General features: G+C 43.4%; 2 protein-coding genes and 1 long non-coding RNA gene across 5 annotated transcripts in view; 1 reads left to right on the top strand and 2 right to left on the bottom strand.

Annotated features, from left to right (window-relative positions):
• The window catches only part of ARRDC4 (arrestin domain containing 4), a 26,492-nt gene extending 9,439 nt beyond the window's left edge, over nt 1–17,053 (top strand). The window contains exons 3-8 of the mRNA XM_081964422.1: nt 729–876; nt 6,171–6,273; nt 6,930–7,186; nt 9,402–9,564; nt 12,046–12,200; nt 12,694–17,053. Coding sequence (XP_081820548.1) covers nt 729–876; nt 6,171–6,273; nt 6,930–7,186; nt 9,402–9,564; nt 12,046–12,200; nt 12,694–12,750 — 883 coding nt within the window. The 3' untranslated portion in view covers nt 12,751–17,053. The remainder of the gene's footprint in view (nt 1–728; nt 877–6,170; nt 6,274–6,929; nt 7,187–9,401; nt 9,565–12,045; nt 12,201–12,693) is intronic.
• A 13,916-nt stretch (nt 17,054–30,969) lies between these two features.
• LOC309398176 lies at nt 30,970–117,850 on the bottom strand. Of its 3 annotated transcripts, none has more exons than XR_014176359.1 (3): nt 117,774–117,850; nt 39,371–39,491; nt 30,970–31,141 (listed from the first exon to the last, which is right to left on the bottom strand). It is a non-coding gene; the product is annotated as an uncharacterized lncRNA (long non-coding RNA). The 3 variants fall into 3 exon arrangements; XR_014176360.1 differs by lacking the exon at nt 117,774–117,850 and adding an exon at nt 102,743–102,817; XR_014176361.1 differs by lacking the exons at nt 30,970–31,141; nt 117,774–117,850 and adding exons at nt 38,518–38,593; nt 102,743–102,817.
• A 16,464-nt stretch (nt 117,851–134,314) lies between these two features.
• The window catches only part of LOC309398274 (protein FAM169B-like), a 60,134-nt gene continuing 50,269 nt past the window's right edge, over nt 134,315–144,179 (bottom strand). Inside the window, exons 7-9 of the mRNA XM_081965022.1 lie at nt 141,261–141,389; nt 136,862–136,929; nt 134,315–134,958 (exon numbers count right to left, since the gene is read on the bottom strand). Coding sequence (XP_081821148.1) covers nt 134,749–134,958; nt 136,862–136,929; nt 141,261–141,389 — 407 coding nt within the window. The 3' untranslated portion in view covers nt 134,315–134,748. The remainder of the gene's footprint in view (nt 134,959–136,861; nt 136,930–141,260; nt 141,390–144,179) is intronic.

Below are 144,179 nucleotides of genomic sequence, written 5' to 3'. Positions count from 1 at the left end.
CACATACCTGGTGAAAACCAACTCTGAGAGGCTAAGAAACCTGCCAGCAGTGGTGACAAAGGAACCGGTTCGAGGGCATGGCCAGCCTGGGTCGCTGCCAGTTCTGCGACTAAGGCCAAAATACCATTACCAGTTCGCCCAAACCAGTAGCAACCAATCTCTTCCACCCTTTGGAGGTGGTTAAAAATGAGGACCCCGATTGTTGGGGGAAAAGAGGCTGACCCTGTAAACTGCTTAGAGAGGGATGTAAAAGCACTGTGAAGCGGTACATAAGTCTAAGTCAGTGTTTCTCAAACTTGGCGACTTTAAGTCCTGTGGACTTCAACTCCCAGAATCCCCCAGCCAGCATAGCTGGCTGGGGAATTCTGGGAGTTGAAGTCCACAGGACTTAAAGTCGCCAAGTTTGAGAAACACTGGTCTAAGTGCTATTGCTATCCAACCACAGGTAAGGGGTCAATCAAACAGCCCCCTGAGCCATCATAACGTGCCAGAATCTGAATTCTATTCAGCATAATTTCTTCACCCGTAGTCATGTGGAATGCACACATGGCAATCTCTCAGGACCTGAGCCTCTCGTAAATACGCTTGTCAACGCCACAAGGGACCTGGCCAAGCTCCCTTGTGGTGCTGTCACCCGAGCAGGAAAGTCGTAAACAGTTGCCTAGAATAAGTCGGCCTGCGCCAAGAAAAATGTGCTAAACTTGCCCTTTCTCTGTCTCGCGTTTCAGCCCCTTGGCGACCTCTTTCACAGGGAAATTCGGCAGCATTCAGTACTTTGTGAATGTAACCCTGGAAAGCGCCAGCGGCCCCCATCAGACGGTGTCGAGAGAGTTTCCAGTGATCAGCCACATCGACCTCAATTCTCCCGTTCTCTTGGTAAGAGCAGCACACGTCAAGCACCAGGGAAATCAGGAGATTGAGTTCATTTAGTGACCGTTCAAAGCTACAACGAGGCAGGAAAAAGTGACATAGAATAGAATAGGGAATGGGATAGAATAGAATAGAATAGAATAGAATAGAATAGAATAGAATAGGAGTAACAGAGTTGGAAGGGACCTCAGAGATCTTCTAGTCCAACCCACTGCCTAGGCAGGAAACCCTACACCACTTCAGACAAATGGTTATCCAATCTCTTCTTAAAAACTTCCAGTATTGGGGAATTTACAAGTTGTTCCACTGATTAATTGTTCTAACTGTCAGGCAATTTCTCCTTAGTTCTAAGTTGCTTCTCTCCTTGACTTATGACCCTTTATCATACAATACGATATAATGCACTTTGCAGACCATCCACACACCTATTGAATCATAGCGCAGTCATTCACAGAAAAGAATAACACACACACACACACACCCTTACTTTTAAGTGCAATGCCATTGTTGCTCTTTGTACCACGTTGTTCTGGAGGGAAACTGTACAGCCGGTCTTTGGATGTTCTTTTCAAAAAACTTTAAAACGCCCAAACAACATTTCTGCTTTCAAACAGGGAAATCGTTAGGAACGCAGATGACTTTCACTACAAATGCTGGTAATTCTCGACTTACAACAGTTCATTTAGTTGCCATTCAAAGTTACATCAGCACTGAAAAAAGAGACTTATGGACATTTCTCACACTTTGGAAGCATCCCCACGGTCACATGATCAAAATTCGCCCGCTTGGCAACTGGCTCATATTTATGGTTGCTGCAGTGTCCTGGGTGGTGGTAGTCACATGATTACTTTTGGAGACCTCCCGACAAACAACGTCAGTGGGGCAGCCAGATTCACTTAACAACCCTGTTACTCACTTAATAACTGCAGTGATTCACTTAACAGCTGTGGCAAGAAAGGCCGCAAAATGGGGCAAAATTCACTGAACGAACGTTTCAATGTTTCAGTGGGCTCCAAGTCTGTATAGCTGCAAAGTTTTATTGTGGGCATGCAGGGACTCATGACTTATGACGTGTTTGATCCCTCACTCGGGCACAGCCTGGTCATCTCCTATGGCCCCTTCCCACAATCCTTTGTCCCCGCCCTTGATACCATGGACTGTTGCTCCGCTGCCTTTTCAGTGAGCTCCCTTCTAGGTTTTCCTCTATAAATAGATAACCCCAGGAATGCGAATTGCAAAGAGCGTTGGCTTCTCTTTCTCTTTAAATGCTGTTGATTGCATCACAGCTGCCCTGCCAGAACAAGTTCCAGAACAAGGGTTTTGAATAGCAGGAGTAGCCCAGGTTGGAATGGATTCAGTTTTATCAAGAGTAGTGACATTCACAGGGCAAAGTTCAAACCCTCCTCGGGAATAGTTAGCAGAGGAATAATAATTATAATTGCAAGTAGTCCTCCACTCACAATGGTTCATTTAGTGACCGTTCAAAGTGACAACGGCACTGAAAAAAGTGACGTATGAACCATTTTTCACACTTAACCTTTGCAGATTCCCCGTGGACACATGATCAAAATTCAGATCCTTGGCAAATGGTTCATATTTACGACGGTTGCAGGGTCTGGGGGGGACATGTGATCTGCTTTAGTGACCTTCTGACAAGCAAAGTCAATGGGGAAGCCAGATTCATGTCGCAGCTGTGTTACTGACTTAACAACTGCAATGGAGAGAAGGGGCGGTCTATAAATACGAATAATAAAATAAATAAAATAAAATAAATGGTTCACTTAAGAAGTGTGGCAAGAAAAGTCATAAAATGGAGCAAAGCTCTCTTAACAAATTTCTCACTTAGCAACATTAATTTTGGGTTCAATTGTCGTTCAGTTGTCAAGGACTACCAGTAGTTATTTATCTTTCATACAGGTAGTCCTCGACATACAACCATTCATTTAGTGACTGACTGAAGTCTCAACGGCGCTGAAAAAAGTGACTTACAACCGGTTTTCACACGAATGACCGTTGCAACATTTCCCATGGTCATATGATCAAAATTCAGCTGACTGATGATGGTGGCAGCGTCCATGGGGCATATGATCCCCTGTGCGACCTTCTGACAAAGTCAATGGAGAAGCCAGATTCACTTAACAACTGTGTTACTGTCTTCACAAGTGCAGTGATTCCCTTGGCAACTGTGGCAAGAAAGGTCATAAAGTGGAACAAATCTCACTTAACAACGCTCTTGCTTTAGCAACAGAAATTTTGGGTTCAATTGCAGTTGTAAGCCAAGGACCCACCTGTCATAGCTATAGTCACAGAAATAACCCCGAGAGCCCACTTAGTTGCAGCATCCCCAAAGTCACTGGGATGCTGGCAACTGGCTTGTATCTGTGACAGTTCCACACCTCATTTGAAGGGAAAGCCAAGCACAGTGAGCTAATACTACGAAAAGATAACCTACGTCTATCCCGTAGCAAAGACTTGCAGAGCTCTTGTAAAAAAAAGAGGGCTTCCCTTTCAAAATATTTGTTTGCAACTAGTAAAACCAAGGATAGTAGCAGAGAAAGTCTCTGAGTTACCTTGGAAACCTCCCCGCAATCTCAAGCCACCGAGAAAGAAAGCAGACGGGTAACCTTAAAAATAAATAAACTTCCCGTGTTTTCATTTCCACTCTATTGTTAAAGAAAAGTAGCATTTTTGCATCTAGGGTAACCTTTGATTCCATTTTAATGGAAAAACAAGGCTCATAAGCAGTAAAAACCACAAGCTTCTTAGACGGGTGTCCGAAGCAGAGTGCATTTCTACCATAGAGAAAAGAGAAGGGCATGTCTTTTCATTGCATCATAGAGCTGGAAGGGACCAGGGAGGTCTTCTAGTCCAGGGTTGTCAAACTCGATTTCATTGAGGGACGCATCAGGGTTGTGTTTGACCTTGGGGGGGGGGGGCAGGATGGGCGTGGCCAGCTCGACATCATTCGTGTCAGGGGCACAAGCGCTCTGCCAGAGAAAACGGGCTTCCAAGCTCTGTTTTTGGCTGCGACAGATTCTTGCAACCTTCTGCCAGCGAAAACGGAGCTCCATTTTCACTGTCAGAGGCAATGTGGGCCAGATCTGTTTCCAGGGTGGCTCCGTGGGCCAGATCTAAGCATCCCGTGGGCCACATCCGGCCCCCAGGCCTTGAGTTTGATACACCCATTCTACTCCAACCCCCCTGCCCAAAGCAGGAGATTTCTTTTTCCTGTGTCCTCGTGTCTTGACCCTCGGAAAAACAGAATCACAAATCTGCAGTCACCATGAGCTCTTTTCATGCACTCCAGAAAAGATGCATTTAATATTCCACAGTCCTTTGCAATAATGTCATTTAGTGATCATAATAACCAGTACTGATTGCCAGCCTGAGGTGGTATCTGATGGCTGCGTCAGAGGACAATGAGCTAGCATGGGCTTCAGGGATGTGTATGTGTGGGTGTGATTGTGTGTTCTTCAGCAGACTGCAACGGGGAAGGGGAGAGAGGACCACGTATCTTTGACAAAAAGTATTAGAGGTAATCCTCGACTTACAACCACAATTGAACCCAACATTTCTAAGAGAGTTGTTAATTTTGTCCCATCTTATGAACTTTCTTGCCACAGTTTTTAAAAGAACAACTGTTCAACAGCTGTTAAGTGAATCCTGCTCCCCTATTGACTTTGCTTGTTCTACGGAGGAATTGTTGAGTCTGTCATCTGCACCTCCATAACTATCTGGTTTGGCTCTTCAACCCAACAAGACAGACACAAACTTTAGAGGATAATTAGAACTGCAGAAAAAACAATTGCAACCAGCCTGCCTTCCATTGAGGACCTGTATACTGCAAGAGTCAAAAAGAGGGCTGTGAAAATATTTACAGACCCTCTCGCATCCTGGACATAAATTGTTTCAACTCCTACCCTCAAAATGATGCCATAGGGCACTGCACACCAAGACATCTAGACACAAGAGCACTTTTTCCCCTGAACGCCATCACTCTGCTAAACAAATAATTCCCTCAACACTGTCAAACCATTCAGTAAGGCTGCATTACTATTAATTTTCTCATCATTCCTATCACCCATCTCCTCCCACTTATGACTGCAGGACTGTAACTTTGTCGCTTGTATCCTTATATTTATATTGATTGTTTCCTAGTACGATTTGATTGCTTATTTGTACCCTATGACTATGATTGTTGTACCTTATGATTCTTGACGAATGTATCTCTTATGTACACTGGGAGCATAGGCACCAAAGACAAATTCCTTGTATGTCCAATCACACTTGGCTAAAAAGAATTCTATTCTATTCTATTGTCAGAAGGTCACAAAAGGAGAACACACAACCTCAAGATACTGCAACCATCATAAATATGAGCCTGTTGCCAAATGTCTGGATTTTGATCCTGTGATCACGGAGAGGCTGCAATGGTTCAAAGTTTGAAAAATGGCCATAAGTCACCTTTTTTTGTGCCATTGTAACTTTGAACGGTCACTAAATGAATGGTTGTAAGTCAAGGACTTAACCTGTACAGTCACTGTGGAGCCCACTGTCAGGGGAAGATTTCACCCTGAACTAAATGAGGTCTTAGATCGCGGCGTTTCCAAACAGGCATATTCTTTAAGGTGCGAAAAAAAGAAATAAAAATCCTGGAAAACATATTCTAATGAAAAACAAGCTTTAATACAAAAATAAGAAATAAAGAAATAAAACAAATCTATCTAATTGTTACATTTTGGCAGAAAACAGTTTGTCTACCAGCTTCCTGGCAGACGGACAAAGATCAAAAGGGAAGTCTCTGGAATGTGTAATGAGCAGGCGCAGTACATCATTGTCAGATAAGACCTTATGACCTGCGCAGTAACTCTTTCATTTCAGCTATTCAGTTCAGACTAGCAAACAATTTAACGCAGTGACACCCACTAAGAATATTTCAGAATTGGAGCAACATGCCTAGATCCCATCCCCTAGCTAGGTACACCTGGTGGGGCACAGAAGAAGGGCCTTCTCTGTGGTGGCTCCCTCTCTCTGGAGCATCATTTCCCCAGAGATTAGAACGGCCACTGGACTTTCTGGTTTTTCATTGAAGAATGTTTCGCTTCTCCTCCAAGACGCTTCTTCAGCTATTCTTCTTCTTCTGAAGAAGAAGAACTCTATAAGCTTCCTGGATGAGAAGCAAAACGTCTTCAAAGGAAGTCCAGTTGCCTCTTGAAACAAAAGCATGGGACAACCATGACCTGGATGACTGAGAATCTCCACAGACGTTCACGGATTCTTATTCTTGCCCCTTTTTGCAGAGTCCTGTAAGACAAACTCGAGATAAAATGGTTGGGTGCTGGTTTTTCACTTCAGGTCCAGTTTCTTTGAGTGCCAAAATCGATAGGAAAGGGTTTTGTAATGGTAAGTATATTCCCTTCACGCTATTATGTTCGGCTGTGGAATATGCTGTGAATGCTGTTCTTTGTGAATTCATAGAAATTCTGTGTTCCTAGCAGAAACGGATTTAGAAAGAGAAATCTAGTAAGCCTATATACGTGGGACTAAATCAATTTAATTTACATCATAACAAGTATCTGCTTAAGGCCAACTGTCATAATGAGTGCTTACATTTTAAAATGTGTTAGCTTAGAGCAGTGTTTCTCAAACTTGGCGACTTTAAGTCCTGTGGACTTCAACTGCCAGAATTCCCCAGCCAGCTATGCTGGCTGGGGGATTCTGGGAGTTGAAGTCCACAGGACTTAAAGTCGCCAAGTTTGAGAAACACTGGCTTAGAGGGAGGAACTAAAAGAAGAGGGGTGGGGGGGGAACAGCCAGAGGGAGCTGTCTGAAAAATGCTACTCTTTTTCATCATAATAGATTAGTTTACAAATGTGGCTTTCTTTTTTTCCATGTTGCCTATTGCACAATTAGAATTTTTTTCCTGGCTTGAATATTACTGACAATAATTACTACTTTCAAAGGCATACTTAAGAAAACTCTGTTCTACAGAAGGAGGAGGCTGTGTAGGCACAATCTAACTCGCTCGGTGTTCCTGGGGTTCTTTTCTTTGGCTCTAGGTGAAGTTATACCAATTTATGCAGAAATCGAAAATTGTTCCTCGCGGCTAATTGTGCCCAAAGCTGCCATTTTCCAAATACAGACTTACGTAGTTAGAGGGAAAACAAAGACTTTCCGTCAAATGCTCGCGAACGTGCGAGGAAACCACGTTGCCTCGGGAAGCACAGATACCTGGAATGGCAAAACTCTGAAAATCCCACCTGTCACGCCTTCTATCCTTGACTGCTGTATTATAAGAGTGGAATATTCCTTGGCTGTGAGTATGGTTTTCACCCGGTCCAATCAGTCGTGATCCGTTGATTGGAATGCAAGCCCTGGTGGGATTCAGCCGGTTTGGGTGAACGGGTTGTTAAATTGCTGGCTGGCCCTGTGTCCCTTCCAGGAGTCCCTCCGCCCCCCATTTTTGCTCCCAGGAGACTGCAGGGAGGCCAACTAGGCCCAAAACGGAGCACAAGGGAGTGGCACCCCCCCCCCACAGCCCACTTTTGCTCCCAGGTGAATGCAGGAGGCCGAATACTGTCTGTCACACACCCTGGCTATGCCCTCCATGGCCATGCCCCCCTAGCCGGTCATTAGGGCAGAGAACTGGTTGCTAAATTATTTGAATCCCATCACTGATTGCAAGAGACAATCAATCTAGCTGATTTTGCCTAGCCTTAGAAACGTAGAAGAATGGAGCACCTGGGACTTTAATAGGAAACCGTTTGAAGATCACAGAGTTATAGAATGATAGAACTAATCTGTTGAAAAGGGCCTTGGAGATCTTATAGCCCAACCCTCTCCTCATGCAGGAGACCCTATACCATTCCAGACAAATGGTATCCAGTCTCTTCTTGGAAGCCTCCAATGAAGGAGCACCCAAAACTTCTGGAGCCATTCCATTGGTTAATTGTTCTAACTTCTAGGTTGGGTACCCTCTATCAAGCTCATTACTTCTTGTCTTGCCTTCTAATGCTAGACTAAACTGCAACTGTAGGAGATGACCAGACTGAGCTCAAGGGAGGGTTCAAAAACATCATTAATATCAAGTCCCTTCACACTCACAAGAGATCTAAATCCAGCCCTCCTTGAAATCCATCGACTCTTATCGACCACCAATTTGACTTGACCATTAGTAGTTCAGATTCTTTTAGAGAGCTTTAGCATACTTGCTAAAATTCTTTACAAGGAGCCAGTATGGCGCAGTGGTTAGAATGCAGTATTGCAGGCTAATTCTGCCGATTGCCAGGAGTTCGGTCTTGACAGACTCCAGGTTGACTCAGCCTTCCATCCTTCCGAGGTACGTAAAAATAAGTCTTAAGTGCTATTGCTATATGTCTTTGAAAAATCCTGATTTCCTATTGCTATACAAATATGAACTACTAATGGTCAAGACAAATTGGCGGTAGATAAGAGTCAACAGAATTCAGTGAAGGCTGGACTTAGATCTCTTGTGGGCATGAAGGGACTCAAGACCGATGATGCATTTGAAAACCTTAAAAATATTTCCAAGGAAAGCATTATTTGTTTAGAATAGTATATAGAATGAGCTGGAAGGGACCGTGGAGGTTTGTTTGTTTATTTGTAGCTCACCTTTATCATCTTTACAAATAATTCAAAGCAGCAAACACATCTAACCCATTTTCCTCCTCCTATTTTACCCGCACCGACCACCCTGTGAGATGGTTTGGGCTGAGAGAGAAGTCACCTGGATGGTTTCTGGGTCTGGTGCCTTAAACACTAAACCAGTCCGTTCTCCTTTTTGTCTAACTTTTGAAGCAGGGCAATAAAGATGAGGCTAGAAACAACACCAGAATGTTTCCTTCCTGCCTTCCTTACAGGATTAGCCCTGTAAAGTGGGAAAATACCGCTGTCTAGATATGTCCTATTGGGACGTGGTGACCTAGTGGCGAAGACACTGAGCTTGTTATCAGAAAAGTCGGCAGTTCAAATCCCTATCACTGCATGAGTTCCCATTACTTGTCCCAGCTTCTGCCAACCTAGCAGTTCGAATGCAAGTAGAAAAAAATAGAAACCACCTTTGGTGGGAAGGTAACAGCGCTCAGTGCGCCTTTGGCATTGAGTCCTGCCGGCCACATGACCACAGAGACTTCTTCGGACAGCGCTTGATCTTTGGCTTTGAAACGGAGATGAGCACCGCCCCCTAGAGTCGGGAACGATTAGCACATATATGCGAGGGGAACTTTTACCTTTTTAGCTAGATATGTCCATGAGGTTAACAGGAGCTTAACTCACAAAAGATTCAATATTATTATAAGGCAACTAAATGAAATGAGTGGGGAAAAAATTCTTCTGAAATACACTAGAAAGCTCCAGGATACGGCTTGGAGAGGTGATTCTTGTTGCAAAACTCTTAGCTTTATCCGAAATTACTGTGTTTGTGGGTATTTCTTGACTTTGGCAGCTTGGAAAATTACCAACTTGCTTCCCCTCAGGTAAATTGTTTGAATTTGTCTTCCCTCTCATCACAGGTATACGTTCATATTCCCGGTGCCAAAAAGCTGATGGTTGAACTGCCTCTGGTCATTGGCACAATTCCATGTACAGTTTTTTCCAGCAGGAACTCAGGTTTTGTCAACCAGCTGGCCATGGATATGAGGTGGCTGGCTCAGACGCTGCCAGATCATCCGGAAGGTACCACGCCTGGGCTTTATTTTTTCTCATCATTTGAGGCTGAGGGGTTTTTTTTTAGTTCCAAGGAAAAAACAAACCTTGAAAAAAATCTCAAAAGGAAGCTGGTATACTGAGGGAAGCGTTTGACTTGGAGAGAGTGAAACTGATAAAGTAATCAATTTGTCTATAAAAGATTTTTGGGAAGCCTAGACCAATTGACAATACCACTTTATAATGCCTTGGTAAGGCCACACTTGGAATACGGCATCCAGTTTTGGTCGCCACGATGTAAAAAAGATGTGGAGACTCTAGAAAGAGTGCAGAGAAGAGCAACAAAGATGATTAGGAGACTGGAGACTAAAATATATGAAGAACGGTTGCAGGAACTGGGCATGTTTAGCTTAAGAGAAAGAAGGACTAGGGGAGACATGATAGCAGTCTTCCAATATCTCAGGGGTTGCCACAAAGAAGAGGGAGTCAAGCTATTCTCCAAGGCACCTGAGGGTAGAACAAGAAGCAATGGGTGGAAACTAATCAAGGAGAGAAGCAACTTAGAACTGAGGAGAAATTTCCTGACAGTGAGAACAATTAATCAGTGGAACAGAAGTTGCCTCCAGAAGTTGTGAATGCCCCAACACTGGAAGTCTTTAAGAAGATGCTGGATAGCCATCTGTCTGAAACGGTATAGGGTTTCCTGCCTAGGCAGGGGGTTGGACCAGAAGACCTCCAAGGTCCCTTCCAACTCTACTATTGTATTGTATTGTATTGATAAGTAATCAATTTGTCTATAAAAGATTTTTGGGAAGCCTAGACCAATTGCTGTTTCTCACTGGAATGTTAAAAGGATTGTTGAAATAAAATGCCAGGTTTTCTTGGCACGCCTTTGAGACTGGATGAGATATTTTATGATAGGTTGGATAACATCAATTATTTTACTTAAAATATGTACATTGAAATTGTTTCTTTTAATGTTCAAACGTTTGATGATGGTACCAGTAGAATATTTGCATTTCAGAGTTGAACTGTGGAATCCTCGCTGTTCTCTGAGCTTGGTGGTTTTGCTTGGAGATTTTTTTATGACCCAGCTAGGTAACATCATCAGTGCTAGAAGGTTTGCACACTCCTAACACTGATGATGTCACCTAAAAGGGTAATGAAACGTCTAAACAACCAAGCTCAAGAGAGCACCCAGAACCCACAATAGCAGCTTTATCAGGCTTGTCCCAACTTTTAGGAAAGAAAGACCCTCAACTCGATTTTGTAGCGAAAGGTTTTTTTTTACTAAGGTGAAGTGGTTACAGCGTAAGCAAAGTCTGCCTTTTCTCCTCTTCCCCGGCCCTCCCCCCTTGATCAGTTTGTGAGTGTCCAATGGAATTTGAATTACCATACTTTTCGGCCTATAAAACGCACTTTTCCCCCCCTAAAAGAAGGTGGAAATGTCGGTGCATCTTATACACCAAATACGGCCATTTTTGGCCTTCCGAAACCCCACCCCGCGCATCCCGTTTTTGCCAAAAACTGGGCACACAGAGGGTTTGAGAGGCCTGCAGAGTGATCCTGGGGCCAGCGATGGCAAAAGCTATTTTTTTTTCTTGTTTTACTCTTTGAAATCTTGGTGCGTCTTTTACTCCAGGGCAACTGTAGTCCGAAAAATACAGTAGGTGTTTTGGTAACAGCTTTAAGGTTTGGCGCCTCTTTGGTGGAGTTTTGCATTCCATTCTCAAGCTCACGTCCCCGATGGGCGGATCTGGTTCCTTTCACCCTGTCCCTACTCCCCATTCTCCGTTTTATGGCAGGATACCAGCAAAGCAAAGTCAGCTGAAGATGGCAGATCTGACAAGCTTTTACTCTGAAATCCGTGGGCTCTCAGTGTTATATCCATTACTATACCAATTTGCACAAAGTGCAGGCTGAATGGAGCATAATTCCAAACTTGCTTAATGGGAAAATGGGCCTGGAATGTTGGTCCATTGGGGGAAAAAATAGATTTTTTTAGGAAAGGATTGAAATACTCTAGAAAGGGGGTAGACATTTTTTATCCTAATACTTTATCCGAGGCTGGATATAAGAGGCAAGTACTTGTCCCTGCGTCAGTGTCAAGTTCTTTAAAATCATGTAAAATACATCCTTTGTTATTTATAAATGATGGGTTGATTTGATTTGATGTGTACTATTGCTTTAAAAATATGGAGAGAAACGATCAGTGGCGAACTTTATTTAAGTCACTGATTTAAAGTAAGGTTTTCTGCCTGTAATTTTAATTGCTCTTGATTGCTGTTAGTCTTTTCATCCAGGAATGGATTGTTCTTTGAATTCAAGCCACCCTTTAAGGGCTGATGTTGCACTAAAATTGTATCGTGGCCTCATTTTGGACCGTCAGTCATCATAGTTGCAGCTGAGGAACTGATTGGCGTGCAGAAGAAACTCATTGTGGCATGATTTTTACTTTTTTTACTTTTACTTTGAGATGAAGAGTTACATTCACATGTGTTTGTTCCCTAGCACCACCCAATTATGCTGATGTAGTATCGGAGGAAGAATACGGAAGACATGCTACCGTTTATCCCACTTCGGTGGATTGTGAGGAACAGCTGCCTTGTCCTATGCTCGCCTACATCCAAGAATTCCGATTTCAGCCGCCGCCTCTCTATTCGGAGGTAACCAACAGGCTCGAGTACAGACTTGAAAGCTCCTCATATACCATATTTTTCAGAGTATAATACGCAGCTTTTTCCCTCAGAAAGGAGGGTGAAAATCTGGGTGCGTCTTATACACTGAATACAGCATTTTTGGCCTCCCAAAACCCCAACCCCTTTGCAAAAATGGCTGTGCATAGCCTTTAGGAGGCTTCCAGAGTGCTGCTGGGGGCTTGGGAGGCAGAAAGGAGCAAAGAACGGGCCATTTCGGCGGGGGCAGCCCCCAGGAGCTCTCTACCAGCCTCCTAAAGGCTATTCGTGGTCTTTTTTGACAAAAACGGGGCCCATTTTCATGAAAAACGGGCCATTTTGGGGGAGTCTGCAGAGTACAAAAACTTTTTTTTTTTAATTTGCCTCTTCAAAATCTTGGTGCATCTTATACTCTGAAAAATATGGTAATTCTTATGTCCATTCATGAATCCTAAACAGTAAATACTTTTATTTTCCTGTGCAGGTTGACCCCTATCCTACTGAAGTAGAAGACAATCGGCCAGTTGCACTCGTGGATTAAGGGCGATTCCAAAAAGCCTTGATTTGGGTGTTTTTTTTCCCCCTATTGCCTCTGCTTGAAGCAAACCTTTTTTTGTTTTCTTCCATTAAAGCAATTTAAAGTTGGAGCAGGCACCAGAAGACTTAAGTCAAAACGAATCTTGAACAAGAAGGGAAGCGTGGAAGAATGGGTTATTAAAGTCATTGGCCCACGCAACGAAGCTTGACATTTTTTGGCCAGATACTTATTATTTATTAAATTTTTATCCCACCCGTCTCCCCTAAACGTTGGGCCATATCTGAGAAGAAACTGAGTTGGGGTCGTGGTGCCTCTTCTCAGTAGTGCTCAGGATATTTCCAAGAGCAGTCAAACAACCAGCTACAGAAGGTCTGCCTTTGGGAATACAATTATCTGAATCCAGATGCAAGGATTTCTGCATGGAACGTTCAACTCCCTATCAAGATGATGTGAGATTTTTGACTCCGCAGAATATTCTTTTTTTTTTCTCCTGTTATACACACGGACGTACCATTCCTAAGATTAATAATCACAGAGCAACGCTGTGACATTTTTTCTTTCTACCGAGGGAGCGAAATACTCTCTGCAGTGTTGCATAGGCGGAAGCTTAGTATCACTGCCAGCTTTGGAAATTGCAATTTTAGAGTTGAGGCTGGATTTCAAGAGTCGCTTTGCTCCGCACTTCTGATGGTTGAGAATATTTTGGGGTGGGGGGGGGGGGTGCTTCAGCAATGTGGCATGATTTGGCAAGGGGCCAGGACAGCCCAACCTTTCAATCAGGATGTCTTCAGCAACTTGAGATGCCTTGTCACAACTTGAACCTCTAAGTAAAAACGATCCTTGCCTCCAATCTTTGGGATGGGTATAGCTTTATTGCAAGTTAAGTGTATAGCAGTCATTCATTGCTAGAACTGAGCACTGTGCACCAAAAACCCGAAGTTCACATTTTCCCTCCCTTAACTGTCTCCCATCGCTGAACCTAACCCTAACCCACCCCCACTGCCGCATGACTAATCATGTTCAGGCAAGATGTTTTCGGAACAGTCAGCTCAAGCACAGGCTGGTATGCAGCTATCTTCGTCGGCCAGCCGGGTGACCTTGAAGCAGCCTCTCGGGGAGACACAGCAGTTATTTTCTCTTTCCCCCAAGCATCCAACCCTTCCCAGAGTTGATGGTGGACTTTCGCCGCATGGCAGTGAAGCACACAAGCGTAAGATGGCAGGTGACATGCTGCTGCTTTGGCACTTCATATCAGCTAAGCTGAACATAACAAGGATGCTTTTGCGCTCTTTAAAAACTTGCATAGTGAGTGATGAAACTCTATAGGAATATATCCATGGAATGATAAAAGATCCTGTAAAAATAAAAATCCCTCCACTCCTTCCTAGGATAGGAGTTGAGACCAAAAATATTTTCCACTGAGGCCAGCTTGCCTTTCTTAGGATTAACAGAATCCAAGTAAGAGAGCATTGTTAACAGATCCAGATAACTTTCTGTGAAGCTTTATGAGAAATGAATTATAGGTACTGTGATACGTGGATTTAAAATTTAGGATTAAATTATTAGGGTGCAATTACTATTTAAATTTGTTTCTCAGGTCAGGGTGCTTTGTTCTGAGGGTAAAGTCTTATCTTCTTTCTTAATTCCTGGAAAATTCTGTACTGTAACCTTTCAGCCTTTGCACTACAACTCCCGTCCAGAAATATCACCCACGTTTCCATCAATAAAACGATGGTCCACGACTTAACAACCACAAAATTTCCGTTGCCAAGCAAGATAGTTGTTCAGTGAGTTTTGCCCCGTTTCACGACCTTTCTTCCCACAGTTGTTAAGCGAATCACTGTAGGTGCTAAGTGAGTAGCACGGTTGTTAAGTGAATCTGGCTTCCCCATTGACCTTGCTGGTCAGAAGGGTCCCAAAACGGAATCATCACATGACCCCAGGACACTCCAACTGTCATAAATGTGAGCCAGTTGCCTAGCATCTTAATTTTGATCCCGTGACCTTGGGGATTCTGCAACTGTCATGAGTGTGAAAAACAATTGTAAGTCACTCTTTTCAGTACCATTTTTAACTTTGAACAGTCACTAAATGAACTGTTGTAAGTCGAGGACTACCTGCACTAAAGCCAATTCTTCTGCAGGGTGAGAAATGCCCTATTTTCTTCACCGGTAGGCCACACTGGCCATCTGCACTATGGCACTTCTACCTTGCCCTTGAGCCGTGGTGGTGCAGTGGTTAGAATGCAGTACTGCAGGCTAATTCTGCCGGTTGCCTGCAGTTCGATTCTCACCAGGCTCAAGGTTGACTCAGCCTTACATCCTTCCGAGGTCGGTAAAATGAGATTTGTTGTTCCGAGGTTGGTAAAATGAGATTTGTTTGAGGCTCACTCTGTTAAATTGCTTAGAGTGGGCTGTAAAGCACTGTGAAGTGGTATATAAGTCTTAAGTGCGATTGCGATTGTTATTGTCTTTTGGTAGTTTGGGATTTGGACCAGTGGTGGGTTCTGGGTGGTATGCCCCGGTACATACGTACTGGGGCCTGTCGGAAACAGCAGACACCGTGCCGGAATGGTGCTTTGGAGGGCCCGCCCGCCCTCGTTCCTTACCCGTATTTGAAGGAAACGGGCCATTTGTGCATGTACGCATAGCATACAGTGCCTGCACAACGTTCCACCGAGCAGCTGGAGCGCCACAGGTGGTGGGTGCCCGTGGAGACGCCTGGCCCTGTCGCAGCGTACCAGTTGCAATGGATCCGGAACCCACCACTGGATTGGACTAAGTATCTATACCCCAAAGCTCTATTGTTGCACATACGCCCTACATTTTTGGATGTGCCTCTGTGCCACACGCCCAGATGAAAGACAGGGTGACAAGTTGAAACAAGGAGGCACATTGTGGACACAGGATAATGGCACAGCATGCTTTGCAAATTTTGACTCCCCTGGTTGCAAGCTGGATCCTAAATAGAAGTGCCTTATACTGGCCTGGGCATAATGACAGAGCAAAGTGTGTTTGTTTTTAACTTTTTACCAACCTTTCATGACATTTGAAGGACCGAAAAGAGAGAGGTACTCTCAAGCTGTGTTTCTCAAGCTTAGTGTCTGGGGGATTCTGGGAGTTGAAGTCCGCCTATTTTCAACTTTCCAAGCTTGAGTTTAGGCAGTGGAGTCACCAACCACAAGCTTGTTTTCCGGTAAAAAATGAAGCCAGGTGTTCTGTTTAAAGAACTGCTGAGAAAAGAGAACCAAGTTGGTTAGAAACCATCTTCTCTTCCTCTGTCCTCATTAAATAAACTTTCGCCAGTCCTAAGCCCATCCTCCAGAGTTACTTTTGAACTGTGATGAACGAAACGGGGGGTTTGTTTCCTCTACAAAAGGGGGAAATGGTTTGAAAGGATATGACAGCCTCTTGTTTTCTGCAGGAGGTCAAGGAACACTCAGTCTTCCATTCTGAAGAAACGAAGTTGCACAACATGGTTGCAACAACAACATTGGAAACTGACTCGCTGGCCTTTTTAGCAGTCCTCTAAAAAGGGCAAGAAAATGCATTTCAAATCCTGTCTCTTGCCCTTCAAACCATTAATTCTGTTTATTTCTGTGAAAGATAGTCCAAAAGAGGAAAACCGAAGCAAACACTTTTAAGGCAAGGGTGTCCAAACTTGGGAACTTTTGAAGTCCACAAGTCTTAAAAGTTCCCAAATTTGGATACCCCTGCTTTAAGGCCTTCTTAAAAAGAAATGAAATGCCTTTTGTTTTGCTTTTCAAGTCAAAATGTAGAGGAAACCAAGTTTCCTTGTTAAACTCTTCTTTTTAAAAAAAATTTCTTGAAGAGCAATAATACAATGGTACAAAATGCACGTCTTTAAAAGGTTGAGGCCATGATAATTATTTGGTGCTTTCAGGGGGCCGATTAAAATATTAGTAAGAGCTGGCTATTGATATTTACAAAGATCATATATCAAAAGGAGAAGATCAGCACAAATCAAGGGGATGATCTTGAGATCACGTATATCATACAAATCAAGCGTTGCCTTAATATATTGTTAAAACAAGAAGGGGGAAAAAATATTCCCAAGCATGCTGTCCCTCGGTATAAAATTGAGCATAAGTTTTGCGTTCTCTTCTCAGGACACATTTTGCTTCTTAATCATATATGTATTGCACAATGATTTCTCAATAATGAAAGGGTATGTTTTGTTATGTTTTCAATTCCTGTGCGAAGCAAGCAAAATAATTACAATTGTACTTTGTATTAAAATGTGAGCCCTATGGGTTTCTCAATAAAGAAGAAGAGTTGTTGTTTTTTGTCTTGATCCTTTTTTTAGAAAAAAAAAAGTTGCACAACCAGACATAGGACGGTATGAGGTGGCATTATCTTTTGAAAATTAAAAGATATTTCACCACATGCAGGGGGTGTTTTCCCGAGTTAGCATCTGGGGGGAAAGCAAAGCAATGTAGTTCATGACATTTCAAGAGAAATGCACTTGCAAAAAGCAACTGAACAGAAATCCCCTAAAAATTCCATTAAGTTTTAAATTTAGTCCTTGGAATCCAGCCCAGGAATTGTGTCATTTATGACCTTGATAAATGCCAAGTATCCTAAAGACTTTGGTTATGCTTTCCTACGATAAACCCTCTTCTTTTGAGAGGCCTAAATGAAGACTAGCTTCTGTTTTGTTTTTAGCACACCCAGATCTTAATTTCCCCACTTTCTGTTCAATTTTTATTCTTTATTCAATACATATTTCACACTGTTGTCATAGATTTTGTTTTGCCTAGCTTATTTACACCTTTAATATTATTTTGGAGACATGGTGGCTCAGGGATTAGAATGCCATATTGCAGGCTAATTCTGATTGCCAGGAGTTCAATCCTGACCAGCTCAAGCTTGACTCAGCCTTCTATCCTTCCGAGGTGGGTAAAATGAGGGCCCAGATCGTTGGGGGCAAAATGCTGACTCTGTAAACTGCTTAGAGAGGGCTTTAAAGCACTTTGAAGCGGTATATAAGTCCAAGTGATGTTGCTATTGGAATATTTTCATATTGTCTACCCTATATAACTTGGTCAAAGAGCTGTGAGTGATGTGATTCTAATGAAGAATATGTTTGAAGGAACTGCTTGCAATTTATTAAGTTTCCTTCTTCTGGCCTCTACAAATTCAATCAAGCAGAACTGATGTTGCATCTCAGATAAGCCAAATGTTGCATGGTTTTGTATAAAAGACTACAGGAAAACCCAACATAGTACACTCACAAGATGTGCCATTTTATGTGGAGTGTGTTTTTAACTGGAGTCTACCCAAAACTGGTGGAAAAGAAGATATTCCCTTAACCTGAAGAACACGCTGCATTTCTTCACGTAAAGCCTTTAGTTAATTCTGCCTTGTCTATTGTTAACGTTTTTAATATCCAGCTGCAATCATTCCTTTCACTGCAATAACTCACTGAATTGGAGTCTTCTAAGCGATATAACATTTCATTTTAAAGAGCTGGCCTTGTTGCTTTGGGGATAATCGCATCTTTTTCAGCCACCTTTTTCAGGCTGAAAGAGCTTTAAAAGTGAACAACTCATCAGAGGTTGTAGCAAATTAACATGGGAAAGAAGAAGAAAAATTCCAAAGGTATGTAGAAAGAGCAGGCAGGCAAGACTGTTAAGAGCACACGCGAGTTTAATCTAAAGCAGGCAAGACCAATAAAATACTCATTTGAGATAAAATCCAGGGAAGAACTGATAAAGGTAAATGCATTTTAAAATATTTCTTGCAAGTTTGCAAAGCACAGTCAAGTGTGTGTGTATTCTGCCACTAATGATTATAGTATGTTTAAACAGCAGAGTGCATAGGCTTTGGCTGATCTAAAAATAACACAAAATTCCCTACTGCAAAGCAGCTGTAAGGTTTTGACAATATCTTAACTTTGCTCTCCACACCAACTCAACATGATTCTTTTTTTTTTTTTTTTTTTTGCTTAAATGAATTTGAACCTGGCAGATCACAAGTACTTGGTAAGCCTTGGTTTAGCATAGCAGAGTTTAGCAAAACAAATGAGAATCCAGTGGCTAAAAGGCAGGTCCATATGATGGATTTTAAAAAAGAGCAGCTTCAGATGAAAATATCACTTGTTAGTTGCAAAGTCATGTCCGACTCATCACGACCCCACAGACCACGTTCCTCCAGGCCTTCCTGTCCTCTACCATCCTCTGGTGTCCATTTAAATTCACGCCTACTGCTTCGTTGACTCCATCCAGCCACCTCATTCTCTGCCATCCCCTTCTTCTTTTGTCCTCTATCGTTCTCAGCATTTGGCTCTTCTCCAGGGAGTCCTTCCTCCTCATTAGGTGACCAAAGTGTTTGAGTTTCCTCTTCAGGATCTGGCCTTCTAAAGAGCAGTCAGGGTTGATCTCCTCTAGGACTGACCGGTTGGATCACCTTGCAGTCCAAGGGACTCGCAGGAGTCTTCTCCAGCACCAGTTCAAAGGCCTCCATTCTTTGGCGCTCAGCCTTCCTTATGGTCCAACTTTCACAGCCATCCATTGCAACTGGGAAAATCACAGCCTATACACACTTTTGTTGGCAGGGTGAAGTCTCTGCTTTTTAGGATGCTGCCTAGATTTGCCACAGTTTTCCTCCCCAGGAGCAAGCGTCTTTTACTTTCTTGGCTTGCAGTCCCCATCTGCGGTGATCTTGGAGCCCAGGAAAATAAAATCTGTCACTACCTCAATTTCTTCTCCATCTATTTGCCACGAATTGAAAGTGCCGGATGAAAAGGAAGATTTAATCTAACAGCTCGCCCCAGAAGTCGTGGGTGCTCCCATCACTGGAGGTTTTTAAGAAGAGGTTAGACAGCCATTTGTTCAGAAAGGTGCAAGGTCTCCTGCTTGAGCAGGGAAGCAGACTAGAAGATCTCCAAGGTTCCTTCCAACTCTGTTACTCTGTTAAGCAATCCTCAAACTACAATTGGTTTCTCATTTTAGCCACATAACATATTTTGGCTGAGTGTTTAGATCAGTGTTTCTCAAACTTGGCGACTTTAAGTCCTGTGGACTTCAACTCCCACAATCCCCCAGCCAGCATAGCTGGCTGGGGAATTCTGGGAGTTGAAGTCCACAGGACTTAAAGTCGCCAAGTTTGAGAAGCACCGGTTTAGATGTACATGCCAGTGTGGCTGACAAGAGTAAGCAAAGGCTCAGCATCTCAATGTCATGCCAAGCAATGCTAAAGAGCTAACAAGGACATATTTGCTGCCAACCTGCTTCCTGGCACATGAAGCTAGATAGCCCTGGTAGACGTTTACCTGAGGCCATTTATATTGTGCAAACAAAGAGCAGCTATGTTTGTCTACCTGTACAAAACATGATTTGAAATTTGCACCAAACCTTGGCGTCAAATCCTCCCTCCCTTTTTCTGTACACAAAATACGACATCTGCTATAGATTTGTGCACATGGTGACTTCTTGAGTGGGATTCCGGTTGCTAACCATGCACAGGGCAGTGTGCAGTTCTTGGCACCCTGAAGTAGATGTGGGATGCCAGAACCATGCAATTCCAGGTCTGAAGGATCAAGTGACTTCCCTGACATTGCAGAAGTTTGGGAGATCCAGCTAACCTGGAAGTGGTGAGGTATGATGGAAGTTGTAGCTCAGCAACACCTGGAGCTTCATAAGTCCAGTGGGGGGGCTTCAAATAATTTAACAACCAGTTCTGCCCTAATGACTGGCTGGGTGGGCATGGCCAGGTGGCGTGACAGCCCCCAACCTCCTGCAGCACTCTGCCAGCCAAAACGGGGCGCGGGGGTTAAATACAAAATCTGGGTTTTGCTTTGTGACATCCAGATCCAGTGAGCAAAGGGTATGGACTGCATAGAAAATACACTTTTCTTTGCTTATGAAGAAATATCCCCAAAGTCAAATGTACCCTAAATGTAGGCTGACTTTTAGCTACACACCTCCCCAGCAAACAGCAAATGTTGAAGCTTCAGGTAAAGAGGATTCATTTTACGAATGAGTAACCACAGGTTTTGCATGTTGGAGGTTCTTAAAGGAATACTGGAAAACTGTATTTTAAAGAACATTTGAGGGAGGAGTGCACAATAGCTCTTCTCTGCCTGAGGCTGTAAAGACCCTGCACCAATAAAAACACTTTTTGTGAAGCAAGTGATCAACACTGACATAGAGAAACCACTAGTAGATGAAAATAAGACCAAACTCCACTCCCTTCTAGTACTGATGATGTTACCTAGTTTGGCAATGAAACATCTGCAAGAGAGCAAGAGAAACATCAAGCTCAGAGAGCACCAAGGACCTCACAGTTCAACCATGAACTACAAATATTGTCTTTTATCGATAAACACTCTTTGGTTAGAGGGACTCAGAGCCTGCGTTATATGAGATGGCTCCTGGTGCATTTCATTCTAAATGTTGATACGATTTCTGTAAATAAGGAATGTAGAATTATAATGGCTATTTGATCCTTCGTACATAAAAAAAAACAAAAACAAAGCTAAGGGATAAAGAAATAAAAAAAGATTTGAAAAAAGAAAAGGCTCAGAAAAGAAAAAGTGAAGAAAGAAAGAGGAAAAGAAGGAAAACTGAAAAAGAATGATTTCCAACTTTCTTTGGTACAGATATAAGTAAAAAAAATTATATCAAACTCTTACTCTAAGATTAACATTTGTCTACATTATTTCAATAATCCCTTATTTAATCATCAAAGCCCAAATCAACTTTTCATTTCAGTTTCTCACAAAAAGTCCAGCAATGTTTCCTATTGCTTTAATCACTGTTTGTTAACGAAACCACAACTGATTTATTAAATTGCACCAAACTCTACATAAAATAGGAATGGAAAACCCTAAGCTCTAATGTCGACCTAGGCTTCTCAACTTTGGCAACGTTAAGATGCATGCACTTCAATTCCCAGAATTCCCAAGGCAGCATGAAGTTCGCCCATCTTAAATTTGCCAAGGCTGAAAAACGCTGATCTACAGATAGGGATTTTTCCATTCCTCTTTTACTGGTTTCTACTTACTCATGAGCAATCATAACGCAAAATCCCCATTTCAAATTCACCCTACAGCAGGGGTCGGCAAACTTAAACACTCAAAGAGACATTTGGACCCGTTTCCCACAGAAAAGAAAACACCTGGAGCCACAGAGGTCCTAACCGGAAGCCGTGGGGACCATGCAACACCCTCCTGTGCCCCGTTTTGGCCCAGGAAGCCTCCTGCACCATCCTGGAATCCAAAACAGGGCACACGGGGGGACTTATGGGAGGGGCGGGGAGGGGAGGGGCCAGCCAGAGGTGGGATTAGCCGGTTCTCTGAAATGATAAAAACTGGACGCAGGAACTGGTGTGAACCGGCTGCAGCCCACCTCTGCATAAGTCCCTCCAATGATGGTACATACAACAGTCAAGGCACGACTAAGTCAAACAAACAATAAACCACCATCTAGTCAAGGAACCACCCAGGACACTCCCACCAAAGCTAACAGAGGGAGCCCTTGTATATAAACAGAATAAAACCCACTCCCTTCCAGCACTGATGACGTTACCTCATTTGGTAATGAAACATCTGCAAGAAAACCACCAGATTCAGAGAGCAACAAGGACCCCACAGTCTTCCTCCTCCTCCTCCTCCTCCTCCTCCTCCTCCTCCTCCTCCTCCTCCTCCTCCTTCTCCTCCTCCTCCTCCCCCTCCTCCCTTCCCCACCATTCCCTTCCAGCATTGATGATGTTACCTAGTCTGGTCATGAAGTATCTGCAAGAAAACAACCAAGCTCAGAGAGCAACAAGGACCCCATACTACTACTACTACTACTACTACTACTACTACTACTACTACTCTTCCTCCACCTTCTCCTCCTCTCCACAAACCCCGCTCCCTTCTAGCACTGATGATGTTACCTAGCTGGGTCATGAAACGCCTTCAAGGAAACAACCAAACTCAAGAGAGCACCAAGGATCCCATACTACTACTACTACTACTATTACTACTACTATTACTCTTCCTCCTCCTCATAAATCCCACTCTGTTCTAGCATGGATGACGTAACCTAGCTGCGTCATGAAATGCCTTCAAGAAAACAACTAAACTCAAGAGAGAACCAAGTATCCATACTATTATTACTACTACTAGTAGTAGTACTATTACTCTTCCTCCTCCTCATAAATCCCACTTTGTTCTAGCATGGATGACGTTACCTAGCTAGGTCATGAAACGCCTTCAAGGAAACAACCAAACTCAAGAGAACACCAAAGATCCCATACTACTACTAATACTAATACTACTATTACTCTTCCTCCTCATAAATCCCACTTTGTTCTAGCGTGGATGATGTTACCTAGCTGGGTCATGAAATGCCTTCAAGAAAACAACCAAACTCAGAGAGCACCAAGGACCCACTACTACTACTACTACTATTACTACTACTACTACTACTACTCTTCCTCCACCTTCTTCTCCTCTCCACAAACCCCGCACTCTTCTAGCGCTGATGATGTTACCCAGCTGGGTCATGAAACGCCCTCAAGAAATCAACCAAACTCAGAGAGCACCAAGGACCCCACAGTCCTCCCCCCCCCCTCATAAACCCCCCTCCCTTCTAGCACGGATGACGTTACCTAGCTGGGTCATGAAACGCCTTCAAGAAAACAACCAAACCCGGAGAGCACCAAGGACCCCCTAGCTCATCCCTGGGCTACAAATATTCCCTTCTATCGATAACACACCACATCATTAGGCAAAGTGTTTGTCTTAGAACACTGCACAAAGCAAGTGACATCTTGTTAATTTACGTAGGACCGGTTGCTGTTGCTTTTTCCACTTCGATCTGAAGAGGTCAGAAAGGACATCGGAGTCCATTAGGAACCCGGCCTCCTTTCTCGAAAACAAACTCTGGACGCAGCCATTTATTCAGCCCATCTATTTCAGCTCCCTGCTTAATTGTCTGTTTGCTAAAGCAGCGTTGTCTTAATGCAGCTTCAAAGCATCACAAAGACAGGCGCTTGGAGTGCAGCAGTCCAAACATTGATTTTAGTGGTAGGAAACCCTGCTATGCTCTATTATGTTTTAAGAACTAAACTCTGGAATGGGGAGAACAGGTGGAGCTTGGCTAACTTGAGCACCTGCCCCTCTCGCTAAGAAAGCGTTGGATCCTGGAGAGGGAAAGGAGTTAAAGAGACAAAGCGGATAATCCTCCCCTCATCGCTCTATGGCAGGGGTGTCCAAACTTGGGAACTTTAAGACTTGTGGACTTCAACTCCCAGAATTCCCCAGCCAGCATGGCTGGCTGGGGAATTCTGGGAGTTGAAGTCCACAAGTCTTAAAGTTCCCAAGTTTGGACGCCCCTGTCTTAGTCACATGATTAGAATTCAGACACCTGGCAACTGACTCATATTTATGACAGTCACAGTGTCCTGGGGTCACATGATCCCCTTTTGCGACCTTCTGACAAACAAAGTCAATGGGGAACCCAGATTCATTTAGCAACCGGGTTAACTAACAACTGCACTGATTCACTTAACAACTGTGGCAAGAAAGGTTAAAAAAATGGGGCAAAATTTACTTAACGAATGTCTCGCTCAGCAACAGAAATCTGGGGGTCAACATGGCTGGCTGGGGAATTCTGGGAGTTGAAGTCCACAAGTCTTAAAGTTCCCAAGTTTGGACACCCCTGCTCTATGGGAAGGAAATGATTTAAAAGGGGACTATTTAGCTAGAAAAAAAAAACATGATAGTGAAATGGTAGAAGATTCTCTCTGCAGCTCAGGAGTGAACGCTGGAGTCCTTGGTGCTCTTTGAGCTTGGTTGCCTGCCTACATCTCATTCCCCAACTGGATAACATCATCAGCGCCTCCAGGATGTCCTAAGGGAGCACTGATGATGTTACCTAGTTTGGGTAATGATGCATCTGCAAGAAAGCAACCCTGCACTAAAGTTCCCTAATTAATTTCCTAATCAAGGAACTACCAAAGAGAAAAAACACCCCACCCCCACCCACAATGGCAAGACGAACCATTTGTACATAAAGAGAAGACAAAGCCCATTCTCATCTAGCACTGATGATGTTACCTAGTTGGGTAATTAAGCGTCTGCAAGAAAACAACCAAGCTCAGAGAGCACCAAGGACACTTTATCTATGGCACATTGTTGCCAAAGATTCGTTGGAACCAGTGTCACTGAAAGGCACAACCATTGGAATTGGCATTGGCATCCTTCGGTCTCAAAAGACTCTGGTATTGTCCTCTGGAAAGAGGTCAAAGTTGGAGTGTCCTCTCCAGCACGAGGCCTGGATAGATTAATATGGAGGATAGACTGTTACCCAAGCAGCAGATTCCCCTTCTCCACGTCACTGAAATAGCCCAATGGAACGGCAGAGCCAATAGGATTGGTTCCAGCTGCGTCGCAGGAGTCACCAGAATGTAATTGTACACAGTCACGAACTGCTTCCGGGATTCCGGCTCCGGATTTTGCCTGGAGGTTGACTCCCGAAGCCTTTTCCAGTAGTGGATGTAGCCACAAGGCAGTGAAGGTCTGTCATCAGAGTTTCCCTTCTCCTAGAAGATTTATCTGCCATTGGGCCAAGGAGTCCTCTTCCGCCTTCAAAACCATTATTCAACCATTTATAAAACAAATCCCATATTTGAAAGTATTCTGTATCTTCCTTTCCTTTTGTCTTCGATGTCAGTCTATCCGTTTCTGCACAATCTAATATTTCTCTCTTGGCATCTCCTCATTTTTCTAACGCTTGTGCAAACACAATTCTTGCCGCCATCAAAACACGCGATGTTAAATACAACCCCACCCACCCCCCTTATTATATTTTTCTGGCCCGGTGTCTAACAAAAATATTTCTGTCTTATAATCTATGTGCAGCTTTAACTTTTTTTTTCTAACCGTGTATGTACCAAGCATCCACATTTTTAGTGACATGACCGTGAGGATGCGGCAATGGTCATAAGTGTGAGAATCGGACACGAGTGTTTTTTCAGCGCCATTGTAAATTTGAATGGTCACTAAGCAAATGCTTTTAAAACGAGGACTGCCTGTAAAATGGAAGGCATAGATATATATATATATATATATTGCAAGGCAAGGAAAACATTGGAGAATGCGCCAGGCTGACTTTGGTGGCGCCTGCATGCAAAATGGTGTCTTTTGCCTCATTAAATCCTGCTATAAAATCTCTCCTCCATCTTTTCACTCTTCTGGGTTTCCCTCCCCCTGCATCTCTCTCAACCCCCCCTCCCCTCCCCAGCTTCACTCCACTTTTCTGCCTGACTTTCAGCTTTCATAACCTAATCAGGCATTTTACTGGGTGAAACATCTCTATTAAGGCTCTCATTTCGCAGCCATGCGATACAAAAACAGGGCCGTAATTGAGGCTGTATAATTGACGCGATGGCGGAATATCAGAAAGGGCCCCATTAGCCAGGTCACTTCATTAGCATACATTACATTCAACAAGATTGCTCTCTTCACCTCTGATTTATGAATGGGTTAATTCAGCCCCTCTGCTTCCACGTAGCAAGGCTCCCTCAGCTGCTTCCCTGGGAGAATAAGGGGAGTTTGCATGGCTGCCCAGCAAAGCATCATTGCCGGGAAAAGCCAACAGCATTTCAAGCTGGCTACAACGGCATTGACCTGATTCGCTTATAGCAAGAGCACTTAGACTTATATACCGCTTCATAATGCTTTACAACCCTCACTAACCGCCTAAGTGCTCTTGCTATAGCACTTAGAGTTATATACCGCTTCATAGTGCTTTATAACTCTCATTAACTGCATAAGTGCTATTGCTATTGCTAACAGCACTTAGACTTATATACTACTTGATAATGTTTTACACCCCTCACTAACTTTCTGTTATTGCTATTGCTAATAGCACTTAGACTTATATACCGCTTCATAATGCTTTATAACTCTCATTAACTGCATGAGTGCTATTGCTATTGCTAAAGACTTATATACCGCTTCATGTTTTACAACCCTCACTGTCTGTTATTGCTATTGCTAATAGCACTTAGACTTATATACCACTTCATAGTGCTTCATAACCCTCACTAACGGCCTAAGTGCTATTGCTATTGCTAATAGCACTTAGACTTATATACCACTTTATAATGTTTAACAGCCCTCTCTAAGCAGTTTACAGAGTCAGCCTATTGTCCCCCAACAATCTGCTTCCTCATTTTACCCACCTCGGAAGGATGGGAGGCTGAGTCAACTGTGAGCCCATCCGGACCGAACTGCTAGCAGTCGGCACAGTCTGTCTGCAATACTGCATTCTAACCACTGAGCCACCATGGCTATCTTATCCAGGTAGGATGCATATTATAAGTAGGCAGGGAATCCCCAATGGACAGGAAATCATTGTTTCTACCCATCTGATCTTGTCCAGCAGGATGGGCGTGGTGCGATCCTGTCGACCAGGGAATGCCAGCTGATGTGGGCAATCACACCAAAGTAGTGCAAATGGGTGTGGAGCCTTCTTGGAACTGCTGAAAAGACTATGAAAGAAAATCAGAACAAAGTCCAGCTGCCTCTTGAAAAAGCACCTTTGGGTTATATCCAGAGCTGGGATTCACTTACCGGTTTGCGCACACGCCTCATCTACACATGCGCACTGCCGTCTGTGCTTGCACAGTGCTCGTGCATTACGTCGGGGCAGGTGGGTGGAGTCTCCTGCAGCCACCGCTACCGGTTCTCCCAAACCGGAGCGAACTGGCTGAATCCCACCTCCGGTTATATCAGAGAGATGCACAAACATCTGAAATCTGACTAGCTGATCTGACTGGCTGGTTACTGCTAAAGAAACATCTACTGTGCCACAAAATCAAACTTTTCTCTCTCTCTCTCTCTCTCTCTGTAAAATGCCTTTTCTTCTTTTCTTCAATTGAACGCCTGGCTTTTAAGTCCTGGAAAAAAATCCAGGGAGCTCCCTGTGGGTAGGCCGTGCCACTTCTTGATACCTTAAACACACTGATGACATTCTTTCTAATTTGGGTCACACAACCTTCCGAGAGAGATCACAGTCCAGCATATCCGACCGATTTGCAAGGATATTCCTTCTCTGATCAGAACTGGCTGCTGGTTTTGTAGGTGGCCCCCAAACAGCATTTCAAAATTCTCCACTGTTTTGTGGGCCATGTCAAGGATTCGGGGCAGTGATCATTGCTCAAGCAATGGAGTCTTTTGAATCCAGAGATAAGGAATGCTCCAAGGATTTTAAGCTTTGTTCTTAGCTCAAGCAAACAGAAATCAAAAGCATAGCAAAAAATGTGTAGATGCCAACCAAAATGATACCCAAATCAATTACAAGCTGTCAAAAGTTCCTAGAACAGCAGAGAGTAATCAGGGACAAAGGTAGTCCAGTGGGTGCCAACACTTCAGAAGACAGGCTTAAGATACAGGATCTTGACAAACTTGAACATTGGGTACTATCTAATAAAATAAAATTCAATGGTGAAAAGAGTAAGGTTCTACATTTAGGCAAGAAAAATGAAATGCACAGGTACAGGATAAGTGGTATCTTGCTCAATAGTAGTAACTGTGCGAGGGATCTTGGAGTCCTAGTGGACAGCCATTTAAGTAGGAGCCAGCCGTGTGCAGCAGCTGCCAAAAAAGCCAACAAAGTTCTAGCCTACATAAACAGAGGGATTGAATCAAGATCATGTGAAGGGTTAATACCACTTTATAAGGCCTTGGTAAGGCCACACTTGGAATACTGCATTCAGTTTTGGTCGCCACAATGTAGAAAAGATGTAGAGACTCTAGAAAGAGTGCAGAGAAGAGCAACAAAGATGATTAGGGGACTGGAGGCTAAAACATATGAAGAACGGTTGCAGGAACTGGGTATGTTTAACTTAAGAGAAAGAAGGACCAGGGGAGACATGATAGCATTGTTCCAATATCTCAGGGGCTGCCACAAAGAAGAGGGAGTCAAACTATTCTCCAAAGCACCTGAGGGTAGAACAAGAAGCAATGGGTGGAAACTAATCAAGGAGCGAAGCAACTTAGAACTGAGGAGAAATTTCCTGACAGTGAGAACAATTAATCAGTGGAACAGCTTGCCTCCAGAAGTTGTGAATGCCCCAACACTGGAAGTCTTTAAAAAGATGTTGGATAGCTATTTGTCTGAAACGGTATAGAGTTTCCTGCCTAGGCAGGGGGTTGGATTAGAAGACCTCCAAGGTCCCTTCCAACTCTGCTATTGTATTATTGTATCCCTGGAGGTTTTTAAGAAGAGACTGGACAGTCACTTGTCTGAAATGGTATAATTTTGATTGTTTGATGGATGGATGGATGGATTGATTAGTCCTTGGGCCGTATCGAAAGGCAGAGTTCCAGAAACAGACGATTACTAAAATTTGATAAAAGCAATTTAATATGAAATTGGAATACGATTTAAAATGCAATTGGAATAAAGTACGAATTAAAATGAAATTGGAATAAAGTATGATTTAAAACAAAATAGGAATAAAATACAATAATTTCATATATAGATAAATAAAATATGATAAAATTATATTTCAGTGTCAAATTCTTATTTGATTGAGCATGCTGTTTGGAACCTGGCATTAACCCGAATCTCCTCTAAAACAAATTCACCAGCTCCCCGGATCCTGGGCTGCTGTCCGGGGTCCTGACTGAGCTACCTGACCATAGGGTTCTCTGCTTGCATAGGGGCTTGGACAGAAGACCTCCAAGACCCCTTCCAACTCTGTTATTCTGCAACAGGAAACACACCTGGCCTTTACACCCACTTCCTGCCTTTGGTCCAATCCAATCAGCCTGTTCTTTTGTTCCTGACACCTTCAGAAAAGAATACCATCCATTAGGACACACACACACACACACACCTCCGTAGCAAAAGAGGAGACGTGAATTATTCAAGAAAGCCACAGAATGCCAGCAGCGGTCAATGACTTTATTCCCCGGGCATAAAATCTGAATTCAATCCACCAAAATTCAGAGAGGGGAAGAGACCGAGTCATCTCACCCATTTCGGATGGATCGCCAAAGGCAACTCCAAGAAAAAATATCCAGAGCCTGTTGTGTCTTCTCCTTTTGTCAAAGATTTCTTGCTAGTGTTACCTTCCCTCTTTGTGGTGTTTTTTTTTCTCCCAAAGACAGACCAGCCACTGCTCCCTAGGCTAATTAATATGCATAAATTATCGTATAATTAGTTGCTGGAGTTAACCCTTCTCTAAGGACGCCATGGAGCAGCCCACGAGAGACTAAGGGCTGCCTTTTGAGCGAGCTTGTGCCAGTCTTTCATGGTGGGGCATGTGTGTGTGTTTTTAAGTCCCCCGTTTCGTAAAAGAAAAGGGAGAGATTTGAATAATATGCAAATAAGGTGGATGTTATTAACAGGGTGCCAAGGTTTGACAGTTTATGTTATTGTGGAAATAAATGAGTTTTGACACAAATAAGTTAGAAATGCATTGATTTTTCTTCCCCCCCCCCTTTTGAGCAAATGCCGTAATGAGATGCTACACACGGCACCTTGCATTGGGAAAAGTTTTGATGAGTATTAGAAGGAAATATAACATCGGATCAATTATTAATGGAGTCGTTAATGCATTCCAAGGTGTAACAATAATTATTTCTCTCCCAGGTTCCGGCAGCCCGGGCTTTTGATATTGAACACAATCATGCAGACACAATCACCTCTGATGTGGATTGTTCTCCTTTACATATTTAATCTCCCCAAATCAGAATGCACAGCAGAGCGCCAAAAATATTAATGTCCCGATCAGAAGCACTAGAGATCAAAAGCGCCGCAAAGAGAAGAAAGACTGAGCTTAACGGGCACTGACAAATATTATTTGAGCCCTCCTCATAATCTGTCCTTTTCTATTATGACTCCCCGGTGAATGAAAACCCATTAGCCTGTGTGAATGTGCACCTGTGTGCCTGGTTTTGTATCCTGGCATGCTCGAGGTGACCAGTGCGTCTTACTGTTGGCCAGAGAATTTCCATGAAATATCCCTTGCCCTGGCATTTTGGTCCAAAGAGAAACATGGCAAAGATACATCCAGTGAGTGAGCCATCATTGCCTACAGCCAAGCATCTGTCTGAAAGGATTGCCAGCAAAGTTCTCCAGCTGAGGAACCCAGGGTTGATCCAGTCCATCGGTGGTTGCCAGCTGTCTCTGTTTTCCACCCAGGGTCGATTGTTGGAAGGATCACTCTGGAATTCCGCAAGGAGGTCAGCTGACCTGTCATGAAATCATGCTCTTATAAGCTGTACATTTCAACAGATGGTCCTCTTAGGTTCCAAAGAGGTTAGAAAGAAGCCATTCGCCATCTGACTGCTTTGCACGGCTTCATAATAATCTAATCCGTGGTTTGGTTTGCTACAAAGGACCATGTAATTTGAGTTATAGGATGACCTATAAATATGGAGCAGGGAATAATAATAATATACATTAGAATAGAATAATAGAATGGAATGGAATGGAATGGGATTGGATTGGATTGGATTGGATTGCTTTATTGGCCAAGTGATCGAATTTGGGTTGGAAACCGGGACCGGAGATTTACTCTTCTTGAACTCAGTGCCTTCGACTTCCGGCTCTACTTTGGCTCTAAGTGGCCTGTCCTCATCAAAGCAATGACACATTTCGGTTGCAACGCTCTTCGATTAGACGCAGCCTACCAGGCGGTGGCAGGGGGCAAATGAGTTTGTTACGTTTGCTGAACGAGAATTTGAGTTATTCTTTTCTGCTGCATTAGACAAATGCAATGGTTGGCTTCTAATCGTGAGAATCGGTGGCGTTTAAAGTTCCATAAATAAAATCTGAAATGGGCCGTGTGTCCCCTTTTTCGCCTTCTTTTTTTTTATTATTATTTTACAGCTGAATTGGAAAAAGCGGCCCATAACAAAAAAATCAAAAAAATAAATAAAATGGAATGAAAGGCTAGCCATCGGTGTTACAGGAACTGACTTCCCGGAATGATTGACGTGTCACTCTTAACAGCGAGGAGTGCTTAAGAGCTATTTCGAGAAAGACCGTTTTCTTGTATAAGAGGGGTGGTTTTTTCCCCCATTTTCAGCCCTCTTGAGCTTTCAGCCGTTGTGAAAGGACAAAGCCAGGGGTAGGAGAGAGAGAAATGAAGAGAGAGAGGAATAAAAGAACAAGAAAGAAAGAAAGAAAGAAAGAAAGAAAGAAAGAAAGAAAGAAAGAAAGAAAGAAAGAAAGAAAAGAAAAAAGAAAAAAAAAGAGAGAGAGAGAGAATGAGAGAGAATGAGAGAACAAAAAGGAAGGGAGAGAATGAGAGAAAAGAGAGATGAGAGAATGAGAGAAAAAAGAGGGGGGAGAGAAGAAAGAGAGAGAATGAAAGGAAGAGGAAAAGAATGAGAGAACAAGAAAGAGAGAATGAGAGAAAAAAGAGAGAGGGAGAGAATGAGAAAACAAGAGAAAGGGAATGAGAGAAAAAAGAGAGAATGAGAGAAAAAGAGAGGGAGAGAGAGAATGAGAGAAAAAAGAGAGGGAGGGAGAGAATGAGAACAAGAGAGGGGAGAGAAAGAGAATGAGAGAACAGGAAAGAGAAAGAGAATGAGAGAAAAAAGAGTGGGAGAGGGAGAGAATGAGAGAAAAAGAGAGGGAGGGAGAGAGAGAATAAGAGAAAAAAGAGGGGGGAGAGAATGAGAGAAAAGGAATGAGAACAAGAAAGAAAGGGGAGAGAGATAATGAGAGAGCAAGAAAGAGAGAATGAGAGAGGGAGAGGGAGAGAATGAAAAAACAAGAGAAAGGGAATGAGAGAGGGAGAGGGAGAGAATGAAAAAACAAGAGAAAGGGAATGAGAGAGGGAGAGGGAGAGAATGAAAAAACAAGAGAAAGGGAATGAGAGAAAAAAGAGAGAATGAGAGAAGAGAGAGAGGGAGAGAATGAGAGAAAAAAGAGAGGGAGAGAGAGAGAGAATGAGAGAAAAAAGAGTCAGAGAGAGGGGGAGAATGAGAGAACAAGAAAGAGAGGGAGAGGGAGATCTCCACTTTGCTGGGTGCTTTAAACCTTTTCTACATTCTTGGGTTGCCTCACTGTAGTGAACTACAGACCGCAGGATCTGCTCCATTATACACTCAGTGTGCTCTCACATTCACTTATCCCTACAATGCCAAAGGGTCTCAGAGCAAAATCTATCAGAGGCTTATTATCGGCAGAGTGTGTGGGGGGGAGGAGTGGCGGGGGTCGGGGCGGGGACTCAAATATGCCAGCATCTAATCTGCCCCTTAAGATCAGTGCTTCTCTTTGAAAACAGGAAAGCTCAATAGATGATCTTATTTTTGGGTGCTCAGCATCTTTGGAAAAATAACACCTTTCAAATCTTAACAATTGGAGAAGCCTTGGTGCTACTGAGTAAGGCAACTCAAGAGGGAAAAACGCACCACGTCTGAGAAAGGACAAGGAAATGGGACTCCAGGAATAATAATGATGGAATAATTATTTGTGCAAAGAGACATGGTGGCTCAGTGGCTAAGAGGCTGAGCTTGTCGATCAAAAAGCTCGGCAGTTCAGCAGTTCAAATCCTTAGTGCCACGTAACAGAGTGAGCTCCCGTTACTTGTCCCAGCTTCTGCCAACCTAGCAGTTCGAAAGCATGTAAAAAATGCAAGTAGAAAAATAGGAACCACTTTGGTGGGAAGGGAACAGCGTTCCGTGTGCCTTTGGCATTGAGTCATCCCGGCCACATGACCACTGAGATGTCTTCAGACAGCACTGGCTCTTCGGCTTTGAAACAGAGGTGAGCACTGCCCCCTAGAGTTGGGAACGACTAGCACATATGTGCGAGGGGGACCTTTACCTTTACTTAATTATTTGTGCACTGGTACTCTAAAAAGTTCTCTAGGAGAGTCAGGTTGGCAAGATACAATACAGGTAATGCTCAACTTACAACCCCAATTGAGCTCTAAATTTCTGTTGCTAAGTGAGACAGTTAGTGTGAATATTGCCCCATTTTATGACCTTTCTTGGCACCATTGTTAAGTGAATCATTGCATTTGATAAGTTACTAATATGGCTTGTGAAGTGAATCTGGCTTGCCCTTTGACTTCGCTCATCAGAAGGTCGCAAAATGTGATCACATGACTCTGGGACACTGCAACCGTCATAAATATGAGTCAGTTGCTATGCAACTGAATTTTCATCAGATGGCCATGGGGATGCTACAGTGGTCGTGAGTGTGAAAAATGGTCATAAGTCACTTTTCTCAATGCCATTGTAACTTCAAACGGTCATTAAAGAACTGTTGTAAGTATTCTATTTGATCTATTCTATACCCTTACTGGGATTTGAACTTGAGCTGTTTTTACATATTAGGCAGTTATATTAACCTCTAAGCCACAAGCTCTTCTCCCTTATCAGCTGAGCCAGGGGAATGATTGTTTTTTTCTTTTGTAAGGGTATGGCTAGCTGACAAGAGCTAAATAGTTTGAAATAGGTCTATACTAGTCTCCCTTCATTTATTTATCGGCAAAAATGCAACACAAAATGGTTTTTCTGCCTGAAAGGCTGGTGGAGTGGGGCTGAAAGGCAAAAGGGAAGCAGTACGCTCCCTCCCATATTTGGGCAAACCAGGTGCTTTGACAAAAGAAAAAACCTGTGTGTGTGTGTGTGTGTGTGTGTGTGTGTGTGAGAGAGAGAGAGAGAGAGAGAGAGAGAGAGAGAGAGAGAGAGAGAGAGAGAGAGAGAGAGAGAGAGAGAGAGAGAGAGAGAGAGAGAGAGAGAGAGAGAGAGAGAGAGAGAGAGAGAGAGAGAGAGAGAGAGAGAGAGAGAGAGAGAGAGAATTGAACCCCAAAGAACAGGAAACATCAATCGAAGAAAAACAGGCAGAGTGGGTGATGGAATTAAATGTGTCATCAGTTTAGAGTCCTTACGTTGCCAAAAGAGATCCAAGTCCAGCCCCCCTTGAATTCCATTGACCCTTATCTAGTGCCAGTGTAGTGCTGACATTAATTGACTTAATTCCTGTGTATAGTCTTGAAGAAATCTTCTATGCTTCAACCTTAGGTGCGATCCTGTTTCTTCGTGCCTGACTTCTTCTTCTTGTGCCACATCTGTCATCGGACATTGGCAATCATGTTGGCGATCCTATTTTTATCAACAGCTGCACGAAAAAGTTGAGTTTTGTCCAAACCCTTAGATTATGAAACCATGCTGTTCTTCTTCGGCCTGGGCCTTCTCTGCCTTCAATCTCTCCCTTTGGATTAAGGGAAGTGTGGCATATTTTTCCAGGTGTTGCATCACACGTCCAAGGATGATTTCCCTTGGCTTTCCCAGGTGGTTCATTCATCCACTCCTTATTTCTGATTTTGTCAATGCAACTTATACATAACAGCTGCCGGTAAATCCACATTCCAAAGGCTTCTAGTTTCTTCAGGTGGGTTTCTTTCTTTCTTTTTTTTAAATAAATAATAAAATTATTATTAAATAATTTTATTATTTATTAATAATTATAAAATAAAAATTAAAATACAAATAATACAAGCATAGTAAATACAAAAAAAGAAAGGGAGAGGGAAAATAACAAATATTATAGTGCACCCCCACCCCCTGGAGACCTTTTTTTTACCCTTACATTTCCTCATCTATAACTAAAAGATATACAATATATTCCAATTGTGCCTTTATCCTCTCCAAAACAACATATATTCTTCAGTAGGTTTATTCCCTTTACCTTCCACCAACACAGATGTTATTTAAAAAACGCTCATATTCCATTATAATTATTTAATCATCCCTGTTTTAAACTTTAATTTAATTTAATTTTTTTTAATTTAACTTTATGGAAATTCAGTTAATATTCTATATTTATTTTTTATTTCCAACATATAAACATTTCATCTTTCCTTGAACAGTGGGTACAAATATCTTTGCAACAGTTTCAGAATTTACACATTCACATTAATATTAATTCTCTTAAAATTACCATGTATTAAGCGATTAAATAACATTAACCTATTCATTTTTCTCTTAACTTATCTTCTAATAAAAATTAGATTCTAATTTTTAGATTCTAACAATTCTAATGTTGATCATAATTATCTTCTTCACCATAATCTAACAATTTATCATATTGTTTAGACCTCTAACAATATATTTTCTACTCTTCTTTAGTTTTCTTCCCTCATTTCCAATTCCCATTTTTCCCTCTAACCATTGATAGAAGACTTCCCATATCTTATAATATTCTGTTTGTTCTCTCGCTTTGATTATTAATGTTAATCTATTCATTTCTGCACATTCTAATATTTTCCTAATCACCTTCTCATCAATAGGGGACTCTTCACTCTTCCAATGTTTTGTATTTTCCCATTGAGTGGACAACCAAGGCCCAAAAGGAGAGAAGTAAAGGAATTGGAAATGTTAATAGCACAAGGGTCAAATAAGTTATAACATCCTGGTCCAATGGTTGTCCAGTTTATTTTTGCAAATCTCCACAGTTGTTTTTTCTTTGTTGTTGTTGTTTAACTGAAAGTGACTGAGATGCTTTCATGAAAATTTTATCCAGTTTGGGAACTACTAGCTTCTACTTGATCAGCATCAGTCCTCACCACACATTGGATGGAGAATTTTAAAAGGGTATGCAGGTTCTGGATACCATATGAGAAAAATGATACTAGGGGTAGTGAGACCTTCTTAAACCAATTATCCTGTAACTGGTTTGGCCTTATTTTCATTGCAACAACACAAAACGGCACGGGTAATAGCTGGTTTTAAATCCTGGAGAAGATATTCAGATAAAATCACGCACATTATAAGTAAAAATGACATCCTGTCTAATAAAGCATTTAATGGTCAAGCAACAAGTTGGATGGATGGATGGATGGACAGATGCATTGATGATAGAGAGAGAGGGAGAGAGACAGAGACAGAGAGAAAGAGAGAGACAGAGAGATAGGTATACAGACAGAGACATAAACACAAACACACACACACACACAGAGAGAGAGAGAGAGAGAGAGAGAGAGAGAGAGAGAGAGAGGCAGGCAGGCAGGCAGGCAGGCAGGCAGGCAGGCAGGCAGGCAGGCAGGCAGGCAGGCAGGCAGGCAGGCAGGCAGGCAGGCAGGCAGGCAAGCAGACATAGAGATATACAGACAGGCAGATAGAGATGAACAGAAATTATTTGCACAATTGAAGTGGCAGCAACATGAGCTTGGCCAAATTGTTTTTAGAATAATTAAAAGCTTGGGAGGGATAGGGAAGAGATAAGAGATGGGCTCTAAGTGTGATGTGATATAAATGACATGACTTCTGTGTTAGATTGTGAGATACAAGTGCTAAGTCCCATCGTTTGAATGCCGGCATTGTTTTGGCGTCATTGTGGCTTGTTATGGACGCTGCTAATTGCATGTGAGGTCCTGGGATCTTGCCCTTGACGCTTTTGTGGAGTCGTTCTGCCTCACAAAATCCCTGTCCTCACCATTTGAACCTACTGAGGACATGCTATTTGTTAGCATTATGGGCTTGCTGACTCTGTCCTCACAAGCATCAGATTCCTGGCTACCATGATCCTCTAGCCTTTTTTTAGTGATTTTCTCCCCACCCCCTTTAAAGTAAGAATTAAAGGGGAAGTTGACATCCTTCCGTGCCAAATATCTCCAGCATCTTATGTTTGTCTATGCCAGGGGTGTCCAAACTTGGGAACTTTAAGACTTGTGGACTTCAACTCCCAGAATTCTCCAGCCAGCCATGCTGGCTGGGGAATTCTGGGAGTTGAAGTCCACAAGTCTTAAAGTTCCCAAGTTTGGACACCCCTGGTCTATGCAGACAATTCGAAGGTAAAGATAAAAAAATTTCCTCGCACATATGTGCTAGTCGTTCCTAACTCCAGGGGGCGGTGCTCATCTCCGTTTCAAAGCCGAAGAGCCAGCGCTGTCCGAAGACGTCTCCGTGGTCATGTGGCCGGCATGACTAAACGCCGAAGGCACATGGAACGCTGTTACCTTCCCACCAAAGGTGGTTCCTATTTTTCTACTTGCATTTTTACATGCTTTCGAACTGCTCGGTTGGCAGAAGCTGGGACAAGTAATGGGAGCTCACCCCGTTATGCGGCGCTAGGGATTCGAACCCCCGAACTGCCGACCTATCTGATCGACAAGCTCAGCCTCTTAGTCACTGAGCCACCTGCAGACAATTCTAGGAACCCCATAAATATATCCTCTCACATACATCCCTTCCCCCGAAGCTCACTCGGATGGATCTATTACCTTTCATCACAATTTCATTGCTGCTATCGTTATGGTTTAATGGTGCGTTATAGTTTAAATGGTCACCCATTGAACGGATCTTGTTGGTTTATGAAATAGCTGTTAATATTAGATTACACAACTGGGACTTTTACAGTGTGCTCTTGTGCATTAAATATTAACAGGAAATCTTTTAAGAGTATAAGAATCAAAACCTGGGCAGAGCTCCTGCCGTTTCTTTTTCTTATCCCATTCACGTCCATTTCCAAGCAAGGTCTTTTGAGGTCTGATAACTTCTTTCCCTTAGCTTCCCTTAGCTTTTGCTATTTTTCACTATGAATATTTCAGTAAAGGGAATAAAAGTCTCCCTGCTCTCAACTCTCTTAAGGCCAAGAGCCGACCCATAATTAATTTGGAGGCAAGCTTCATTGCGTTTCAAAATTTTACATTTTCAGGAAAAATACACACTGAAATCAAACGGTTACAGGAACTGGGCATGGCTAGTCTAATGGAGAGAAGGACCAGGGGGGACATGATGACAGTCTTCCAATATTTAAGGGATTGCCACAGAGAGGAGGGGGTCAAGCTTATTTTCCAAAGCACCTGAAGGCCAGACAAGGAGCAATGGATGGAAACTGAACAAGGAGAGATTCAACCTGGAAAAAAAGGAGAATTTTTCCAACAGTGAAATTCAGATGCTTGGCAATTTTTGATGTCCTATTTATGATGTCCTATTTATGATGTCCTGAGGTCAAGTGATCAACTTTTGAGGCCTTCTGAGAAATAAAGTCTTCTGACAGAGTCAGTGGGGAAGCCAGATTAACTGAACAAAAACTTAACCACGGAAGCGATTTACTTAATGATTCGATCAATCAGAATAGAGCTGGAAGGGACCTTGGAGGTCTTCTAGTCCAACCCTCTCCTCAAGCCGGAGGCCCTATACTGGTGATGTCGAACCTATGGCACATGTGCCAGAAGTGGCATGCAGAGCCATCTCTCCGGGAGTGTGAGCCGTCGCCCATTGCTTTTCCAGGTTCCAGCGTGCCAGCCAGCTGGTCTTCACGCACATAGGAGGGACAGAAACAGGAAGACCAGATGTCTGGTGCACATGCACTAGCTGAAATCCCCCCCCCCATTTTTTTAAATGGTCTGCGCATGCGCAGGCCTTTTAAAGTGCAAATGCATACATGCGCGGAGCAAACTTTTTTGGGCACCAAACCGGTAGTAGCGCTGGCGGGAACCCACCCCTGACACAGGGACACGCTCCCGTTTCAGCACTTGTTGTTGAAAGGGCTCACCAACACTGCCCTATACCGTTTCAGATAAGTGGTTGTCGAGTCTGGCAAGAGCGGTCAAAAAAAATGGGACGAAACTCACTTGTCTTGCTCAGCAACAGAACTTTTGGGCTCAAGTTGTGGTTTTAAGTTGATTACCTGAAATTTGTAATTCAAGTCTTGAGGTTGAAAAATTGCTCAGGAAATTGCTCAGTGGGTTCTATTTAATGGAAGAGGATTGTTGTATTTCTTTTTTTTGAATGAGGACCATATGAAGGCACTGAAAATGAAAGGAAAAAAGGAACACAAATGTCTTAAAACTGCATGATTGAAGATCAACCAAGTTAAGTCACAGCAGGCTAAAACATCAGTGGTCCAGGACTGCTGGCATATTTCCAAACTTCAATTTTTGTGAAAGAGGACAGCCATTTTTAAAAAAAGAGGTATCCAGGAAGAAATCAAGTGAACCATTTTTTTTTCATTTTAATGGCGTGTCAATGCAATGAAGTCAAATCAAATTTAGTTTCTCCCACTTTGAACTCTTACTTTTTGGAGTGTGACTCCTGATATGTCCTTCAAGGGACAGTCATTGGCTTAGAAAAATCTGTGCATTTTTGCATTAAATTATCAGGTGAGGTCTAGTTGCCTTTTGAAAAAACACCCTTTTTCATGACCTGGATGACTGAAAATCTCCATAGATATTTGCTGCATTCTTTCTGAACCATCTCCTAAATAAAATAAACATTTTGGCTTGTCATTAATATTTTGCACATAGAATAAGGAGAATTTTTTTGACAGTGAGAGCGATCAAGCCATGGGACAGAAGTTGTCTTCGGAAGTTGTGGGAGCTTCATCACTGGAGACTTTCAAGAAGAAACTGGACTGCCATTTCTTAGAAATGGTGTAGGGTCTTCTGCTTGGGTAGTGGGGGGGGTGGACTAGATGACCTACAAGGTCCCTTCCAACTCTGTTATTCTGTTATTCTTTGTCTTTATATCAAGGACAGAAAGTAGGACAGAAAGCTGCCTTAGCACTGTATCTGGTGGTTTTTAAGAAGAAGAAATTAGACCGCCATCACTCATAAATGGTGGGTTTTCCAGCACATTGTAGAAGGTTGGATTAGACGGCCCTTGTGATCCCTTCCAAGTTCTAGGATTCCAGGATAAACCCAAAGAAATCCAAACTTGATGCAAAATACGTAACTTCCCACACTGAAAAATACAAGTTGCTTTCCATAAGAAGGTTTTCTGAAGAATATGAAGAACGGCTGCAGGTTTTGGGTCTGGCTAGTCTAAAGAAAAGAAGAATTAGGGGGTGACATGAGAGAAATATTCCAGTATTTGAGGGGCTGCTCCAAAGAAGAGGGGAGGAAATTATTCTCCAAGGCACCGGAGGGCAGGAGAAGAAATAATGGATGGAAACTAATCAAGGAGAGAAGTAACCTGGAATTAAGGAGAAACTTCCTAACAGTGGGGACAATTAACCGGTGGAACAGAAGTTGCCTCCAGAAATTGTGGGTGCTTCATCACTGGAGGTTTTTAAGAAGAGTCTGGACAATCACTTGGCTGAGATTGTATAGGTTCTCCTGCTTGAACAGGGGGCTGGACTAGAAGACCTCCAAGGTCCCTTCCAGCTCTGCTCTGCTCTATTCTATTCTAAATTCTACTCTACTCTACTCTTTCCTGATACTGGTACTCCTTGGCTTACAACAATTCATTTAGTGACCGTTCAAAGTTACAACAGGACTGAAAAAAGTGGCCTATGACCATCTTTCACACTTACAACCTTTGAAGCATCCCCATGATCACATGATCAAAATTCAGATGCTTGGCCACGGACTCAGATTTACGACCATTGCTGCGTCCTGAGGTCACGTGATCCCCTCCTGTCAAGCAAAGTCAAAGGGGGAGCCAGATTCACTTAACAACTGGGTTCCTAGCTTATCCACTGCAGGGATCCGCTTAACCGCCATGGCAAGAAAGGAAGTAAGATGGGGCAAAAACTCACTTAAAACAAATGTCTCGCTTAACGACAGATACCTTGGCCTCGATTGTGGTCGTAAGTCGAGGACTACCCATACATTGAATCTTACAAGTCCTACAGAGGGGTGAGTAAAGGGAAGAAACCCCCCCTCCTCTTCCCCCTCCCCGGAATGCTTTCAGTCCTTGGCAAAGGCGATCCAGCCGAGCCACGCAAGGCCGATTCCTAAGCGCATATTCATTTGAACTGCAATGACAGCCTCATTTAGAAACAAATTAGAGGTTAACGAAGAAGTCCATGATGGAGACGGAAAGCCGGTTTCCCTTTTCTCCTCCCTGTCTGTTAGAATTAGGACGTGTCGCTGAGCCACGGGTGTCAAGAATATGAATGCCCAGCGTCATTTCTGCAGCCTCTAATTGAAGCCGAGATAAATGAAGTGGAAAGGCACCGTCCAATCCAATCAAAACGTGAAAAAGGTATTTTGACATGTAAATTACAAACTTCCTGTGTGTTTTTGTCTCCTCAATTACACCCTCCCCTGTCATGTTTCCCCCCCCCCTCCCTTAAATTATATCTTAATCTACCCAGCCTCCTAATAATTATGTCATCATTCTCGGGGAGGGGACAGTGCCCCCCCCCCTGCTCCGATGCCGCGTAATGGTATTTTATAGGATGTGCCATTCATGATTAACCGATTCACTTTCCCGCATCCGCGATGCAATTTCTCATGGTGTTCAAATATGCATTGTGTCACTTCTGCCTTTGTAAAGGTTAGGCCGGCATCTCCTGGTGGCTCCTTGATGAGATGGCACAGAAACAGGGACAGCCCCCGCAGACCGTTGAGACTGTCAATCATGGCCATTATTTTCAGAGAGCCTTCCAGACAGGGATAGCCGGTGGACAATGGGGATCGGGCAATCGCTTTCCACAATAAATCTTCCATCCGTTTAGACTAGATCATCTTTCTTTTCCTAGGCTGGTGCCTGTCCATCTTTCCAAACTTCTCTGCTATTCTGACCTGGGCTTCCCAAGAGCATGAAGCAAACTCCTGGTCCCGACAAAAATCCCTTTTATTGATTGACTGTGAATTCTGCTCATTCACACCCAGCAAAGTCTTTCGAGGGAGGATTTACAGACACAAACCTTATCTGGCTTGGAGAGCTGCCAGGCCGATATCTGCAAAACTTGGCAAGGAGCCTCGGAGAATCACAAAACAATGAAACGAACTAACTCTTTCCTGCAAACTCCACTCCCCTTTCGCTCCTCTTTTATTTCCTCTGGGAGAGGCCATTCATCGTCCACCTATGGCCATACTCCCAAGTTGACCCGTTTGTTAGCTCTTCCCTTCATCTGGCAACTCTGCGCATGCACACACTGGGAACAGACTCCAGCTGTTCGTCTGCCTCACTGATGTCTGACTCTGAAGGCAGCTAATAACTGGCATACGACTGTGGCCCCCTCTCTGCCTCCGACACAAAGCTCCCATCAGAGCTTTCCCTAGACTCCAGGACTGGCCCAGGTTCCTCTCCAACCTCCTCACCATCCGAATCTACTGCTAGCTCCACTGGCTGGCCACAACATCTGCTTTCTGCTCTGAAGTTACTAAGAATTTGAATTGAATTTATTAGATTTGTTAGCCGCTCCCTCTCCACGAAGGGACTCGGGGCGGCGTACAATAAATAAAACACATATTATACAATTAAAACATTTCACGGAGGAGGTGTCAAAATCACATAGTACAATAAATAGGAATAGTCATAATAAAATTAAGATTGAAATACCCCAATATAAAATTACAAATTTAAAAGATTGCCAGGAGGATAAAGATGGAACTATAATTGAGCCAGGCCGGCTAGTTGAAAAAGGTGGGTCTTGAGTTTTGAACGGAAGGAGTGGAGGTCGGTAGTAATCCTAATGTCGGGGGGGAGGTCATTCCAGAGGGCTGGGCCCATCACAGAGAAGGCCCTGCTCCTGGGCGCCGCCCTCTGGCACTGCTTAGTGGACGGCACCCGGAGAAGTCCCTCTCTGTGAGAGCGAATTGGTCGTAGGGATGTATGGGGCAGGACCCATACTTGGACCCACCAGATGGATCTTGACAAACTTTGAACCCTGGGCCCTATCTAACAAAATGAAATTCAGCCTAGAGAAAAGTAAAGTCTTACACTTAGGCAAGAAAAACCAAAAGTACACATATAAACTGGGTGAAACCAGGCTTAATAGCAGTGACTGTGAGGGGGATCTTGGAGTCTTGGTGGACAACCAGCTAAATATGAGCCAGCAATGTGCAGCGGCAGCCAACAAAGCCAATGCAATCCTAAACTGCATTAACAGAGGGATACAATCAAGATCAAGGGAGGTACTAATACCACTCTATAAAGCCTTAGTAAAACCACATCTAGAATACTGCATCCAGTTCTGGTCGCAATATAAAGAAGATGTTGAGACTTCGGAAAGAGTGCAGAGAAGAGCAACAAAGACGATTAAAGGGCTGGAGGCTAAAACATACAAAGAATGGTTACTAGAACTTAGACTTAAAATAACTTTATTGTCACTTTGAAGGCACGCTAATCGGCATACATTAAAATGAAATTTCGTTGTGTACAGGTCTCAAAGGGTCTCTTCTAATATACACTACATAAACATGACAAAATCTATATATATAAAAGTGTGTGTGTACGTGTTTTCGTTTAAGCATTACTCTGGAACGCCTCGAGCAATTTCAACCAAACTTCGATACACAGATGACTTACCCTCTGGAGAAAAATATTGTGGGAGTAAGACACCCTTAAAACTCTTGGGGTATGTGTGTTCTGTTAAGATACAGCCTTTTGTGCCTTAAAATGGTTTCTACTGTACAGCACAGTGGAGTTGCCATGGTAACGGCTTCACAGTTCTCCAAAAGGGGGCTTCCTCTGGTAAGGGGGAAAACCTAACATTAGAAATTATGTTTGGTCCGGATATTTTCCCCCTATAAATAAATACCCGGGCAATTCCAGGTTATTGCCTAGTAGTAAATAAAGAAATAAATACAAAATGATGCATATACCCACATATATTATATGACACGGAGAAACAACACATATAGTTCAGATGTCTACATGTACATAGCAAGAGAAATGAATCTTGCGAGTTTACCAGACGGATGGCCTAGGGAACAAAGCTGTTACAGAATACGGTAGTCTTGCTAGAAATACTACGAAACTTCCTCCCAAAGGGGAACAACAGAAACAGAAGTGGGTGTGAGGAGTCCCTAACAATGCTATGAGCTCTAGGCACATAGCGCTTATAGGCAGCATCCTGTATAACAGGAAGCAAGCTTCCTATAATCTTCTCGGCTGTCCTCACCACTCTCTGTAGGGACTTTCTACCTGTGGCACTGTGGCCACCCAACCAAACAGGGATGCAGCTTGTTAAAATGCTCTCAATCGTGCCTCTATAAAAAATGGCCAGGACAGAATGAATAAGATGTGCTCTCCTCATCTGATGCAGAAAACTCAGATGTTGGTTTGCACGCTTCATTAAGGGTGACGTGTGGAGTGGCCGGTTCAGATTGTTAGCTATCTGCACCTCCAGATACTTAATCCTGTTGACCACCTCTACAGCTGCATCCTTGATACTGAGTGGAGTATGACTATGCCAGCTCTTTCTAAAATCTACAATGATCTCAGTGATGAGATTCAAAAAATTTTACTACCAGTTCCGCTTGGTGAGCATGACATGGTTTGGTGGGCGTGGCAGAGGAAGGATACTGTAAAATCTCCATTCCCACTCCACTCCACGGGAAGGTTAGTGCAAAATCCCCATTTCCTCCCGATCAGCTGGGACTCAGGAGGCAGAGAATATATGGAGGCGGGGCCAGCCAGAGGTGGTATTTACCGGTTCTCCAAACTACTCAAAATTTCTGCTACCAGTTCTCCACAGCTGGTCAGAACCTACAAAGTACCACCTCTGAATGATCTCCTTTGTTTTATTAACATTTAGAACCAGGTTACTTTTATCGCATCAGTCCACCAGAGCATTTTACCTCTTCTTCTTCATCCCAAAGAAGACCTCCAAAGTCCCTTCCAGCTGTAGTCTCTATTATTCTATTATTTTTATGTAAGTTGTAGTGGTTCTTTTTTCAATGTTTCACAGTTACTGTTTTTGATCCAGGTTTCACCTAATCTATACTTGTGCCTTCGGTTTTTCCTGCCCAGGTATAAAACTTTGCTTTTCTACACCTTAAATTTCATTTTGTTGGATAGGGCCCATTGTTCAAGTCTGTCAAGATCTTTTTGGATCCTGAACTAGTCTTCAGAGGTGTTGGCTATTCCTGCCAGCTTGGTGTCATCTGCAAATTTGATGAGTTCCCCTTCTCTCATCTAAGTCATTTATGAAGTCTTAGATTCAGATGAAGAAGCAAAATAGTTTTATGCTAATTTTAATTATTTATCTATTTATTAAATTGGGAAACCATCTCATTTTGAAGCAACTCTGGGCAGCTTCATTTTTCATCCTGAATTGTAACTAACATTGATGTTTTAATTTTTCTCTCTCTTTTTATTCTCAACATTCCAAGCTTTTAGGTAACAGGATGTTCATAATTTTAAAACTTACTCTACAAACACAAATATACAGGAACAGCATAACGTACTAAGATTGTATTAATTGTTTTCATGTGAATTTTAGTGGTTCTTCATACTTATCTTCAGGTGAAAAGGCTAAATAAATTTATGCTTGTAATGTTGTCATCCTACATCGTAATACACAATGTATTAAGATTTGTAAGAGCGTAATAAAAAAAGGGGGGGGGAATAATAAGCATACACATCACTCATGAAAATGTCACTGGAATATTTTTCTCTATAGGGAGAAAAAAATCAAAACCAATTTCCTCCCCAGCAAATTACTACACAGCTTTTTAAAAATATATAGAAAGATACAAGACAAGACTTCTGATCTAAATAAGATCAAATGGCAAATCATAGAAATGATAAACATATTGAGTTTTCAAGGAAAAGGGACCAACATTTTATAAGGCTCCAACGTGTCTAATTTTCATAACAGCTCATCCCTAAGGGCACTTTCAGACAACCTGTTTAACACACTTTCCTGCAGTTCTTCAGACAGCAGAAAAATACACCAACATCCGTTGCTCTATCTCCACAGCTCTGCTTTATTCTGTCTCAGTAAGGTTAAAACTCCCTTTTTATGACCCTGTAATCCCTTAATTCGGGTTAGAGATGAGGTGACTGGATTGAGCTGAGCGTATACTGGCCGGGTGCCCTTCCTGATGCCTATGCAGAGTTCACAGCAGTTTTACAACTGTGACAAACAAACCAATTTTAGCCACAAGGGAAGACTGGATAGTGAAGATTGATGAGATGGTCAAGTAGAATAGAATAGAATTCTTTATTGGCCAAGTGTGATTGGACACACAAGGAATTTGTCTTTGGTGCACAAGGTCTCAGTGTACATAAAAGAAAAGATACATACATCATGAATCATAAGGTACACCACTTAATGATAGTCATAGGGTACAAATGAGCAATCAAAGCATACTAGGAAATAATCAATATAAATCGTAAGAATACAAGCAACAAGTCATACAGTCGTAAGTTGGAGGAGATTGGTGATAGGAACGATGAGAAGATTAATAGTAATGCAGACTTAGTGAATGGTTTGACAGTGTTGAGGATATTATTTGTTTAGCAGAGTGATGGCATTTGGGAAAAAAGTGTCCTTGTGCCTAGTTGTCTTGGTGTGCAGTGCTCTTTAGCATCGTTGTGAGGGTAGGACTTGAAACAATTTGTGTCCAGGATGGGAGGGGGTCTGTAAATATTTTCACACCCCTCTTTTTGACTTGTGCAATGTCCAGCTCCACAATGGAAGGCAGATTGGTAGCAATTGTTTTTTCTGCAGTTTTGGTTATCCTCTGAAGTCTGTGTCTGTCTTGTTGGGTTGCAGAACCAAACCAGACATTTATGGAGGTGCAGATGACAGACTCAATAATTCCTCTGTAGAACAGAATCAGCAGCTCCTTGGGCAGTTTGAGCTTTCTGAGTTGGCACAGAAAGAACATTCTTTGTTGTGCTTTTTTGACGACATTTTTGATGTTAGGTGTCCATTCTAGGTCTTGAGATAGGGTAGAACCTAGAAATTTGAAGGTCTCTACTGTTGATACTGCGTTATCTAATATTGTAAGAGATGATAGTATGGGAGGGTTTCTCCTAAAATCTACCACCACTTCTATGGTTTTGAGTGTGTTCACTGACTTCAGAAAGGACCTTGTCACCTTATAGGGGAGATGGCATAAAAAGTTAATTAATTAATTAAAACGTGTCTAAGTTTAATGATGATTTGAAACCCTTTTGGGATTTTTGCAGGAAACAAAAAAATGAAGTCATGATTTATGGTTTTGTGCAGGGGTAAGTAAGAGATTAACTCATATTTATGCCAGGAAAATAAAATTGGAAGTCCATTTCTTTATCATCCTTTCTCCCCCTTTGATTTCTGGACTTTCCTCTTTGCTCTTTTTTTCCTTCTTCTTTTCCTCCTTTTTTCATTATAAATATTAGTTCTCGTTCATTTTTAATCTGCATTTAAAATTCTAATAAAATTTTACATACAGTGGCCACATTGAATACTTATACGTATCATTTATCTTGATGCTGTAATTGAAATATATATAAATCCTAATAATCATAAGTTTATTTTTATCTATCATTTACCTCAGGAGTCCCCAAACTTGGCAACTTTAAGACTTGTGGACTTCAACTCCCAGAATTCTCCAGCCGGCTATTTTGAAAAATTTTCAAACAAGGTAGCTAGAAAAAGAGAAGGCTGATTTATATCCTTATATAATTTTATCCAATAAAAGCTTATAATTATATGCGACTGCAGCAATATGAAGTTTTCCAGTAGGAGGCACAGTGAATTCAGCCAATCAAAATTAATAAAACGAAGCACGTTTTACTAGGCAATATTGCTGGTCCTTGACTTACGACAACAGTTGACCCCCAGATTTCTGTTACTGAGCGAGACATTCATTAAGTAAATTTTGCCCCATTTTTTTAACCTTTCTTGCCACAGTTGTTAAGTGAATCAGTGCAGTTGTTAGTTAACCCGGTTGCTAAATGAATCTGGGTTCCCCATTGACTTTGTTTGTCAAAAGGTCGCAAAAGGGGATCATCTGACCCCAGGACACTGTGACCGTCATAAATATGAGTCAGTCACCAGGTGTCTGAATTCTAATCATGTGACTAAGACAGGGGTGTCCAAACTTGGGAACTTTAAGACTTGTGGACTTCAACTCCCAGAATTCCCCAGCCAGCTGGCTGGGGAATTCTGGGAGATGAAGTCCACAAGTCTTAAAGTTCCCAAGTTTGGACACCCCTGCACTAAGAGGAAGCCACAACGGTCTTAAGTGTGAAAAACGGTCATAGGTCATTTTTTTCAGTGCCATTGTAACTTGGAATGGTCCCTAATGAATGGCTGTCAGTCGGGGACTATCTGTAAACTAGGTTTGTCCACTGGAATCTGATGAAAGAACCTTAGCAAATGCACCTCATAATTTTATTTTTCTAACCCCCGGGCCTTACAATTTAGGCCAACTCTTAAAAATTGCTGCTGCCTCCATTCCATGGGCTTCTAACACCATCTGCTGATAAAATGCAGCTATTTCTCTCAAATTTCCATCTTTGTTTTCTTGATAGGCTAAGCAATGTTTCAAATGAGCCAAGGTTAGAAAATGAGCATTAACTGCCCCTGTAAGCATCTTTCACCTCCAAACTCACTGAGTCAATACGTCTCTCAGTATTCATGGACCAATCAGGAATTTTCCAGATGACTGGGTGATGGAAAATTGTCTCCCCTTTTTTTTATTCCTTTGCTTTCTTTTAAGCCAAAAGGTTAAATCATAGGCAATAATAAGTGTATGAGGATTGGGCTTGGATATATTTTAATTACAGCATTAAGCCTAATTAAAAACATATTCGATATACATTTAATGCAGCCACTACTTGGGGAATAGAATAAAATAGAATAGAATAAGGAATAGAATAGAATAGAATAGAATAGAATAGAATAGAACAGAATAGAACAGAATAAGGAATAGAATAGAATAGAATAGAATAGAATAAAAAATAGAATAGAATAAAGAATAGAATAGAATAAGGAATAGAATAGAATAAGGAATAGAATAGAATAAAGAATAGAATAGAATAGAATAGAATAAAGAATAGAATAGAATAGAATAGAATAGAACAAGGAATAGAATAAGTAATAGAATAGAATAGAATAAAGAATAGAATAGAATAGAATAAGGAATAGAATAGAATAAGGAATAGAATAGAATAAAAAATAGAATAGAATAAAGAATAGAATAGAATAGAACAGAATAGAATAGAACAGAACAGAACAGAACATAATTCTTTATTGGCCAAGTGTGATTGGACACACAAGGAATTTGTCTTTGGTGCCTATGCCATCAGTGTACATAAAAAATATGTACATGTTGTGCTCCCTACTGTAGTTTATAAAAATGAAATTGCATTCCCCCCCCAGCTCCTTATCAGCTGCACTTGAGTAGAAACGTTACTTCAGAATAGGCTCTGAAGTGCAGCTGCTGTCCAGGAGGTGCGCCTGCAGAGTTGTGAGGGAAGCCATGTGGCGCCACATGCAGCTACAGGCTCCACCGACATCAGAGAGAGGAGGGGAGGGGCTTCGGCGGCGTTAGTGGCAGCATCAGCATTGGCGACGTGTAAGTATGGCCGAGCGGGTGTTGCATTGGCAGTGGCGATGGCAGCGTGGAAGCCCTTGCTGAGGTCAGGAGGTAGCAGCACCACGGAAAAGCCGCTGACAGCTACCCTGCGAATGTCAGCACGAGCGCTGACAACGGGAGGTCACTCCGTTACGCGGCGCTATGGATTCGAACTGCCGAACTGCCGACCTTTCTGATCGACAAGCTTAGTGTCTTAGCCACTGAGCCACCACATCCCTTATCCCTCTGTTAATGCAGCCAAATATACAGATTTTGTGTCCTTAATTCTAAACGTCTCGTTATGGCTGTGTGTTGTTTTTTTAAACATTCTGGAAGAGAGCCGCGTAAGGTACTTAACTTATGAGTTTCTATAATCCACCTTTTCTCCTCAGGGAAGGAAGAGGGAGGCTCAGCCTCAACCTAATTGGGAATCGTTGTGCCCTCAGCTTTTACTCCGCGATCAGCAGGGGAGGCTCAGATGGCTTTTAAATAATTGATGGAGAAAGGAAACCCACTTCTAAGATCACGGTGGGCAAGATTTTAAAATGTTGAAAGTTCAGTTCTGCAAAAGAAAGGGGGGGAGACACACACCACAGACAGAGGGGAGGAGCCGAAGTCGCGACAAGACGATGTGCAATCTCAATGCTCTGAGATCACCGTCGATACTTTTGCCACTGGGTGGTCCAAATGGACCTAAACCGTCCCACAGAGATGGTGAACAGGAAGAATGCGTTTTGCTGATCTCAGGGACATCGCAAAGTCCCTGATTGATCCAAGAGAAGTTCTTCAAGCCGGTGACAAAAAACCCAGACATTTGGCTGATGAAGTCGGGGTAGCTCCAAAATGGAAGGATATGGAAAGAGAAAGTGTTTCCAGCTGGTGAGGAATTTTTACTTTTTTAAAAGTGACTGCCTATAAAAAAACGTAAAATTAATTTAAATTGGAGAACAGAAAAAATAAGTGGTGGAATTAAATTTGGAGTGGTTTTGGACAATGGGTTATCTTACTTTTTAAATGCTATCTTCACGGATGGAATTTATGCAAGCCTTTTAAAATGAATGGATTAAGTTTCCTTCTATTTTTTTCTTTTACTATTCTCTGTAATCTATGGACTAAAATTCTCCTCTTCCATTACTGTGGGTGTTTTTCTAACTCATTTAAGAATTGGACTTTTTTTTAACTTGAAATACAAAAAAGATACAAAAAGAAACAAAGAAATTGTAACATTGCAACACTGCTACTCGGAGGCTGGAGGTTTGTGTATTGGAAACAAAAGACTTTTTTTCACTGATTATCCTGGTTGGCACTTCAAGGTCTCACAGCTTGTTTATAGAGAGTGATAAGAAGAAAAACACAGAGATGTTCCTTTGAAGTATATTTTTAACCAGAGAAAGGTGAAATGTTATTGTGAATCTATGCTTAATTCTGTTAAAACCTTCTAAGCTAGAGCAGCAGTGTTTGTTAGCTGGAGATAATGGCACAATTTCAACAGCAGAAAGAAGTTTTAAGTCTGCAAAAGATACTCTCAGAAATACAGAAATTATCAGATACACGTGAGAGGATAGAGAAGAAGTTGGAAGACTTAGTGCACCTAACAGCAAAATATAATGAAGTTGAAGATGCTAATCAAATGGAAAAAGTGGCAGTTAAAATCCTACTGAAGAGGAAAATGAATATAAAGAAATTAAAATTGCTGATATTTATGGTGATTGGTTTATCTCTGAAAAGGAAAAGATTGGAATACTGAAAGAGGAATGAAATGGAGGGGAAATCTCACCATTTTTTGCATCGGACGAGCCCGGGATCCTGGCAAGGGGAATGGAACCACGTGTGCAGGAGGCTCATCAGTGCCAGCCTCAGATCAGCGCAGCCGCGGTCCCCTTCATGTTGGCTCAGGAAGGAGGGGAATGGGACCATGTGTGCAGGGGAAGGGGACCGCGGCTCACGCTGATCTGAGGCTGGCGCCTCTCACTGGCCTTGCCCCTATCTATTCTATGCCTCCTGAGTTCTAGCTGATGGGGAGGAAATGGGGATTTTGCAGTATCCTTCCCCTCACATACCCACCAAGCCAGTGACGTGCGCTGAGGTTTACGGCTGGTGAGGCTGGTGACATCATCAAACCGCGTGGTTGCTCCAATCGCACGGGTGCAGCCCGACCGGAGAAGTTTCTCTTCTCAGAAATGTCTTCTCAGTGGAGCTGTGGCAGCCTGCCTGTCCCTTTCTGACATTTCTGAGAAGAGAAACTGCTCCGGTCGGGCTGCGCCCGTGCGATTGGAGCAACCACGCGGTTTGATTATGTCACCAGCCTCACCAGCCGTAAACCTCACCGCACGTCACTGGCTTGGTGGGTATGTGAGGGGAAGGATACTGCAAAATCCCCATTTCCTCCCCATCAGCTGGGACTCAGGAGGCATAGAATAGAGAGGGGCAAGGCCAGTCAGAGGTGGTATTTACCTGTTCTCCAAACTACTAAAATTTTTCGCTACCGGTTCTCCAGAACTGGTCAGAACCTGCTGAATACCACCTCTGGTCAAAACAGAAAGGAGGTGGTATGGTTAAACCTCCCTCCTATTTTGTCTATAGTGTTTCTGGGTCCAATCAAGTCAATGTAGATTTTTCCTCCAAAAACACAAACAAAAACCGCAATGTAACCATCAATCTGTCAAATTTATGGTGGTTCCCCATCTATTACCAGTTGTGGAATAGATGGCAACTGTGCCAAATAATAGCAATAGCACTTAGACTTACAGTATATACCACTTCACGGTGCTCTACAGCCCTCTCTAAGTGGTTTACAGAGTCAGCCTCTTGCCCCCAACAATCTGGGTCCTCATTTTATCCACCTCAGAAGGATGGAAGGCTGAATCAACCTTCAGCTGGTCAGGATCAAACTCTTGGCAGTTGGCAGAGTCTCTCTGCAATACTGCATTCTAACCACTGCGCCACCACAGCTAAACTGATTAAGCCAGTGTTCCTCAACCTTGGCAGCTTTCAGATGTGTGGATTTCAATTGCCAGGATTCCCCAACTAGCATGGGAATTCCAGGAGTTAAAGTCCACACATCTTAAAGCGTGTGAGATTGAGAAACACTGGATTTAAGTCATAGATAGCCTATAGCCCCCAGGCGACCACCTCAGATCTCAGAAGCAAAATAACTTTTCTCTCCCTTAAGCCCCCAAAATATGTGCCCATTTTTGTCTCTGCTCTTTCTGGTTAACTTCACCATTAGGGTTGAAAAAGATAAATTAAAACTGAAAGCATGTATGTGTCAGGATTCCAATTAACACCCCCAATGAAAGAAGACTCTGAGGCTTGATTTCCCCACCCAAATGAAAGTCAAAGTCCCTGTCCAGCATCCACACATCCATCACATGGTCCAATCAGGAACCATCCCAATTGGAGATGCCTCCCAGTCACCTCATCGCAGCTGCGGGGTCAGTTGACCTTGGCTTTCTGAGAAAGAATGTTATTATGGCTACATATCACCCACACTCTGTATAATCCCCCCTCCCGTTTTCCCACAGCATTGAATGTGGCAGGCCTGAAGGCCCAGTGCAAAAGGTGGCTTCCAGCGTGACAGTATGCCCTGCTCAGAAAGAAGTCCCATGACCTTGGTAGACATGAATGCAGCCTTTCCAATTACAGGTAGACCTCAACTTACGACCACAATGGAGCCCAACATTTATGTTGCTAAGTGAGAAATTTGTCAAGTGAGTTTTGCCCCATTTTACGACTTTCCTCGCTCTGTTAGTTACATGAATCACTGCTGTTCTTAAATTAGTAACCTGGTTGTTAAGTGAATCTGGTTTCCCCATTGAGTTTGCTTGTCAGAAGGTCGCAAAAGCGGATCACATGACCCCGGGACACTGCAACCGTCATAAATGTGAGTCAGTTGCCAAGCGTCTGAATTTTGATCATGTAACCATGGGGATGCTGCAACGGTATAAATGTAAAACTAGATAGATGGATGGATGGATGGATGGATGGATGGATGGATGGATGGATGGAGATGGAGATGATAGAGATGATAGAGATGATAGAGATAGAGAGATCGGTAGATAGGTAGGATAGATGGATGGATGGATGGATGGATGGATGGATAGATAGATGATAGATAGATAGATAGATAGATAGATAGATAGATAGATAGATAGATAGATATAGATGATAGAGAAGATAGAGATGATAGTGATAGAGGGAGGGAGGGAGGGAGGGAGGGAGGGAGGGAGGGAGGGAGGGAGGGAGGGAGGATAGCTAGATGGATAGAGATAGATGATAGATAGATAGATAGATAGATAGATAGATAGATAGATAGATATAGATGATAGAGAAGGTAGAGATGATAGTGATAGAGGGAGGGAGGGAGGATAGCTAGATGGATAGAGATAGATGATAGATAGATAGATAGATAGATAGATAGATAGATAGATAGATAGATAGATAGACAGACAGACAGACAGACAAATATAGAGATGAGAGAGAGAGAGAGTGGTAGGTAGGTAGATGAGAGAGAGAGTGAGACAGACAGACAGACAGACAGACAGAATAACTTTGTCACTTTGAATGTACACTAATTGGAATACATTAAAGTGAAATGTCATTGCCTACAGCTCTCAAAGGATCACCACTTCGAACATACACTAAAATGGTCATAAGTGACTTTTTTCAGTGCTGTTGTAACTTCAAACGGTCACTAAATGAACCGTTGTAAGTCAACAGTTACATGTCTAAGAATCTTGTTGTGCCATGCCTACTCAAAAATAATTTCTGTTCAGGGCACCAAGAACTGCGTAGGCAAGCCGAGTATGACACGCTGGCTAGAAATGATTTGATCAAATCGTGACTCCCGCATGAAACAGCCTGCTGTGAAAATAAGAAAAAAAGGAAAGCTGCTTTTTGTTCCCTTTCATCATTCAATCTGAAGAAGGCAAAGGCACGGTCAACCTTTCGCCCACAAGAGAGGAGAATTTCAGAGACCTTCTCATGGACAGGATGGTGTGAGTAGATGAATATTCTATTAATAAAGGAGAATATTTATAGCTCAGGTTGAAATGAGGAGTCCTTAGTGCTCTCTGAGCTTGGTTGTGTTCTTGCAGAGGTTTCATGAGCCAAACTAGGTAACATCATCAGTGCTAGAAGGGAGGAGGAGGAGGAGGAGGAGGAGGAGGAGGAGGAGGAGGAGGAGGAGGAGGAGGAGGAGGAGGAGGAGGAGGAGGAGGAGGAGGAGGAGGAGGAGGAGGACGACTGTGGGGTCCTTGGTGCTCTCTGAGTTTTGTTCTTTTCTTGCTGACGTTTCATGACCCAACTAGTTAACATCATCAGTGCTAGAATGGAGTGGGGTTTGAGCTGATGATGTTACCTACTTGGGTAATGAAATGTCTGCAAGAAAAGAACAAAACTCAGAGAGCACCAAGGACCTCACCAAGCCTTCCTCCTCTGCTTCCTCTCCACAAAATCCACTCTCTTCTAGCACTGATGATATTCCTTAGTTGGGTCATGAAACGTCTGCGAGAAAACCACCGAGCTCAGAGAGCACCACAAACCCCTGGGTTTCTCACCAATCCCAAGAGGAAAACATAAAGAAGAAATACCCCACCCAATCTTTTCCAGATTTTGCCATAGGAATTGGTCTGGGTTTGGGGTTTTTTAGCCTTCTTCATGGGATGGAGAAATTCTCTACTAACTATTCAAGGTAACAACAACTCTAGTTACCTAATTCACCAGTTACCACAGTTAGGTAACTAGATGTACCTAGTTACCTCAGTCATTTAACATGTGGGTTTAGCCGCTAGACCCTTCTGGAACCTTCTGTCTCTTCTCTGCACCCTTTCTAGGGCAGTGACGGCTAACCTTTTTGTCGCCGAGTGCCAAAACCATAATGCAATGCGCGCGTGACCCAGTGGTGGGTACCGGATCCCGTTTCCAACCGGTACGGGCCCGGCGGTGTCCACATGGATACACATAGCATGCACGCACATATGCGCAGTGCATGTATGCGTCTTAACACCCCTGCAAGCCTCTGCAACACTCCAGCTGCTACGCAGAGCGTCACACAGGCGCTGTATGTGCCATGCGCATGTGCGGAAGCACAGAAGCCTTAAAAGACAGGTAAGTAGCTCGGGCGGGTAGGTGGCCCCTCCAGAGCACCGTATCGGAACAGTATCCAGTGCTCCGGGCAGGCTCTGGTACACCCGTACCAGGGCGTACCACCTGCAACCCACCACTGGTGTGATCCCCGCATGCCCTCCGCCCCTGTGCATGCACATGTGACTCCCTTGCATACGCCATGCCCCTAAGTATGCGCACATGCCCCCCTCACCCTCCATGCATGTGCATGCAACCCCCCGTTTCCCCCACGCATGCACACACCTCTCCTGCATGCGCCCCATCCGCTCCGCATGCACAGCAGAGACCCCAAAACCAGCTAGCCAGGGGGAGGCACGCACAGATGTGGGGTGGAGCTGAGTTGGGGCAGCAGCTCACCTGCCCACAGAGAGGGCTCTGCGTGCCACCTGTGACAGTTGTGCCATAGGTTCGCCATCACAGTTCTAGGGCCTTGGGGTCTTCTTTTTTGGTACCATGGTGACCAGAACTGAAGGCAGTATTCCAAATGTGGTCTCACCAGAGCCATATTCAATGTGCAGGAATGCCAACGGTCTCTTTCATCGGATTGAAAGAATTGCAACAATAATACAGAAGGGCATTTTTCTGCCCAGGGCGATTTCACACAATCATTTTATTATAAGAACACAGAGGGAGAAAATTGCCAAAGTTCCATGTGACTTAGGGTGAACTTTTCCTTCGCAACAGTCCTTGGCTAACACATTTCGGTTCCAGTTGGAAATAATTTAACTGCCCAAATCTTGAAAATGTGATTCCAAACACTTCTCCCAAAACTGTCTCTTAAATGAAGATTTGCTTCATTTTTGTGCAACAGGGGTGTGTAAAGTGTGATGGGACATTTACACGCTTCCTTTATTAACTTTATGAACTCTACCAATTCAAGAATGTCATCTTCTTCATCTTCTTCATCTTCTTCTTCTTCTTCTTCTTCTTCTTCTTCTTCTTCTTCTTCTTCTTCTTCTTCTTCTTCTTCTTCTTCTTCTTCTTCTTCTTGTCTTTTGACAAGATTTTCTCCACTGAAGTAAGTTTGGAAAGAAAATTCTGTTTCAATCGACTGAGTGGCAGGAGGAAATGCAGAATCCCCATGCTTGAAAACATTCTTGAATCAGCACATTTTACAAGAAACGGCTACCAGCCCTTTTTCATTCATCCACTCTCGGTTTCCAACTATAATGATTCAGCTGCAGCAAAGAAGCCATCTGTCTTCACTGGATTTTCATTTGAAAATGACAAAAATTGCCTTTTTAAAATAAACTGGAATCATGGGGCTAGACAACAGGAAGACAGCTGTGCTAAAGAACAAACACCACTGAATAAATTGTGAGCCGCCGCCTCTACTATCATGACATTTGATGGTGCAGTGGTTAGGATGCAGTATTGCAGGCAAACTCTGCCCATGGCCAGGAGTTCGAACCTGACCTGTCAGGGTCCCAAGTAAGACCCCCAACGAAAGAGGATTCTGAGGCTTGAAGTTCCTCACACTTCCATTTTATTACAGATAATAAAATATCTGGTTTTCCCAGATATGCCCATAGGGCACATCTGGGAAAACCTGAATCTGAAAGCTTCCAGGTGTTCCCCACCCAAATGAAAGTTCAATTCCCTGCCCAGCACTCACATGTCCATCACATGGTCCAATCAGGCACCGTCCCAACTGGAGATGCCTCCCAGTCACACAAGGAAAGGAAAGGACAGGACAGGACAGGAAAGAAAAGGGAAGGGAAGGGAAGGGAAGGGAAGGGAAAGGAAAGGAAAGAAAAGGAAGGAAAGGAAGAAGAAAGGAAGAGAAGGAAATGAAGGGAAGGGAAGGGACGGGAAGGGAAAGGAAAGGAAAGGAAAGAAAAGGAAGGAAAGGAAGAAGAAATTAAGGGAAGGGAAGTGAAGGGAAGCACAGGACAGGGAAGGGAAGGGAAGAAAAGAAAAGGAGGAAGAAATGAAGGGAAGGAAAGGAAAGGAAAAAGAAATGAAGGGAAGGAAGAAGAAATGAAGGGAAGGGAAGGAAATGAAAGGAAGGGAAGGAAGGAAAGGAAGAAGAAATGAAGGGAAGGGAAGTGAAGGGAAGGGAAGGGAAGCACAGGACAGGGAAGGGAAGGGAAGAAAAGAAAAGGAGGAAGAAATGAAGGGAAGGAAAGGAAAGGAAAAAGAAATGAAGGGAAGGAAGAAGAAATGAAGGGAAGGGAAGGAAATGAAAGGAAGGGAAGGAAGGAAAGGAAGAAGAAATGAAGGGAAGGGAAGTGAAGGGAAGGGAAGCACAGGACAGGGAAGGGAAGGGAAGAAAAGAAACGGAGGAAGAAATGAAGGGAAGGAAAGGAAAGGAAAAAGAAATGAAGGGAAGGAAGAAGAAATGAAGGGAAGGGAAGGAAATGAAAGGAAGGGAAGGAAGGAAAGGAAGAAGAAATGAAGGGAAGGGAAGGGAAGGGAAGGGAAGCACAGGACAGGGAAGGGAAGGGAAGAAAAGAAAAGGAGGAAGAAATGAAGGGAAGGAAAGGAAAGGAAAAAGAAATGAAGGGAAGGAAGAAGAAATGAAGGGAAGGGAAGGAAATGAAAGGAAGGGAAGGAAGGAAAGGAAGAAGAAATGAAGGGAAGGGAAGTGAAGGGAAGGGAAGCACAGGACAGGGAAGGGAAGGGAAGAAAAGAAAAGGAGGAAGAAATGAAGGGAAGGAAAGGAAAGGAAAAAGAAATGAAGGGAAGGGAAGGAAATGAAAGGAAGGGAAGGGAAGGGAAGGGAAAGGAAAGGAAAGGGAAAGGGAAAGGGAAGGAAAAGGAAGGAAAGGAAGAAGAAATGAAGGGAAGGGAAGGAAGGGACAGGAAAGGGAAGGAAGGGAGGGGAGGAAAGGGAAGGGAAGGGAAAGGGAAAGGAAGGAAAGGAAAGAAAGAAAAAGGAAAGGAAGGGAAGGACAGGACAGGAAAGAAGAAAGGAAAGAAGAAAGGAAGGGAAAGGAAAGGAAAGGTTAGAATACAGCCGGGGTCTCCTTCCAGAGAACGCAAGGAAAGCAGACCCATCCATACAGAAGAATACTCAAATTAGTTGTGGGAAGCAAAGCTCCTTCCTCGTTGGCGTCTGATGAAAGAAGACGAGGCTGCAGTGCCATCCGGCCGCCTGGCTTCTCCTGCCAGGGCATTCATCAAATTAAGTACCCGGAGAAACAGCCTCTCTAATATCTCTTCATTTGGGACCGCAGTGAATGAGGTACTAGATTAGGGATGACAGGGCTGTAATACAGGTTGAGCTTTCCTGCCTGTAATTAATTGGAACCTTGCCAGCTTGACAAATTGGAATGATGAATCTATCTTGTAGGGAGAAGGGAAGGGAGGGAGAGGGAAAGAAAATGCATAATCAGTCAAAGATTTAGTTAAGGCAGCTTGTGGCTGGTTGCTAACGGCTTTAGAGAAAGGAAACGTCGCTTTAAGGAAAGGCTTTCCATATGTTCGGTTTGTAACTGTATGAAGTTCAGGCGTGTGTGTGTGTGTGTGAGAGAGAGAGGGGGGGGGAGAGAGAGAGGGAGGGAGGGAAGGAGAGAGAGAGAGAGAGAGGGCCCCTCTAATGGCCACCTCTATATAGACACCTCTTAAAAAGGGTAAGTGACTTGTGTGGACCCCACCAGAGTCTTAAATAGGATATACATGTGGGAAGGGAAAGAGAGAGGGAGGAAGGAGAGAGAGGAAAAGAGGGAAAGAAGGAAAGAGAGAGTGAGAAAGAGGGAGAGAGGGAGGGAAAGAGAGAGTGAGGGAGGGTAAGAGAGAGAGAGGGGAAGAGGGGGGAAGAGAGAGAGAAAGAGGAGGAAGAGAGAGGGGGGAAGAGAGAGGGGGAAGAGAGAGAAAGGGAGGGAAAGATAGAGAGGGAGGGAAAAGGGAAGAGAGAGTGAGAGGGAAAGAGAGACAGGGAGGGAGGGAAAGAGAGAGAGAAAGAATGAGAGAGGGAGGGAAAGAGAGAGGGAGGGAGGGTGAGAGAGAAAGGGAAAGAGAGGGGGAAAGAAAGAAAGAAAGAGAGATGGGGAAGAGAGAGAGAGAGGGAAAGAAAGAGAGGGAGGGAAATGGAAAAGAGAGAGCGAGAGGGAAAGAGAGAGGGGGAGAGAGGGAGGGAGGGAAAGAGAGAGGGAGAGAAGGAAAGAGAGAGGGAGAGAAAGAGAGTGGGGGAGGGAGAGAAAGAGAGAGAAAGAGTGAGAGAGGGAGGGAAAGAGAGAGGGGGGAAAGAGGGAAAGAGAGAGAGGGAGGGAAAGAGAGAGAGAGAAAGAGAGAGAGATTTAATTCCTTGCATTTAATGGTGAATGAAGAAGGTATGAGAAGTTTTATTTCAAAATGTATTTTATTCTTTTCCCTGCTTCCCTTAAAGCATTCATTGAATCCACCATGGACGGAGAATCCACTAGATCCATGATGGTGAATCCATGGCACGTGTGCCTGAAGTGGCATGGGGAGTCACGTCGGCTGGCACGCCCGGCATCTCCCGTTCTTCTTCTGGGTTTCTGGAGCACATGCGTGCACAACCATCAGCTGTTTTTTGCACGTGTGACAGTGCCAGAAACCAGAAGAGCTGGTCTTCCTATGTCCATTGGGCACATCCACACCGGCGTGTGTCGTGCGCACATCCATGCCAATAACCAGAAGACAAGCTTAATGGTGTGCATGGAAACCAGAAGGTCATTTCCCAGCGCGCACATGCCCACTTCGCAGCTTCTCTTCCCCGACGAGCGTGCGCACACTCCCATTTCGGCACTCGGTGACAAAAAGGTTCACCATCACTGCACTAGATAATTGACAGTCGAGCTGAAACTAAGTTAATCAAGTAAAAATAGTAAACGGGGGGAAATCTTTAACTCAAACTTCCTCTTAACCCCAAAATATCTTGCCCAGACCTAATCCACATATCAAAGGATAAGGTCTGCAAACAAAAATAGACTTGATGAAATTAGGCTCCTAGCAGAACTGCATGTTCACAAGAATAAACCTCATAGACACATCTACAAACACACACACACACTTCAAGTGTCACCCTAGAATCAGCATGTAGACACTTCCACGCACAGGACATGTTTCCCTATATGTGTTGTGGCCCACCAGCAGTCAGCAGAGCTGGCAGCAGAGTCGGACAGTGAGGAGGTTGGGGAGGAACCTGGGCCAGTCCTGGAGTCTGGGGAAGGCTCTGATGAGGGCTCTGTGCCGGAGACGGAGATGGGACCAGGACTGCATTCCAGTTATTCCTAAATTCCTAAAGAACAGGGGTCGACTTGGGAGTAAGGCCACAGGTGGACGATGAATGGCTCCTCCCAGAGGAAATAAAAGAGGAGCGAAAGGGGAGTGGAGTTTGCAGAAGACAATTAGTTCGCTTAATTGGTTGGTGACTCTCTGAGACTCCTTGCTTAAGTTTTGCAGAGATCGTCCTGGCAGCTCTCCAAGCCAGAGAAGGTCTGTGACCGCAAATCCTCCCTTGAAAGACTTTGCTGGATGTGAATGAGCAGAATTCATAGCAAATTAATAAAAGGGGGTTTTGTCATGAGAAAGAGTTTGCTTCATGCTCATGGAAAGCTTTAGTCAGAACAATATGTCTGTTTCGGCTGTACCCCATTTCTTTGCAACTGCTCCTAAAGGCAAACCCTTTGCTTTCAGGAATAAGTATTTCTTCTTTGCTCTGAATCTCATTTTTATCTATTCTTGCACAACCCCGGTTTGTGTTGGAACCCCAAATTATTCTTCTGACAAAGGGGAAAAAAACCTTCTTAAGGCGGAAACAAACAAAGCCTTCCAGAATTTTGCTCCCACTACCCACAGCTCAAGGCTTACCCCACACCTAAAGCTGTTGGAAGCTGCTGGGAGTAGGTTTTGTGGCGTTAAATGAAGTGGGATCTAATAAGTTTGACCCACTTACTTTCCAGCGAGGGAAACAGGCTAGTGATAAAACTCACTTGTCAGCTCTTTCCCCACTAACTTGCTTAATTGCTGGTAACATTTAGGCCTTGGGAGGTGTGATGGATAGACCGCAATTTTTTTTGGTGCATTCGTTTTTTTTTTGTTTAAGCTTTGTTTCCTCTGTAATTGCCAGCCGGCTTCTAAAGGCCTTTGCATGACTTCTCTGATGGAATGGCAGAGCAAAAGAGCTTTGTTTAACTTTTAGGAGATCATTTGGATTGTTCATTCATCATTTATTTTCCATGGGGAGGTTTCTGACTCTTTTCCCCTGTGGATCTGTGTAGAATTACAAAGCCTGTTGAAGGAAATCAGTCTGATTCATTAGAATACTGCATCCCGTTTTGGTCAAATAACAATACCAGTTATAAGATACGCAGCTGGTATAGTTAACTGGACACAAGCTGATTTGGACATTTTGGACCGAAAAACCAGGAAACTAATGACAATGCACTACAGTTTACATCCACACGGTGACACTGATAGACTATACCTGCCCCGAAAATCAGGTGGCAGAGGATTATTACAAGTGAAGCGAATAGTTGAAGAAGAAAAACATTCACTGGCTGATTATTTAAAAGAAAGTCAAGAACATCTATTAATCGAAGTAAAGAAGAAAAATCTACTGAAGGCCCAACAGACAAAACAAGAATACAGAAAAGATGTGATAAAATCAAGAATGGAGAGTTGGCAGAACAAAGCACAATGGAAAAAGCATCAAAGCCAAAGTGGAAAATCCGATTAGAACAAAAAGTCAAAAAATTAAGGGCAGATGCTAGCAACTTGAAGAACATGCGTGAGCAACGGCTTAAAAACAACAAAATTATAGATCAGCTAATCAGAAGGTATAGATTGGATACAAGAAACATCAATGAAGCTGTAGAGATTGTAAAACAGCAGATAACAGCAACAGCTAGGAAAATTGAAAGATATGAGGCACGAATCATCCAGTATAAACAAAATCAGCAATTTCGATCAGACCAACGGCGTTTTTATCAAAGTCTTAATGTGAATGGTGGCACCAAAAGTCAAAAACCAGAAAAGCAGGCCACAGTTGAATTCTGGAAAGAATTGTGGGAAAATGCAAAGGACTACAATAAGGAAGCAAAGTGGATACATGACTTTGAAGAAAGCATTGGTAATAAACAAATGCAAGTATTAGAAATAACAACTGAGATGGTCAAGAATCGAGTAAAAAAAGTAAAGAATTGGACATCACCTGGAAATGACCAATTACATGGTTTCTGGCTCAAATATCTGACCAGTTTACATGCAAAGTTGGCCAGGCAAATGAATGAAATTTTACAAAATGGTCAAATTGATGAATGGTTGACAACTGGAAAAACATACTTGATTCAGAAAAATGCAACTAAAGGAACAATACCTGAAAACTACAGACCAATAACATGCTTGCCAACAACCTTTAAATTACTCACAGGCATTATTGCAGATAACATTATGGATTATTTGGAAACAAACAACATCTTGCCAGTAGAGCAAAAAGGCAACAAAAGAAGGAGTAGGGGCACAAAAGATCAGCTCCTAATTGATAAAATGATATTAGAAAATTGTAAGAAAAGAAAAACGAACTTGAATATGGTCTGGATTGATTATAAAAAAGCATTCGACTCATTGCCACATAGTTGGATCATAAAATGCTTAGAAACAACTGGCATTAGTAAAAATATTACATCCTTCACTGAAAAGGCGATGAAACAATGGAGAACTGAGTTGGCAGTAGGGAATGAGAACTACGGAATGGTCAATATCAAGCGAGGAATTTTCCAGGGTGATTCACTTTCACCTCTTCTCTTCATCATCGCAATGATCCCACTATCAGTAATCTTAAAAAAAATGAAATTAGGCTACCAAACAGCCAAAGAAGCTGAAAAAATTTCACATTTATTATATATGGATGATTTGAAACTCTATGGAAAGTTAGAAATAGAAATCCAATCACTGACAAACACAGTCTGAGTATTCAGCACCGATATTTCAATGCAGTTTGGCATGGAAAAATGTGCCACTATATCCATAAAAAGGGGCAAAATCACTACATGTGAGGGAATTGAACTGCCCAATGGGCAACTAATTAAATGCAATGAAAATGAAGCCTACAAATACTTAGGCATTTTGCAGTTGGATAACATCAAACATGGAGAAGTAAAAACTATTGTCAGGAGAGAGTACACCAACAGAGTTAGGAAAATTTTGAAATCTAAATTAAATGGTGGAAATACAATCAAGGCCATAAATACCTGGGCAATACCAGTTATAAGATACACAGCTGGTATAGTTAACTGGACACAAACTGATTTGGACATTTTGGACCGAAAAACCAGGAAACTAATGACAATGCACTACAGTTTACATCCACGTGGTGACACTGATAGACTATACCTGCCCCGAAAATCAGGTGGCAGAGGATTATTACAAGTGAAGCAAATAGTTGAAGAAGAAAAACATGCACTGGCTGATTATTTAAAAGAAAGTCAAGAACATCTATTAATCGAAGTAAAGAACAAAAATTTATTGAAGGCCCAACAGACGAAACAAGAATACAGAAAAGATGTGATAAAATCAAGAATGGAGAGTTGGCAGAACAAAGCATTACATGGTCAATTTCTGGAAAAAATAAAAGATAAAGGGGACAGTAAAAAAACTTGGTTATGGTTAACAACAGGTACATTAAAGAAAGAAACAGAGTCACTAATCCTGGCTGCGCAAGAACAAGCTATCCGAACAAATGCCATTAAGGCCAAAATCGAAAAATCCTCTGATGATGCCAAATGCAGACTCTGCAAAGAAGTTGATGAAACTGTTGACCACATACTCAGCTGCTGTAAAAAAATCGCGCAGACTGACTATAAAATGCGGCACAATTCAGTGGCACAAATGATCCACTGGAATTTGTGCAAAAATTATAATATTAAAACAGCAACAAACTGGTGGGAACATAAGCCTGAAAAAGTCATCGAGAGTCAGATGGTCAAGATCTTGTGGGATTTTCGCATACAAACGGATAAAATACTGGCGCATAATACACCAGACATCACACTGGTTGAGAAAAATAAGGTTACAATCATAGACATCGCAATACCAGGTGATAGCAGGGTCGCCGAGAAGGAATATGAAAAAATTGCGAAATACCAGGACTTAAAAATCGAAATCCAACGATTATGGCACAAAACAGCAGTGGTAATTCCAGTGGTAATCGGCACACTGGGTGCTATTCCAAAAGCACTGGAATTACATTTAAAACAGTTAAAAATTGACAAAATCACCATCAGTCAAATGCAAAAGGCTGCACTGCTTGGATCTGCACACATATTACGAAAATACGTTATGACGTCCTAGGCCCCTGGGTGGGGCCCGACTAGTAATTATTGCCAAATCCGGCGAAACAACTGGCCGCTGTGATAAACTTCTGTTGATGCAATAATAATAATAATAATAATAATAATAATAATAATAATAATAATAATAATAATAATAATAGATGTTGAGATTCTGGAAAGAGTGCAGAGAAGAGCAGCGAAGATGATTAGGGGGCTGACGGCTAAAAAGTATGAAGAATGGTTACTAGAATTGTAAGCCTAGTCTTTTACGCACGTCAGGAGAGAAGGCTGAACACCTTTCATATGCGCGGTCTCAGACGTATCCTTAGCATCACCTGGCATGACAAAGTTCCAAATAGCGCAATCTTGGAACATGCTGGAATTTCTAGCATGTATACACTATTGAAACAGTGCCGTCTATGCTGGCTTGGGCATGTCGTGAGAATGGCTGATGGTCGGATTCCAAAAGATCTCCTGTATGGAGAATTAGTGCAGGGAAAGCACCCCAGAGGGAGACCACAGCTGCGATACAAGGCTATCTACAAGAAGGATCTAAAAGCCTTTGGGATGGACATTAACATCTGGGAAACCTTGACCTTTGATCATTCAACTTGGAGGCTAAAGGCGCAGCAGGGCCTTCTCCAATTCGGAGAGACACTTGTTCGGCAGGCGGAGGCAAAGAGGGAGTCCCAGAACCAGTGAAATCTGGGGGGCTGGACAGGGGACAAATGTATTTGCCCTCAGTGTGGAAGGGATTTCCACTCCCAAATTGGACTTTTTAGCCACACCAGATGCTGCATTAGGACCTTTTTCCAGAGTACGATACCATCGTCTTTTGAGACTGAAGGATGCCAACAACATGTCTAGTCTAGTGAAAAAAAGGACAAGGGATGATATGATAACAAAACTCCAATATCTGAGGAGCTGCCACAAAGGAGAGGGAGTCAAGCTATTCTCCAAAGCCAGTAAAGTCAGGACAAGAAGCAATGGATGGAAACTAATCAAGGAAAGGACCAACCTAGAACTAAGGAGAAATTTCCTAAGAGTGAGGACAATTAACCTGTGAAACAGCTTGTCTTCAGAAGTTGTGGGTGCTCCATCACAGGAGGCTTGTAAGAAGAGATTGGGCAGCCACTTGTCTGGAATGATGCAAGGTCTCCTGCTTATGCAGGGGGTCAGACTAGAAGACCTCCCAGGTCCCTTCCAACTCTGTTATTCTGTTATTGTTTCAAGCCATTTGCTTGGAGTTGCAAAGAATGGAGTTGCAAAGGGAGTTGAAGAATTATTATTTTCTCATCTGTAGATTGAGTTAGAGTTAGTTTTCATCCATGGATGATTATATAAGACATAATTGGCTGAGTTTATCTATCTTGCTGGGAAATTAACCATGATTTGCAAACATAACAATGGTTTAATACAAACACAGCTGAGAGCTTCCCTTACAACAAACTCCTGCTCACGACAAAAAATGCCTTCAAATGTGTATTCTTCAGCTCCTCTGATGCACTGTGAAGTATTGTTTGACAAATTCTCATAAATAAATTATTTATAAGCATGCAAAATAGTCTCTTTGAAGGGATTAATAAAAACTGGTTCTATCTGTTTATGATAAAGGTCTTCTCCCACCCTAAAGCTTTTGAAATAAAGTATGAAAGATCCAGAAAGCTAAAAATAAATCATTGGTCCTGATGTTTTGTGAGAATGAAAGAAGATATTTGCAGCGAAGCATTTTTGGAATGTCATTTTTCTATAGTGATCAGATGGGGGATGGGTTGGCTGGTTGATTGATTGAATGGATTTTAGGGCCACTCAACTCAAACAAGGTGACACTACTTGGCATATAACAAAAGCAAAAAAAAAATCCACCCCAAACACTCAAACCCTTATAAAATTTATAATAAAGAAAATATATATGTAATCATTTATGTGTTAACCGCAGCTAGAATTGTATTTGCACAACATTGGAAAAGTGTAGAGATTCCTATTGGTGAGAAGGTGATAAGAAAAATATTAGAATGTGCAGAAATGAACAGATTAACATTAGCAATTAAGGAGAAAGAGCAAACTGAATATTACATGATTTGGGAAGGATTTTACCAATGGTTGGAGAATAAAAAAGGAGTTTTGAAAATGAAGAAAGTTAAAAAATAAGTAGACAACACACTTAGAGATATAAATAAGATGGAAACTGATAGTATATGTATGATGAGAATAGTTATGTTTAATGTTAATATGAATAATAAAAATGGAGTGTTTTATAACATTTAAATGCTCAATATATTATAATACTAAACTTGGGGAAATAATGTTAAGATGAATGTGAAAGATGTGGCAAAAGAGGAACGGTGTTACACAGAGAAAGATGGAATGTTTATTTTTGTAACTGAAAAATAATAAAACTCTTTATTAAAAATAAAATTAAAATGTATGTAGATGATACCTTTGTCATAATAAAAAAGAGGACCAACTAGACAACGCACATGAAACCATCAATATCTTCTTCCAAGGAATAAAATTCACAAGCAAAGAAGTCCGGGGAGGGAAATCATCTTACCCTGGATTAGAGGCGATGGTGGCAAACTAGAAACACAGGCTTATCATAAACCACCCATGCCAACCAAGTATTCCCCTACCAAAGTACCAAACCAAAGCCTCAAAAGAGAAGCTGTATAAGGATAAGGAAACTGTTTAGACAAGCAGAAACACCCGGCAGTAACCCTGAACTTCAGCAAAAGGAAACAGATCATCCACAACAGCAGCCACCAACTGGTGGTCCGCGAGAAAATGTTGGAGGTCAGCAGAAAAATTATTTGCCTTTTTAATATTGCACTAAATCAGGGGTCCTCAAACTACGGCCCCTGGGACGGATACGTGCAATGAACGCTTGTGTTGCTGCAGAAAGTCTCCCCCTTTGGGGTCTTTTTGTGCGGGTCGGAAAGGGGCAGAAATTCTGACTTGGGGTCTGCTTCAGTCTCCTGGTGAGGGGCTTTGGGCAAAGGCTGGAGGGAAGTGCTGCTGGTGGCGAAGAGCCAGAGGTGGCTGACCATCTCAGCCCGCTGAGCCTCCAGGTACTGGTACCTGGCCTTGCACTCCCGCAGGTCCTCCCTCTGCTTGGAAAGCCTATGCCCGTAGTCCTCAGTGAGGTGCTTCTGCTGAGCCTCCTTCTCAGCCAGAATTTGAACTGAGCAGTTTTGCCAACTCTTTCTCCTGGTGGCTGCTTATCTCCAACAACTGCTTCCTGTTGGGGGCCTAAGGAGCCTGGACAGGCAAGGAGTGGCTGGGAGGGGAGGAGCAAGTAGAGGCTGGCGAGGCGCTCCTTGACATGAGTGACATTGAGTTGGCCACGCCTACCCAGCCACATGACCACCTAGCCACACCCACCCACCCACCCAGTCATTAGGCAGATCATATTAGTGGTTCGCGGGATTTAAAATTATGAATTTAGTGGTCCCTGAGGTCCGAAAGGTTGGTGACCTCTGATTTACAATACACAGCATCTTCCAACAAAATGGTTATCTGTGCAGAGATGGATAGATTGACTTTAAAAATAAAAGACAAAGAAGAAACAGAAATTTACTTGACATGGAATAGATTTTATGAGTGGTTAGAGATAAGAGGTAGAAATTAGACGAAGAAGGATTATTGTTATATATGAATTAAATATAAAGATGGTAAATATGTATAAATATGCCAATATAATTAACAGAATTATGAATAAGCTAACATAAAGAGAAACTGAGCCAAAATTATTCTGTTATATTATTAATATTGTTACTACTATATGGATTAACATTTTTTTGTTCTCTCTTTGTTTTTCTTTTGTAAAATGATATAACCTGACAATACACTGTATTCAAAATGTTTATGGATAAAAAAAGAATACAAAAAAAAATTAAATACAAAGAGGATGGAGAATATTATCAAATGTGGAATTTATTTTATCAATGGTTGGGAAAAAAGGGATGGATATTAAGAATGTAAATTTGTATTGTTAAGCAAATTCAATTCCCAGACAACACGATGTTAAGCCCTAAGAAATGTATTTCATAGAAAAATCAATAAAAATAAAATTTAAAAAATCTCGGAAACCACTAACAGACTGTTGTCATCTACAACAGCCACAATACTGTTGCAACCACACGGCATCAGCATAGCACACAAGCCAACAAAAGCTTTTCAAGACACCCTTAGTAACCCAAAGAATCAGACCCAGAATATAGAAAAAAACAGGAGTCATCTACAACAGCCACTATACAGGACAAACAGGCAGAAGACTAGTAGAGTGACTCCATGAACACCAATGCACAGTCGGAAGACATGATGAAAGCACCTTCATTTCACAACACGTGGGCAGCAGTGACGTGCGGTGAGGTTTATGGCTGGTGAGGCTGGTGACGTCATCAGGAAGGCGGGGATGGGACCATGTGTGCAGGAGGCTGAGGCAGCCTCAGCCTCCTGCACACGTGGTCCCATTCCCTGCCTTCCTGAGTCAACCTGAAGGGGACTGCGGAGCGCGCTCCCCGGTCCTGCAGCTCGCACTCCGTGGTCCCCTTCAGGTTGACTCAGGAAGGCAGGGAATCGGACCACGTGTGCCTTTTCCCTTTTCCCTTTTTTTTCTTTTCATGATGAGAGCGGTGAGGCTCTGCCTCCCCTGCCTCCCCTGACCGCACGTCCCTGGTGGGGAGACTTAACCGTACTTTCAACTGAAACTAGTCAAGGAGAGAAACAACCTAGAACTAAGAAAAAATTCCTGACAGTCAGGAACAAGTTGCCTCCAGAAGTTATTAGAGCTCCAACACTGGAAGTTTGGAAGAAGAGATTTGTCTCAAATGGTGTAGGGCCATGAGGGCGAACCTATGGCACCTGTGCCACAGATGTCACACAGAGCCCTCTCTGTGGGCGCATGAGCCATTCTCCCAGCTCAGCTCCACCACCGCGCATGTGTGCGCACCTCCCGCCAGCCAGCTGGTTTTCGGGTCTCTGCTGCACATGTGTGTGGGGGGGTGCATGCAGGGGTCACACATGCATGTGCAAGGGGCAGGACACGTTGGGGATTGCGTGCACATGTGAGGGGGGCATGCAGGGGGGGCCACACATGCATTCATTATGGGGGTACAGATGCACTTTCAGCATGTGACGACAAAAAGGTTAGCCATCACTGGTGTAGAGTTTCTTGCCTGAGCAGGAGGTTGGACTAGAAGACCTCCGAGGTCCCTTCCAACTCGGTTATTCCGCTATTCTTTGCATTTTATAGTCTAATAAACATAAAAAAAGGGAGGGGGAGTCTAAAAGAAGCATTTCTGAGCTTGGTTGCTCACTTGCAGATCTTTCATGACCCAACTGGTGAACCTCATCACTGTGACAATGACGGTGACAATTATGACGAGGGTGATGATGAGGGCCACGGGTGAGGTTATCTAGTTGGGTCACGAAACATCTATAAAGAAACCACACAGCTCCGAGAGCACCAAGGACTCCACAGGAAATACATTGTAAAGGACAGGCAGAGCGTAGCACCTAACCAGTTGCATCAGTGGTGGGATTCAAAAAAATTTTACTAACGGTTCTATGGGCGTGGCTTTGTGGGTGTGACTTCCTGGGCATGGCAGGGGAAGGAGACTGCAAAATCCCCATTCCCTTCCCACTCCTGGGGAAAGATACATCAAAAATCAGCATTCCCTTCCCACTCCAGTGGAAGGAGACTGCAAAATCTCCATTCCCTCCCCACTCCAGGGGAAGGAAACTGCAAAATCTCCATTCCCTCCCCACTCCAGGGGAAGGAGACTACAAAATCCCCATTCCCTCCCCACTCCAGGGGAAGGATACTGCAAAATCTCTATTCCCTCCCCACTCCAGTGGAAGGATACTGCAAAATCCCCATTCCCTCCACACTCCAGGGAAAGGATACTGCAAAATCCCCATTCCCTCCCCACTCCAGTGGAAGGATACTGCAAAATCCCCATTCCCTCCACACTCCAGGGAAAGGATACTGCAAAATCCCCATTCCCTCCACACTCCAGGGGAAGGAGACTGCAAAATCTCCATTCCCTCCCCACTCCAGTGGAAGGATACTGCAAAATCCCCATTCCCTCCACACTCCAGGGAAAGGATACTGCAAAATCCCCATTCCCTCCCCACTCCAGTGGAAGGATACTGCAAAATCCCCATTCCCTCCACACTCCAGTGGAAGGATACTGCAAAATCCCCATTCCCTCCACACTCCAGGGGAAGGAGACTGCAAAATCTCCATTCCCTCCCCACTCCAGTGGAAGGATACTGCAAAATCCCCATTCCCTCCACACTCCAGGGAAAGGATACTGCAAAATCCCCATTCCCTCCCCACTCCAGGGGAAGGATACTGCAAAATCCCAATTCCCTCCCCACTCCAGAGGAAGGATACTGCAAAATCCCCATTCCCTCCCCATTCCAGAGGAAGGATACTGCAAAATCCCCATTCCCTCCCAACTCCAGGAGAAGGATACTGCAAAGTCCCCATTCCTTTCCCACTCCAGGGAAAGGATACTGCAAAATCCCCATTCCCTCCCGATCAGCTGGGAGTCGGGAGGCAGAGAATAGATGGGGATGGGGCCAGTCAGAGGTGGTATTTACTGGTTCTCTGAACTACTCAAAATTGCTGCTACCGGTTCTCCAGAACTGGTCAGAACCTGCTGAATGCCACCTCTGAAATTCATCCTGTTGGGAAGAGTGCCCGAAAGCTTATGCTCTTTGCATGTCTGAATGAAAGGAAAGACAGAAGGAGCTGACCCCTGAATCTCTTAGCCAAAGAGAACACTGAGCAAGGAACAAAGAGTGGATGAATCCTTCATTCTCTAGCTATACCCCACTTCCCTCTTTTGATCAATGCCACCAAATTCTCACCCTCCAAAACCGGGCAAACATGCAAAAACACTTTCTAAAATTTCATTTTATTCCCACTTTGTCATTCTTTGAAAGAAAACCCAGTGCCATACGTTATTACTTGGGCACTGGAAATAATTAGTGGGTTACCTGGCAAGCTTGATACATCAAATTCCTTTTTAGTCGTCTAAGATGGCTTTCAATTATGCTGTGTAAACTTATTAACCTTCTTGTGCTGAGATTTGATTTATGGAACTCCAGCTGGATTAAGTTCAGGAATATAAAATGAGGAACATGCTTGAAAATGTAGCTGTCATAAGAGGTTTAAAATAATTAGTGGGCCACTATAAATCCCAGTACCAGACTTTCACACCAATATAATAACAATTAAAATATCCGGGTTAAAAAAAAAAAAAGCAGTTAACTGTTATTTTCTATCTTTGCAAACTGCGATTATGGTTAGATTCACTTATTAAGCTGAGCTTTAGTTTAAGCCTTAATGTCAGACAAAAAGGCTTTTTCAGGAGGCAACTGGCCTTTCTTGTTTTTTTTTCTTTTGAAGACATTTCACTTCTCATCCAAGAAGCTTCTTCAGCTCTGACTGGATGGTGGGGAAGGGGAGGGTTGATACTCCTTGCAGACAACTGGTCATTTGCATCCTTTTAGAGGGTCCTTGAGGCCACTTGGAGGCTTATCTGTGTCCTCAGGGTCACCTGAGTGGGGCAAATGGGTGGGGAGCTTTCTTGACTGCAGGATGCTTTCTGCCCTGTGTTCTATCACTATTGAAAAGAGGCTCAGAGCTGGAGAAGCTTCTTGGATGAGAAACGAAACGCCTTCAAAGAAAAACCAGAAAGTCCACTTGCCTCTTGAAAAAGCCCCTTTGGGACAATGGAGGGGACACTTTCCTGATAGTTCTCCTGTAGAAAGCCATCTATTCCAAAAGATTGGTTGGAAACCAGATCCTGGTTTGATAGAGCTTGGGTGAAATGATCCTGTGTGGTTCCAACGCATGGGAAACAATGTCCATTCAACGTGGCTGGAACTGAAGCCGTAGAAAAACATCAACTCTCCAATACAATACAATACAATACAATAGTAGAGTTGGAAGGGAACTTGGAGGTCTTCTAGTCCAACCCCCTGCCTAGGCAGGAAACCCTATACCGTTTCAGACAAATGGCTATCCAACATTTTCTTAAAGACTTCCAGTGTTGGGGCATTCACAACTTCTAGGGGCAAGCTGTTCCACTGATTAATTGTTCTAACTGTCAGGAAATTTCTCCTCAGTTCTCAGTTGCTTCTGTCCTTGATTAGTTTCCACCCATTGCTTCTTGTTCTACCCTCAGGTGCCTTGGAGAATAGTTTGACTCCCTCTTCTTTGTGGCAACCCCTGAGATATTGGAACAATGCTATCATGTCTCCCCTAGTCCTTCTTTCTCTTAAGCTAAACATACCCAGTTCCTGCAACCGTTCTCCAATCCTGCCTGCAGCCTCTTCAGACGGGTGCCAATTATATGAGATACATATGCAGGCACCTAACACACACATGCACACTAGCTTCCAGAGTGCACAACTTCCTAGAATGTTCTTGGAAGTCCATTCCTGGATTCATACACCACAAATGTCTCGCTTAGCAACAGAAATGTGGCCATAAGCCAAGGCCTATATCCAATGCATTGCGGCCATAAGCCATAAGCCAATTGGCTCAATTGTGGCCATAGGCCAAGGCCTATATCCAATGCATGCAACCTTTCCTGCCCTTTTGGATAAGAGCCAGGGGTCAAATGCTACCAGTTTGGACCGATTCACCCAAACCAGTAGTAAAAAAAAAATGTTACCGGTTCAGGCAAACTGGTATTTCCAACCATCAGCTGTGACGCGCGATTTATATTAGCTACAATGCAGGATTTCCTGCTTTCTAGCTAATCTAACTCGCATGGCACAATGGATTCCTCCCCCCCTCCCGCTGTTCTACTTACCTTTGCAGGCGCGCTCAATAGCAGGCTCCGCCCTCCCGCCCGGACATCATCACGCCCATTTTTCTATGCATGCGCGGAAGATCCTGCTCACATTTGCCAACCGGTATGAAGGTACCATGTTTTTTTGGACTATAAGACGTACCTGTATATAAGATGCACCAAGATTTCGAAGAGGTATGGAAGAAAAAAAGGTGTTGTCCTCCCCGGCACACAGTGGCACTCTGCAGGGCTGGGGGGAGGCAAAAATGCCTCCGTTTTTGTGGGAAATGGACCACTTTTCACAAAACGGGGGCATTTTTGCCTTCCCCCAGCCCTGCTGAAGCCTGCAGAGTGCTTCTGGGGGCTGTGGGAAGGCAAGAATGCCTCCCTTTTTTGCGAAAAATGGCCCATTTTCACCCATTTTTCATAAAAATGGAATTTGGGAGTGGGGCTTCGGGAGGCCAAAAATGGCTGTATTCGGTGTATAAGATGCAACAACATTTCCACGCTCTTTTAGGAGGGGAAAGGTGCATCTTATACTCCAAAAAATACCTAAGTAGATTTCACCCCGATAAGAGCCCTACTCTTATCTAGCCTCCCGTACAGCGTTTTCCCTCGTGCCTCATTTTCTCAACCCCATCAAAGTGCGAGAAAGTTGTCCACCTTCACAAAGGCACCGAATGTCAAAAGACCAGGGGTGCTAAATAAACACCAAGCATATTAATATCAGGCCAGGCATTTCATTATCTCTTTTCAAGAGTCGTCTCAAAAGGAGGAAGAAGAAAAAAATGAATGCACCTTGAAACCAGCTACACTCTAATTGGAGGCAGCGAAAATAAAAGAGGGTAGCCAACATTTTCTCCATCTATCTATCTTGCAGAAATAGACCGAGGTGGGCTGGGGGATTCATTATGTGAAGGACACATTATCCCTTTTTTCCCTTCCTGTGTGATTCAGCATGGTAAGTAGTCATTCCTAATTGGCTTAGAGCTTAGTATGATATATGGGAAGGCTGAAAGATATGATGACACAGCCCAATTCCTGTGGGAAGCCCGCAAGACGAATCGGAGAGCAAAAAAAAAAGACGGGTTTGTGGATGAATCGTGAAACTTCAAACATAATGGTTTGTTTTTGATGCGGGATATCTCCATTCAATAGATTGGTAGGTCCACCATCTTTAGGATGAACACTTAATTTTACAGGATTTCTGATTGGCTAGGATCATCTACATAATACATGAGCAAAGAGAAGGATTAGTGGGAGATATGATAGCTGTCTTCCAGTACTTGAGGGGCTGAAGGGAAGGGAAGGGGAGGGAAGGGAAGGGAAGGGAAGGAAAGGAAAGGAAAGGAAAGGAAAGGAAAGGAAAGGAAAGGAAAGGAAAGGAAAGGAAAGGAAAGGAAAGGAGAATACACAGAAGAAAAAGAAAATGAGAGAAGACAGAAGGGAAGAGAAGAGAAAATAATTGGACTGCCATTTGTCAGAAATGGTGTAGGGTCTCTTGTGTGGGCAGGGGGGTTGGACTAGATGACCTATAAGGTCCCTTCCAACTCTATTAATCTGTTACCTGAATTGGAAGGGACCTTGGGGGTCATGTAGTCCAACCCTCTGCTCAAGCAAAAGGACCTCTGCCATTTCAGACAAATGGCCATCCAGTCTTTTCATGAAAAAACCCAATGATGGCGTACCCACAACTTCTGAAAGCAAGTCACTGGTTGTTAAGAAGTTCATTATCTTTTGCTTATCACTCTTCTTAAGCGAAGAAGCAGACCCCTGCATTAAAAACAAGACATACCTCTGGATCAAAATCATAAATTAGTACCCAGAGGATTTTTCTTCCACGTTATACCCCTGTGCTCTATAGGTGGGGAAATCCGCCACATTTTCCTTTAAGGCTATTAAATCAGTATTCCATAGATTCTTTTCTTTTCACCTGAACCAATAAAGGAGCTGCAGAGAACAGGGTGCCATTAACTGTGATTAAAAGGATTTCCAACTTCATAAAACACCCTGCTCAGACCTATTATAATCACTTAATTGAGAGGCAATAAATGCCACTGCTTTGACACATAAACCTAGCAGCATCTGGGAAAGAAATGGGCTTCTCATAGCCATAGTTTAGCATGCGAAATGTTTTGATGTATTGAAATTGGAGCGGTAGAGAACCGAACAGTATGTGCAGAAGTCTTGAAAGGAGGCCAAAATCAGCAAATTTATTTGAAGCCTTTATGGTTTGAGGATGTCAGATAAATGTTGGGCTGAAAAGCTGAGTTAAGGTTTTATGGTTTACTGTGCCTGGTTTATCCTTAGCTCCCATATTCCCATCTTTTTAATGTACTCTTCATTACAAGGAAATAAAGATAACAGATAACAGATTAACAGAGTTGGAAGGGACCTTGTAGGTCATCTAGCCCAACCCCCTGCCCAAGCAGGAGACCCTACACCCATTACGGCGAACCTATGGGCCCGCATGGCACAAGTGGCACGCAGAGCCATTTCTTAGGGCATGCTTTCTGTTATTCTTTTAAAGTGTATTTTCTATTGTGGGAAAATGGGAGGGGGATTGTATGGAGTTAGATGGTATGTAGCCATAACAAAATTCCTTTCTAGAAAGCCAAGGTCATCCTTTGTCTTGGCACCTCTGCAAGTGACCGGAACTGGATGAGTGGAAGCTGCCAGCATGGCAGTGGGAGATTGGACCATGTGATGGACTTGTGGGTGTGGGGGCAAGATCTTGACCTTTCAACTGGGTGGGGAAAACCAGGAAGCTTTCAGATTCGGGTTTTCCCAGATGTGCCAACATGGCTCTCTTAATAAATTGGAACTTTGAGGAATCGTTTGCCTTGGACTCTGATTTAATTTTGGATGCTAATTGGAACCCTGACACTACCTCCCTCTCTCACCCATGAGCTTTTTTTTGCCCATGATCTCAAACCATGTGGTCCTGTCCACCATTAAACCATTTTTCCAAGCAGTCTCCATGTTTCCAGTTTCTTTCTTCCCACTTGGAACTGAACCCAGAAGAACATTTCTTCCAACAACATATGGTACAAATTAGAGAAAAACAAAATATGATATTTGTTTATGGAGATCCTCAATCATCCAGGCCATGGTTGTCCCAAAAGTGCTTTTCTAAAAAGCACCTGGACAGCCTTTTCTTTGAAAACATTTTGCTTCTCATCCAAGAAGCTTCTTCTGTTCTGACTCAGAACGAAAGAAGCTTCTTGGATGAGAAGTGAAACATCTTCAAGGGGTGGGTGGGAACCAAGAACGTCCATTGCCTTTTGAAAAAAAGCAACTAGGGGTAAATATTATTTCATTTAATAGAAATGAATCTAACTTATCTTGGCCAAACTTAAAAGGCTAAACAGAGTCAGACCTAGTTAGGAGATAGATTGGAAACTAACTAGGAGGTCACAAAACTGGAAGATGAACTAAACAGTTGAAAGACACTCAGAAGATTACAGGGGAAAACCCTGTACTTCAAAATGTCCAGGAAATTATTGAGAACTCATGCAAATGTTCACCTAAGCAGAATTATGCTTCACCTATTTAATGATATCCTGCTTTTACATTCAATATTGCATTTGGCAGCAACCTTTGGTGGTAACCTTCTGAGACCCCATGTAAACCTTCTGGAGATCTCATGGAATTGTGGGGTTTAAGATAAATGTTTTGGTCTTCATCCTTGCAATCGGATTATTTAAGATAATCAGGACAGCACTCCGAAGTGTGGAACCTGAATCATTGACAAAGTACCTCCGAAAACAAGGTGAGCATCACAACTATGCAGAAGTGATGGTCTGCTTCTAAAACTCTGCTCTTAAGGGCCACTGACCCAAAAGCACCACCAATATCCACCCACGAATGAAAGGGAGGTTAAGCTTGCAATCAACCCTGAGCGATGATGTTTCTCTCGTTGCTATTTTGTCTTTAGGCTCAAAACTCCACCATTTCCCTTTCAGTGACTTAAAGTCATTTGAAATCAGATTAGCAGGGAAGAGGTGGGCGAAGATTTTCTGAACCTTTTTCTTTCCTTGCACCCCACCTTAATCATCTACTGACCTTATCCTCAAGAGCTAAAAAAATTATCTAGCATGTATTTAATGAGTGGTGTGTGTGTGTGTGAGAGAGAGAGACAGAGAGAGAGAGACAGAGACAGAGAGAGAGAGAGACAGAGAGACAGAGAGAGAGACAGACAGACAGAGACAGACAGAGACAGACAGAGACTGAGTGATCTACCTATATCTCTTAAGTGTATATATGTTTGTATGTATGCCCATAAACAGATCCAGAAGTCCCAATGTTGGTCAGGAATCTGATAAATTTGATGATTGGTTTGATAACTGGTAAAAAGGAACAGATGTTGAGATGGCAGAACTAAAGTTGGAATCTTAGCGCATGTGGAAAGTTCCATAAGAAACTCCAGGCATGTGAGTTAACCATATGACTTTATCTGCTGTGTGCTAGCTTCCTCCTATATAACTAAGTAGAAATGAGAATGTGTGTGTGTGTGTGTATGGAAAGAGGGAGAGAAAAAGAGAGAGGGAGGGAGACAGGGGGAGAGGAGAGAGGGAGGGAGAGGGACAGAGACAGGGAGAGAGGGAGGGAGGAAGAAGGGGAGAAGGAGAGAGGAAGAGTTAGGGAGGGGAAGAGGAAGAGGGAGAGAGGGACAGGGGAAAAAGGAAGAGTTAGGGAGGAAGGGAGAGACAGAGAAAGGAAGACAGGAAGAGAGGGAGGGGAGAGTTAGGGAGGGGGAGAGTTAGGCAGGGGAGAGTGAGGGAGGGAGGGAGGGAAAGAGGGAGAGGAGAGTTAGGCAGGAGGAGAACGAGGAAGAGAGGGACAGGGAGAGAGAGGGAGGAAAAGAGGGTTAAGGAGGGAGAGAGAGGGACAGAGAGAGGAAGAGAGGGAGGGAGGGAGAGGGAGAGGAAGAGAGTGAGGGGAGAGTTAGGGAGGGGAAGGGGAGAGAGGAAGGGAGGGAGGAAGAGAGGGAGGGGAAGAGTTAGGGAGGGAGGGAAGTTCACTCAGGCGATCCAAATTACCTCAATGTTGTGTAAGCCCGCTTTCTGAGCAAGCCCTTTGCACTTATTGCTGGTGACAGAGAACATTAGAGCCGCTAGGCGACCCTGCCTGACACCCGACCCCAATAAGGTAGAGCACGGTTATCGAGGGAAATCGGACCTTGTATATTATTATATCGAGGCCTTGCCTTCTAGAAGGGCTCCCCGAAGACTCTTCTGCCGACTGTCAATGAAATAAACAGCTAATATTGCAAGACGTCTACCTAGGCCGCCCCGGTAATACGGTAGCTTAATTGCTTGGCAGGAGTAAACCTCACTTTAGACCTGGAGTAGGGTGGGGGCAAGAGCCAAACCAATGGCTAATACTGGAAAACTCAGGTGCAGTTAGGGTTCTTGCACCTGCTTTTCACTGAAGAAGGAAACAACCAGCAGATATTTAAGTGTCTCTTATTGTTTGTTTTTATTTGTCAACAACTACAAGGAAACAAGTATGAAAACACATGGAAAAATGGCACGGATAAATGGATATAAATAAGCAAACCATAGCCATAAACACTTTAAAAGAGTACATATCAATGGGACAGTAGGATAGGGAAGGTAGGCACGCTGGTGCGCTTATGCACGCCCCCTTTGCGGACTTCTTAAGAAATGTGTAAGGTCCACGGTAGACAGTTTAAGGAAAAGGTACGGGGAGTTAGAGGAACTAACAACAGAATCCGGTAGGGCAGGGGTGTCCAAACTTGGCAACTTTAAGACTTGTGGACTTCAACTCCCAGAATTCTGGGAGTTGAAGTCCACAAGTCTTAAAGTTGCCAAGTTTGGACACCCCTGCGTTAGGGTGTTCCACGCATTTGCTACTCTATTGCTGAAATCGTTTTTCCTGCAGTCAAGATTCTATCATATGGCAGAATCAGAAGTTTGCAAAAAGGGACCACATGACCCCAGGACACTGCAACCATCATAAATACGAGTCAGTTGACAAGCAGGTGACCATGGGGATGCTGCAGGGGTTGTAAGTGTAAAAAACGTTTATAAGTCACTTTTTCCAGTGCTGTTGGAACTTCGAAGAGTCCCTAAATGAACTGTTGCTAAGTCGAGGACTACAACATGCAGAACATGGAGCCATAGGGCTGGAAGGGGCGCTGGAGGTCTTCTAGTCCAACTCTCTCTGCTCAAAGAAGACCTTATACCAGGGATGGGTAACCTTTTTTGTTACTGGGTGCCAAAAATGCGAGGTTGCATGCGCGATAGCGCACGAGTGCCAGCACCCATAATGCAAAGCGCGCCATCACATGTGCATGTGCGTAAAAAAAAAACATGCTCCCCCCCCCATGCATACCACACTGCTCACCTCCAAGCTGAGCTTGGTATTTTCTCCGGGGGGGGGGGGGACAGTGATGGGTTACGACTGGTACGCCCCAGTACGGGCATACCGGTGCCTGCCGGGAGCACCAGGTACAGTTCCGGTACGGTGCTCCGAAGAGCCCACCCACCTGCCCGCCCTTCTTACCACTATTTGAAGTTTTCGGAGCTTCCACGCAAGGGCACAAAGCCCATGGCACCTGCGCAACGCTCCACCGAGCAGCTGGAGTGTCGCGGAGGCGTCGCGAGTGGTAAGTATGCATGCGCGTGCTGCACATGTTCATGTGGTTGGCGCCTGGCCCCATTGCACCATACTGGTTGCAAAAGGATCCGGAACCCACCACTGGGGCGTGGAGGCCGTATTCACCTTCCCCAGGCTCCAGGAAAGCCTCCGAAGCCTGGGGAGGGCAAAAAACAGGCCCAATGAGCCAACTGGAAGTTCAGAAACAATCCGTTTCTGGCTTCCACAGGACCTCCGGAGTGCCAGTGGAGGCAATTCTGCCCTCCCCAGGCTCTGGAGGTTTTCATGAAGCCTGGGTAGGGTGAAAACAGCCTCCCTCGGCCCTCCAGAAGGTCGAAAATCAGTTGGCCAGCACACACATCTTTGTTGGAGCTGACGTCTCACATGCTGGGAGATATGGCTCTGTGTGCCACCATAGGTTTGCCATCACAGCCTTATCCCATCGCAGTCAAATGGTTGTTTAGTCTATTCTTAAAAATCTCTGTATCAAAGCACAGCTCTCCAATAAGTGATATATGTTTCTTTGCTATTTTCTCTAATACGTTTATTCTCGCAAACCATTTTTTCTGCTGCTGCTGCCTCCTTTCCTCTGTTTTTCTCCCCCTCCTGAAGTAATTTTCTTTCTCTGTTCCCCGAGTATGAAGAGGCCCTTCGTTCTTTAAGGTATTTATTGTTCTGTTCTTCCTCTTCCTTCCCTCTTTATCATCCAAGAGCTTTATCCTTGTCTCGCATGGCTACAACGCTCTCTCCTTTAATTTTTGCCTGCCCTGGAGGAAATGCTCTGGGCCTAATTATTTCTTCCAGTTTCCATCCTTCCCTTCCCTGGAGGCATCTCAATTAGCACCTTTTCCTCTTTTTGTTTCTTTGCTGACTGTCATTTCTGGAAACTCAAGGTGGGTCTAAATCTAACTGAAGCCGCAGAGAAAAATAAATGAGGCACCAATTCTTGACTCTTCAGAAGACGGTGTTGTCCCTTTACCAACCAGCGTGATTTTACAAGAGGATAAATCAACTGAAAGAGTGGCCTTGTTAGTGTCTCAACCTTTGAGCTGGTTGGCGGTGGCGCAGACAGCATTCCTTCATTATTCAAAGGTAAGAGCAGAGACCAGTTATCCTAAATGTTTCCATGCGAAGAACGTAAAGGATGACTAATTAACATTGCTTTGGACAAAGACTAAAATTAAGTCAGAAGATTGGGGCAAAATAGCAATAGCTATTCATGGAGGCCACACCAACAGTGGGAGGGGAGGAATAATTAGATGGGGTTTTGTAGCCAAAACAATAAAGTTTTCCTGTGGGAACCAAGGACATTCTCACAGGTGTCTGGCCAGAGGAGGAGCAAGTAACGCAGCAACCGGCCAGCACCCTGATTGGACAGTATGACCAGTGACCCGGGGAAACTTTTACTTTTAATCAGGTGAAAGCTGTGGGAAATTTCAGAGACGACTTTCACCAGTTGTACCCATATGAAGCATCCAATAAACTGTTCTTTGAGGAACTTGCCTGCCTCCGAGTTCTGTTTTCTATGGGTGCATTACTTGGAACACTGACAAATAGCACTTAGACTTATATGCTGCTTTACAATGCTTTTCAGCCCTCTCGAAGCAATTTACAGATTCAGCCTCTTGCTCCCTAACAATCTGGGTCCTCATTTTACCCACCTTGGAAGGATGGAAGTCAACCTTGAGCCTGGTGAGAATCAAACTGCCAAATTCCAGTCAGCCGACAGTCAGCCAAAGTAGCCTGCAGTACTGCACTCTAACCACTGCGCCACTACTGCCCTTCCTTCCTTCCTTTTTTCTTTCTTTCCTTCCTTCCTTCTCCTTTTTCTTTCCTTCCTTCCTTCTCTGCATTCCCCTTCCTCCCTCCCTCCCTTCCTTCCTCAGCATTTAGCAACAGCACTTAGACTTATATACCGCTTCACAGTGCTTTTGCAGCCCTCTCTAAGCACTTTACAGAGTCAGCCTCTTGCCCCCAACAATCTGGGTCCTCATTTTATCGATCTCACAAGGATGGAAGGCTGAGTCAACCTTGAGCCTGGTGGGATTTGAACTGCCAAATTGCAGGCAGCTGGCAGTCAGCAGAAGTAGCCTGCAGTACTGCATTCTAACCACTGGACCACTCTTTCTCAAAAAACTGTATTTCTCATAACTGGAGCAACATTTGGTCTTTCTCCTAATGAGGACTTAATTACCGCAACGGAGCCCAACATTTCTGTGGTTAAGCAAGACCTTTGTTCAGTGAGTTTTGCCCCATTTTACGATCTTTCTTCCCGCAGTTGCTAAACGAATCGCTGCAGTTGATAAGTTAGTAACCCAGTTGTTAAGTGAATCTGGCTTCCCCTTGGACTTTGCTTGTCAGAAGGTCACAAAAGAGGATCAAGTGACCTTGGGACACAGCAACGGTCGTAAGTATGAATCAGAAGCCAAGCGTCTGAACTTTGATCTCACATTCATGGAGATGCTGCAAAAGTCGTAACTGTGAGGAACGGTCATCAGCCACTTTCTTCAGTGTGTTGTAACTTTGAACGGTCACTAAATGAACTATTGTTAAGTCGAGGACTACATGTACATTTATGGGTAATTAGAAGAGTAACAGCAAACCAAATAAAACTGGGGCAGGTGGGTCTTTAACAGTATAGGTGACAGAGGGACCCGGAGGAGGGGAAAAAAGGACATTTATATTTTATTCAAAATATAAATTTGGAAGTTGCCACGGAGATAAACATTTCAGCTTAATGACAGAGTTTTCTTCTCTGCAGAATGCAAATTGAAAAAAGAGAGTAACGTTCCAGGAGTCTGACTTTAAAAATACCAAAGAACTGGTCACTTTTTGGAAGAGGTGAAAAGCTAGGAGAGTGTGGCAGGGATCATACTTCCTCCAAAGCACCTGAGGAGAAGTAGGAGAAGCAGGAGAAGTAGTAGCAGGAGGAGGATTATTAAACAGAGATGCAACCTAAGATTAAGGAGAAACTTCCTGATGGGGAGAATAACCAACTACTGCTATGATGGCAAACCTTTTGGGCACTGAGTACCCAATCTGGAATGCACATGCAAGCTGAAGCGCTGCAAATCTGAAGGCCAGCGGGCCGGTGCCCAGGCACACACTGGCCAGCTGACCTTCGGGTTTTGGCACATGCATGCGTGCACGCCGGAGCACTGAAAACCCAAAGAGCAGCTGACAGGAGCGCACATGCTTGTTTTGTAGCCATTTTTCAGGCTGTTTTCAGGCCATTTTTGGGGCCATTGACTGTAATGACGCGAATGACTGAAAACAGCCTGAAAAACAGCCCAGAAAATGGCCTGTTTTCAGATGCTCCTGTGCCCACGAAGACCAGCTGGTGAGGGCGCATACGCCCACAGAGAAGGCTCTGCATGCCACCTCTGGCACACGTGCTGTAGGTTCATCATTAGTGGAACAGTTTGCCTTCAGAACTTGTGGGTTCTCCATCACTTGGAAGCTTTTAAGAAGTCACCGGACAGCCACCTGTGTGAAATGGTCTAGGGTCTCCTCTCGGGCAGGGGGTTGGACTAGAAGACCTCCAAGGTCCCTTCCAACTTGGTAATTCTATCATCTGTACACATGGATCATCTAAAGCAGAGGTCCCCAACCTGTGGGCAAGGGCCCACTACTGGGTCATGAACTATTCACAACCGGGCCACGGGAATGGCGTCACAGGCGATCTTGGCCCCCCACACGCAAGCAACATGTGCTCTTATGCATGTACATGGGCCTGCCCCTCACACCAAACCATGCCTTTTTTCCACCCCTCCTCCCCCGCCCTGGGACGCTGATCTACAGATCAAATGAAGTGTGGCAGGATGTCACAGTTCCAGATATTGCCAGTGTCAGGGTCCCAAGTAGCACCCACAACAAAAGAAGACTCCAAGGCTTGAGTTCCCTCAAAAGTTCCACTTTATTAGAGATGTCATATTGGCCCATCTGGGAAAACAAGAATCTGAAAGCTTCCAGGTTTTCCCCACCCAAACAAAAGTCCAAGTCCCTGCCCAGCACCCACATCTCCATCCCACGGCCCAATCAGGCACCATCCAAAAACTGGAGATGCCTCCCGGTCACACCCCTCCAGGTGCAGGGCAAGATGTCCTTGACTCTCTGAGAAAGGAATGTTATTTTGACTATATCTATCCCTTACTCCATATAATCCCCCCCTGTCCGTTTTTCCAACAGCCTTAAATGCGGCAGGCCTGAAGGCCCAATGCCGAAGATGGCTTCCAGGACTGAGAGCCATCTTCACTACTTCCAAAAAGAAGACCAGACATAAAGCAGCACCAAGAGAATTTGGAAAGCAACCCCCGTTGGACCTTAGAAGGCTAAGTAAAAAATAAAAACCTAAAACCTCTTGGAGAAGAAAATATACGAGAAACTAAAAAGCTTTTTGCCATATTTTGCCAGAAGTTCCCCCCCCCCCCAAAAAAAATATGGATGGCATGCTTCTAACACCGCAGGAAACCTGGCATCACCAAACTGACCATCAAAAGTAAAACCATCTCTCTCTCCCCCCCCCCTTTTCTGCAAGATTGACATCGTGAATTGAACAGGGAGCTGTTAATAATTATCTTCTTTTTTTCCCTCTGTCCCTCCTGGAATGAAAGGGATTCTGCAAACAGCTGCTTAATATTTTCATGCACACCCAAATGACAATTTATGAGGAGGGGCCTCTGCCTGCTGCAATACTAATCGATTTGATTGATCCCTTTTTTATTAAACAAAAACCTGCTTTCTAAATAGAGCTTTTCCTAAATGCCATCTCTCATCACATGCCGTGCGTTGGCGTATGTACACATTCACATCTTCTTTCTCTCCGTCTCTCCCACACACCCACACAGACCCAACACAAACTTCTTCTAACTAGGTTTGTACAGCCAGGCGAGCTGCAGATTTCTGGGATCTATTCCCACCATCTCAAGCCAGGTACAAAACAACTCTTCAGGGATGCCGATATGGGATGGGATAGGATGGCTCAACTCCATGCAGAGCTTCAGGACTGCCACCATTGGACATCAGTGGTGAAATTCATTTTTTTTTACTACTGGTTCTGTGGGCGTGGCTTGGGGGCGTGGCAGGGGTAGGATACTGCAAAATCCCCATTCCCACCCCACTCTGGGGCCAGCTAGAGGTGGTATTTGCCGGTTCTCCGAACTACTCAAAATTTCCACTACCGATTCTCCGAACTACTCAAAATTTCCGCTACCGGTTCTCCGAACTACTCAAAATTTCCGCTACCGATTCTCCGAACTACTCAAAATTACCGCTACCGATTCTCCAAACGACTCAAAATTTCCACTACCAATTCTCCGAACTACTCAAAATTTCCGCTACCGGCTCTCCGAACTACTCAAAATTTCCGCTACCGGTTCTCCGAACTACTCAAAATTTCCGCTACCGGCTCTCCGAACTACTCAAAATTTCCGCTACTGGTTCTCCGAACTACTCAAAATCACCGCTACCAATTCTCTGAACTACTCAAAATTTCCGCTACCAATTCTCCGAACTACTCAAAATTTCCACTACCGGTTCTCCGAACTTCTCAAAATTTCTGCTACCAGTTCTCCGAACTACTCAAAATTTCCGCTACCGGTTTTCCAGAACCTGTCAGAACCTGCTGGATTTCACCCCTGCTTGATATCATGAAATAATTTAGGTTAGGCAGTATAAAGGGATATATAGTAAATTCAGCAATGACCCCATTAACTGTCCATATGATCAGTGTCCAGACTGGCCACTTCCCTAAGGTTAAAGTTTATAAAACCAGGAGCCCTGATGGCGCAGTGGCGAGAATGCAATATTGCAGGCTAACTCTGCCCACTGCCAGGAGTTCGATCCAGACCAACTTAAGCTTGACTCAGCCTCCCATCCTTCTAAGGTCACTAAAATGAGGTTCCAGATTGTTGGGGATAATATGCTGACTCAGTAAATCACTTGGAGAGGGCTATAATACACTATGAAGCAGTATATAAGACTAAGTGCTCATTCTATTCTAGTTCTTCTTAGTCTAATTCTAATTCCTATTCCATTCTATCCTTATTCCATTCCATTCTATTCCTATACCTATTCCTATTTCGAATTCTATTGCCGTGGTGGTGCAGTAGTTAGAATGCAGTATTGTAGACTAATTCTGCTGACTGCCAGCAGTTCGATCCTGACCAGCTCAAGGTTGACTCAGCCTTCCATCCTTCCAAGGTCAGTAATATGAGGACTCAGATTTTTGGTGGGCAAGAGGCTGACTCTGTAAACCACCCAGAGAGTGTTAGAAGGCACAATGGGGGAAATATATGGTGTAAGTGCTACTGCTGTTGCTAAATCTCTTTCAAAAAAGAAGAAATTTTGGTGAAATGTTCATGGGTGAGACTTGTTTTCCTGCACTGAAATGATATAAGGCCTCCTGCTTGAGCAGGGGGTTGGACTAGAAGACATCCAAGGTCCCTTCCAACTCTTGTTCTGTTACTTAATGAGAGGAGGACCAAGCAATCACTGCAGGATGTGATCTTCACCGAGAATTGTAATCTCTCCCCATAATTCCTTTCGATCAATTCAGTGCCAAGAAAGGACATTACAGAGAGACTCAATCCTTGAGATCCTTTTCTACAGAATAGGAAATGTGGCCAGTCATTTATGGAACAACAACAACTGAAGAAACACCTCCACCCACTCCTCTAATAAAACTCAAGAGCCACCACCAAGAGAAGTCAGAAAGAAATTCTCAGGCTTCCTGTGGTGAAGGAAGAAAGAGACAAAGTCTCTTTAAAGAGAAAGAGATGATTTGAGAATTGTCAAGGCAGATGTCAATGCACAGTTAGTGATACAGATTAACAGAGTTGGAAGGGAACTTGTAGGTCATCTAGTCCAACCCCCCTCCCCACCCAAGCAGAGACCCTACACCATTTCTGACAGGTGGCAGTCCAGTCTCTTCTTGAAAGCCTCCAGTGATGAAGCTCCCATAACTTCCAAAGGCAACTTCTGTTCCATTGGTTGATGGTTCTCACTGTCAGAAAATTCCTCCTTATTTCCAGGTTGAATCTCTCCTTGTTCAGTTTCCATCCATTATTCCTTGTCTGGCCTTCGGGTGCTTTGGAAAATAGCTTGACCCCCTCCTCTCTGTGGCAGCCCCTCAAATATTGGAAGACTGCTATCATGTCGCCCCTGGCCCTTCTCTAGACAAGCCATGCCCAGTTCCTGCAACCATTCATTATATGTTTTAGCCTCCAGTCCCCTAATCATCCTGGTCGCTCTTCTCTGCACTTTTTCTAGAGTCTCAACATCTTTTTTATAGCGTAGTGACCAAAACTGGATGCAGTTTTGCCTCCTGCTGCACACTGCTGGCTCTTATTTAACTGGTTGCCCACTAAGAATCCAAGATCCCTCTCACAGTTCCTGCTATTAAGTGGTAATCCTTCCTACTCCGAGTAAGGCCCAATAAAGCAATGATAAAGCAAATACAAGCCCTTCTGACAAGAGTTTATCATCAATCCACAAATTGGTATTCAAAACCAGAAATGAAATAATGTTTTTCACAATGATCAATTCCCAATTAACATTGTTTTTCAGTCCTATAACCGAAGGAAGAAAGTAACATTCAACGTTTGATGTTCTCACCAGTTGTGTGCAAATCTACTTAAATATTTATTTATTTATTTTAACAGATTAACCATTGGAAGGGACCATGTAGATCATCTAGTCCAACCCCCTGCCCAAGCAAGAGACTGTACACCATTTCTGACAAATGGCAGTCCAATCTCTTCTTAAAAGTCTCCAGTGATGAAGCTCCCAATTAATTAGATTTATGATTTGCCTTTCATGCAGAAGCTCAAGGTGGCATACAGAGAAGTCTTTCCTCCTCCTACCCACCCACCCCAAAAGACCCTGTAAGGGTCTGAAAGGGATTACCTGGTCAGTAGTAGCCCAGGAAGCTTCCATGATTGACACCAGACCAGAATATAGGTCTGCAGTGATCTTCACCCCTGGAGCATATTGGCTCATATCTTCTAAAACCCAACTTACTTCTGCCCCAATATAGATAATTATGAGCTTCTCACCTCAATCTAGGTCCAAAGAGATGCAATCCATTTCCTCAGAAGAAGACAGTCACCTCATGAGGCTGACAAGTCAAATGTAAGCTTAGCTCAGCCCAGGTTTAGACCTGGTTTTCCAGGTCAAAAGCTTTCAATCCTTATTAGCAACACCTGACTCATTTCTCCAAGCAGGAGAAATCACCATGGCCAGGTGAGCTGAGACAACCAGCAATGAACTGATGGTCATTTAAATCACAGGTTGCACATGAGTTAAATTCTGCAGTGCTATTAAATTGATCTGCTTTAGATCAATGGACATTTAAGTGAAGAACTGGTATTCAGTGGCTGGGGACTACTGATATCTATGCTCAACAGAGTTCTGGGTGAATTTCTCTCTGTGTGGGCACACATACACTTGCACTAGAGCTGTGTGTGCTTCAAAGTAGCTCAGTTACAGTTGATAGCTCAGCCACAAACCTTAAAAAAGCCAATGCTTAGAAAGAGACTCAGAAAGTGAATTGGTTAAGGATTGTATGATTAAATGGGCTCAGAAGTTTGGTGAAGTGGTTATGTTGGAAACGTGGGAAAAAATATGGGTTCAGAATGTTAAATTTACACAGTCACAGAATTTAAGGGAGAATTTCTATAAAATGTTTTACAGATGGTATTTAGATCCTAAAAAATTATCATGCATGTACCCAAATGTTCAACCAAAATGTTGGAGATGCGGGTGTCTAGATGCTACCTTTTTTCATGTATGGTGGACTTGTAACAAGGTTAAAGCTTTTTGGATAAAAATATGGTGGGTTATGCAGAATGTATTTAAGAAAAGAATACAATTCACTCCACAAATGTTTTTATTGGGTATAGTTAAGGATTTTACCAAAGGGGAAACAAAATTGGCCTTGTATATGGTTACAGCAGCTAGGTTGTTGATTGCGCAACATTGGAAAAAAGATTTTTTGCCGACAATTGATCAATGGATTCAGAAGGTGGCGGGGTTCGCTGAAATGGCAAAAATTTCAGCTTTCTTAAAAGCTCAGAAACAGGAGGATTACACACAGGAATGGGCAAAATGGATTGATTATATACAGAATAAATACCAGACTAGGAGTTATTATCTAGCCTTTAGGTAAGAATGTTTAGACCGATAGATGATCAGAGTAAATAGTATATGGGATGTTTGGAATTGTTAGAGTGGTATACAGCGGAAGTCAGGGGGGTGGGTTTGTGTGGGAGGTGGGGGAGGGTTAGGGTGGAGGGTGGGGCAATATATATGTATGAATAAATTAGAAGATGGGACTAATGAAACATTGTTAGGCTAGGAGAAATTTATATTAAGAGTTATAGATGTTAAATTAGCTTAGAAAATGATCAATGTGTTATTATTAATTTAAGAGAAATTTATATAGTGTTTGTTGGGAGGAGAGGGGTTATGAGTAATCTATTTTAAGATGGGGGGAGGGGAGGGGGTAAAGTGTTTGGTATAATATTTGAATGTGAATTTTTGCGGGGGGGGTTGGGGGGTATAGCATTTGTATGAGATTTATATTGTGTGGAGGGGGGGTGAAAAGGGGGAAATTTGTTTGTACAAAACTCTTTTAATAAAAAAAAAAGCCAATGCAATCCTAAATTGCATTAATAGAGGGATACAATCAAGATCAAGTGAGGTACTAACATCACTCTATAAAGCCCTAGTAAGACCACACCTAGAGTCCTGCATCCAGTTTTGGTCACCACACTATAAAAAAGATGTTGAGACTCTAGAAAAAAGTGCAGAGAAGAGCAACCAGGAGGATTAGGGGCCTGGAGGCTAAAACATACAATGAACGGTTACAGGAACTAGACATGGCTGGTCTAGTGAAGAGAAGGACCAGGGGAGACAGGAGAGCAGTCTTCCAATACTTGAGGGGCTGCTACAGAGAGGAGGGGGGGTCAACCTATTTTCCAAAGTACCTGAAGGCCAGACAAGGATGAATGGATGGAAACTGACCAAGGAGAGAATCAACCTAGAAATAAGGAGGACTTTTCTGACAGTGAGAAAAATCAACCGATGGAACAGAAGTTGCCTTCAGAACTTGTGTTAGCTCCATCACTTTAGACTTTCAAGAAGAGACTGCCATCTGTCAGAAATGGTGTGGTGTTTCCTGCTTGAGGGGGCTTGGACTAGATGACCTATAAGGTCCCTTCCAACTCTATTAATATGTTAACTCTTAAAGGAAATTATATATAAACTTATATTGCATTTCAGTCATTCATGCAGCGATGAGATTGACAATCTCTAAACCAACCACCGAGCATGGTATAGTTGTGATGCCATCTTGTGGATTGCTGAGAAAGTTATGACTCTGATTATGAGAGTGTATGGTTGCAGCACAGAAGTTGAAATGTGAAGAAAAAGCGACAGGGCTGTTTTCTCACCATCTACCATTTACTTAAGTAGTTTAGTTGGTTAAAAACTTAGCCATGTGAATCTTGGTTAATGATGATCTTAGGATTTGGGTGGTTTAATGTCCTGGGTACTTCCAGCCAATTTGGTTAATTAGAAATGGTGGAAAATATTAGTAGCTCGGACAGTAGGTGGTGGTGTGTTTTATATATTCGTTGTTTAATTTCTGAATGTTTCATCACCAGGATAGATAACATCATCAGTAGCGGTTCGTTTGAGGTGTCCTATTTTCAGTTCTTTTTGCTGTTATAGGTCTTATGTGGTCAGTTGGTCACATGACCAACTGGTCACTCCATGTCAGGGTCATCTGGTGTTGAGAAGACCCTGGCTGGTCACGTGACTGACACTGGTCACATAAGACCTATAAAAGCAGGAAAGAACTGCAATGAAATACTTCAACCGTAGTTCCACTGATGTTGGGGCCAAAAGAGTTTTAATGCAATCCCAGGTTGTATAAACAGAGGCATAGAATCAAGATCAGGTAAAGTATTAGTGTCGTTTTATAAAACCCTAGTAAGGCCACACCTGGAATAGTGCAATCAATGTTGGTCTCCATACTACATAAAAGATGTTGAGACTTTGGAAAAAGTTCAGAGAAGAGCAACTAAGATGGTCAAAGGCCTGGAGACTAAAACAGGTGAGGAACTGCTACAGGATTTGGGTTTGGCTAGTCTAAAGGAAAGAAGAATTAGGGGAAACATGATAGCAGTATTCCAATATCTCAGGGGTTGCCACAAAGAAGAGGGAGTCAAATTATTCTCCAAAGCACCAGAAGGCAAGACAAGAAAGAATGGTTGGAAACTAATCAAGGAGAGAAGCAACCTGGAATTAAGGAGAAACTTCCTAACAGTGAGGACAGCTTAACAGTGGAACAGAAGTTGCCTCCAGAAATCACGGGCACTCCATCACTGGAGGTTTTTAAGAAGAGTCTAGACCCGTGATGGCCAATGTATGTGCCATACATAGGTGGCACGCGGAGCTATTTGTTAGGGAATGAGGCATTGCCCTGTCAGCTTCAGGGCACATGTGCGTGCTGGCCAGATGACTTCGGCCTTCTTTTAAGGCTGTTTTTCGCCCTCCGGAGTCTTCAGGGAAGCTCCTGAGGCCTTCGGGGGGGCTCTGGGGAGCAGGGGAAGCTCTTTTCGCTCTCCCCAGGCTCCTAGAAAGCCTCTGGAGCCTGGGGAGGGCAAAAAAAGCGTGCCAAAACAGGGGGAGCAGTGGTCGCCTGCACATGTGTGAGGGGGGCATGTGTGCATGCGCACTGTGGTTGCGTGCATAGCATTAAGGGTGTGGGCACACCTGCGCATGACCCCCTGTGCTGCCCCCACTTTTGGCTCGTGATCCAAAAACGGTTAGCCATCACTGGTCTAGACCAGTGGTTCTCAACCTTCCCAATGCCGCGACCCTTTAATACAGTTCCTCATGTTGTGGTGACCCCCAACCATAAAATTGGTGTCTCGGTTCCTAAGACCATCGAAAATATGTGTTTTCCGATGGTCTTGGGCGACCCCTGTGAAAGGGCCGTTCGACCCCCAAAGGGGTCCCGACCCACAGGTTGAGAACCACTGTTCTAGAGTCTCCACATCTTTTTTACATCGTATCATCCAAAACTGGATGCAGTATTCCAAGGGTGGCCTTACCAAGGCATTATAAAGTGGTATTAACACTTCTCGTGATCTTGATTCTATCTGTTTATGCAGGGTTGGACTAGAAGACCACCAGGGTCCCTTCCAGCTCCATTCTAAAATTCTAAAAATGTTACCTCGCCTAGTGATGAAACATTCAGAAACTAAACAACAAACTTGGAGTACAAACTGCCATCAACAGTTTGGTTAATTTATGGCTCGTTGTGTGAAACCAGCAAAATAGAGAGACCTCAATAGCTGAATTAAACAAGTGATTCTGTAAGTAGTAGAAATGAAAGTAATGTAGAAAAGAGTCGGCATTTAAGAGGGTCCTCTCAAAATCAGAATCAAATGTAGGCAGCAAAGTTATTTCCAACAGCAAAAAGCAAACATCCGAATAATAAAAATGGACCTCGAAATCCTTGGGTCTGCAGCATTCGAGAGAAAAGGGAGATAAAGGAAGATATTTTCCCAGAGCCAAAGACGATAACTAGCTGCTGTTCTTCTGGATGCAGTAAATGTACTTTTCCTTGTCACTTGTCAAATCTGACACACAGAATTAAATCCTCGGCTATTTGGCATAGATGAGTGGCAGCTGCCTTAGAAGCACCCGTCCCTTGCTGGACGATTTCAAAGACACAATAAGCCGAATCTTAAACCCTGCCATCATTTAATGAAGTACCTCAATAACACGTTAAAAAGGACAAAGTCTTCCACTCTTCAAACAAAATCCAATCTAGCTTGGGCAAAAGGAAAGGAAACTGGAAGTAAAAGCGTCAAGAGATCAATTAAATTAAAGGAGGAAGGTTGCGATACAAGAAATTAAGTTCAATAGATAGGAAGAATGTGTGTTCAATTTCAGATGCTCTCAGAAGCATCTGGCTGGGCAAATTGAGATGATGGCCATTTTCCAATCTTTGAGGGGCTGCAATAAGAAAGAGGGGGGGGTCAACCTGTCCTCTAAAGCATCTGAGGGAAGGACACGAAGTCAATGGGTGGAAGATTATGAAAGGAGACAACCCAGAACTAAGGAGTAGTCCATGCACATATGTATATGTCTCTGTTTTTGTATATATGTTTGTCTTATGTGTATTTTTTATCTGCTTGATTGTACGCCGCCCCGAGTCCTTCGGGAGAGGGGTGCGGCTAATCAAATAAAATTATTATTATTATTATTATTATTATAAGGAGTAATATCTTGACAATTAGAACAATCAATTAATGGAACGGCTTGCCTTCAGAAGTTCTGGGTGCTTCATCATTGGGGGACTTTAAGAAGAGATTGGTCAGCCACTTGTCCTGAATGGGTAGGGCAAGAGTGTCAAACTCAAGGCCTGCGGGACGGATCCAGCTCACAGGGTGCTTAAATCTGCCCCGTGGGGCCACCCTGGAAACAGGGAAGGACTGGTCCATGGTGCCTCTGCCAGCAAAAACAGAGCCCAGGCAGAGGTGGTATTCAGAAGGTTCTGAGCAGCTCTGGAGAACTGGTAGCGGAAATTTTGAGTAGTGCGGAGAACCAGTAAATGCCACCTCTGACTGGCCCTGCCCCCATCCATTTTCTGCCTCCCAAGTCCCAGCTGATCGGGAGGCAATGGGGATTTTGCAGTATCCTTCCCCTGCCATGCCCACCAAGCCATGCCACACCCATCAAGCCACACCCACAGAACTGGTAGTAAAAAATTTGAATCCCACCATTGAGTCCGGGGGGGGAGGGCTGTTTTCGCTGGCAGAGGGCTAGCCAAACAAACAAACAAACAAAAGGAGAAATGTTTCCCGTTTTGCATTTCAGCATCCAAGAAGGGACAGGAAAGGAGAAAGGGAAAGAGGAAGGACAAAGAAAAAGAAAGATGGGAAGAGGGGAGAAGAAAGAAGAATGGAGAGGGAAGGAGGGAGGGTCTGAGGGAAATCCTGCCTTAGGACTTGGCCATCACTGGTGCCCTCGGAATGAGTGATGTTAAGCTGGCCATGCCCACCCCTGCCATGCCATGCTCCCGAGCCTCCCTGAGGTCAAACACAACCCCAATGCGGCCCTCAATGAAATGGAGTTTGACACCCCTGGTATAAGGTCTTCTGCTTGAGCAGTGAGTTGGACTAGAACAGGGGTATCCAAACTTGGGAACTTTAAGACTTGTGGACTTCAACTCCCAGAATTCCCCAGGCTGGGGAATTCTGGGAGTTGAAGTCCACAAGTCTTAAAGTTCCCAAGTTTGGACACCCCTGGACTAGAAGATCTCCAAGATTGTTCCCAACTTTTATTCTGTACTAACTGATAACCCGGTGTTGCCAGTGTATGTCCAGACCGAACTTAATTTCTAATGTTGGATCTTCCCCCTTACCAGAGGGAGCCCCTTGTGGAGTACTAGGAAGCCGTTACCAGAAAAATAATCAGGACAAAAACTGTGTTCTCCAGGACAGTTTAAGGCAGTTGTGAAAAGCTATCACCGAGCTTTTAAGAAGTTAAGGGAATAATCTCAGCATATATTTATTATTTTGCAATATCCCGCCTCTCTAGGCAACTGAAAATCAAGTAAAATAGCCCCTGGTAGCAATTGGACCAAAACATGTAATCATTTGCTATTGAATCTCTCAAAAATAAGATTAGAGCACCCTGCAGGGTCCTATATCGGATTTTTTAATTCACCATGAAATCGGAAAAACTCAGAAGTTACTCATGGATAATTTTACAGAGTTGCATGTTCCAAAGTAATCCAACCATCTCATTTTTTAAAAAAATTTTATTTTAAAGCAATGTTAGGTCCTTTTCGCCAAAACCGCACAGGTCAAGATGCTCACCTCACACTCAGGAGGCTGAGAGGCCAATCCTAGGCAGCAATAGATGTTTCTATCAATCACTTCCAGTCACGCCTCCCAAGGTGCAGGCTGAATGTCCTTGACTCCCAAGGGGAAAATATTATGATTACACACCCACATTATCTTCACCTTCCCCCTCCCGTTCCCACAGCTTGCCCATCCACAGCCCTGAAGATTCCCATCAAAGATGGATCCAGGGCTGACAAGTTCTCTATCAGAATGCAAAGAGAAAATATTTGCTGCGAACTCTGCGTAGGTGTCAGGAAGGGCACCCAGCAAGTAAATGCTCAGCTCAATTGAATGGCCCCGACTCCACCCCAATAAAAGGGGTTACAATAAAAAGAAAAAAAAGCCACTTTCTCCCAAACTGTAGTTTTTATTAACCAACCAGAAATTCTAAGTAGGGTAGTTCAAGAAAAGATTTTAAAAATACTAATCTTGTGTTATTTTTAGCCATTTTCTCTCAGGATGCCAGGCAATTATTTTATTTATATGACCAATTAAAGAACATTATGTAATACAGGAAGTACCTAAGTAACCAGATAACTATCTTGCTGTTCTAAGAATATTCAAGCAACATTTTTTATTCTTTTTCTCCTATTTTTTTAAAAAATGAATTCTGAATCTGAAGTGTTTGGCGGAAAAATCTCTCTTCAGCCTGAACTTTTATATTTTCATGTTCTTTTACTGTTTTATTATATACAAATACAAACAACCATAATGCCAACAAAAAAGTGATTATATAATGAAATTACCTGCATAAACTAATATACAAAAAAGAGGGCCCTATAATATCCATTTGCATCCCAATGGGATTTAATTCAGTCCTTACGTTTATCATTAAACCTGGATATGTAAAAGGAATATTACTTCATTTTCTCATTTTTAGAATATAAAGACTTCTCCAAAACTGACAATATATCTTAATATTAAGGGGATACTTTTCTTTCCCGTTACATAAAATTGTTTTCTTCGCTGAACCCTGTCTCAAGTGAGCCAAACTTCTTCCTAAAACGACAAATTCCATCTTTTAGGAATATCATTTACTATCGCATCTAAATCTTTAACCTTGATATTTGTTTCCCAAATTAAATTAATTTAATGTGTGCTATGCTCAAAAATGAAAATGAAGACACATTTTGTAGAAAATTCTTCAACTTCAGTTTCTTCATCTGCAATATGGGATTAATATCATGATGGACTAACCTGTAATACGACAAGCAATGTGTCATGCTTGCAGCCATATTCTTCTTGGATCTTTGGCCTGCCACACTTTCTATTATTCTGCTTTGCATTTTCTATTGTGGGAAAATGGGAGGGGGGATTGTATGGAGTTAGATGCGATGTAGCCATAACACAATTCTTTCTAGAAAGCCAAGGTCATCCTTTGTCTTTGCACCTCTGCACCTGACCAGAATTGGATGGGTGGAACTGCCAGCATGGCGGTGGGAGATTGGACCATGGGATGGACTTGTGGGTGTGGGGGCAAGATCTTGAACTTTCAACTGGGTGGGGAAAACCAAGAAGCTTTCAGATTCAGGTTTTCCCAGATGTGCCAACATGGCTCTCTTCATAAATTGGAACTTTGTCTTGGACTCTGGTTTACTTTTCGATGCTATTTGGAACCTTGACACAATGATTATCTGTGGATAGACTCACCACTTGAAAGTCAAAGATTATGTGAATATTCTTCTTCCCACATTCTTCTTCCCAAAACGTATATGGCTTTCACAAAACTACCTTGTGAGGTGGGCTGGACTGAATAATAGGAAAGGGGAACAATTAAGGTAAAGGTTCCCCTCACAGATATGTGCTAGTCGTTCCCGACTCTAGAGGGTGGTGCTCATCTCCGTTTCAAAGCCGAAGAGCCAGCACTGTCCAAAGACATCTCCATGATCATGTGGCCGGCATGACTAAACGCCGAAGGAGCATGGAACGCTGTTACCTTCCCTCCAAAGGTGGTTCCTATTTTTCTACTTGCAGCTGTCAGGCCTGTAGTTATGTTCTTTTTAGGATCTTTGGCCTGCCACACTTTCTTATAATTTTCTATGCTGTTTCAATAGTGTAGTAGTTGGGAGGGGGGAATAGAAAGGAGTAGGATTGTAGAATGGATTGTTGACATTCTTTTGTAGAAGCCAAGGTCATCTTTTGTCTTCGCATCTCGACACCTGGCCGGAAGAAGATGGGTGTACATGCCAGCGTGGAAGATGATGATTGGAACATGTGATGGATTTGTGGGTGTGGGGATAGATCATGAACTTTCAACTGGGTGAACCCAGAGGATGTACTTCCAGAGTTGGAATTTTCCATAGCTGTGCTAACATGCCTGCGGAATAAATTGTTAGCTGTGCTAACATGCCTGCGGAATAAATTGCACCTTTAAGGATGTTTTGCCTTGGACAATGATTTATTTCTGCATGGTATTTAGAACCCTAACATTAGTTTTACGAGCTTTTGAACTGCTAGGTTGGCAGAAGCTGGGACAAGTAATGGGAGCTCACTCCGTTACGGGGTGCTAGAGATTCGAACCGCCGAATTGCTGGCCTTTCTAATCGAAGTGGCTCAGCATCTTAGCCACCCTGCCACCGCGTTTCCTAAAGTAGAACAATTACTGCATGACTAAATAGAAATTGTAATTTTAGAGTCTTTGATTCCAGTCCAGACTTTGCTTTATATTACAGTTACTATCCACAGTAGCAGCAACTGCATACAAGTTGAGCTGTATTTTTCTGAGATATTTAGGAAAAAACATGACCACAGGAGAAGATTCTACTTGTTGTTATATCTTGAAAATGGCCTCAGAATAGCAGAAGGAGGATCCAAAACAAGCATTATGGTGGGTTACACTGAGGGCTGTGCTTGAGGGGGAGAAGAATTACACTGATGATTACTACTACTAGATTACTACTAGTGTGACCTAGTGAGAAAGGTGTTGAACCAAAACAAGGATGTTGTCTATGATTACTACGATTAGATTACTAGTGTAATCCAGTGGGGAATGTGTTGAACCAAAATCAAGAAAGAAGTTGACAATGATGATAGCTACTACAAGATTACTACTAGTGTGATCTAGTGGGAAAGGTGTTGAATCAATACCAGGAAGGATATGGTCTATGATGATTACTACTATTAGATTAATACTAGTGTGATCCAGTGTTGAACCAAAACCAAGAAGGTTAACAATGTTGATTACTACTATTAGATTACTACTAGGGTGATCCAGTGGGAAAAGTGTTGAACCAACACCAAAAAAGATCCTGTCGATAAAGATTATTACTACCTCCAGTGGAGGAGGTGTTAAACCAACACCAAGATGCTGATGCTGATGATTACTACTACTAGATTACTATTAATGGGATCCAGTGTAGAATGTGTTGGAACAAGCACCATGCAGACCTAGATTCAAGTCCCACCGCTGTTCCTCCTCTTCCTCATCAGCCACCTCCTGACCTGGGGGCTGTGGACTCTCCATCTGAGGGCTGAGGCTTTGCCTCTGTCTCTCTCTCTTTCTGCCAACTCCATTCCTTCTTCCCCCTCAGAGCTCCTTCTGCCCTGATGCTGACTCTGTCTCCCATGCCGCCTCCTCCTTCTCTTCCTTTGATTCGGTTGCTGGAGGGGCCGGCGGCTGACAGACCACAACACCTGGTAGGATGCACAGCCACACTCATGAAGGTTAGCTTCCTTGGACTATCTTTCAGCTGCAACCCTTAGGATTCACCCCCAACCGTTGCTGCTATTTTACTCCTGGATATTTCAAGAACTCCTGGGAGGAAACTCACATAAACTAAGGTGTGAACTGCAGGTGTCAAAGAGCTTTCTCAGTGACCAGGAGAGCCTCTTGCAGGGCAGAGGTTGATGGTTCCAGAGCTCCGAATGAGTCACCTCTGCAGCTCCAGGCAGCTCATAAACTCCGCTGCATCGTCAAACATCTATGGCAGTAGCTGCACCTGTCATGACAGAAATGACGAAGGGAACTTTGTTCTGAAAAGCCAAGAAAAACACCTTGAGTCATAAGCCTATTAGCTCCCAAATCCGCTTAATGCTTTTGGATTTAAAAAAAACATGGAGGGAAGGAAAAATCCCAAAACATTTCAGAAATGTGGAGGGTTTAAGCTGTCCTAGAACGAGCCAAAGCAATTTAAATTGCTAACTCCATTCCGGCCAGGTTTTTTTAGGAATAGAGATAGCATTTTTGAATCAGGATATGGATAAAGGAGAGGAAAGATGCTGTTTCTGTGTCGGTGTGCATGTCCAAACATTTCAATAGTTAGCATCAGGTTGATCTAGTTGTTAAAGCACCAGGCTAGAAACCAGGAAAAGGTGAATTCTAGTCCTGCCTTAGGCATGAAAGCTACCTGGAGGACTTTGAGCCAATCACCAGGGGACTGTGAGTTCTAGTCCCATTTTAGGCATGAAAGCTACCTGGGAGACTAACCCAATCACCAGGAGACTGTGAGTTCTAGTCCCATTTTAGGCATGAAAGCTACCTGGGAGACTAACCCAATCACCAGGGGACTGTGAGTTCTAGTCCCATTTTAGGCATGAAAGCTACCTGGGAGACTAACCCAATCACCAGGAGACTGTGAGTTCTAGTCCTGCCTTAGGCATGAAAGCTACCTGGAGGACTTTGAGCCAATCACCAGGGGACTGTGAGTTCTAGTCCCATTTTAGGCATGAAAGCTACCTGGGAGACTAACCCAATCACCAGGAGACTGTGAGTTCTAGTCCTGCTGTCAGCCTCTGTTTCGCTATTTGCTTTCGGCTGCCATTGAAACGGGGAGGGGGGGCTGGTATTTGGGAGGGGAAGTTTAAGTACAGGAGAGATTGTAAAAAGGGAGTTTTGGTCTCACCGTCTACTGCGCATGCTGGAGATTAGCGCTTGGTGTCGGTCAAGGCCAACCGTCCTGCATACCAACCTGATGATGGCTCCTTGAAGATGGAACATGACACCTAAGGGATTTGCAGATTGGACAGTGGGATGAGGGTTACCCGGGAGAGGGAGTTTGGTCACATATTGATATGTATGATTTCGCACGCTTTTGCCTCAGATCTTGCTTTGCTTAGCTGCTATCTTTTCATAACCAGTACAAGTACTCTTAATTCTGCAAAACAGAGTTAAGTGGTTTCTTTCTTGGTTGCTGAAGGAGGCCGGCTTGACACCTGCCTTAGGCATTAAAGCCGGTTAGATGCCCTTAGACAAGTCCCTTTCTTTCAGCCGAACGCACCTCTGAGATTATTGTGGGAAAAATAGGAGGAGGGAGTATTAGATATGTATGCTGCCTTCAGTTATTTATAAAAATAAAAATGCAGGATTGTTAAAAAAAAACCCTAAAAATCTAATCTATATGGCTCACTCTACGAAGAAAGCATAAGGGGCATGTTTAAATGTCAATGTTGATATATCAAAGATTCAGTGAGGCCCCATCTGAATTTCAAGACTAAATTCCAGGATTTCACAGCCAGAGGAGGGAGCAAATATTGAGGGCAGCAGCCATCAGATATGTCCTCCATAGCTGGACTGAAGAAGCAAGGGTAACTTATAGAATAAATTATGATTACATAAATGACGACAAAATGCAAGCAAGGCACTTGATAACTAATATATGCCTTTACAGGCAGTTGTCTACTTACAAACATTTGTTTAGTGACCGTTCGGAGTTACAGCAGCACTGAAGAAAGTAACTTATGACCGTTTTTCACACTTATAACCATTGCAGCTTCCCTGTGGTCATGTGATCAAAATTCGGGCACCCGGCAACTGGAACCGGATCACTTTTTGCAACCTTCTGACCAGAAAAGTCAATGGGGAAAGCCACTTTTTAATTCACTTCACAACATGTCACTGACTTAACCACTGCAGTGATTCACTTAATAACTGTGGCAAGAAAGGTCGTAAAATGGGGCAAACTCACATAACCACTGACTTGCTTCGCAATAAGAGATTTTGGCCACAATTGTAGTTAAAAGCCAAGGAGTACCTGCTGCTCAGTGGCTTCTGTATTTTTTGGAGTATAAGACGCACCACGATTTTGAAGAGGGAAATTTAAAAAATAAGTTTTTGCACTCTGCAGACCTCCCCAAAATGGCCCGTTTTTCACGAAAATGGGCCCATTTTTTATTTTAAAAAGGGCATGCAGAGCCTTTAGGAGACTTATAAAGTGCTCCTGGGGGCTGGGGGGGAGAAATGAGCGAAAAATGGCCCATTTTTGCTCATTTTCCCCCTCCCCAGCCCCCAGGAGCACTCTGGAAGCCTCCTAAAGGCTATGCATGACCATTTTTGCAAAGAGGGCGAGGTTTTGGGAGGCCAAAAATGCTGTATTCAGTGTATAAGACGCACCCAGATTTTCACCTTCTTTTTTGAGGGAAAAGGGTGCGTCTTATACTCCGAAAAATACGGTAAGTCAAAGCAGCTAACAGGGCAAAAGGTTTTGGCACCATGGACAGATCCTGAAGGACAACGAAGCACGTTGCTATAGAATAGGAATGGATTGGAGTGGAGTGGAGTGGAATGAAATAGAGAATAGAACGAAAAATAATAGAATAGAATAGAATAGAATAGAATAGAATAGAATAGAATGGAATGGAATGGAATGGAATGGAATGGAGTGGAGTGGAGTGGAGTGGAGTGGAGTGGAGTGGAGTGGAATGGAATGGAATGGAACGGAATACAAAATAGAGCAGAATACAGAATAGAATAAATAGAATAGAATAAATAGAATAGAATAGAATAGAATAGAGTAGAGTAGATTAGAGTAGAGTAGAGTAGAGTAGAGTAGAGTAGAGTAGAGTAGAGTAAAGTAGAATGAGTGGAGTAGAGTGGAGTAGAGGGGTATGGTAGAGTGGAGTGGAGTGGAGTGAGTGGAATGGAATGGAACAGTGTGGAAAGGAGTGGAGTAGAGTGGAACGGAATACAGAATAGAATAGAATAGAATAAAAATAGAATAGATTAGAGTAGAATAGAACAGAGCAGAACAAAATTAGAATAGAGTAGAATAGAATAAGAGATAGAGAATAGAATAGGATAGGAATAGAGAAATAGAAATAGAGAAATAGAAATAGAGAAATAGAGAAATAGCAATAGCAATAGAAAATACCTTGGAGGTCTTTTGGTCCACCTGCAGCTCAGGCCGGAAACCCTATATCATTTCAGATCTCTTCTTTAAAAGTTTCAGTGTTGGAGAATTCATAACTTCTGGGGGCAAGTTGTTCCACTGGTTAATTGCTCTAAATATCCAGACCAGGTTTTTCCTTGCTAATAATGAAGTTATAAAAAGGGACAATTTACTGGACAGGGATAAGTATTGCACTCTGTTTCCATTATATCCCATTTTAGCCAAAGAGATGGATCTTTTGCCCTAACTTGCTTTACAGATAATGAAATCTCCCACATTATTGGAAATTTTCTCATAAGAGTTGGCTAGCATTCTGGAACTGTATGCACACATCCCAAAGGGTATATATTCTGCCTATGTTCGCAGTAGAGTGAATATTTTACTTAAAATTAAAATAGACGCTGTCCTGTAAATCTCCAGGGGAAAATCACCTTAGGTTACCCAAAATTTGCTGAGCTCCTCTTTCAGGACCAAGAAAGTATCCTGAGCAGAAAACAAAAGAACATTGGAGCTGCATAAGAATGACTTAGTGGCAATCTTGCTAGTTTAGTTGAACAGAGAAAAAAATAATATTAGATATAGAAAAGTGCTAAGGCAGGGTTAGAAGATATTTGCCTGAATCTTGCAAAACATTCCAAGAGCACAGAATATTTTTTTTAATTAAACCAGTTATGAAAAAGGCAATGACCGTAAGGTAGGTACTTTGGCAGGTCCCAAAATCCATCTTCACGGGTCACCATATTGCCTGCCCCGTGCCATATTTCCAACAAATTTCATTTTTTTACCCCATCAGCTCACAAACAGATTTTTTAATATTTCCAATATTTATATTCTACTCACCCCTTAGAAGAAGAAAAATCAGACTGGAGACCAAATGGTGAACACAAAGGCTATGAGTTTGGCGTTTACTCATCTTGTTATAGTAGGGGGTGGGGGGGAGTCCAAATGCTTTTATTGCCTTTTAGAATCACATCCTATCATCTCAACTTCCATACAAGAATTGCATTGGGAAAATTATACATGCCAGAAAATTATACGTTGACTCCAGTTAGAATGCTACCCATGTATCAAAATTATCCTTCTAAATGCTTGAGAGGTTATAAGAAAAAGAGGCTGCCTTTAATTTGTGGCGGTTAAAAAAACTATGCTATTTTTGCCGAACATTTTTGGAGTGATAAGTACCATTACTAAACAAAGCATTCAATGCTCCCTAGAGGTTGTCTTACTGCATTATTTACAGGATTTCAAGCTTGAAAATAAGGAATGTATTATCTGTTTAATTTCTGCAGCTAAATTAACAATTGCCCAATACTGGGAAACTCTTCATGGTGTAACAATTGAGGTGTAGATTAATAAGGCCTCTTCAATTTCTACTTTAGGGAAAAAAATAATCCCAAAGTTAAATAATGAAATATCCAAAGGAAGTTCCACACTTCTATCCAATTTTGATACATTTTATAATTTATCTGAACAGCAGCAAACTTACTATTTGTCATATTTTAGATACATGGTAAATTATCTTATTTTTTTAGTAAGAGGTTTTACATTTTCTGTATCATTTTTCTCCATGCATCATGGATTTGTGTTATTTTGCTATTTGGCAATCCCAAAAGTGCTTTTTCAAAAGGCAACTGGACTTTCTTTGGCTTTTCTTAGAATTAGAATGACTGACCTGGAAGGGACCTTGGAGGTCTTCTAGTCCAACCCCCTGTTCAAGCAGGAGAACCTATAGTATTCCAGATAAGTGGCTGTCTAGTCTCTCCTTAAAAACCTCCAGTGTTGGAGCACCCATGATTTCTGGAGGCCAGCTGTTCCACTGGTTAATTATCCCCACTCTTAGGAAGTTTCTCCTTAATTCCAGGTTGCTTCTTTCTTTGATTAGTTTCCAACCATTGTTTCTTGTCCTGCCTGCATTGGAGAATAATTTGACCCCCTCTTCTTCTTGAAGATGTTTCACTTCTCGTCCAAGAAGCCTTTTCAATTCTGAAGAATTGAACTGATGAAGAACCAAAGAAGCTTCTTGGATGAGAAGCGAAACTTCTTCAAGGAAAACCAAAGAAAGTCCAGTTATCTTTTGAAAAAAGCCCCTTTGGGACAATCGTGATCTGGATGACTGAGAATCTCCATAGATATTTGGCAATGTTTGCTAATCACAGTTCTTTAAAAAAAGAAAAGAAACATTGCAGTTCTAAACTACCCAAACCAAGATTTTGAAGCGTGGTAGCATAAGGTATTCTATGATGGCCAGAAGAATGCAAGAACTTTCTTGTAAAGTACAGATAGTCCTCGATTTACAACAGTTCATTTATTGACCGTTCATAGTTAGAACGGGACTGAAAAAACGGATTTACAGTCATTTTTCACACTTTTTTCACAACTGTTGCAGCATCCCCAAGGTCACATGATCAAAATTCAGATGCTTGGCAACTGGTTCATATTTATGACCGTTGCAGTGTCCTGGGGTCATGCATTCCCCTTTTGCGACAATGGGGAAGCCAGGTTCACTTAACAACCATGTTACTAACTTAAGAACTGCACTGGTTCACTTAACAACTGTGGCAAGCAAAGTGGTAAAATGGGACAAAACTCAATGTTTCACTTAGCAACATAAATTTTGACTGTGGTCGTAACTCAAGGATTACCTGCACTTCAGGTCCTTAATAAAATGAGGGTCATCTACTAGATCAATACCACTTATACTTTCACATTCTGGTTTTGTTTTCTAATATGTAAAACTGAACATTTCTTAACTGAAATTTGAAGGTACAAATTAACAGAGCTTGAAGGGACCTTGTAGGTCATCTAGCCCAACCTCCTGCCCAAGCAGGAGACTCCACACTATTTCTGACACATGGCAGTCCAGTCTTTTCTTGAAAGCCTCCAGTGATGAAGCTCCTACAATTTCAGAAGGCAACTTCTGTTCTATCCGTTGATTGTTCTGTCAGAAAATGTATCCTTATTTCCAGGCTTTTACAGCTTAAGAGAGTTGGAATGGACCTTGTAGGTCATCTAGTCCAATCCGCCCACTCAAGCAGGAGACACTTCACCATTTCTGACAGATGGCAGTCCAGTCTCTTCTTGAAAGCTTCCAGGATGAAGCTTCCACAACTTCCAAAGGCAACTTCTGTTCCATGGGTTGATTGTTCTCACGGTCAGAAAATTCCTCCTTCTTTCTAGGTTGAATTTCTCCTTGGTCAGTTTCCATCCATTATTCCTTGTCTGGCCTTTAGGTGCCTTGGAAAATAGCCTGACCCCCTTCTCTCTGGGGCAGCCCCTCAAATATTGGAAGACTGCTATCCTGTCTCCCCTGGTCCTTCTCTTCGCTAGACTAGCCATGCCCAGTTCCTGCAACCATTCATCGTATGTTTTAGTCTCCAGTCCCCTAATCATCCTGGTTGTTCTTCTCTGCACATTTTCTAGAGTCTCAACATCTTTTTTATAGTGTGATGACCAAAACTGGATGCAGGACTCTAGGTGTGGTCTTACTAAGGCTTTATAGAGTAGTATTAGTACCTCTGTTGACTTGAGAGCTTAGCCTTTACCTCTGGTATTGGCATGCCCAAGGCTTTAGGAGTGGCTCTGATCCGCCTCCTCCTTTGGTTAGAAAGATCTTTGAAGGTCCTTGTGAAGCCTTTCCTGAGGCCTGTTCCAATCATCTTCTCCAGGGGAAGGAGAACCAAACTGCCCGGCCTCCGTGAGGCTACTGAGGATTTTCTGAACCGGAAATTCCTTCTTGCGCTTCAAAATAGGGCACAGCTGGAGAGGTCACCCCAGAGTCAGTGTAATCAGAGCAAATGTTATTTTCTGACTAAGGCCTCAGCCCGGCTTATTCATTATCCAATTGTCTTCCTCCCCAGACGCCACGCCATGCCAAGTGGAAGTACAAACGAAGCCTTCAGTCATGTGGGGCAGGCAGATGCTGTGGGCACACAATTTGGCTGGAGAACTCCAGATGGCATGGGTCATTTCACTGTAGTGTGAAACGCCTCAGATGCCTCACCGTGCCCAGGATGGGGAGGGCAATGGGCAATTCAATCAGAAGAGGAGCTTGAAGGGACCCGAGAGGCCTTCTAGTCCAACCCTCCGCTCAAGCAGGAGACTTTATAGAAGGGGTGGCAAACTCAAACGGCTGCGGGCTGCATGCGGTCCACGGGGTGATTAAATCCAGCCTGCAGTGCCTCTGCTGGCCAAAAGAGGCCACATGCGGCTCCCGCTTGCGGCCCATTTTCAGCCTCTTTGGCCTCCTGCAGTACTCCGCCGGCCAAAAACAGTCCATGTGAAGGCCTTGGGGGGCCTTCACGTGGCTCATTTTTGACTGGCAGAGTGCTGCTGGAGGACGGGGAGGGCAAAAATGATGTGCCCCCTTGTTATGGCCAATAAAGTGCTGCAGGAGACATTGTCTCGTCTCTCTGCCCTGGTTTCCCCACCCCCACCCCATGGAGAACTACAATGCTGATTCGGCCTAGGCCAGGGGTGTCCAAACTTGGGAACTTTAAGACTTGTGGACTTCAACTCCCAGAATTCCCCAGCCAGCATAGCTGGCTGGGGAATTCTGGGAGTTGAAGTCCACAAGTCTTAAAGTTCCCAAGTTTGGACACCCCTGGCCTAGGAAGAAATCTAGTTTGACACCCCGGCTTTATAGCATTCCAGATAAGTGGCTGTCTAGTCTCTTCTTTAAAATCTCTGGTGATGGAGCACTCACAACGTCTGAAGGCAACTTCTGTTCCACCGGTTAATTTTGTCCTCGCTGTTAGGGGGACAATTAACCAGTGGCACAGATTCAGAAATCTATTCAAAATAGATTCACGCAATACCCATTACCCTTCCCCTGTTGCAGAAAATGATAGGCTTAGACTTCTCAGGATACAGGAAAAGTTTATTTGGCTGCCAGGTTCAGAAAAGTTAGCCCATGGCTAACGTTGTGAATTTCTGAACCCCGTTCATTATTGAAGCACGCATTCTTATACATTCGCAAAGACAGTGTAACACGGAAACACTTAACTCATTTCTTATTGGTTACCTTGAGGAAAAAGCCTTATAAGGAGATGGGGGTCTTACTTCTCCTTTTGTTACAGGTATGGACTACGTGCCATTAACGAACTTTAATTGAACCTTGTGGTTTTGGACTTTTGATATAGGGACATTTGCTGGAACATGTTGTGGTTGAAGGCTGATGACATTTTCCTGTCCCTTTAAGCAAGCTTCTAACTGTCCCTTTTATGCCACGTCTTCATTCTTATGTTTTAATCCATATTTTATTCTACTTTACCCCCACATTAAAACAATTTAATTCTCTCTTCACAATATTACTTTGAATGGGAGTGTGGAAGTCGTGCAAAGGAGGCAATACTTAAACTGAATAAACTGAATGATTTAGCCTAGTGATTAAGGTACTGTCTTAAGAATCAGTAGGCCATGTGTTCTAGTGCCAGTTTAGGTATGAAAGCTGGCTGGGTGATTTTGGACAATTCACTGTTCTCACTCCAACCCACCTCGCAAGGTTGTCGTGGGAAAAATAGGAGGAAGAAGAAGTATTAAGTATGAATAACAGAATTGGAAGGGACTTTGGAGTTATTCTGGTCCAACCACTTGCTCAAGCAGGAGACCCTATGCCATTTCAGACAAATAGTTGTCCAATCTCTTCTTAAAAGTCTCCAGTGTTGGAGTACCCACAACTTCTGGAGGTAAGTAGTTCCACTGGTTAATTGTTCCCACTGTCAAGAAATTTCTCCTTATTTCTAGGTTGGTTCTTTCCTTGATTAGTTTCCATCCATTGCTTCTTGTCCGGTCTTCGGGTGCTTTGAAGAATTGGTTGACACCTCCCCGCCCTTTCTTTGTGGCTGGCCTTCAAATATTGGAAGACTGCTATCATCTCACCCCTAGTCCTTCTTTTCAGTAGATTAGACACACCCTGTCTGTCATATGTTTTGTCCTCCAGTCCCCTAATCATCTTTGTTGCTTTCTCTGTAATCTTGTATGTTTGCTTCCTTGAATTATAAAGGCAAGCAAAACAATTCAAATCAATTAATAAATTAATAATGAAATGAAACCACCACTCTAAATAACCTGGCCTTGATCCTGTTTACTATAAGAGGAGACAAAGGACATGTTGACAAACTTACCAGATTCTCTTATCATGTCCTACAGTAATAGAGTTCCATAATTATCTGTGAAATCAATTAACCATGAGAAGGAGGAGCACCCCAAGCAGGGAATTGGATCATCAGAAAGAGTTCAGAGAAGAGCAACCAAGATGATTAGATGACTGGAGGCTAAAACATATGAAGAACAGTTGCAGGAACTGGGCAAGGCTAGTCTAGTGAAGAGAAGGACTAGGGGTGACATGATAGCAGTCTTCCAATACTTGAGAGGCTACCACAAAGAAGAAGGAGTCAAGCTATTCTTCAAAGCATCTGAAGGCAGGACAAGAAGCAATGGAAATTAATCAAGGAAAGAAGCAACTTAGAACTAAGGAAAAAAATTCCTGACAGTGAGAACAATTAACCAGTGGAACAATTTGCCTCCAGAAGTTGTGAATGGTCCAACACTGGATGTTTTTAAGAAGAGGTTGGATAACCACTTGTCTGAAGTGGTGTAGAGTTTCCTGGCTAAGCAAAGGGTTGGACTAGAAGACCTCCAAGGTCCCTTCCAACTCTGTTATTCTATTCCATATCTCCAGCAGCAAAGCTTCATCCCCAAAGACTTGAGCGGGCAAGAGGTAGGAGGACTTGGCTCTTGAAGATGGGATGAGAGAGCCAGCCAAGGCTCCAGCTTGCGCATGGCCTCCTGGCTCACCCTGCACCAATGAGTTTTAAGCACCCCCCACACCACGCCCCTCCCTCCACACTCACGACCGCTTGCCAAAAGTAGACTCCGTGCCAACCTCATCAGTGAAGCAGGGTAATAAGGTCAATGTGAAAACAACTGGAAGGCACATTTCCCAGTAAACATGCACTGAGTGGAAACAGCCCGACCTTATGTTGTCGAATCCAAACCCATTGAGTCAATTGCCAGAAAACATGATATGACCTTTCGGATTCAGTGAGCATCAACTCCGAGAGCAGGCTGCTCTGCTCTTTTCCATTCTCCTGCTGCCCCTCAGGGCCTCAAGTCACTGGAAGTAATAACTGGGGCCTCTAAATCTGCACTCCTTTAATGAAAAAATCTATATATACGCATGGCACCCAGTTTGACCTAGTGGCAGATCCTTTTTCCTGTATGCTTAGCTCAATTTCTTTAAAGTTAAACCACCTTCTTCTGGGTACCGAGACACGGAGATAGGGAACTGGCTTTGCGTTGAATATCACTCTCCGTGGCAGGGTTTCTCCGATGTCCAGCCGTGTCCCCTCTGCTCTTTCTCACACCCTCTTTTTGAAGCTTAATGTCAGGGTTCCAAATAGCATCCAAAAGTAAATCAGAGTCCGAGACAAAGTATTGCTCAAAGTATTCCAATTTATGAAGAGAGCCATGTTGGCACATCTGGGAAAACCTGAATCTGAAAGCTTCCCGGTTTTCCCCACCCAGTTGAAAGTTCAAGATCTTTCCCCCCCACACCCACAAGTCCATCATATGGTCCAATCTTCCGCTGCCATGCTGGCAGTTCCACCCATCCAGTTCCGATCAGGTGCAGAGGTGTAAAGACAAAGGATGACCTTGGCTTTCTAGAAAATTTTTTGTTATGACTACATAGCATCTAACTCCCTCGCGAAAGCCACAAGCTGGTGTATGCCGCATGGCCGAAAGCGGGTGGGCGACGGTGGCAGGCTAGCTTTCGTGAGGGAAGGCTTGCCGTGAGCTGGCGTACACCATGCAGCCGAAAGCGCCCCCCCCCCCTTGAGCCTCGCCTGGCTGGCTAAGCCTGCCAGGCGGCGTGCCTAGCTAACCGGCAACCCTAGTCCAGTCCGGCAAGTTTACCTGTCCTGCTGCCTCGTTGCCTGCCTGCTCCTTGCTGCATCCATCACATCAGAGAGCTGCTGATTCTGCCTGCTGGTAAGTGACCTGGTTTTTTTTCTTCTTTTATTCTTTTAATGTTTTTTAAAAGAATATTTTATTTATTGTGCATAAATTTTTTTAAAATTGTTTTACTTAAAAGTATTGAGTATAGAATATTTTAAAATGGTTTACTTCAATTTATTGTGTGTAGAATACCTTGAAATGGTTACAGTATAAATTATTGCTGGTAGACTACCTTGAAATGGTTACAGTATAAATTATTGTGTGCAGAATACTTAACAATGTTTTTAAAGGATATTTTTATTTATAGAATATCTTTTTTTTTAAATTATTTTTAAGGGAATTTTTATTTTTTAATTGTTTATAAAATATATTTACTACAAGAAATGTTATTCCTTTTTGCAAATGTTTTCTTTGTGATGCAATATGTTGCTTTTAAGTGTTCAGACCAGTTTTATGTGTCTCAAAGTGGCTGTTTTTCTATGGGCAGGCCAGGATGGTGCAAGGCAGCTTTGCCAGATTTAGTGTCTTTCACCCTGGTTGTTTAGGTAATTCTGAGGTGGTTGCTGATCTGTGAGCTTCTTGGCACTGTCCTTTATAATTTCCCACAATGCCTTGATGGTTTTTATTCCAGTGGCTTTGTCTTTCCTGTCCGTAGGTTTATGGAAAAAAATTGGTTTCATTTGCAGTCTTGGGGGGGATTCTTATTTTTTGGTGTTTTCCTGGCACTGTCACAGTTTGTGTGGGTGTGGGTGTGTAATGTCCCTCAGTTATCTACACATTAATAATGATCAAGAACTAATAATATTTCCTTATACATTTTAGTGACCTTTCCTTACATAATTGGTGTTTTCTTTCATACTTTTGGATTTCATCCATTGGGGCAAAGAATTCAGTGACATCGTCTTGGCCACTCCCACCCAGTCACATGGCCAGCAAGCCACTCCCACCCAGTCACATGGCTGGCAAGCCACTCCCACTCAGTCACATGGCCAGCAAGCCACTCCCAAAAAGCAGACCACACCCACAGAGTAGGTTCCAAAAAATTTAGAAACCCACCACTGATCCACGCTAATTACCTTTCTATACCTACCAAGCCATAAATTAGCCAACATTAATGTCAGGCCTGGAAGCCATCTTTTGCATTGGGCCTTCAGGCCTGTCACACTTAATGCTGTGGGAAAATGGGAGGGCGGGTTATATGGAGTATGGGAGATATATAGTCCAAATAACATTCCTTTCTCAGAGTGTCAAGGACATCTTGCCCTGCACCTGGAGTGGTGTGACTGGGAGGCATCTCCAGTTTTGGATGGTGCATTGATTGGACATGTGGGTGCTGGGCAGGGACTGGAGTTTCATTTCGGTGGGGGAAACCTGGAAGCTTTCAGATTCGGGTTTTCCCAGATGTGCCCATAGGACATTTCGAATAAAATGAAACTTTGAGGAACTTCAAGCCTCTGAGTCTTCTTTTGTTGCGGGTGTTACTTGGAACCCTGACAGTTAATATGCTACATGAATTCTGTTTGATTCTTTGCTCATCTTCTTTTTCTGTCCATTGGGGAAGCAGAACAGGTTCTTTATGTTGTCAGCATTCTTCACTCTTCAAGGTTTACACCTGAAGGTTCATTCTTCAAGGTTCTTCATTATTGTCAGCATTCAAGAAAGTTAAGATTACATCCTCATGAACTGACTCATTCCTTGTGCTAAATAGCGAATTTGGGGTCCTCTCCATGCAAAAGTCATATCAGGATTGGGCTACTATGTATGCCCGCAATGAGAGGAAGACAAGAAGTAACAGGTGGAAGATCATTAAAGAGAGATCCAACCTAGAACTAAGGAGAAACTTCCTGAGAGTGGGAACAATTAATCAGTGGAACAGCTTGCCTCCAGAAGTTGTGGGTGCTCCATTACGGGAGGCTTTAAAGAAGAGTTTGGACAACCATTTGTCTAGAATAGTAGGGCCTCCTGCATGAGCAGGGGGTGGACTAGAAGACCTCTAGGTTCCCTTCCAACTCTTGATATTCTGTATTCTGTCTAAAAATATTGAGCCTCAACCTCAAAAAATGGGATGCGTGAAGGTCGTCTTTCCTTTCACCTCTCCAGAATCTTTCATCATTCTGTTTTAATGAGTGACTCTCATTAAAGAACTTTATTATGAGACTAGGAAACAAGTAGCTCTTCCACTGACTGTCTCCATACCCCAGGTTTGGCCTGAGTCCATCATAATTGCAGAGTACAAGTACTCCTTGACTTACGACCACAATTGAGCTCAACATTGCTGTTGCTAAAGTGAATGAAAGCCTCCTAGAATGCATATGGTTCAATATAAAAGGACTAGTGTATATGAAGAACTATGATATACAAAGTGATTTGATATATGCGAGTTACGAGATACAAACTGGATGTGTGTGCGTGTATACACACACACACACACACACATACATATGCGCACACACACACACACACACATTGCATTTGTGCTGATAAATAAATAAAGGGATGTACTCGTTACAGCACAAATGTAACAAGGCAACTGTTAGGGTTCTAAATACCATGCAGAAATAAATCATTGTCCAAGGCAAAACATCCTTAAAGGTCCAATTTATTCTACAGGCAATTTAGCACGGCTATGGAAAATTCCAACTCTGAATTACATCCTGTGGGTTCACCCAGTTGAAAGTTCATGATCTATCCCCACACCCACAAATCCATCACATGTTCCAATCATCATCTTCCACGCTGGCATTTACACCCCTCTGGTTCCGGTCAGGTGTCGAGGTGCGGAGACAAAAGACGACCTTGAGCTTCTAAGAAAATCCATAACAATACATTCCACAATCCTACTCCTTTCTATTCCCCCCTCCCAACTACTACACTATTGAAACAGCATAGAAAATTATAAGAAAGTGTGGCAGGCCAAAGATCCTAAAAAGAATATAACTACAGGCCTGACAGCAACATAAAAAAATGGCTTTCTGCCTGGATGGCTCCTAGGGTGAGCCGATAGACAGAAAAGGGAAGCAGTATGCTCCCTCCCATATTTGGGCATACCAGGGGTTGTGACACAATGCATACATACATGTATATGTATGTGCATATATATATGTGTGTGTGTGTGTGTATTGTGTCACAACCCCTGGTATGCCCAAATGCAACATACATACATACATACATACATACATACATACGATCTACATTATATGAAGAACTGTGATATGTTTTAGTCTCATACGAAACATGAAGCCAGAACATATGAAGAACCGTTGCAGGAATTGGGTTCGTCTACTCTAGTGAAAAGAAGGACTAGGGCTGGCACAAGAGCAGTGTTCCAATATTTGAGGGGCTGCCCCAAAGAGGAGGGGGTCAGCCTATTTCCTGAAGCACCAGAAGGCAGGACAAGAGACAATGGATGGAAACTAATCAAGGAGAGAAGCAACCCAGAAGTAAGGAGAGATTGAGAACAATAATCCAGGGGAAGGGATTGCCTTCAGAAGTTATGAGTTCCCCATCACTGGAGACTTTCAAGAAGATAGTCACTTGTCTGGAATGGTGTAGGGCCGTGATGGCAAACCTATGGCACATCTGCCCAAAGTGGCAAACGTATCCATGTCGCCTGGCAAGCATGCCGTTGCCCGTTCATCTTTTGGGTTTCTGGGGCGCATGAGTGCGCAACTATCAGCTGACCTTTGTGCATGCGCTATTGCCAGAAACTGGAAGAGCTGGCCTTCCATTTTCCAGCTTGAGCATGAATGTTGGCCAGCTGATCGGTGCGCATGTGCGCGCTGGAAACCAGACATTCATTTTCTGGCGCACACACAAGCCCCCTGAGCAGCTCCTATTCCAGGTTGTAACCCCGATGAGTGTGCGCGCGTGCACTCCGCTTTTGGCACTCAGTGCCCAAAAGATTTGCCATCACGGGTGTAGGGTTTCTGCTTGAGCAGGATTGGACTAGAAGACCTCCAAGGTCCCTTCCAACTCTGTTGCTCTGTGTCCCCTTTAGCTTTATTTTATGGCAGACCTTGCTATGTGCTGCTTATTGATTTATAAAGTTTTTATTTTTTCATTTTCATAACAAATCACCACATGTATCCTACTACATAGCCAGCATCGTATTATGTGGTTAAATGTTTACATCGATTCGTCTTACCATCAACTCCCAAAAACGATTATTGGCTCTTCTGCTCTCCATACATTATATTTGTACCTTATCCATCCCTTTCTTCTCCTTCTCTCCTCCTCCTCCCTACCTCCTTTCTTCCCTCTGTCCTCCTTCCCTTCTCTACTTCCCCTTCCTCTCTCCTTCTCCTCTCTCCCCTTTCCACTCCTTCTTTCTCTCCTCCTCTCCCCCCCCCCATGTCCTCTCTCCTATCCGTCTCTTCTTCCCTTCCCTCTCTCCTCTACTTTGCACTCTTCATCTCATTTATTTGGTGTATTTCAGCCTCTGAGCAAGTGCTGCTTGTTGAGTGAAACAAAGCAGTTCTGTCTCTCTTGCATTAAAAAGGCAATTTTTCCCTACTGATAACTTCCCTTAGAAAGGCAAAGAACTTGGCGCAACGCTACACCATTGCTTGAATTGCTGCACCACTGAGCCAAAGAATTTACCCGGAGCCAGAAATGAGTTTGGATGAAATACCGTGTGCCAATCCACTGGCGGAATTAAGAGGAGATTTTCAGTGGCAGCAGCCGTCCTACTGTATTCTCCCTCCCTTCTAGACCTGGCACTGGAGTGGGAGTCTCATGCTGTCTTTCTGCCAAACATCTCACTTCCACAACACTTCTGTGACGGGAAGCAGAAGGGGGAAAAAATAAGCACATTGTTGAAGAACAAGTGGGGCCAAACTTGCTTAGAATGACTACGGGGACCCTTCAGCCTCCAGGTTGCAGTTTTCCAACTGGGCTTTCTGAAGTGTTTTCTTTGAAAAGGTTTTGCTTCTCTTCCAAGAAGCTTCTTCAGTTCTTAGAATGGCTTCGTTTGTTGTGGAAACAAGGAAATGAAAGTGTGGAAGGAGCGGGACCGAGGCTGGAAGTGTATCAAGTTGTCCTTCCACATTTTCATGCCATCGCTTCCAAATGGTGGCAAAAAAGTTGTCTGGGATTCTTCAAGAAGCAACCTTCCAAACATTACATCACTGCAAGGATTGATTGAGTGGTTGATTATGTGCCATCAAATTGGTTTCAACTTGTAGTGACCATATAGATTTTCTCCATGAAGTTTTGTCCCTATGCTGGTCTTTCCAGTTTCCCAACAATATATCCACCGTCACTGCAATTGAGTCCCTCCACTTTGCTGATCAGGTCCTCCTCCCCTCCCCTTATTTCTCTTTTCCTCTCCTCTCCTCCATCCCATTCTTCTCTTCTCTTCCCTCCTCTCCCCTCACCCCTCTCCTCCCTTCATTTCTTTTCCTCTCTGCTCTCCTCATTCTTCCTTCTTTCCTTCTCCTCTCCCCTCCCCTCTCCTCCCTTCATTTCTTTCCTCTCCTCTCCCCTCCCCCTCTCCTCCATTTCTTTCCCTCTCTTCTCTCCTCTCCTCATTCTTCCTTCTTTCTCTCTCCTTCCCTTCTCTTCCCTTCATTTCTCTTTTCCTCTCCTTTCTTCCTTCTTTCCCTCTCTCCTCTCCCCTTTCCTCCCTTCATTTCTTTCCCTCTCCTCCTTTCTTCCTTCTTTCCCTATCCTCCCCCTCCCCTCTCCTCTCCTCCCTTCATTTCTCTTTTCCTCTCCTCTCCCCTCCCTCTCTCCTCCATTTCTTTTCCTCTCCTCCTCATTCTTCTTTCCTTCTCCTCTTCTCCTTCCTTCATTTCTCTCTTCCTCTCCTCCCTTCATTTCTCTTTTCCTCTCCTCCTTTCTTCCTTCTTTCCCTCCCCTCTCCCCTCCCCTCTCCTCCCTTCATTTCTCTTTTCCTCTCCTCTCCCCTCCCCCTCTCCTCCATTTCTTTTCCTCTCTTCTCTCCTCTCCTCATTCTTCCTTCTTTCCCTCTCCTTCCCCTCTCCTCCCTTCATGTCTCTTTTCCCCTCCCCTCTGGCCTGGAATTACAGCTGATAACTTCTCTTGAAGAAACATTGACACGCAAATAACAAAAGTACTAATTAAAGAATCTCCTCGTACATTTGACAGAAAAGTTGAAGGCATTTTACTAAATTGGGATTTCTTACAGAAAGGGAAACCGCTTATGGCTCACAAGCATTAATTTCACTCCATAAACAGCTTAGCACCAGTGAGTTTTGACATCACTGCTGATTTCCTCTATTGATTTCAAACGCTATCTCTGCATTAATCCAATTTCATGCTCAGAAAGTGAGCAGAGCACCAGAGAACTTCTTTCTGAAGCTTGCAATATTATTAATCATTGCCTCACATTGTGTCTTTCGGCATGGAACAGATTTCTAAGCATAAATAATTTGTCTCGGAGGAAGGGGCTAATTTCTACAGCTTGCTTCCTAACACATCTCCAAATAAGCCAATGCAATCCTAAATTGCATTAACAGAGGGATACAATCAAGATCAAGTGATGTACTAATACCACTCTATAAAGCCTTAGTAAGACCACACCTAGAGTACTGCATCCAGTTTGGCTCACAGACTACAAAAAAGATGTTGAAACTCTAGAAAGAGTGCAGAGAAGAGCAACCAGGATGATTAGGGGACTGGAGGCTAAAGCATACTATGAACGGTTGCTGGAACTGGGCATGGCTAGTCCAGTGAAGAGAAGGACCAGGGGAGACAGGATAGCATCTTCTAATATTTGAGGGGCTGCCACAGAGAGGAGGGGGTCAAGCTATTTTCCAAGGCACCTGAAGGCCAGACAAGGAACAATAGATGGAAACTGACCAAGGAGAGGTTCAACCTGGAAATAAGGAGAAATTTTCTGACAGTGAGAACAATCAACCCATGGAACAGAGCAGGGGTGAAATGCTGGTAGCAAAGATGCCAGTTGTTTGCCTAAACCGGTAGTAAAAAAAAGTGCTACCTGTTCGGGCAAACCGGTTCTTCCTGCTTTCTAACTAATCTAAATTGCGTGGCACAGCGGATCCTCACCCCCCACCCCACCCCGCTGTTTGCTTACTTGCTTGCCAGGCGCACTCGGTAGCAGGCTCTGCTCGGACGTCATTTTGACACTCTGTACATGTGCAGAAGGTCCTGGGCATGCAAGGCAGTGGTGGGATTCAGCCGGTTCGCACCTATTCGGGGAGAACCGGTTGTTAACTTTCTAAGCAGTTGGGAGAAGCGGTTTTGGAAGAAATCTCCTTTTGTTTTTTTCCCACTTTACAGGGTAATCCTGTAAGGAAGGCAGGAAGGAAACATTCTGGCGTTATTCCTAGCCTAATCTTTTTTTTTTAATAAAAAAGTTTTTATTTTTAGACAAACATAAAACAAACAGACATAAACACACACAAAATAAAAACCCTTCTCCAATTACTTACAGGCTGTCGATTGGTTACAAAGCTCCGGTGCTTTCTCACAATAGTCTTCATTTGCAATTTACATAAAAAACTCATATCTTCATTCTAATATACGTGTATGTATACAATTGTTATTAAACATTCATTTGACTATAGCTATTATTACATCCTTTTTATGTAAAATATTCTAAATTTAAAATAAATTTATATTATGGCATTTCATTACATCATCCTGAAATCATCCAACAGTATTACATCTTTATATTCTATTCTATATAGAAGCATTTATCTTTTATAACAAAGCTTTTCAACATCCTCTCCATAGTCCTCACAATTTATATAAAAGTTCATATTATCAATCTAGTGTATATATATGCATTATTACCATTATTGATCATTTATTTAGCTATAACTATTATTACTTTATTTTATACATAATACTCTAAATTTAACTAAGTTTAACTTAATTTTTATACAATTGTTATGGTTATTAAACATTCATTTGACTATAGCTACTATTACATCCTTTTTATGTAGAATATTCTAAATTTAAAATAAATTTATATTATGACATTTCATTAAATCATCCTGAAATCATCCAATAGTATTACATCTTTATATTCTAATCTATATAGAATTATTTAGCCTAATCTTTATTGCCCTGCTTACAGAAACTGCCTCTCCGGTTAACCCTTACTCCGTTGTAATAACTAAGGCGAAGCGCCCATCGACCTGCGTGACCTTGAGTTGGCCACGCCCGCAGTCATATGACCACTGAGCCACGCCTACCCAGATGGCCATTAAGGCAGAGAACCGGTTGTTAAATTATTTGAATCCCACCACTGATGAGGTGTGTGCAAGCGAAGCGAGCTCACCTTGCTACCAAACCAGTAGTAAAGCTAAGTGGATTTCACCCCTGGAATAGAAGTTGTGGGAGCTTCCTCACTGGAGACTTTCAAGAAGAGACTGGACTGCCCCCTGTCAGAAACGTAGGGTGTAGGGTCTTCTGTTTGGGTGGGGGGTTGGACCAGCACCTCCAAATCCCCTCCAGCTCTGTGATTCTTTAAGCTCTATTCCCATAGCTGGAATTTTAATCTTATTTGATCAAAGTGGAAACGAGTGGGGGAGACAGACCTTGAATGAAGCCTAGATAACCACGGAGGGCATATCATTTGGGGCCAAATGCAAAACAGCTTCCAGAGGCCAGGTTGGGCCATGGGTAGTGATAAACATCTGCTGGCAACCCTCAACTTACAGTCATTCATTTAGTGACCGTTCACAGTTACAACGGCACTGAAGAAAGCGACTTATGGCCGTTTTTCACATGTATAACTCTTGCAGCTTCCTCCTGAACATATAATCAAAATTCAGGCACATGGCAAGTGACTCCTACTTATGACGGGCCCAGCCTCCTGAGGTCACGTGACCCCCTTTTGCAACCTCCTGACCAGCAAAGTTCGTGAGGAAGCAAAATTCCCTTAACCACCGTGTTCCTATCTTAAGTCATTCGCAACTTAACGACTGTGGCAAGGAAAATCGTGAAATGGGGCAAAGCTCACTTAACAACTGTCTCGCTCAGCAATGGAAACTTTGGGCTCAGTGGTGGTCGTACATCGAGGACTGCCAGGGTTAATTTGAAAGATAGCCCTTTTGCATTGGGCCTTCACACCTGCCACATTCAATACTGTGGGAAAAACGGGAGAGGGGGGGGTTATATGGAGCATGGGAGATATATGGTCATAGTATAGTATAGCCTTTATTGTCATTGTGCATCATGTATGCAACGAAACTGGTGCTAGCTTCCCTGGTGCGGCCCATGACAAAAAATGCAAACAACATAAATAGTATAAATAATAACCCTATGCAAGGAATTAGTGGGGAAAGAAGAAAAAGAAAAAGATAAACTAGTCATATGTTTCCGCGTGTGCGTGGAGTGATTGTGGTTGTATTTAAAAGTCTCACAGCCCAAGGATAGAAACTATTTTTAAACCTCTTTGTTCGGCTGGCTATACTTCGATGTCTTCTGCCCGATGGTAGAGGTGCAAAGAGACACTGACCAGGGTGTGAATCATCTCTGAGTATCTTCCTTACTCTGCTAAAGCAGCGAGAGCTGCCCTTGTGATCCAGTGGTGTCAGAGGGAAACCAATGGTTTCTTGTGCTGAATTGATCACTCTCTGAATTGGCCTTCCTGTCCGCAGCTGTTAAACCAGCATACCATACTATAATGCAATATGTGAGGACACTTTCTATGGTGGACCGATAGAAAGAGGTCATCAGCCGTTGTTCCACCTGATTTTTTCACAAGACTCTAAGGAAATGAAGTCTCTGTTGGGCCTTGCCAATAATAACATTCCTTTCTCAGAGAGTCAAGGACATCTCGCCCTGCACCTGGAGGGGCGTGACTAGGAGGCATCTCCAGTTGGGACGGTGCCTGATTGGACCATGGGATGGACATGTGGGTGCTGGGCAGGGACTTGCACTTTCATTTGGGTGGGGAAAACCTGGAAGCTTTCAGATTCAGGTTTTCCCAGATGTGCCAATATGACATCTCTAATAAAATGAAACTTTGAGGAAACTCAAGCCTCCGAGTCTTCTTTTGTTGAGGGTGCTACTTGGAGACCCTGACAGTTTCAAAAGAACAAACACTTTCTTCGTGGAAATCCGTGGAATCTTCTGTTAGCCGATGAATCAGATTTATAAGTATCTGTCAGTTCTCCTGTTGCTTTCTTAATCAGATGTCACACCCAAAGGCCCCCGTTGCAATTAAGAGATGAGATATGGAGGTTGGGGAGGGGGGAGGAAAATGTCACAACCCCTCGTTCGTCACGGTGGGGCCTCGTTCTGTGATCGCCACTTAAGCCCTCTCGTTCTTCCGGGAACATGACATTTGCTAAAGACAAAACCTCCTTAGCAATCCTCTGCAGTCCCATCTACAGTGTTGCCATGAAAGCTCAACAAAAGGCCATATTTATCCCCGGGGATGCTGCACTATAATAATATGACATTTTGTCACAAATTAATTTCAAGCCGTGGTAATATCCTTGGCTTGAAAAAGGAGGTTCATTTGGAAAGGTGATTTGGAAGACTGAAGTAACTCATCATCGCGCTTAAGTCTGAGCCAATATACTTGCCGTTTGGCCAACAGTTAACAATGGGATGGAACTTCTATGGCGATTCTCCCAAAGGTGCTTTTCCAAGAGGCAACTGGACTTTCTTGTTTGTCTTTGAAGGGGTTTTGCTACTCAGCCAAGAAGCTTCTTCAGCTCCGTCATAAGTCAAGGATTACCTGTGCATGTCTATGGACATTATCCGAGTCTTAGTTGTCTCAAAGGCGCTTTTTCAAGAGGCACCTGAACTTCCTGGTTTTTCCTCGAAGACATTTCGCTTCCCATCCAAGAAGCTTCTTCAGCTCTGAGCCTGAGGAGGAGATAAACCTCTAGGTGGCCTCAAGGACTCTACCTAAAAGGATGCAAAGGACCAGCTGTGTGCAAGGAATATCAATCCTTCCAGTCACCACCATCCAGTCAGAGCTGAAGAAGCTTCCTGGATGAGAAGTAAAACGTCTTCAAAGAAAAACCAGAAAAAGCACCTTTGGGACAATGGAATGGACACTTTTCCTATAGTTGGAAGTCCATTTGTGGATTCAGTCTACAGCTAGTGAGATTCCCAAGTCAACCAAGAATTGTGGAGTCCTTAATGCTCTCTGAGCTTCATTGTTGTTCTGAACTTGGCTTCCTGAGAAAGCATAAATCACACTCTTACTCCCCAAGACCCTCTTTTATTTAAATGCCTGTGAATTATGGTAATTCACAGCCCGTAATGATTCACAAACTGTGAAGAGTCCGACAGATGTCTGCTCAAGTTGCCACAATCTTTCAGGGTAATGTTGATAAGCACCCATCTTTATCTGCCTTGAAACGCAGCCAGAGACCTAATTGCCAATTAGTTTTGAAAGGCCAAACGTAGCACCGAGTCAAATGAACCAACCAGAATAAACTAATTGCTTCCTGCAAAGGCTCACGTCCGTTTGCTCCTCTTTTATGTCTTATGGGAGAGACCAATCATCTCCAAGACTTACTCCCAAGTCCCTCTTTTGTCTTAATTGTTCTTGCCTTCTGCCAGCTCTGCGCAAGCGCACCCTGGGAACAGGCTCACGCTGTTCTTCTGCCTCGCTGATGTCAGACTCCATAGGCTCCGGAGGCAGCACATCACTACCAGATGGCCCTGACCCCCTCTCTGCCTACGATGAAGAGCCCTCGTCCAAACCTTCCCCAGGCTGCAGGACTGGCCCATGTTCCTCCCCAACCATCTCACTGTCTGACTCTGCTGCCAGCTCCGGCAGCCGCCGGCAAACCACAACAGTTGTTTTCTTGCAAACATTTCGATACCCAGCTAAGTAACTTCTTCAGGCCCTGAAAATATTACCTAAACAGATAATGAAACATCTGCAAGCCAACAACCAAGCTCTGAGAGCACACTCTCCACAACTCAACCCTGAGATGCACAGAGTCTCTTTTGTTCAACAAGAATTTGGTGCATTGCAGATCCGTTGTTTCCCACAAGTTGAAGTACCCCCTAGTACTTCTGAGAGGGACCCACTATTCAGAAAGAGCTTCCCTGCTGTAATCTCCTTCATGTAATGACACACGTACACACACACACACAAACACAACTTCAAGTGTGCACGTTGAATTTCCTCTCGGCTGAATTCCTTCGGTGGCCTTCGTAGGTATCTGTAAAGAATGAACAAGCCTATTTCTAGGGCAACGAAGACACCCTCGCAACAAGAAATTAATTGCCAAGAATGGTTAATATGACAGGAGACTACATAAAACCCTATTATATTTCTTTGTGATTCTATTCAGTAGTGTATACTATTGCTGCATTCAAAGGCCAGGGCGATCTCCCGGGGTAAATTGCTACATTAGTTTGACATTTCTGGCTCCAATTAACCTTACATTTGAGCTATTTTCCGAGAGGTTTTTTTTTTTCCCCCCACTTCCCTCGTCTGAATTTGTGAGAAGGTTAGATGTTCACCCTCCCGATGCCGTTACAATTTGTTGATATACAAGCTCACGGATAGCTGCAAAGATCTTTCTCTACTCACCCCAGGTAAACGTGCTAAATCTTGTATATAAACGGAGTTGGAGCTATCGGATTATGCACAGGAAGAGACGTGGTGGAGACATCAGCTGCGCATTTCGACCTCCGCCACAACTCCCTTGTACCATTGCAGGCAACTAGGGAAAAAGTTGCAGGAATTGGGTATGTCTAGTTTAAAGAAAAGAGGGACTAGGGTTGACATGATAGCAGTGTTCTGATATTTGAGGGGAGGGCTGCCAGAAAGAACAGAATAGAATAGGAATAGGAATAGAATAACAGAGTTGGAAGGGACCTTGGAGGTCTTCTAGTCCAACCCCCTGCTCAGGCAGGAAACCCTACACCACTTCAGACATATGGTTATCCAACCTCTTCTTGAAAACTCCCATTGTTGGAGCATTTACAACTTCTGGAAGGAAGTTGCTCCACTGATTAATTGTTCTGTCAGGAAATTTCTCCTTAGTTCCAAGTTGCTTCTCTCCTTGATTAGTTTCCACCCATTGCTTCTTGTCCTGCCCTCAGGTGTTTTGGAGAATAGCTTGACTGCCTCTTCTTTGTGGCAGCCCCTGAGATCTTGCCTTGCCTTCAGATGCTTTGGAGGTGGTCGACCTATTCTCCAAAGCACCTGAAGGCAAGACAAGAAGCAAAGGATCAAGGAGAGAAGCAACTTAGAACTAAGGAGAAATTTCCTAACCCATGAGAACAATTAATCAGTGGAACAGAAGTTGCTTCCAGAAGTTGTGAATGCTGCATCACTGGATGTTTTCAAGAAGAGATTGGATAACCATTTGCCTGAAGTGGTGTAGGATTTCCTGCCTAAGCAGGGGGTTGGACTGGAAGACCTCCAAGATCCCTTCCAACTCTGTTATTCTGCTATTTTTGCAAATGCAGCTAAATCTATTTTACTACGCATGCTGCTTTTGGAAGCAGTCTTCACATGCTGTGTTCCCTGCCAAACCCCCTACGCAATATCTTAATCTGTTAACTCCTGCTTAAAGTTGTTAACTCTTCTATTTTCCATAAAGGCATCTCGATCTATATTATTGGATACGAATGGCTGCCGCTGAAAACACTTTGTAACATCCTAGGCAATTTATGTAGGAATTAGTCTTACAACACAGAACATTGCATGCCCACTAAAGCGGGAATGACAGATGAAAAAAAACCCTGTCAATTTCAATTTCTCTCCATGTCTCCATTTGGTAGGTATTTTAACTTTAACGATGCTGCCGTTCAAATGGGCGCATTATATTTTTTAACACCGATGTACGTTCCAATCTCTGCACTTTGGGGCAATTTTGCCCAGGGGCCTCCCCAAATTTAACGCATTTCTTAAAACGTATTTTGAATCGATGTCTGCATTTTCTTTTATAAGAGCTTTATTATATAATCATGGGGAGAATTTTTGGCAAACCCCTTTATTAAATCCGCGGAACATTTATTTATTTATTTCAAACATGTATGTAACTATTCTATCGAATTCTCTGGCAGTCACCAATCAAAAATTAAGACGGTATCAATACCAAAACAAATTAATATACTGTAGATCTGTTAAAACCACCTGAATCTGGCTGAAAGGAATATCTAGTCCAGTGATGGAGAAGCTTTTTGTTACCAAGTGCCAAACGCTCATCTGGCGCAACCAGGAAGAGGAGTTGCCCAGGGGCATGCGCGCACTGAAAAATGTACTGCATGCGTGCCGGTAGGCAACTCTTCCGGTACTGCCACGCATGCGCTGATCAGCTGGCCAGTGTGCATGCTCACAGACCAGCTCTTCCGTATTCCAGCACTGCTGCACGCATAAAGGCGAGCTGATCGTCATGCCCACATGCGTGCCATAAACCCAGAAGACAAATGGCTGGCACCACACGTGCCAGGCAACATGGCTCCATGTGCCACTTCAGGCACACATACCACAGGTTCACCATCACGGATCTAGTTTCTACATCGTGTTTACATTAGGTTTGCATGATTTTTTTTGGGGGGGGACGACCCATTATGGAAGTCCCCAAGGTGCTTTTCTTCAAAAGGCAACTGGACTTTCTTGTTTTTTTCTTTTGAAGATGTTTCGCTTCTCATCCAAGAAGCTTCTTCAGCTCTGACCGGATGGTGAGGAAGAAAAAGCAAGGGAGTCCAATTGCCTCTTGAAAACCTTTGGGATAACCATGACCTGGTTGACTGAGAAGCTCCGTAGACATTTAGCTATGCACTGTGGGACAAGCAGCCTTCAAATGGTGCGGGAGTATGAACGGATTTCCAGAGAAAACTGCAAAACTACAGGAGCCATTTGCGCTTCATTTTGAGATGCAGACCGGACAGACTCCTCCCCAACAGCCTGCGCCTGTCTTCAACAGTGAAGAGACACAGGACAGAAAACATCCTGCAAAAAGCACAGCTCCACAACAACCCAGTCCTTTCAGCAGTTCCAAGAAGGCTCAGGTGACCCTGAGGACCCAGACAAACCTCCAAGTGGCCTCAAGGACCCTCGAAAAAGATGCAAATGACCAGCTGTCTGCAAGGAGGATAAATCCTTCCATTCTCCACCATTTGGTCAGAGCTGAAGAAGCTTCTTGGATGAGAAGCGAAACGTCTTCGAGGAAAAACAAAAAAAGTCCACTTGCCTCTTGAAAATGTACCTTTGGGACAAACATGACTTGGTTGAATGAGAATCTCCAGACACCCAAAATAGAAGCAGATCACCTTATTAGGATATATTTTGATTTATTTCTTTTTCTTTCTTTCTTTCTTCTTTTCTATCTTCTCTCCCTTCCCTTCCTTTTGTTTTCTTCTCCTTCCCTGTTTTTTCTTTTTCTTTCCTTTCCTCCTTTATTTTCCTCTTCCTTCTTCTTCTTCTTCTTCTTCTTCTTCTTCTTCTTCTTCTTCTTCTTCTTCTTCTTCTTCTTCTTCTCTCTATCTCTCTCCCCCCCTTCTTCCCAATCTAGCCTACAGTCCTGGGTGTCAAATAAAACTGCTGGTACTACTAGTACATAAGCCTATCACTATTGCTAGGACAGTTGCATTGTCCTGGGGTCACTTGGTCACCATTTGCAGCCTTCCCAGCTGGCTTCCAAGAAGCAAACTAAATGGGGAAGCCAGATTCGCTTAGGGACTGCTACGACTCGCTTAACAACTGTGGCAAAACAATCATCAAATCCGGAACTCATTGAACAACTGCCAAACTTAGCAATGGAAATTCTGGGCTTATAAATTGAGGATTACCTGTATATTCTTCCTCATTCGTTGACTTCTTTCTCACTGTAGAGTTAGAAATTAGAATATCTTTATTGTCACTTTGGATGTACACTAATCGGCATACATTAAAAATGTATGTATGTAAGTAATTAGGTAAATAAGCAAGAAAGCATATAGCCACATGCCCTCATATATACACAGCGGCGGGTTTCACATTTTGTTACCACCCATTCTGTGTATGTGCCCAGCCTTCCATGCATGCGCTTTGCTCGCGTACGTGCCTTTCACGCATGCGGCCGGCCTGAAAGGTTTGCCTAAACAGGACAGCATCGAGCCAGGGCAGGTGGGCCCACCAGCGATTTCCGCTACCAATTCAGGTGAATCTGTCTGAATACCACCTCGGATTATATGACACTGTTTTCCTGACTCCTCGATGCCGACAAAAGCATAACTATTAGGGAAAAGCCAGATTATTGCCATCTCAGGGCCTGAACGTGCTTTTCTGCCAGTTCTAAATCTCTCTCTTTGCCCTTTGCCTGGCATTTTGCAAAGATGCAACCAGAGAAAAGGCCAAGAAGACCTGAGACGATAGAAGGCAACAGAGAAAGCTGAATTTTCTCACGCAGAATAGCTCTCGAGATGCATTGCATTTCCCCACAACATCCAGACATTAATTTTATACAGTGGTACCTCGAGACTCATGTTTAATTGGTCCCGGATGGCGCAATGAGTACCACATAATTTTTTCCCATAATGAATACTGGTAGTCCTCGACTTGCGACCACAACTGAGTCCAAAATTTATGTTGCTAAGTGAAAAATTTATTAAAGGGAGTTTTGCCCCATTTTACGACTTTTCTTCCTAGTGAAACCCTGCAGTTGTTAAATTAGCCACACGGTTGTTAAGTGAATCTGGCTTCCCCGTTGACTTTGCTTGTCAGGTGGTCGCAAAAGGGGATCATGTGACTGCACATTTATGACGCAGCAACCGTCATAAATGTGAGTCAGTTGTCAAGCAACTGAATGCAGATTGCGTGAGCACGGGGGTGTTGCAAGGGTCCTTAGGTGTGAAAAGTGGCCATAAGTCACTTTTTTCAGTGCCGTCGTAACTTCAAACGGCCACTAAACCAACTGTTCCAAATCAAGGACTGTCTGTAAAGTACTAGCTTGTGTGTTGAGTACCAAATAAACGATGAGGACCAGGACAAAAATGTTCACGTCAAAAGGCGTTGAGTGCCAAATTTGATGAGTTTCAAAGCAGTTGAGTAACAAGGTGACACTGTACTTTCATTGCTCTAACCTCACCATATGTTCAATTCTGAAGCACTTTAGACCAAAGTATTTCACACAAACAAAATGCTATGTACGTTGTGGCCTGCCAGAGGCCAGCAGATTCAGACAGTGAGGAGGTTGGGGAGGAACCTGGGCCAGTCCTGGAGTCTGGAGAAGACTCTGATGAGGGCTCTGTGTCGGAGGCAGGGATGGGGCCAGGACCATATGCCAGTTATCAGCTGCCTTCAGAGTCAGACATCATTGAGGCAGAAGAACAAATGGAACCTGTTCCCAGTGTGCGCATGCGCAGAATTGCCAGACGAAGAGAACTGCTAAAGAGTCGGGGTCGACTTGGGAGTAAGGTCACAAGTGGACGGTGAATGTCCCCAACTGTGGGGAATAAATGAGGAGCGAAAGGGGAGTGGAGTTTGCAGGAGACAATGAGTTCATTCCTGCCTTCTTGCCAAGTATTGCAGCGTCTGAAAAATATCTGTCTGGCCACTCTCCAAGCCTGATAAAGGTCGGTAATTGTGAACTATCTTGAAAGACTGTGGGAGAGGAAAGACTATGCTGGAGAGGAATTAACTGTAAATTAAATAAAAGGGGTTTATCGGGACAAGGACTCGGCTTCGTGCTGCTGGGGAAGCCTAGGTGAGAACAACATAACACTTGCGTTTCCTAACACATCTATAGAGAGAATCTTCTAAAATTGAAAGCATCTTTCAGTCTCTATAGCATCAATGCAAATAAATCCAAAAAAGCCAATTCAGTTCTGAGCTGCATCCACAAGAGGATGGGCTCATGATCACAGGACCTGATAGTATCAATTTATAAGGCCTTGGTAAGACCATACTTGGAATATTATGGCCAATTCTGGTCACTGCAATGCAAAAAAAAAGATGTTGAGACTCTGGAAAGTGTGCAGAGAAGAGCAACAAAATTGATTAGGGGCTTGGAGAGGCTCAACTGCGTGATGGACAATTGAGGGAACCAGATATGCCTAGCCTACGGAAGAGAAGGATTAGCAAGGACATGTCCTTCAAAGACTTGTGAGGCTGTCACAGACAAGAAATCAACTTATTCTCCAAAGCATCAGAAGGCAAGACAAGAAGCAATGGGTAGAAAATCATTAAAGACAGATCCAACCTAGAAATAAGGAGAAATTTCCTGACAGTGAGAACAATTAATCAGTGGGAAAACTTGCCTCCAGAAATTGTGGGTGATCCATCACTGGAGTTTTTCAAGAATAACAGAGTTGGATGGGACCTTGGAGGTCTTCTACTCCAACCCCCTGCTCAAACAGGAAACCCTATTCCATTTCAGACAAATGACTGTCCAATCTCTTCTTAAAAACGTCCACTGATGGAGCACTCACAGCTTCTGGAAGCAAATCGTTCCATTGATTGTTATCACTGTCAGTAAATTTCTTATTATTTCTAGGTTGGTTCTTCCTTCTGGTGCTTTGGAGAACAGCTTGACTCCCTCTTCTTTGGGGCAGCCCTTCAGGTATTGAAGACTGCTATCATTTCACCCCCCGTCCTTCTTTTCATTAAACTAGACATACCCAGTTCCTGCAACCGTTCTTCATATGTTTTAGCCTCAGCTATTTGTCTGGACGTGGTGGTTCAGTGGCTAAGATGCTGAGCTTATTGATCAGAAAGGTTGGCAGTTCAGCAGTTTGAATCCCTAGCGCCGTGTAACAGAATGAGCTCCTGTTACTTATCCCAGCTTCTGCCAACCTAGCAGTTCGAAAGCATGTAAAAATGCAAGGAGAAAAATAGGAACCACCTTTGGTGGGAAGGTAACAGCGTTCCATGCTCCTTCGGTGTTTAGTCATGCCGGCCACATGACCACGGAGACATCTTCGGACAGCGCTGGCTCTTCAGCTTTGAAACGGAGATAAGCACCGCCTCCTACAGTCAGGAATGACTAGCACGTGTGGGCAAGGGGAACCTTTACCTTTATTTGTCCAGAATGGTATAAGGCTCTCTTGCTGAAGCTGAGGTTGGACTAGAAGACCACCAAGGTCCCTTTCAATGCTATTATTCTATGTTCTACTAACTCCAAATTGCTTCGTTTTCTGAGATTAGCCCAGTTAAGTTAGATATCTAGCTGCAATAAACTCCCTTATTCAAGATAGGCCACAAGTATCTTCCACACCTTGAATTTAATGACTGCTACAGACCTTCAAGATTGTTTTCAAGTTTTCAGTGGCCTCACCAGCCATACTTGGTGCCACGTCTAACTTTGATCACCAGGTGCTACGCAAAAGCTACAAAAATAAAGGCAGAGCAAGAGCAGCGAATGTTGTCTTATTTAATATACTTAAGACAGGTTTAATATAGTTCGTGAGGATCAAAAAAGAAAACACATACTTCAGACCTCGATTTGGGGGTGGGTGGGCTGGGAGGAAAAGAAATGAATTCAAATAAAGTGCAATGGCACCACCTTGTGGCCAAGATTAAAAACGTTCGTCCTTTTCCTACACCTTTAAAAGAAGGAGCTATATAACACACGTTTTCAGAATAAGGAATACTTTCAAGCTAATGAATAGGGTGAATTTTGCCTGATCTAAGACCACCTGAAATGAATACCATCTCCAAAGCTTTTCCTCATAATGCAATTAATGATTTGCCACCGTATTGTGCCAAGGATTGAGGTTCCCAAAATCTTTTAGTTTTGATTTGCAAAATAACTTCAGAGCAAGGTGATTCTCCTCCTAATCTATGCTGAGCCAGCCCTGGCATTTTTAATAGGTAAAGGTAAAGGTTCCCCTCACACATAGGTGCTAGTCATTCCCTACTCTAGGGAGCAGTGATCATCTCCGTTTCAAAGCCGAAGAGCCAGCGCTGTCCGAAAACATCTCCGTGGTCATGTGGCCAGCATGACTAAATGCCAAAGGCGCACAGAACGCTGTTACCTTCCCGCCAAAGGTAGTCTCTATTTTTCTACTTGCATTTCTTACGTGCTTTCGAACTGCTAGGTTTGCAGAAGCTGGGACAAGTAGCGGGAGCTCACTCAGTTACGCAGTGCTAGGGATTCGAACCGCTGAACTGCCGACCTTCCAATTGATAAGCTCAGCATCTTAGCCACTGAGCTATAGTTCCCTCCTAATACGTTTTAGGTTAATTACCCAACTAGTGGCTTATTTTACTTTAAATTACTTAGACTGGATGGCACTGACGAGGTTTGCGCTCGTGCTGTTTGGCTGATTAGCAGACCTGGTGAACTTTCAAAAGCCAGGTGAGCTCAGTTTAAAAGAGTATGAATGACAAAGGTTTCACTACGTTGAATTCCAGATACATTTGCATTCTTTCCCCCCCCCTTTTTTGAGATTCACAAAAGCTTACTAATCCACTGTCTTCTGCTCCCCAGATCAGAAGTGTTAATTCTTCCTACAAATTACTGTAGAAAGTTAGTGCCCACTCCTCTTCTACCGTGTTTCCCCGAAAATATGACATGTCCTGATAATAAGGCCATGCCACATTTTTCGGGTGGGCAAAAATGTAAGCCTCCCCCCAAAATAAGCCCCCTGGACAACCCCCCCCCCCTCTCCGGCCAGGCAGAGCGACACTCACCGACCTAGCGGTATCCCGAAGGCGCCAAGCCACGGGAACGGGGAGGGGGCAAAGGCGCTTTCTCTCCCCCCCATGTGGTCACATGGGGGGGAGAGAGAGCGCCTTTGCCCCCCCCCATTCTCGTGGCTTGCCGCCTTCGGGATACCGCTAGTTCTATGCCCTACCATTTAGGCATGTTTTCAAGCCAAAGCGCATGTGCGGATGAATGCATGCAGGCTCACATTTGCAAACCAGTAGAGAAGGTAAGTGTATGCCACTCCTGACCAGGACCATGTGCTTGATGGTTCTTCTCCATTAAACCATCTTTCCAAGGAGCCTCCATGTTTCCAGTGTTTTTCTCCCTGCTTGGAACTGAACCCAGAAGGACATTTCTTCCAACGGTACTTAATGGATTGGCTGATCTTTGCTAAACAATCAGGATAGGTCTTAGAAGACTAATTGAGCCCTAGACTCACTTCTGTCAGCGGTTATCTAATTCTTCCCAGAACAAACGAGCCATCCAATGATCCTAAATTACATTCCTTAATGGGTGAGAAAAGGACAGGGTGGGAGATAAGAGAGAAAATTAATTCGACACACTGGATTCAACCCTAAGTACCAACAATCTATGAGCCACGGTGGCGCAGTGGTTAAAGTGCGGTACTGCAGGCTACTTCGGCTGCCTGCCGGCTGCCTGAAATTTGGCAGTTCTAATCTCACCAGGCTCAAGGTTGACTCAACCTTCCATCCTTCCCAGGGGGTGTAAAATGAGGACCCAGATTGTTGGGGGCAAGAGGATGACTTGGAGAGGGCTTAGAGAGGGCTGTAAAGAACTGTGAAGCGGTATATTAGTCTATATACTAATCTCTCCTGTTTCAAAATGAGGCCAAATATTTATTTGATTTCATCAACCCAGAGTGCTTTTTCCTCGACGATCAAGCCAAAAATGATCTCATTCAGCCAAACCTATTCCGGTTTAATTAGCTGAAGATCTCAGGGGGTGGATTGTAAAACAGGATCCTCGGTTGTAGGCATTCAACAATCTAGATTGGTCTTTGGTCAGCTACAAAATTGGAGAATGAGAATTAGTGGATTCCCAAGAGAACCTAGTGTAGGAAGCCCCACCCACCTCTCCTAGAGAATGAAATATTTGGGGGAATATTAAAAGAGGACAGAATATCCTTTCCCTGCCACCCCCACCAAGCCACGCCCACAGAACCGGTAGTAAAACAAATTGAATTTCACCAGTGATCCAGAAGCTCCACTTGGTTCAAAATCCAGCAGCCTGCTTCAGCGAGCCTGAATCTGCAGAGGAGGAGGAGCCGGAGCTGGAGGTGTTGGAGATTGAGGAGGCGGGTGGCTTTATTGGCTTCGGAGGAATGTGGGGAGGAGCAGGCCGAGGCCACTCAGGCCCCTCTGGATTGGGAAGACTTGCTAGCACAGAGGAACAGGGCCAGGACAACCAACAGAGGGCAGGCAGTGGAAACGAGGAACAATGGAGCTCAGGCGATGAGCAAGGACCACCTCCTCCTGATCCCCAAGCACGGAGAGTGGAGAGAAGGCGGGAACAGCGCAGGCCGACCCAACAACTCAGGAGGAGAGCACCTCGCCCCTCTTCACAAGGCACACCTGGGGACTGAGATTTAAGGAGTCGCTGTGGGGAGGGGCATTTGTCGGGAACAAATGCTGAATTTGTAGAGTTTTTGTGTGTTGTTGAAGATATTTGGAGTTTGCAGGACTGGTTGCTTCTTCCTTACTTCGTGGACTCATTGTTTGTTCCTTGGTTCGTGGACTCATTTCCCAGTTCCTTTATTTTGCTGGCTTGTGCGCAGCCAGAGGCTGCTGTGTGTGTGTGTGTGAGTGTGTGTGTGTGTGCGCATGCTTTGCTCTGGGACTTGCCAAAAATGTGGGAGCGTTTTGGCAAATTTGGAGTGTTAAAGGGGAGGAGTTTGAACTCTCAGCTGGCTGTGTGGCCTTCGTGCCTTGTCCCTAAAGGTCACACCACCTTTAAAGCCCTTCATGGCTTGAGGCAGGATTATCTGAGGGTCTCTTGCTAGTCACATCCACCCTACTCTACCTAGTAGAGCTGGCAGATAAGGAATGTTGTGGTCCCATCCCCTAAGGAGATAGTACATCTGGCTTGACCTGGAGGAAGGGCCTTCTCTGTGATGGCTCCCCCTCTTTGAAAAATTATCCCTTCAGAAATTTAGGCTGACCCCCACTTTACATTCTTTTGTAAGGCCCTGAAGACTTGATTTTGCCAGCAAGCCCGGGGAAGCCAGAGTGAGAGGGAGCCCATCAAATGGCTTGTTTGACTCTATGTCGTCGTTGGTGGATCGGTAGTTATTTTTTATTTTTGTTTTATTTTTCTAGACTGTGTTTTTATAGTTTGTAAGCCGCCTAGAGTTGCTGTGAGCAAGTAGGCGGCTCTATAACATTTTTAAATAGATAAAATAAATGATGAGGAGGAAGTCTGCTGTGGCCCCTGCTGGGAAAGGAATTCTGGCTGGCAGGAGCCAGGAGGAGGTCCTTCCCCGCTGTGGCTCCTGGCCTTCGGAACGTCGCATCCCCAAGGTGAAATCAGCCCCCACCCTTCTGACCTTCTGCAGGAGCCTGGAGACCCAACTCTACCAGGTTGTTTGAGGGCCCAATGGGGGAACATCACATCGGAGGTGTTTGTTGAATTAAAACAGTGATGGCTAACTTTCTGTCACTGTGCAGTGAAAGGGCACGCGCGCACAGCCAGAGTGCAAGGCTCGTGTGAGCCCTCCATGACCTCCCCGTGACCCCCTCCCCCTACGCATGCATGCGTGACCCCCTGCATGAATGCATGACTCTCTCCCCACTCCAGGGAAGGATACTGCAAAATCCCCATTCCTTCCCACTCTGGGGCCAGCCAGAGGTGGCATTTGCCAGTTCTCCAAACTACTCAAAATTTCCGCTACCGGTTCTCCAGAACCTGTCAGAACCTGCTGAATTTCACCCCTGTTCTGGATGCTTTTCAAGGGAAGCCCCGTGTGGAGCATGTTGCAGTAATCAAGACGGGGGGTGACTAGGATATAAATGATCTTATGGTCATTGTAAGAACAATGCAATGCGTGTGCAACGTTGTCTCGTTCACGCTTTATAATGGCTCTGTTAAACAGGTTAACCAGCAAGGCGTAGAAAAATGTAGAGCAGTGATTCTCAAGAATCACTCGAGATATATGGACTTTGACTCCCAGAATTCCTCGCCTAGATTGGCTGGGGAATTCTGGGAGTTGAAGTCCACCTATCTTGAGTGATTCTTGAGAATCCCTGCTCTACATTTTCCTTCGCCTTGCTGTTGTGACAGTCAATCACTGGGGAATTCTAGGAGTTGAAGCCCACATCTCTTCAACTTGCCACGGAGGAGAAACAGTGGGCAAAGTCACATAAATATGCCAATCGATGAAGAAATACTCACTGGGGATTTCCTAACTTGCTACCCGATCCTCGGATTTCGTGTGTTTTCTCTTCCTTCTGCTGTTTACAAAAATTAGGACGTTGTCCTCAAATGCTTCGCAACGCTCCCTCCAGCTGGGTCTTCTCTGCTCGTTCTCTTCTTCAATTTTTTGGGTTCTTCAGCTTTCAACTCAACTTGAAGTTCATTGCTCTGAGAAGGAAGATCTGGGGCCCCTCTACGGTCACCAAGATGTGCCATGGGTTCGTCTGGCAGTGCTCCAAGATGTGGGATACAGCCAAGACTCTTAAAACAGAAGCAGAATAACAGAAGAATTATCAGAATAACTAACAGAACAGCTAACCGAATAACCGACAAAATAACATCGTTGGAAGTGACCTTGGAGATCTTCTAATCCAGGGGTGTCAAACTCAAGGCCCGAGGGCCGGATGCGGCACACAGGGTGCTTAGATCTGGCCCACAGGGCCACCCTGGAAACAGCAAAGGACTGGCCTGCGTAGCTTCTGCGAGTCAGGAAGGAGCTCCGTTTTCGCTGGCAGAGTTACAGGAGGCCTTCGCAGCCAAAAACGGAACTCGCAAGGGCCGTGTGCAACCCTCCCAAGCTCCATTTTCGCTGTCAGAGGGTTGCAAGAGCCTGTCCCAGCCTAAAATGGAGCTCAGGGGCCCGTTTTCACTGGCAGAGCCTTTCGGGCGATCACAGGTGCCCCCGACATGTGTGACGTCAACCTGGTTAAACATAACCCTGATGCAGCCCTCAATGAAATCGAGTTTGACACCCCTGTCCTAGTCAAGCAGGAGATCTGTACATTATCATGGACACAAATAATAGGAAAAAGTCTAACTGATGATTATTTTAATCCATGCAGAGCATGGTCTGGATGGGGCAGGGTACAAGAGAGGGTGGTCTTCATGAAGTTATCAAAAAAAATCTAATGCAATCCTAGGCTGCATCAATGGAGGGATAGTTTAAAGATCAGGTGAAGTATTAGCACCACTTTATAAGGCCTTGGTAAGACCATACTTGGAATATTATGGCCAATTCTGGTCACTGCAATGCAAAAAAAAGATGTTGAGACTCTGGAAAGTGTGCAGAGAAGAGCAACAAAGTTGATTAGGGTCTTGGAGAGGCTCAACTGCATGATGAACAATTGGGGGAACTAGATATGCCTAGCCTACGGAAAAGAAGGATTAGCAAGGACATGTCCTTCAAGGACTTGTGAGGCTGTCACAGACAAGAAATCTACTTATTCTCCAAAGCACCAGAAGGCAAGACAAGTTGGAAGCTAACCGAGCATGGGTTGAAGGAACTAGGCATGCAGGTCTAACAAAGAGAAGGCATGGGGGGGGGGGGTGTGACATAATAGCTATTTTTAAATGATACTTGAGGGGATGTCACATAGAAGATGGGGTCAACCTATTCTCCAAAGCACCTGAGAGCAGGACAAGAAGTAACAGGTGGGAGAATATGAAAGAGAGAACCAACCTAGAACTAAGGAAAACTTCCTAACAGTTAGAACAATCAACAAGTGGAACAACTTTTGTCTCTGCACCTCTGCACCTGACCGGAATTGGATGGGTGGAAGCTGCCAGCATGGCAGTGGAAGATTGGACCATGTGATGAATTTGTGGGTGTGGGGGCAGGATCTGGAACTGAGGAAAACCGGGAAGCTTGATTCGGGTTTTCCCAGATGTGCCAACATAATAACAATTGGAACGTTGAGCAATACTTTGCCTTGGACTCTGATTTACTTTTGGATGCTATTTGGAACCCTGACACCAAATAGGCCACCGCACCACTCACATTTTTTTACTTATTGATATATCAAATGTATACACCCACTCATCTCATTAAACAAGTGACTCTGAGTGGCATACAGCAAAGCTAAAATAAATAATAAATTCCAATAATAATAATTATTATTATTTTAAAAAACCATTTAGAACTATAAAAAGCCAAGGCTAAGAAGTAGAAATAGCATAAGAAACTCTGCCATGAAAGTGTCACCAAAGATGCTTTGCAACTGACCATTGCAATCAGTAGATAAAAAGAGCAGTTTTAACTGCAACAAATATTTTCACCCAGTCTTGACTAATCTAAGCACCCAGGAGGCATCTGTTCATCATCCTTCCAACTCTGATCCAATAGTCCGAAACACAGATTACACAAATACCAGTTTTATCAGCTCACTGTATTTATCCGGCCTTCCTCGACTTCATCGTCTTGACCCTTTGGCATGGGAGAACTTCGATCAGCATCTGGAAGAGACACTGTCAAGAGTTTGTTGCAGCAATCACATCCAGAAAGCACACACAGGTAACTAATTCAGCAGGATTCATTAACTTCTCCTTATATATAATATAACACATGAAGTAAATATACAATACCAAAGGCAGGTTCTTCCAATGTGGCAGAGAGTACAAGCAATCACAGGCAGAGGAGAGAACAGTTTCAGTTCAGTTCAGAGCAGCAGACTAGTTTTGAGTATAGCACAGACTCAGAGCTATAGAGCTAAGCTACACTCTGGCTCCTAGCTGTCTCTTTGTTGCTCACACAGCAAATATTGTTTCTGTTCCAAACAGCCCATATTGGCTGACCCAGTTGCTATGCCTATTCATTGGCTGGCTTTGTTGCCATGTCTCTGCCAAGTCATGAATTCTCTTACTCTGACCCGACATTCCTTGTCAGTAACTCTGGGAAGGTGCCTCGTAACTTTGAACAGTTGCTAAGAATTGTTCAGAATTACTGCTGTTCTCCTACCTGCTTAAGGCTTCAATCTCTGCCGAACTGCAATACTCATTGCAACAAGAAATCCAGATTCTAAATCAAGTCATTTAGGATCAGGGTGTCAACTCCCAGCATTGTCATAGTGAGAGAAGGGGGAGTGCATTTCACGCATACTGTCGGCTGAAGTCGGATCTCAGATTACTGCAGCAGGCTTGGGAGGGATGCATCTCATAGGGGAATGTGATTTACGACACAGACTGAGGGGAGGGAAGTGTCAGGGGTAAAGTTTAGCTATAAATCAAACAAAGTGTAGACCTGACTGCGAAAATATCTTGCCTAAGATGCTCCTACTAAATGACTAGTTTTGTACTGAAACTTGGCTCGATACTCATGAATCAATTAGGGCATTTTTAGGAAACCTTACACAGGGTGGATAAAAATCAACGATTTTTTTATTTAAATAAAAAAAGGATTTTTAAAAAAATTAAAATCATTTTTGAATCAAATTTATTTTACTAAAATGCTTTGGGAGTAAAAATCTATCTAAAGTTAGTTTTCTATTTAAGATACATTAATAATTTCATTCATTCAGCATGAAATGGAGCTTAGTTATGTAGCATGAGGCTGTATACTAGGCAAAAATACACACGTGTTTGGAAAAGATGATACAGCAATATATTGACTTGAAACCTGAAATATTCCTGTTGGGGATTTTACCAGAAACATATGGTAAAGAAAATGTGTATCTGATTATCCATGTAATAACAGCAGCTAACATTGTATTTGCACAAAACTGGAAAAGTGAAGAGATTCCTACAGAGGAGAATGTGATTAGAAAAATATTAGAATGTGCAGAAATGAACAGATTAATACTGGCAATTAAAGAGAAAGAACAAACTGATCATCATACTATATGGGAATCATTTTATCGATGGTTAGGGAATAAATATAGGAATTAGAAGTAAAAGTAGTTGTGTAAAATATAGAAAATGTATTAATAAAGTCAACATAGTTAAGAGAATTAAATAAATCAAGAAGAGGATTGTTATAGTATTAGGCATTTAAGGTATTGGTACTAAGCTAGGAACAGATTAAAGAATGAATATGATTGTAAATTTTAACTATTATTGCACAAAATATTTGTACCCAGACGACACACTGTTCAATGGAAGATGGATTGTTTATACTGAAATAAAATAAAAATTTCAGCAGGTCAGAGGAGGAGCAGCTAAGGGACAGAGATGACAGTTGCTCTTTAAAAATTATGATTTAAATCGAGTTGATTTAAATCAAGCCTCTTTCACTAGAGATTGAAGTCATGATTTAAATCGACTTGATTTAAATCAAATCCACCCTGTTTACGATTGCAAGCTGCAGATATTTCTCCTGGCCAGCTGTAGACTAGATCTGCCACTAGATGGCACTAGCGGTGCAACATAATATTCTGCATTTACATTAAGGGGTGTGGGGTAAAGGGAAGGTTTTCAAACAGCATAAAGAATAGTGTTTCCATCCCATAATATGCAATCAGTACGGCTTGGGCATGGAGATGTGGTTGCTCTGATCTCCTCCGAGACGCAAAGCAGGTCTCTTTTTGGTTTCTCTTGAGAAATTTTATGAAGCTTCAGCAAACGATAAATACTAAAAAGGCAGAAAGAGAAGAGTTAGCAAGAGCAGATTTCAAGTTCCCTGGAAATATCCAACAAGATAAACTAATTATTGCCTTGGCCGGCAGCAAGATATGGTTTTTATGTCTGCATGTGTGTCTTTTTAATCTCTTCCCTTGTATTATTGCTGTTGCTTTTTTTTAATGGGTTTCTTGTTTCAACAACAAATGGTTTTGTCAGAAGGCAAAAAGGGAAACGGTAAAAGATTTAAAATAAAATGAACGCAGTCCAAAATGGGAAGATTCTAAGGCAGGGGCGGGTCACTATGCCCTCCCCCCTTTGTAACCTGTGGACTTCAACTCCCAGAATTCCTGAGCGACTCGTGTTTAGGAATTCTGGGAGTTGAAATCCAGAGGTCATAGAGGTGTCACAGTTGCTCACCTCTGATCTAAAGACATCCCACAGGAGATCACTCTGGGAAATCCACTGACTCTTATAACAGATTAAAAACTGAGTTATCTGAATACGTCAGAAGGATATCCGACTCAAAAGATGGATTAATGTGTGATTAATACATTTAATAAATTAATGAATAAATTTAATAAATTAATCACAGAGATGGCCAGTTTGGTATGGGGTGTCGGGGTTCCAAGTAATAAACCCATACCAAGCAAAACACCGAGGTTGATGAATTCCTCAAAGAATAGCTTTATTGGATATATCATATTGGCACAGATCCGGTGAAAACCAACTCTGAAGGTTCCCACGGTTTTTACCTAATTAAAAGTTTTCCCTCAACCCCAAACAATCAGTCACATGGTCCAATCAAGGCACTGTCTGATGGTCTGGTGACATCACTCCTCCTTCCTCCCGCCCAAGAGAACGTCCTTGGTTCCCAAGAGAAAGTATTTTATTTTGGCTACAAAAACTCCAGCTATCTCTAATCCCCCCTCCTTCAGCTCCATTGTGGCAGCACTGAAGCTCCAAGATGGCTTCAGCCAAACCAGCTTCAGGGTTGACAGCAGGAGTTAAATTTGCCAAGGTTGACTCTAAAAACGGGCAATACTTTCGTCCAGGAACAAAAAGTTGAAGTGAAGTTTGTAAAGGCAAGTAAACCTCGCAGTTACGTGATGGAAAAAAGGAACTTTGCAAACAATCTTCACATTTAGGAGCTTCGCAGGTCTGTAAAGCCAAGGAAAGCTGAAGTCCGATCCAAAGCACAGGTGCGGTTTCACATAGCAACTGTTTTGCTTAATAACCAAATGGCCATTCCCAACTGGGCTCACTCAACAGGAACTACATTTAAGCTGATTCTTAGATAGATGTTTTACCCTTGGTGTTCTGATCTAGGCTTCCCAAGATCATGAAGCAAATTCCTCGTATCGATAAAACTTCTTTTATTTAGTTTAAAGTGAATTCCTCTCCAGCAAAGACCTGGCCAATAGTCTTTCAAGAGATTTCACAACTACAGACCTTTATCATGCTTGGAGAGCTGCCAGGCTGATACCTTCCAAACGCCACGCTGTAGCAGACAATACTTGGCAAGAAGTCGGCAACAGATCTTCACCTGAATGAAGTGAACTAATGGTTTTCTGCAAACTCCCCTCCCCTTTCGCTCCTCTTTATTCCCTATGGGAGGGATCATTCACCATCAACCTGTGGCTTTACTCCCAAGTGGACCCTTGTTCCTTAACTGTTCCCTTCTCCTGGCAGCTCTGCACATGCACACACTGGGAACAGGCTCCGTTTGTTGTTCTGCCCCACTGATATCCGAATGCAAAGGCAGCTGATAACTGTCAGACGGCACTGTCCCCATCTCTGCCTCCGATGCAGAGCCCTCATCAGAGCCTTCCCCAGACTCCAGAACTGGCCCATGTTCCTCCCCAACCTCCTCACTGTCAGAATCTGCCACCAGCTCCACTGGCCACTGGCGGGCCACAACACTTGGGAATGTAGTAAATGCAAGACTTGGTAGCTAAAGTTACTTTTTCATCACCATCGTAACTGCAAGCAATCACTAAACAAGGTAGTCACTAAGTGAGGATTCTTAGATTCTCTTTCTCGTTGCAAAAAGGACCAGAATCTGATCAGAGAGACAGATACGCAGCTACAGTGGTGCAAAAACACATCTGCCAATTTCCTAAAAAGTGATTTATTCCTCAGATGCTCTCAAGGAGACCCTCTGCCATTTTTATATTCAATTGTGAAGGATATAAATGAACAGGTGTATCAAATATCACGGTTCTTCAACTCACCTTTGGGCAAGCTTTGTTTCAGCTGGATTTTTAGCCAGATGTTAACACGCTGGCTCCAGTCTCCAGGTGCTTCCACTTCCCACAGCCGAGACTGCTCCTTTGGGTAGGTCTCCAAGAACTTTTGACAAACTAAGTAGGGAAGACAAAGAACAGGAAAAGTAATGATGTACTGTCATACCTCGGTGTTCGACTGTTTCAAAACTCATCAATTTCGGTATCTGATGCATTTTGAAGCAGAAATCTCGTCCCGGCGCTCGTCTTTCCCCTGGTAGTTGATATACAAGGAAGAAGATAGCTGCCTTGTGAATCACTACTTCTTTGAGCTGAAAGGAGCCACATGGTAAGTTGCACGGTTTTCTCAGTATCTGTCGGTTTGGGTTTTCATTGCGTTTTCCAGAACTAATTATTTAAAACTATGTAATGCCACTGACAACGTTGCTGCCCTACAAAGAAACCTCAACTATGTGTCAGAATAGTCAGACAATTGGCAACTCCAAATCTCAACCAACAAACGCTCTGTCCTACACATTGGCAATAAAAACCAGAACACCAAACACAAGTTGGGTGGAAACGACCTCGTAGACGACCTTCACTCTGTCAAGGACCTTGGAGTATTCATCTCAAATGATCTAAGTGCCAGAGCTCACTGTAAGAGCATTGCCAAAAAGGCATTAAGAATTATTAACCTAATTTTGCGAAGCTTCTTCTCCGGCAACATAGTACTGCTAACTAGGGCATACAAAACCTTTGCCAGACCAGTTCTCGAATACAGCTCGTCTGCCTGGAATCCACACTGTATTTTGGACATTAATACTATCGAGCGAGTCCAGAGGTATTTCATGAGACTAGTACTCTACTCCTCTGCTCACAATAGTAGAATCCCTTATGCTACCAGGCTCAACATTTTGGGCTTGGACAATGTGGAACTGCACCGCCTGTGGTCGGACCTAAGTATAATACACAAAATTGTCCGCTACAATGTCCTACCTGTCAATGACTACTTCAGCTTCAACCACAATAACACATGGACAAATGATACAAACTCAAGGTAAACTGCTCCAAACTCGACTGCAGAAGATACGACTTCAGCAACAGAGTGGTCAATGCCTGGAATGCTCTACCTGACTCTGTTGTTACATCCTCAAACCCCCACAGCTTCAACCTTAAACTGTCTACCGTGGACCTCGCCCCATTCCTAAGAGGTCTGTAAGGGGGCGTGCATAATGTGCTTATGCATGCCCCCTTACAGACCTCTTAGGAATGGGGTGAGATCCACAGAAGACAGGGGACCTCCAGGGTCCCTTCCAACTCTGTCGTTCTGTTCTTCTTCTTGCCGTGAACTCGCTATGTTCCAACAATCATTTAGGAGAAAACAGCAGGAAGAAACTATCATTTTCTGGGTGGAACTGACCCTTTAACACCACAACTTGCATGTTTTATTTCATTTCATTTAATATCTGAGCCTGTGAAGCAGCCTTAAGAATGTGATCTGATGAATGTCAGCCTGGGACATCTAAGCATTCCTGCGTAACATTTACCAACTACATTTGGAAGCAGTGAAAACTCCTGTCTGGAAGCTTTGATTTATGGCTTCCGGTCAACCCACAATTTTTCTTCACACAGCGTCTGCCCCCCCCCCCCTTTTCTTAAAAAAGAGAAAAGGAAAAAGGCATTTATCGGAGTAGACACTGCACAGCTGTTTATAAGGAGAAGAGCTTCCAACAGCATGACTAATGACAGAGATTATTCCAACAAAAATAAGTTAAGAAAGATTTGCATTGGCTTAATTGAAGACAGCACTGGAAATTTCATGCTTTTAGGAATGAACGCCATCTTCATTATCGATCGGCGGCATTCAAAATGTAGACCTCGACTTACAACTGGTCACTTAGCAACCATTTGAAGTTACTATGGTCCCCCGAAAGGGACTAATTCTGAAGTTCTGGACGCCATGGTCAAGTGGCCACATTTCAGACACTCAGCAACCAGGCAAAATGTAGAGCTGTTTTGCCACATTCCGCATTGATGACTCTTGGCATGGTGGCTAGAATGCAGTATTGCAAGCTAATTCTGCTGATTGCCAGCAGTTCGATTCTGATTGGCTCAAGGTTGACTCAGCCTTCCATCCTTCCCAGATGGGTAAAATGAGGACCCAGATGGTTGGGGGACAATATACTGACTCTGTAAACCACTTAAGAGAGGGCTGTAAAGCACTGTGAAGCGGTATATAAGTCTAAGTGCTATTGCTATTGCATTCTATTCTATATTCTATTCTGTTCTATTCTATTCAATTCTATTTTCTATTCTGCTGTCTATTCTATTTTCTATTCTGTTTTCTATTCTATTCTATTCTATTCTATTCTATATTCTGCTCTGCTCTGCTCTGTTCTATTCTATTCTATTTTCTATTCTATTCTATTCTGTATTCTGCTCTGTTCTATTCTGTATTCTGCTCTGCTCTGTTCTATTCTATTCCATTTTCTACTCTATTCTTTCATTAGTCTATTCATTCGTTAGTCTATTCTAGTCTGCTGCATGGTAGTGTAGGGGTTAGAATGCAGCATTGCAGGTTAATTCTGCTGATTGCCAGCAGTTCGATTCTGATTGGCTCAAGGTTGACTCAGCCTTCCATCCTTCCCAGATGGGTAAAATGAGGACCCAGATTGTTGCGGACAATATGCTGACTCTGTAAACCGCTTAGAGAGGGCTGTAAAGTACTGTGAAGCGGTATATAGTGTAGGTGCTACTCTACTATTTATGCTGTTTTTGCCAAAAGCTTTTTTGTTTTTTTTTTACTTTTGGTTTTCTGCAAAAATATTCTTTGAGTAACGAACAATGGGCATTCTCATTACGGTCGTAATTCAAGGACTCCCCATCCTCCAATTCTTGGAGTCCGCACTCTGCAATAAATGGCATATC

Source organism: Natrix helvetica, assembly GCF_964273705.1.
Source record: "Natrix helvetica genome assembly, chromosome: 12".
Taxonomy (NCBI): Eukaryota; Metazoa; Chordata; class Lepidosauria; order Squamata; family Natricidae; genus Natrix; species Natrix helvetica.
This window is presented reverse-complemented; position numbering and strand designations above follow the sequence as displayed.